Consider the following 105,875-nt stretch of genomic DNA (forward strand, 5'->3'; position numbering starts at 1 on the left):
AATGCTTTGCCTCAGGCTCCTAAATATTCAAGAGGTGTGATTGGCACATTTGGGCAGGTGGTGGTTGGCTGCTCCTCCTGGCAAATCTGCTATCTGAGGTGATTACCTCAGTTGCCTCAATGATGGGCTGCTCCTGAATCAGAGCATGGGTCTATTTAATCCAGCATCCAACTTCCAACAATGCACAAACCAAATGTCTCCAGGAAGCACCCAAGCAAAGCAAAACAGGCAAGAACACAGTGGCTGCTTTCCACTGTTTTCCACCAGCCAACAAGCACTACTCAAAGCTATGTTACCTCTGCATATGGAAGCCAGAGTTAGTTATGACTAACAGCTAGTGATGGACCTCTCTTCCATGAGTTTCTTTATTCCCCTTTAAAGCCATCCAAACAAGTGGCCGTTACCACTTCTTGTAGCAGCCAATTCTGAAAGCTATGGCCCATACCTATTGATGAGCTAAGCCACTGGAACTAACTGCAGTCTATTTGCTTCTCCGTGCAACCCAGCATTCAACAGGAGCTGCATTGTCTGCTTCAAGGACAGGCTAGGCATGGTGTGGAGGAGAGTAGAGTGGGAGGGCTGGAGCCACAGAGATGTGCTAGCACAACACTCTCCTCTCTGTTTCTTCTTCTGTTCTCTTTCTCTTCCTTTTCAAGGATAAGTGGGAGGAGGAAAAGCAGCAGAAGAGGTGCCCCACCAATCTGCTACCTGAGGCAACTCACTTACAGCCCAATCCTGAGCTACCCAGTGCACAGGGCTGCCGCAGAGCTAAACTGGCTGCCACGGCATCCTGAGCACACTGGCCAGCTGCTCTTCCAGGAAAGGGGACCTTCAGCATGTTTGCGAAAGTGTGCACTGGCGGTGAGCCGGTGCACACAGAGCAGGATTGGCCCCTTAATCAGCCTCATGGATGGGCCAGCCCTGTATAGGGCTCACACAGTTTTAATGCTTTACCCAGCTACATTTGTGTCTCAAGATATAGGCTATGCTATTTGGCAAAAATGATTGCAAAGTAGTTAAATGCAACACCCCCCCCCCCCAACCAGCCACAAATGAATCTTATGTATTTATTTAAAGATTTTATATCCTGCCTTTCCCATGCTGAAGCAAATGCCCAAGGCAGCTTACAGGTTCCACAGTAAAATGTATAATACGTAAAAACAATGAATAAAGTCATTAATAAAAACAACAAAACGGGGGAGGGAGAATATTTGGACCAACACATTATCTCAGAGGCACAGAGGGCAGATATTAATCCATGACCCAAATGCTAGACAAAACAGAAGTTTTTTGAGCCCTCATTGAAAAACCATGAGGGAGGGGATAGTTCTGAAGTCCTCCGGAAGAGAATCCATAGTTGTGGCACCACTAAAAACAAGGCTTGCCCCGCACCGCCATTCCTGTTACTTGGGACAGAGGCAGCACTTGAAGAAGAGCCCCCTCAGATGACCTAAAAGGGCGGGCTGAAATATATGGGAGAAGGTGGATAACCTAGACCCAAACCATGGTAGGGCTTTAAAGGTCAATCTTAAAAACAACTCACATAAAATGAATCTTAGTAGTATCTTTCTATTCTTGATACAAACTGTTTTTCTGTCCTCATTTGTAAACATGTCTCAAAATAGCAAGGTGAAGTAATTTAAATTTTACCTGCAGGAAAAATTCCACATCTAAAATTCCTAAAATTCCAGAAGGAAGTAAAATGTCATTCTCATTTCTATCACATCCTCCTTTGAATTTAGTGAGGTTTTCAGATTTGAGTCACTGTCCACCTAGTGGCCCCTACAGGAAGTGCAATATTAATTGTTTCTAGGTTTGTTACCATTCAGGCATGATAAATGTTTTAAATACCCCTAAAATTAGCCATCAGTCTGGCGAAATTCATTCATTTGCCATGATAAGCAATGTGGTGGCATGGCTATGAATTAAGTATCCAGCTGACTAGTTAGAATGCTTTGCTTTATCACAGACACGTGGAAAGACCTATACTTACCATGTCCTGGGCTCATCTTGCATTTCATAAATATTCCTGGGCACAAAATGTTTCATAGGTTTGACATGTTAACCTGTTTGAACAATTAGTCACCTTGCTAAAACAAGTGACTTCGCCACCTCACCTTCTTCTGATTCCCATCCCAGACATCCAGTTGTTCTGATTCTGTGCTGACTTTCACCCTCTCTTGCCATGATGTGGCAAAGCAGATTTTAAAAAAAAAAAAGATATCAAGTATAGATAATCTCCAGAGATCACCAAGCTCAGTCAAAGCACTTCAGCAGTAAGGCACACATTTTTGCAATTTAATTATGTGTGTGTGCGCGCGCCACACACATTGATTTTATTTTATTATTCACATGTTTATACCGCCCTTTCTCCAAGAAGCTCAGGATGGTGCTTTTTCCTTTTGTCCTCACAAAAACCCTGTGAGGTAGATGAGGCTGTGACTGGGCCAAGGTCACCCAAGAAGCTTCATAACTGAGCAGGGATTTGAACCTGGATCTTCCATGTCTAACAGCCCGATCCTATGCATGTCTACTCCGAAGTAAGTCCCATTAGTGTCAATGGGGCTTACTCCTGGTAAAGTGTGGATGGGATTGGGCTGTAGGTCCAGTTCCCGAACCACTACACCAACCCGGCTCTCATTCTCGTTATATATATAAAATTTTAAATTTATTTTACACAAACCACCATTTATTTATTTATTTATTTAAAAGATTTCTATCCTGCCTTTCCCATGCTGAAGAAAATGCCCAAGGTACCTTAGGTTTGCTGTCCTCATTTGTAAACGTGATTCAAGATGGCAAGGTGACGTAACTTAAATTTTACCTGCAAGTAAAATTCCACATCTAAAATTCCAGTAGAAATTAAGATTTATTTAACTACTAATGATGTATGATTTATGATTTATTAAGATTTATTCAACTACTGATGATAGTGATGATAACTGGAAATTTAGCCGCAAATTACTTAGATTAGGACAACAAAGAGAATTGGGTTGGTGGTTGGGCATCACACTTCAGCCTCTCAAATATTCCACTCTGTGGTTGAAGGATCAATGGGCTGCGGATAATCTAGAGACTGACAAAAGGTAGGGAAGGTTCTTATTGAAAAGGAGCATGTGATTGGGGGGGGGAGTGGGCCCAAGACTTCATAGTGCATGGGATAGCAAGTCAAATTTTATCCTTCTTTACCTGATGGTGTATCAGCCTCATATCCTCCTGCTCCCTGGATTGTAAAAAAGGACTGGATGAGCAGTAGAATTGCAGAGAAGATAATGGTGAGCTAAAGCTTCAGAGATGATCTATTCTAATCACTTTACTCTCCTCTTCTGCTTCTTCTTCTCCTCCACACTCCTCCTCTTCTTACTCTTCCAATCCAGGGAATGGGATCTGGAGCAGTGAAGATGAGTGAGTCTACATAGGTGGACACACCCTGCCAATTTTACCCCTGAGGTGACCATTGCTGGTGACAACAATGGACCAGCCCTGCATATGACCTTTTTTCTTGTATTACCTGGTTGGGTTGCTGCTCTGGTTCCACACCCAATTTGGTAGGTACTAGGATACCTGAAGGAATGTCTTTTCCATTTGAACCTGTGTGCTCCCTGAGCTTTTTGTGAATGTTCCTTGAATGTTCTGTGGATGTCTAAAATTTGCTTGGTGGGAAGGAATATGGAAGAAAGTTTTTCTCTTGTGTGTCCCACCTATGGCATGGCCTACCCAAATTGTTGATTTCCCCCTTTCTAATTTCTAGTTTCCAGCAGGTTGAAAACATTTTCATTCTAGTAGGCCTGTGTGATCATTTTATCTTGGCTCTATAGCAGGGGTGTAGTTCTGCGCATGAACTGGAGGTTGTCCATGACTTTGTGTACCTTGGCTCAACGATCTCCGACACTCTTTCTCTTGATACCGAGCTAAACAAACGCATCGGTAAAGCAGCTACTATGTTTTCCAGACTCACAAAGAGAGTCTGGTCCAACAAGAAGCTGACGGAACATACCAAGATCCAGGTCTACAGAGCTTGCTTCCTGAGTACACTGCTGTAGTGCAGCGAGTCTTGGACTCTCCGCTCACAACAGGAGAGGAAACTGAATGCTTTCCACATGCGCGGCCCTCGAGGACTCCCAATCTGGCCCTCACGGAGCTCCCAGTCTCCAATGAGCCTCTGGCCCATCAGGCTTGCTGGAGCCCGTGCTGGCTTAATACCACTGCTCTCAGCATGATGGTCAACTGTTCGACCTCTTGCGTGAGCTGTAGGACAAGGGCTCCCTCCACTGCTTGCTGTTTCACATATGTGATGTAGCAGCGGCAGCAAAGGAAAGGCTGGCCTCGCTTTGTGAAAGGTCTTTTATAGGCCTTGAGCCATTGCAAGACCTTCATTCATTCATAAACGTTCCATCTCTATTCATTTATGTAAATTTATTCAAATTTGAAATGTGAATTCTTTTTTTTCCTGGCCCCCCGACACAGTGTCAGAGACATGATGTGGCCCTCCTGCCAAAAAGTTTGGACACCCCTGCTCTAACTGGCCCCCGTCCTAGGTCTGATCTATCCTCATCTCCGCCTATGCCATCCCCCACCTGTTCCACCCCTTTCCTGCCTTCCTCCTGACCCTTGTGCAATCTTACCAGTGGCAGCAGTGGGCATTCGCTGTCTGTCGTTGCTCAGACCCTGTGGCTTGTGGCAGCAGCCAGGCCTTGCTCACCAGTGATGTTGCGTTTGCAATAACTATAAAGCTGTTTACACCCCCCCCCACCCAAACACTAGTTCTAGCAGTGTAAACAGCCCAAAGGACCGGGCCATTATTTAGCTATATTAACAATCAATTTTTTGTTCAATGTTTATTTATTGGTTATTTTAAAAAAATTTTAATGTTTGAGTTCTTAAACAATTTTGTTTTTGTTCATTATTTGTTGGTGATTATAGTGCTTGGTTGTGAACCGCCCTGAGCAGTGACGGACCTCCCATTATATTTGATGGGGCAAATGCCCGAAGCAGGAGCTTTTAGGACTCTGTGGAAGCCTGGAAGAGCGGAAGCACAGTTTAAAGCCTCGGAAGCCTCAGGTGGCCCATGATTGTCATGCTGCCTTGGGGTGACACTGGACTCGCCCATGCCTGACAGCGCCATGAAATAGCTTGTTATACTAACCAGCCCAACTTTGGAAGGCAGGCTGTTCCTCTGTCATCTGACTAACACACTGACCTGCTGGCATGCCAGGAGTATTTTGAAACTTGTCCCTGACATAAGGTACTAACTGTTCAAAAGTGACCAGAAGCTTATTCATGATATATGTATGATGAACACTAGAGCTGCTCAGTCTTCTTTTGGCACCACCAGCAGCTTCCAAAATGAGCAGTTGGTCTAGCTGCATTTCAGGAATGGCAGCAAACCATATGCTGAATGCTGAAAAACTGCCATCTGCATATATAGAAAGAAAAGCAGACTGCTGTTCAGGAGTGTCTCAGTTTGAGTGACAAATGCAATGAGCTTGTATGCCCTTGTATACACAAGGCTTGATTTGGCCAGTCTAGGGGGCAACAAAGTCTTATTTTGGGTTGAAGAAGCTTACCATCATCAAAGACAGAATACTGGACTGGGAGCCCTAACCCATCATATCCTGTGTCAGTATTATTTGTGCTATTTATCTATTATTTGTGTTGTTATGTCTCACAATACTACTGAAGTTCCTTAAGTGAAATTCAGAAGCAGAAATTTATAACATATGGATCTGTTAGCCGATACATCCAGAAGCCTGGCTAGCTACCTGGCTACTGTGTGTCTGTGGTTTTCACAACCAATCACTAGAATTTTTTTTTCCATTTTAATTATATATCTTTAACTTGCGATGTGTCATGTGAATAACTGGGGACTTTGTAATTATCTCTTTTGTGATTGTTGCTCATTCTGCTATCATCCAGAGAATGCAGTTCTCAATCTGGCCAAAGCAGCTTTTCCTGCAGATCTCTATGTACAGCCTGGAGTGAGCTCAAATGATACCATTAAAGTGCAATCTCGTGCATGTTTACTCAGAAGTACATCCTACTGTGTTCAGTGGAGCTTCCTCCCAAGATGGTCTTCATATGCTGTTATATGCACTTCCATGGGAATAAGTCCTACTGAATTCAATGGAGCTGACTTCTGAGTAGATATGTATAGACTTGTGCTGCTGGTGGTGTGATTGCAATGTCTACAGCAACAACAGACAATAATAAGAACATGCATTCTTATTTTTTTCCTATTCCCAATCCTATTCCCTGCTGGCCCAGAGTGTGAAGCACCAACATCATCAGCACTGGAAAACTTTAAACAGGATCAGTATTCTACATGGTGTCTGCCAGAACTCAGTGTTTAAATGGGGGCTAGTATCTACCCCCCTATCTATCTATTCTACGTAGGCAATACATTTTACGTTGCATGCAGAGATACATTTATTCTATGCAAATTATTGTTACATGGTTTTACAGATAATGAATGCATCTTTAAAAAAAAAACACCCCAATTTATTTTCTCTTCATGAGATTTGGGGGAGTTACAGGAGTTTGATGTTTCTCCATACTTATCCTTTCATTTTGCCCACCAGTATAGGTACCTGGTATATATACCTGGCCCCTGGGGGCTGGGGGCCAAGAATAGGCCCTCAGTTTGGCTGTACTTGTCGTAAGAGGCGACTAAACAGCCACCGGGTAGATGGGACTCGTCAGCCTAGGAAGGCAGCTCATCTAAGAGAAGGAAACTCTGATCCCAAACCTCCACTGCCTTGTGGCTACATCCAGTTCTGGAAAAGGCTTCAGGAGTCAACCTCGAGGCAAAATCAGGAGCCGGAGTCCCTTAGGCAGTTCATGGCTGAACACAGTCACGTTCTGGCAACTCCTGCGACGCCGCTGGAACCAACCGTATTGGCTTCTGCCTTTCCATTGGACCATTCCAGCGACGTGGAGAGGGGGGATTTGCTGCATGGGTAACAGCCTATCCTCCATACCTTCTTTACCCAGGCTTCGCGCACTGGAGAGGACACTCCAACTTCGCCATACGGCGTCGGCACAACACGGGAAGCAGCAGTTTACCGGTTATAAGTCTTTGCTCGATTGGCGTAGAGCATGACGCCAGGGGCTGCTTCCGACGGTGGGAGAGATCATTGCATCTCATTGGGCAGCTACCGCCCGCCTTAAGCTGGGCAGTCCCCAGCCAGTAAGGTGTTGCCTCGCCACGGTCCGTTAACCTCATGGGGTGCGTGGGGTTTAGGGTGAAAACCGACAAGCGGATCGACAACTCTGCACCATGCAACAGAAAACAGAAAACTACTGCCCTAAAGCTGGGCACCTGGAACGTTAGGACAATGACACCTGGCTTCTCTGATGACCTGCAAGAAATAGACGACGCACGCAAAACAGCTGTCATCGACATGGAGCTGAGCAGACTGCAGATGGACATCGTCGCCCTTCAAGAGACTAGGCTGCCAGATTCCGGATCTGTCAAGGAGAGAAATTTCTCATTTTTCTGGCAGGGAAAACCACCAAACGAAACCAGGGAACATGGCGTTGGCTTTGCGGTCAGAAATACCCTGCTGAAATCCATCATCCCACCTACTGTGGGAAGTGAAAGAATTTTGTCCCTGCAGCTCCAGTCACCAGCAGGACCTATCACTCTCATCAGTGCTTATGCACCGACTCTGTCGTCTCCAGCAGAAGCCAAAGACAAATTCTATGATGACCTGGCCACCACTGTCAAGAAAATCCCTGTAAAAGAGCCATTGTTCATCCTCGGCGATTTCAATGCTAGAGTTGGTGCTGATAACAGTTCATGGCCCACTTGCTTAGGTCAGTTTGGCACTGGGAGGATGAACGAAAATGGCCAACGCCTGCTAGAGTTTTGCTGTCATCACGGTCTCTGTGTCAGCAACACGTTCTTCAACACAAAGCCCCAACATAGAGTCTCTTGGAGACATCCAAGATCAAAGCACTGGCACCAGCTCGACCTGATCCTCACCAGACGCTCCAGCCTTCCCAGCATCAAGATTACACGCAGTTATCATGGTGCTGCCTGCGACACTGACCACTCCCTGGTGTGCAGCAGAGTGAAACTGCAAACAAAGCGACTGTATCACACGAAAAAGGAAGGAAGACCTCGCATTGATACCAGCAAGACCCGGGATCAGAGAAAAGTGGAGGAATTTGCACAAGCGCTTGAGGAATCTCTTCCATGCCCGGCCGACGCAAACGCATCCAACAGATGGGAACATTTCAAGAATACCGTTTACAACACCGCCTTGTCCATATTCGGCAAGAAGACCAACAAGGCGGCAGACTGGTTTGAAGCCCACTCTGAGGAGTTGACACCAGTCATTGAGGAAAAGAGGAGAGCTCAAGCAGCATACAAGGTCTGTCCCAGTGAGCGCAACCTGCAGGTCCTCCGAACTGCTCGCAGCAAAGTCCAACAGACTGCCAGGAGATGTGCTAACGACTACTGGCTCCAGCTCTGTTCCGAGATACAGATAGCAGCTGACACGGGCAACATCAAGGGGATGTATGATGGTATCAAGCAGGCCCTAGGTCCAACACAGAAGTAAATTGCCCCTCTGAAGTCTGCCACAGGCGAGGTCATCCAGGATCGGGCGCAGCAGATGGAACGCTGGGTGCAGCACTACTCTGAGCTATATTCCAGAGAAAATGTAGTCACTGAAGAAGCACTGAACAACATTGAGTGCCTGCCTGTGCTGGAAGAGCTTGACAGTGAACCAACCCTAGAAGAACTTCACGTGGCCCTGGACTCCCTTGCCTTTGGCAAGGCACCTGGAAAAGACAGCATCCCTGCTGAAGTCCTAAAATGCTGCAAAGAGATCATCGTCACTGAGCTGCATGAAATCCTCTGTCTCTGCTGGACAGAAGGTGGAGTACCTCAAGACATGAGGGATGCAAACATCATCACGCTGTACAAGAACAAAGGTGACAGGGGTGACTGCAACAACTACCGCGGCATCTCTCTCCTTAGCGTTGTAGGAAAGCTGTTTGCCCGAGTTGTACTAAAGAGGCTCCAGGTACTTGCAGAGAGCGTCTATCCAGAATCGCAGTGTGGATTCCGAGCCAACAGGTCCACCACTGATATGGTATTCTCCCTTAGACAACTGCAGGAGAAATGCAGGGAACAACGACAGCCACTCTTTATAGCCTTCATAGATCTCACAAAGGCTTTCGACCTGGTCAGCAGAGACGGCCTCTTCAAGATTCTCCCCAAGATTGGATGTCCACCCAGGCTCCTCAGCATCATCAGATCCTTCCACAAGGACATGAAGGGCACTGTTGTCTTCGATGGCTCCACATCAGACCCTTTTGACATCCGAAGCGGAGTGAAGCAGGGCTGTGTTCTTGCACCAACCTTGTTTGGGATTTTCTTCGCTGTCCTGCTGAAGCAGGCCTTTGGAACTGCAACAGAAGGCATCTATCTCCGGACCAGATCAGACGGAAAGCTCTTCAACCTCTCCAGACTGAGAGCAAAATCCAAAGTCCAGCTGAAATGTCTGCGTGACTTCCTCTTTGCCGACGATGCAGCTGTCACTACCCACTCTGCCAAAGATCTCCAGCAGCTCATGGATCGTTTTAGCAAGGCCTGCCAAGATTTTGGACTGACAATCAGCCTGAAGAAAACACAGGTCATGGTTCAGGATGTGGGCTCACCTCCCTGCATTACAATCTCTGAGCATGAACTGGAGGTTGTCCATGACTTTGTGTACCTTGGCTCAACGATCTCCGACACTCATTCTCTCGATGCCGAGCTAAACAAGCGCATCGGTAAAGCAGCTACCACGTTTTCCAGACTCACAAAGAGAGTCTGGTCCAACAAGAAGCTGACGGAACATACCAAGATCCAGGTCTACAGAGCTTGCGTCCTGAGTACACTTCTGTACTGCAGCGAGTCATGGACTCTTCGCCCACAACAGGAGAGGAAACTGAGCGCTTTCCACATGCGCTGCCTCCGACGCATCCTCGGCATCACCTGGCAGGACAAAGTTCCAAACAACACAGTCCTGGAACGTGCTGGAATCCCTAGCATGTATTCACTGCTGAAACAGAGACGCCTGCGTTGGCTTGGTCATGTCGTGAGAATGGATGACGGCCGGATCCCAAAGGATCTCCTCTATGGAGAACTCGTGCAAGGAAAGCGCCCTACAGGTAGACCACAGCTGCGATACAAGGACATCTGCAAGAGGGATCTGAAGGCCTTAGGGATGGACCTCAACAAGTGGGAAACCCTGGCCTCTGAGCGGCCCGCTTGGAGGCAGGCTGTGCAGCATGGCCTTTCCCAGTTTGAAGAGACACTTTGCCAACAGTCTGAGGCTAAGAGGCAAAGAAGGAAGGCCCATAGCCAGGGAGACAGACCAGGGACAGACTGCACTTGCTCCCGGTGTGGAAGGGATTGTCACTCCCGGATTGGCCTTTTCAGCCACACTAGACGCTGTGCCAGAACCACCTTTCAGAGCGCGATACCATAGTCTTTCGAGACTGAAGGTTGCCAATACAATACAATACAATACAATAGTATCTACCCCACAGTGTGATTGCAGTGTGATTCCCGCCAAACCATATACCACATTGTGTCTGGCTGCAAACTGAGGGTGTATACTGGCCCATGGTCTGACTTTTTCAATGAAGGTAACTCTGTCCTTGAATGGCTGGATTAACTAGACTTTGATATTTGATCTAGTTTAATTGTTATATAAATCCATGTATTTTATGCCATACGCTAAATAAATAAAATAATGCAGCCTGTGCTGCATGCATGTGCTGGCTGGGGACCAGATAACCCAGGAGAGGTACCATAGATACTTGCCTATAGTATGTGAAATTTTTGCCAAGTAATCCAGCTCAAATTCACCTTTCGCCTTATCTCCGGGTCAAACAGAGGGCAAAGCCTTTCAACTCTGAAAAGTTTGGTTTCTCAAGAGGCAGACAGGCACCAAGTTTCTCAAGCAGGAGGCAGGCACAGCTCCTTAGAAGCAATTTGTTAACCTTTTATTCTCCTTCCTGCTGCTGCAGTCTGGTTCTGCTTTGCAAATGCTTGCAAAGCAGGTCTGTTTTTTGAAACACCAAGATGGGAATCCTCCTTTCCATTTGAAGCAGGCTACAATTCAATGCACCCTTACTTAAGAATAACACCCATGGAAAGCAGTGGGTCTACTTCTCAGTAAAAAGGGTTGCAAATATATGCAGCTGCATCTCTCTGCTGTGAATTGAATTGTACACTCCCAGTTACGTGTTATGGGTTGTATGTTGTATGTAGAGCCTCTGGCTTAACACACCAGACACCTTAAAAGTGGATTTGATTCATGGTTCTCCTGCAGTGGTTCCCAACCTTTTTCACTTGCCTATCCCTTGGCAGCCCATTTCAATAAATTGTACCCTTTCTATTAGCAAAATGTTTGTAATTAGTAAGACAAGCCCTCATCTCCTCCATATGAAAGCCCAGACTTCATATATTCATCACATATTTTCTCTTTTCATCTGTTTGAAGAACAGAAGACTCTGCCTTTGCACTGTTTTGCACCAGAAGTGTGCTGAGAAATTCTGGGTGATTGATCATTTCCATATTCTGTTTCAGCTTTTTGACTGTGCTGGTTTTCAATCACTGGTTCATAGATGAATTGATGACCAAGAACTAGCTATTGGTGGGGCTTTCACAGCCAACTAGCTACCTCCCTTCCTGCCTTGCTGGTCCTTGCAAGGCATTCCTGTCTTTTTCTACCATTATTCCATTCTTTTTCGAGTACCCCTAAAGGTCCCATTGAGTGTCCCTGGGAGTACATGAATACCAGGTTGGAAACCACTGTTTTAGTGGTATGTTGTTTATTATTATTAATAATTATTAACAGTATTTATATACCGCTTTTCAACAAAAAGTTCACAAAGCGGTTTACAGAGAAAAATCAAATAACTGAATGGCTCCCTGTCCCAAAAGGGCTCACAATCTAAAAAGATGCAAATAAATACCAGCAGACAGCCACTAGAACAGACAGTGCTGGGGTGAGGTGGGCCAGTTACTCTCCCCCTGCTAAAAAAAGGTACACCCACTTGAAAAAGTGCCTTTACAGTGCACTTACTCTGATAAGGCTTACAAAAAGGTGACAAAGACCAGAATTTAAAAAGAATAAAAATGATCTTTTACTATGTTTTTAATAAATTAGAGACTACAGTTCTTAGGTAACAATTAGTGGTGGGTTATTTTTTAGGATCTGGCCTCAAGTAAAATCAGACAAAACTATAGTCAGACACCCCCCTAAGTTTAACCCCCGACTTATCCGAGGGTAATAGAAAATTCCATGATTGTTTCCTCAAAACCTGCCCTCGACTTATCTGTGGGATCGGCTTGCGGGCGAGTTTCTGCGGTGAGTCAATATATTTTTTAACTTATCTCCCTGTAAACTGCACTGGTCAGGGCTGGGAAGGGGGGATAGGATCTGGCACGCACTGAGATCCAACCCAATTCCCATCCCCAAACAGCCCCCAGCTCAGCTTGTTCCTTGCTCTGATTTACCTCCAATTTGCCCCCCCCTACTGGTGATAATGGAGGTTGTGTGGGCCACTGCCACTTATGTGCAGCCTCTAGGGCTTAGCACTGGTGGCAACAGCTGACCAGCTGCTATGCCAGGCAGATTGTGAGATTCAACATTGTAAGGCCTGGATGGGATTGGGGCCATAAATTTGATCTTTCATTAGCTGGTTTCACTCATTTTTGGGATAACCTATTTCCAAATTATTATAATGCCAAAAATATGCAGAATTAGAACAATTTTCTCAGATTTCTGAAAAAGAAATCTGGGTATATATCTTTAAAACATGTAAACGAGATAGAGTATGTACAAAAAAAATTAAAGAATGCAAAATTGAATTTAATATGTGTGCTGTACAATAAAGGTATTGTGATCATGGGCATTTGACAGTACGCTTTCTTGGAGGCTATTTTGGTTACATGTTTGTGGGATGCAGGGCTGAGGAGTCACAATGTAATTATAAAGGTTGCTGCCTCCAACACAAGGGCATTGTGGTCTTCACTGAACCAGGGTCAAATACACTGTCAATTGACCTGGCAGCTGGCACCTCAGCTTTAAATGAGTTGCTCAAACACACTTTTACCTAGACATTTTATGCCAGTCTATAGTAGCCAGGGGCGAACAAACACTTCATATTGTGGTAGAAGAGGTGCGTGCATTAGTTTGCTTTCAGAATGAAGGTTCAAACCATTTTGACCCTACTTTAGATACCCAAGTAATTCATCGTGTCTTCTACAGCACCCCTCCTCCCTTTAACTTCAGAGCAGCCTTCCTTCTGTATGAAAAGAAAAGGAAAGAAAGAGAAGATGACAGAGACCACTTTCAGACCATACAAGAAGGGTGAGGGTGATTTAGGGGGCACAGTAGAATTCTTTCTCCCCCAATCCTTCCCAACTTTCCAGCACTGATGCAGCCAGACCAATGGGGTGTGTGCTCATCTTGTGGTGGTGGTGGTGAGCAGTCACGGAGGCTTCCTCAAGGTGAGGGCTGCAATGCGGCCGCATTGGTGCTAGAAAGTTGGATAGGATTAGGCCTCATTGCCAGTTTTATTTTTGTTTTTTGGGTACGGTTAGCACCTAGTAACAGGGGCCTATGAGCATTGCTGTCCCCAGTGGACCAAAGTTTGTCTAAAGGGCCTGTTGATCTTGACGAGGTGCATCTGTTTGACAGCACAATTTGCTGTACAGTATTGTATTTCTCATCTGTAGAATCTCCTGCTATGTGTAGTAATATGTACAGCATTCAGATTTATAACAATCCACTAGGTGGTGCTGTGTGCACATTGCACCAGCAGTCTGAATGCTTTAAAGCACTACATAAATGCTGCACCTTATTAGTAAAATCTCTATTGTCACAAGAGGTGCAGTGTGGGTGGTGGGAAAGCTTGTACATTAAAAGAATTAGAGTGCAACAAATCCCCTATGTACTCTTTAAGGCTGCAATCCTATGCACGCTTTCCTGGGAGTAAGCCCCATTGGACACAATAGGATTTGTTTCTAAGTAGACAAGTATAGGATCGTGCCCTCAGAGACTTGTAGAATCCCGGTCAATGAGAACTGAGTGACCACCGTGATGGTAGGTCTTGTCTTAACCACAGCAAGGCTGAAAAAGAGAGAGAGGGACCTGGGGCTCAAGACTTCCAGATGCCAGGATCCCAATTATGATGTCATGAAGCCATTGTGAATAAGTTTGCAAGCTTGCTCATTATCTTTCTAGTCCTTTTGACATCATCTTGAGGAATAGGGACTTTACTAACGATGTTTGGCAGGAACACTTTTAACTGGACACTTTTTAGCCTACCCTTTCACCCAGCTGGCTCTCATCCAACTCCATAACAATTATTTTTTCATGGGCCTACACATGTGCACATTCTCTTATGTATGGACTTCTCAATTTCAGATATCTGTTAGTTCCTGCTATTCCTGTCAAGCAGACATTTCGCTGAGATCTCCCTGGGTAGTGTTCCAGGCCATCCTGCTATGGCTGCTCAGCTTCTCATGTAGTTCCTCTTTCAGCCTCCTGGAAGCAGAACATTCATTCAGTACACATTCTTGTTTTTGAAATTTTTGATAACTAGGTTCCAAACATAAGTGTCATTTCAGAGGACAAAGACAACACTTGGGAATCTGACTGATTTGGTTCTTAATGAAGATGTAAACAAGGTACTGTACATTGCATTCTGCGTTGTCTGTGCATATTTTTCCAGGTTTATCTGCTTCCTAATTAGAATTCCAGCTGAAAGGGGGCTTCGATAAGAAAATGCTTGTAAAAAGTGCCTTGGTGGATCAGATGATAAAGATTCATTTAATCCAGCATACAGTTTCCAGCAGTGCCCAGTGGATGTTTCTGGGAAGACAACAACGATTGCTTTGGACAGAAGCCAAACCAAAGCCAAAATCAAATGAAAATCTTTACAGCTTATGTGCTATTTTTAGGCATGTTTTATGAGCAAGACTTAATTGCTACAGAAAAGAGTACAATATCACCAAGAGAACTGAAGCTTAAAAAGCAAACAAACAGTAAATAATGCAACGGTGGGGGGGCATGATCCCAATAAGTAATAGAGGTAGGGGGACAAGGTGTTCTCTTTGACTTATCTATGCTAAGGTAATGTATGCTCCTTGATTACCCAGAGTGCAATTCTCAGCACACCCCTTCTTGAAGAGATGCAGCCTGGTAGACTAGCTGCAGGATCTACATCTATTCTCTCCTACAAAGATATATTTCCTTTAAATGAAGCTATCTTTGACTTTAAACACAAGACTCATGCAAAGTTTCCTATCTGGACTTTCCTGCTAAATGTGCCTTTTGGTGCTTAATCTCTGCCCACGTAATCTCATATCATGTACAGTGTTATATAGTGGGTCCATGCGAATAAAGGAAGGCATAGAGATAACAGCTCAATACGTTTATTCTATCTTCAGAACAGGACCTGGCAATGAATCTGACACAAGGCAAACACCCCTGGCTTTTATAGCCTTTAGCTCCGCCCAGACTCCCCATGATTAGTGCAATTAAAACATTAACTAGAGGGCCAATCGGATGGTAGGATTTCCATCCATCACCGGATTGGGCCAATCAGTTATGCAGGATTTCGATCCTGTATAACTTGCATACATAACATACAGGGCCTGCTTGGTGGCTGCAGCACAGTTTTGGAGCTCTCTTCAGAGAGATTCATCTGGTTACCTCCCTAAGGCAATGCCTCCATTTTGCCCTAGCCGCCCAGAATGGCTCCAAAGAAAGGAGGAGGAGCCACCTGCACGACATATACAGGCGCCTGCAAAACTTAGTGATGTGACCCCCTAACTATGCTACTGATGTGGAGGAAGCTCCAGATGGCTATCAGTTTGTATAAAGTGACTTCCCAGATGATTCTGGTCAGTTTGCACCACACTAAGACAAGCTCTTAAAAAAGAAAGGCAGTACTGAGCTAATTGATACAGACTGTGAAAATTCCTTGGAAACCTGACAACCTCATTGTATAGTTTCCACATGGCTGCATTTCAAAAGTTGATCATACTGCAGTTTTCCCACACTGGGACTTTAAATAATAGACCTGATTTCTTCAGTTATTCCCATTTCTTCAGTTATTCCCTAAAATCATAAGTTTGTACAGGGGAGTTTGTACAGGCAGATCTGTTTTTTGTTCTTTTTATTGAGCCAACATGTTCATAAACCCATCTTGTTATTTTCATCATGGGATCAAAAGCTGGGAGGATTCTGGTGTCTTAAAATGAGGGATAATTTAAATGTGATGACAGCATTATGCAGCGACTGTGAAGGCATGTGCTTTTGGGGTAGCTTCTGTCTAGTGATCAGATTGGCCCTAAAGCAACCATTTCTCATAGACTGCTAAATTCTGAAGCCCTGTGTTAATAAATAGAGGGAGCTCAGTGTTAATTCCAAGCAGAAGAGCTTTTCCTGGAAAGCTTCTGCAATTACTTTTTGTTAGAGTTGTGTCTTTAAACTTCATTTCATGATTCTGTGATCCTGACTCGTGGTTTTGAAGGACTTGTACTATCACTGGTGTTGCTTTCTATGTCTGCATCCTGGGCTTGTCAGATTACATGTTTCCTGACCTGTATATGGCGTGAAGCTTCTCATACAAGCACGGTATAAATAATCTACTGCGACATGCTGTCAGGAGAGCTAAATAAGTCCTGACACTTTGCTCACCCCACCAAGGAAAGCAGAGCCTTTGGTATGCTGGGCTCAGGATTTGTGTTCATGCCAGGCAAGCTGTGTTGTGTTGTGACACCACAGAGGGCTGCAGGTTTTGCTTTTGCTTCTGTGAGCTAGAAAGGGTTGCTAGGTCCAATTGAGTACTAGGAGCTGTGGCATCAAATAGCAAGTTCTTAGTGGTTTGGTACAGTCACTGGAAAAGCCTCCACATGGGACAATCCTATGAATGTCACCATGGGATGAAGTAATGTGATCCAGTGCAACTTGTCACTTCCATATTTGTCAGGTGCAAAGTCAGGAAAACATGCCAGTTTTTAATGGATCATGGGAGTGAATTCCTACCCATGCTCTGAATTCCTGAATATCTCATTGTTTCTTTCCCCTTTTTTTGACACATATCAATCACATAAATAACAGGATTCCATCTTTATCTGAGGTAGGATCATATAAAGCTGATATTGTTTTTCATTTCACAAAGGGTGCAATCCTAACCCCTTATGTCAGTGCTTTCCAGTGCTTACTTTGATGAGGCCTCCGTGAGTGACACCCAACTGCAGGATCCAGCACATAATAATAATAACTTTATTTTTACCCCACCTTTCTCCCCAAAGGGACTCAAGACGGCTTACAACAGGTTAAAACAGATTAAAAAAATAATTTAAAAACAGATAAAAGCATATTAACACATATCATAAAAACAGTAGTCAGATAAAAAGTAGGTAAAAAGAGCATAGAGCAGCAAATCATAAAAGAATCAGGCCTGTAACCAAGTATTTAAAAAATATTAAAAGATGTTGAAAAGATGTTAAAAAGGCCAAGAACTCAGAAGGCTTGTTTAAACAGAAAGGTCTTCAGGCCTCGCTGAAAAGTCTCAACAGAGGGAGCCATTCTTAAGTCAAGGGGAAGGGAATTCCATAGCGTTGGTGCCACTACTGAGAAGGCCATGTCCCATTGGCACTGCTATGCCAGTGCTGGAAAGTACTGACATAAGGGTTAGGATTGCACCCAAACTCTTGTTTCCATTTATTCTCATAGGCTCTATTCTAGTTGGCACTGATGCTGGCAAAAAGAAATTGCATAATTTGCATAACTGCATAATTAGCAGGCAAAAAGAAATTGCATAATTTGTCAGATACCTGAATGAGGATTCCGTTCTCCCTGGTCATTGCTGAAACGATTGTATACATTGCATTGGAATATAGTCCATGAGTTGGGAATAAATAAAATACTTAACTCTTTGCAGATCCCAGAGCAGTTTGCAATTGAAAGTGGTATTGTATTATGGACTCTGCTCAGGTGTACAAAATGATTTGCCAAACAGTACTCAACAAACTACCTGTAATCCATTTTAACAGAGACGAAACTCTTGCTTCATCTCCCAAACTACAGAGGATCATACTAGATGTGGAATTGAATGACAGCACAGCCATTTCACAATCATGTTGCAAATGCACACATACATAAAGCAGTAGTAAAGAGGCTGCATGACTAAACAGAATATGGGTTCCCCACCCATAATATGAGAAATATCTCACTTCACCTCTTCTCAGCCTCCTTAAGAAAACCGCTTTCACCTTAGTCATGATGCTGCTGTCCTGCTCAACAACATTTTTCTTAGTTAATGACTTGGCCATTTTTATCTTTAGGAACAGGATTAGATTTAGGTGGGGTTGTACAGAAGTGTGAGGAGACTGCTAATAAAGAAGACAGGCTGCAGTAGATCAGGGATCAATTTGGATTAAAAAAATTGGTATCCCCTTTTACTAATTAATTTAACAAAAACTACCCATAAGATGTAACTTTGTACTGGCTGAGAGCTGTGAATCAAGCTTTCCACAGTGCAAATCTCACTTCTGTCAATAATTCTCACTAAAGAGCCATAGGCAAGCCAACCCCTCTTAGTCTCAGCTCCCCAGCAGCAATCTGGGGATAAGAACATAAGAAGAAACCCGCTGGATCAGGCCATAGGCCCATCTAGTCCAGCTTCCTGTATCTCATAGTGGCCTACCAAATGCCCCAGAGAGCACACAAGACAGCAAGACACAATCTGCGTTCTGGTGCTCACTTCTGCACCTGGCATTCTGAGGTAGCCTAATTCTAAAATCAGCAGCTTGCATATACCTATCATCACTTGTAACCCATGAGGGACTTTTCTTCCATAAATTTATCCAATCTACTCTTACAGCATCTAAGCAAGATGCCATCACCACTTCCTGTGGCAAGGAGTTCCCCAGACTAATTACACGCTGGGTAAAAAAATATTTTCATTTGACTGTCCTAACTCTCCCAACACTCAATTTTAGTAGATGTGCCCTGTGAATGATAATAATGTATATTCACTTTACAGAATTGTTGTAAAGCCATCAGGATAACACATATTAAAAAAAAAACTTTTATATATTGCTTTCTAGGTGTACAAAATGCTCTATAAATATTAAGCTTTTTATGGAAAACATTTGTACATTCAGATAAAAGAATTTGGTATCATCAGAGCGACTGCACTAATTTCACAGAGCACAGTGTATTTGGATAGCAAGATGTGTGACAATGTTGACACAATCTAGCATGTTTATTTAAAATTACATCCCATGGAGTTTAATGAGTCTTCCTCCCTAGTAAGTGTGCATATTGCATCCTTAACTTCATTAGGGAAGCTGCTTGATTTATCTTCGATTCTCATTGTAAAATTGGCATTAAGCATTTACCTACATAGAGATATTATGAATTAATGGCTGGAAAACCTTATGAGGAAACAGGCAATAGAAGTACTACTCCTTTGGGCAATTGTAAGATGTTGGCAACTTGGCAGAGAGCTCACTGACGTGTTCATTATCATCTTGTTGACTTCTTTCCAGGATCCTCTAATGTGTGCAGCCCAATCAGACACATTAGTCTTGCTGATGAGTATGGAGGGAATATAATCACGACTTTTAAGTAACTTTTAAGTATTTGCTAATTTGATTCCTCTTATGTAAAACAGAATTTGTAATGCTAAACTCTTCACTGGGAAGGAGATTCTTTGAAATGAATCAGGCTACTCATTGTACTCATTGTAGCCATTTTCATTACATCTGGAAATGAAGCAAATCCATGGTCTGAAACAATTAACACAAGAAGAGCTGTACTGTTCCCACTACCATTATTTCCAGTTATGGCTTCCTTAAACCTCTTGATATCAGACTTCCAGAGAAGAATTTGTAAATGTAATTTAATTGGATAGAATTAATAGCGATCAGTCCCATTTTACTTGCATGTAGAATAAGCAGCTTGTAAGGCAAATTGGCCAACTACAGTAATGTATATTAAATGAAAAATAATTTTCAAAGCAGTTAATGGGCATGCTGCAATGGAATGCGTAGTAATGGAGTCATGGAAATTAGGTTATATGAAGGTCTAGTTTGCTTTGCAATGAAGCAGAAACAGACCTGTCAGATAGAATTGAAAGGAAAGACTTAAAAGTGAGGAGTGGAATTCAAATCTGGAACTGAAAACTGCATGTGTGACTGAAGCAGTGACTCACTACAGTGCTTAGTATCTTGTGTCCTGTGTGGTTTTTTAGTACCATTTGTGCATGTTGTAGTTCATTTACATAACAAATGCGCACGCATAATTATTCAACCATTCTTTCATATTTCAGAGGTGGGTGGGAGAAATTCATTAGATACTAAATTCAAGTTATGCACATTCAGCTTTGTACCTAACCACCCAATCCCATTGGGGTCTACTGCTTCCGGAATTAGCGTTCCCACAGCGGTAGCTGTTTCACAGCCATTGCGAAAGGTGTTCCAACAGTATGTGACAAAGTGTGCTTCTAGAATACTGGCAGAGAGGCTGGAGCAACCCTAGGTGTGGCAGTGGTGAGAGGAGCACCCACAACCGATGGTGCTGGGGAGAGCGGAATGGGTCATGGAGAGTGTGGAATGGGGCGGAAAAAGGAGGAGGGTGGGAGTCATGTTGGAGGTGGGGAGGTGTGTTGGGGTGGAAGGGGGCTGCAGTCAGTGTGGGTAACTTGCACTGGATGCTACCCCCTCTGGGAACATGCTCCCTTTGTTTCCTTGCACCAGTTCAAGAGCTGGTGTAGGTCCAAAGAGACCTATTGGCAAGCAGGAATCTTATGGAGGGTAAAGGAAAATATTTTCTTTGTCCTCTCAAGCCTCCTGAAGCCCCCCAAGCCCTTCCCCCAGCATTGCACACAGCACAGCCCTTTCTAGCACGGCTGCATACTATGGTGGGGAAAGGGATTGGGCTGTTAGAAATCATTGACTTTGCTTGGATGTGCAATATTTTCTTTTAAAAGCAGAGATGTGGAGGCATCTCTGTGGCTATAGGAGATAGCTATGGCATGCAAACATGCAATGAAATGTTTATTTGTGAATGGGTGGATATTTCCACAATTAGATGAAAAGGTTAAAGAAAAGTTTTGATAGTGCAGAACTGGTGGGATATTAGCCAAGAAAACGGCATTTGAATGAGAAATAACTTTTTCATCTCCAGCGTACTTGCAGGTTCATAGAAGCAGAAAGCTCTCTAAGCAGATAATTTGTCTCATTTCAGAATTGGGGCATGTCCTACCCCAGCTGGATGGAATGATGTACCAGGAAACAAACCTATCCAATGGGCTACACTGCATAAAACAGATTCTAGAGAACAAAGTGAAGCAGGATCTAAAATGCCAGGATCTAAAATGCCATGATCAGGAAGTCTGACGTTGAGCATTCTCCATGCAGGAGTTGTGCCTTGGGAAAGATGCTTGCTCTGATCAGCTCTGATGCTACAATATTGAGGAATGTGTGGAAGATGCAACCACTCAGGCTTGCTTATGCGAGTCTACAGGGGTTGAATGGCTGCAGTGGCTTTTAATAACTCTGCGGCGTTAAACTTTTAAGACATTCTTTTATGAATTATTTATAGTGGCGTGTGCAGAGGCCTTTGGGGCATTGTGTGTCTTTTTTGAAATCTCTGCCCATAACATTGGTGGTTTTTTCCCCCTCTCTCTGGCCTACATTGCAATTTCAAGCTCTAGCAACAACAAAAAAACCTCTTTGTTTCAATACATTTGGATGAGAGAGAGAGAGAGAGAGAGAGAGAGAGAGAGAGAGAGAGAACTAGTGGAATTACACCTATCCCTCTCTTTCTTGCCACTGGGCCTCATTAATAGGTAAAACTATCTCACGGTGTTCATTGTTCAGGCAAAACAATGCTTGAACAAAATGTTCAAAAGCAAAATGTTTTTCTCTCTGAATTCTGCCTCGCTTTTCTCGCCATTTCAAATGCAGCACAGACTGTCTCTTTCAGCAGCATTCAGTGGCAGAGTACAGTTAGTGCTGAGATCACATGTGCATGTTCAGGTGCTTTAATGAGCACTTGAGAATTTTCCCGTTTGAGCTAATGCGCGTTACCACTGCTCCCAAGTGATGCATTCCCTTTTTTAAATGTCACTGCACTTCCTCCATGTAGTGCAAAGGGCATTTCCTCTCTCACCTACGCCAGATGCAAGCTCAGACTGCCCTGCAACTGGACTGATGCAATCCCATCACAGGATTGGTGGTGAGAGTCTGATGGTGCATCATCTGTTTTTCCGCCCACCACACCACTTTGTCCTTCACTGCACCCACTCCCTGGTCTCGAATAGAACTAATAAAGTTGGGGAAAGTTGCCTTCAATTTCACAGAAGCAGTTTTACTTTAAAGTGTTGACCGCATTCAGTAGTAATAATTGTGTGTTCTTTTGAAGGATTTAAAAAACAAACAAACAATGAAATTGACAAAGCTTTCTTCCTTATCAGTTTCACTGGCCACTGGGTTTGGGGAAGAGGATGGGATGCACCTACATCCTGCATATACCCACTGTCATGGAAAAGAAGGAAATCAGATCATTAATGTTCATCAACAGTTTGCTTTTGTACAGGGAGTAGAGGTGGGTGAAAGTCCCAAGGATCACCTTGGAAAAACTTGGAAAGGAACCATGTTATCTTGCAAAAAAGTCAGAAGCAACCCAATTTCTGATCCAAGCCAGCTCAAAGTTCAGAACAACACCTTGGCAAAACAAGAGGGAAATGCCTCAGGGCCCAATCCTATCCAATTTTGCAGCACTGGCGCAGCCACAATGCAGCCCCAACGTAAGGCAACAAATGTTCCCATACCTTAAGGAGGCCTCTGGGACTGCCTCCCCACCACAGGATGCAGTGCATGCCCCATTGGCACAGCTGCACCGGCACTGGAAAACCGGATAGGATTGGGCCCTCAATTGCTTTGAGACTTATTTCAAGGAATATATCCTCCCTCAAAGCATAATAGGGAAGAGACTGAAGGCCCAATCCAATGCTGGTCGAGCCCCAGCACTGAGCTCCAGTGCCGACGCTGGGTGTTTGCAAACATGCCGTAAGGCATGTCCACGACACCTGGAGTGTAAAGAGCTCCGGTGCTGGGCCAGTGCCTGTTGGTGCTGGACGGATGCCACATGGAGCATGGTAAGAGCACAGGGTGGTGGTAAGGTATTCTGGGGTAGGGGGAGAGTGGGGCGGGGGAGGAATTGGAGCAGGAGGGGGTGGGACTGGCAGGGCCCTGTTCCGCCATATCCTATCCTCTGTCAGGCTGCAAAGCCCGACATAAAAGTTCTCAAGTCTGCGCTGACAAAATAGCCGGTGCAGACTTGAGAAGCCCCACTGTGGGGTCTGGGGCTTTCCTCGGGGGAGGGACCAAAGTCCCCTTTCCCCAAGGTGACCTCCAGTGGCTCCAGTAGTGCCACTGGATACAGCAGTAGCCATTTTGGCACTGCTGCACCCAGCTGCACAACTGAGTATAAGATTGGGGCTGCCCATCAGGACTTCTGTGGTTCAAATCTTACCTCTGTGCCCAGGTGCACTTAGGCCAGCCACTCCTTCTCAGCCCCTGCTTCAAAATAGGAATAATACTTACAGGATTGTCATGAGGACAGATCAGGATAATAAATGCAAAACACTTTGAACTCTCAGAAAGCGCTATATACACATTAAGCATTATTGCTCTTTGAAGGTACATTCTTTTAAAAAGAGCCACTGAAGCAAGGTGCTATTTTAAGGAGTGCAATGTGAGGGAAGACGGCCCTTTATGGAAGGGACCCTCTGAGCCAGAAATTCCTTTCTGAACCTGGGTTGGAGAATTTCACTGGCACCTCTAACCGAGAGAATTTAACATTCCCAAAGCCATTCCCAACCTGTACTGATCTGTAGGAAGAATGGTGGGACAAAGTCTTACAATGCACCTCAGAGAGAACACATCTGGTTGCAGATGACATGAAGAATGCAGGAATGTTGAAACGTGATTGTAAATTCATCTTCCTGCATGGCCATTGATCGGCCTTGATGCAAGTGCATTTGAAACTGCAGCTCGGTTTTTCACAAAAGCATATCGGCAACGAAAGAATGGTTCAAAAGCACTTTAAGTCAGGGATGTCAAACCCATTTCATACAGAGGGGCGAAAGCATTCATGATGCCTGCTGAGGGCCAGAAGTGATGTCACTTCATGGGAAGTGATGTCACTAAACAGGTCAAAACCAGAAATAAGCACTCTGTTCTGTAGGAACGCATTAGCTGTAAATTACAGAAGAGAAAATTCACAAATTTTGATCATATTTCAAGATATGGGAGAGCCCAATTATCATGTGTGCCACCCTTTCAGCAGGGTCATCTCAGCACTGCTCAGCAGCTGAGAGCCCAGGGGCCAGATAAAAAGCTTCTGCAGGCCGCATCTGGCCCCCGGGCCTTATGTTTGACACCCCTGCTTTAAGTGGCACATGTGAAATTCATCCAGGAGTACAAGGAATTGTGAAAAGCAGGAAGCTTGCCTTGGCATGCATGAACAAGTTACTATAATGTGTATGGGAAGCCACCAACAGGAATCCCACAGCGCATGCTCTGAGCTCATGTATTTCAACTGTGGGGAACACAAAAGCTGAAGTGTTCTGTAAATATAACACATGGATTTGTTCAGATTAGCAGATTTCCACTCACTGGAAAAGACTTCACTTCTTTAGGTGCAATCCTACACACGTATACCTGAGAGTATTTCCCATTCAGCTTAACAGGGTTTACTTCTGAGCATAAGCTTGCACTGCTAGTCCCTAATTAGTGGATGTCCTATTAGCACCTTACACCAAAGAATACACAGAATGATGTGTGAAAAAAGAACATTCTACCCATTTACCATCAAAATACAAAGAATGTCTTAAACTGTACATTTATCACTATTGAACAAAGACCACAAAAATGAGAAAATGTCAAAAGCATATTCTATAATGCAGACATTTACAATGTTGGTACTCATCTAGTACAACCCTTGCAAAAACATTCCTCTTCTGTTTGTCACAGACATATTTTCACACCTGCCTAGTACGTTTCATTATCTTTTCAAGAGTTTGCTTAGGGACTTGTTTTGCACGTTTCTAAACTAGACAGTCTTGTTTATGGCAGTGACATGCTATCTTGTGCAATCTTCTGCATGCATTAATCATACCAATTAGGTAAAGTGGGTGTGCTTATTTCCAGTCATTTGCAAAGGGATTGTTGTTCTAGTCTGGATTAACGTTAAGCCATAGCATGGAGTGGTTATCTATGCAGGTGTGTTAACGAATTAACATAATTCTCTCCCATCAGATATGGCCAATTTGTGCACAATGCTCTAGAACAGGGGTCTCCAAACATTTTGGCCAGAGGGCCGCATGAAATATCTGGCGCAGTGCTGAGGGCCAGAAAAAAATGTAAATATAAAATTTAAATAAATGTATTAGAGATGGAACTTAGATGAATGAATAAATGAATGAGTGGGCTCATTCATTGGGTTAATGGGTTATTTCTGCCCCATCCATACCTAAACTCAGACATCTTGACCTGGCCCAGAATTTTGAGTGAAAGGGTGTCCATCCTAAACAAGAGCTGCTTTGAAAAACACATGCCACTTTTTAAATGGTTATATAACTGTTTTAATACCTATGGTATTGATTGCTGCTGGAGACATTTAGAGGACTAAGCAGTTAATTAACCCAACACAATCCAGTTTACAAGTATGCCGAAAGCAGCCACCTGGACTGAATAAAATGAATGCAGTTTTCCAGATCACATAATCAGGGGAGCCAAGCCACAACCTATAGGGTAATGGATATATATGGCACTATATTATTAGGAATTGACATTTATTTATGAGTCAACCAACCCATGACAGAGAACTTTTAAGCACAAATGGAACAATCCATTGAACCTTACAGGGAAACAGAGGCTGGGGTATTCGCCCCAGACCAGTCAATGAATCTATGACAAACTCTCTGCACAAATTTTTGCCTCTTGTTTGTGAGTCCTCCCCACTTTCAGAGAGTCGTGCCACACACACAAGCAGATTAGTTACATTGTTCATACATATCCCCCATGGCAACCATGCTTGGCATCTCTACCAGCCAAACCATGTATGCACCATGTGATCTTGAACTGCCCATGTGATCCATGGAAGCCAAGCAATGCAGAAAGGCAAATGGCACAGTCGGTTTGCACCCATGCAATGCTTAACCCCATGGAAGCATCACTGACCCTTCTCAAATCAGTGTTTAACAGGTGCTTTGTTTGCCAGGCAAGTTCTTCTGGCATGATGACAACAGCATTGAACTGATGTCTCAGACACAACAATCATATTCCACTATTGCCATCAACCACTATCTGCCACTGTTTGGACTGTTCACTGGACTCATTTATTCTGGTCTGGGAAATGCGAGTCAGCCCAAGTACTGTGGGTACCAACAATACTGTGTCACAGAGATGCAGGAGCCTGTCTACAGCCAGGTTCCTCCTGGTCTGTAGCTACCACCACCCCACAAGATAATTCCTTACTGTGCATTCTTATTCTGCAGAAACTGGTCATAATAATGATATACGAACGTACAGTGGCTAGAAGTGCAGGGCAATGACTCATTTTTCTGGCAACTCTCCAGGTGGTTATAAAAAACTAGAGGATTTGGTTTTGTCTTTTTTTCTTGATCAGTGACAATTTTAATGACTACTTCTTCTGAGTAGGCATATTTAAGATCTGTTTTTCCAGTCAAATTGGGATAACATTTTAATCAGTCAATGCTTTTAAATACTCCATTTCAAATTTCTAGAGCGCTCAGCTATGCTAGTGTCTAAGGGCCCAATCCTATCCAACTTTCCAGCAACAGTGCAACCGCAATGCAGCCCTAAGGTAAGGGAACAAATGTTCCCATACCCTGAGGAGGCCCCTGTGATTGCCTCCCCACCACAGGATGCAATGCACACCCCATTAGCCCTGCTGCCCTGGCAATGAAAAATTGGATAGGACTTGGCCCTGAATCTACTGAACACTGTTGGTTTTGGTTTCTCAGTAATGGTTATGCTTTAAACAGCTCAAAAATAAACCCTGCCTGTTTGTTTGGTTCATGGAGAAATGTTGCTTCTGTCTATCTGTGCAAACGTGTGGGTTGCTGTTTGATTTCGCTGAGAAGCAGAAGTTGGGGGTGTGTGAAACCTGAAATCATGATTTGCCTACTTGTCTAACAACATATTTATGTACTCCCTGGATTTCTGCATAAGATGCTAGCCTTTGCATGTTGATCAGTGAGAGTCTTGATCTTGTGGATATTGGGGACTGCAAGCCACTGGATCAACCCTATAGAAATACTACCTGGCTCCTTTAATGCTAGTCCCTGCTCCTTCCTTTCCATTCATTCCAAAAGCCTGTTCACTTGATACGCAGTAAACCTCTCAAATGTATACTTGTGGTGCAATTAAGTTTTTGGCATCATGCCAAACGGAAGTGCAATAGTTTACGGGCACACTGATGAAGCAAGCACATCCCAAGACCAGCCCTGTCCATTTTATATCCACATCTGTTTGAAAGTGTTCTTGCTGCAAACTCTAAAACTATTTAAATACAGCTGATACCCTAAGTGGCCACATGGTTTGGGTCCTTTTATGTCACCTCTTACAAGTTTCTCCATTTATCTGCCTCTTCAGTCCTTTTTTTGCTCTTGGGGTCAGTAGGTTTACACTGTGTAACTTAGACACACCTTTAAGAAATGGCTGTTATCTTGAGTGTTTTGAGTAAGTGGTACTCTTCAAACAGACATTTCAGCAGGCAAGTGAAGTGAACTGAGAACACAAATAATCCTCCTCTTTCTCCTTCTTTCAGGGTAAAAGGAACAGTACTTGAAAAAAACTAAAACACTTCTTTAAACGTTCTTGCAGGATTGTGTATAGAAGTGCTTCCCTGCTGTCCTTGCTTAGGCTGTGTATGGACAATAATTTTTAAGAACAAGAAATTGGAGAGTTAGCTGGTCATGTGTATGACTATGGTCAAACAAAATGCAGCAACCCCAGACTGGGTGGCCATTTAAAGACTCCTTCCACTATCGTGTTTTTCAGATGTACACCTAAAAAGTGTAAGAAATGAAATGGACAGACAAGTCATGATGTATTCAAGTCCCTAAATCTCGAGTCAAGTCTCAAGATGTGGAACCACAGAGTGCCCAGGGGGCGTTGTCCAATGGTTGGCCTTCCTGGGGGCCTTGCCAGGGGGTTGTGCACCTTTCTGCCTTGTATTCCCTGCAGGGAAGGCCTCAGATGGGTCCAGGAGGAGGAGGGTTCATGCTACCTGTGTCCTCCTCCCTGGTGGCAGAGGTTTCACTTTGACTGCTAGGCATGAGGCTCCAACTCCAGCCGTCCACCCTGCCTCCCCAGCACCTCTGTCAACACAAGCCTTCCTGCCTTTATACTTCCCAACCTCCCCTCCGGCTCATCCCCCTTCCTTCCTTTCAGCCTTAAAGGGACCCAGCCCCTTGCTGGCCTAAGGCTTCCTGGTGGCCCATGGCGTTCCTGACCTGCTCGCCCTCCCGGCCCATGGGCAGCATGGGGGCTGTCTCGGCCCCCAACCACCCTCCTGCAGTGACTTCTGCGAAGCCCTGCTGGAATCTGTCCCCTGCCTGGGCCATGGGGGTCCCAGGAGGCATCGGGAGTCCCCAGCATCCTCCTGACCTCGACGCACATGCGCTGTCAGCTGGTGAGACTCCTCCACGGTGCCAGGCAGAGCTGTGGTGGCCTCCGGGCTGGCTGGTCCACACCCAGGGGAGTGCCTCTTGGCTCACCCTGCACTCTTGTCCCCTTCGGTGGCCTGCAGTGGTGGGGGAAACCCCCTGGCCAAGGCAGGGGCGCCACTGCTTCTCTGCTTGCCCTGCACCCCCATTCAGCTGGAGAGGAAGGAGGGAGCCCCACGGAGCTCCAGCTGATCTCCCTCTCGCCGGTTGCCAGGTAAGTTGAGGGTCAGAGGTGGGCATGTCCTACCCCAGCTGGATAGAATGAAGTTTAAATGATGTACCAGGAAACAAACCTATCCAATGCACCTATCCACTGCCTAAAACAGATTCTAGAGAACTAAGTGAAGCAGGATCTAAAATGCCATGATCAGGAAGTCTGACGTAGAGCATTCTCCATGCAGGAGTTGTGCCTTGGGAAAGATGCTTGCTCTAATCAGCAACTCTGGATGCACTGGGGACAGAGTGGTTTCCTGGCACAGGCTTCAATTTTCTCAGCAGCAGTGGTCTTGCAATGGGACCACACTGAGAAAGCAACCTCTTGGTCAGAGAAAAAAAAAATTCTTTTCAAACATCTGCATAACAGAATTCAAGTCTGTTAATTCAAAAGGAATTTAAGAATCACTGTTGTTTTGTTATAAACTAAGCACACAAGAAAGCCAAAACAGGATGAATTCTGGATACACAGAACCCCAAGGAAAAGAGTCTTAGTTTCCTGAGTTGTATGAAATGGAGAGGACTTGCAGTTTTAAAGCCAATTGTCTACAGATTTTCTAAGATAAGCAGTGACCCTAAGTGCACTTACTGAAGCACATAGTTGCATGCTCCTCTGTTCCCCAAGCTGTATGATATTCCAAGGGCAGTACAACAGCGATTTGTTTCTTTTTGGATACAAGAGAGCACTGGAGAGTTATGATGCAAAAACTCTCAAACACCAGTATGTGGCCTATGTTGTATGTTATATCGGTGGCAAATACTGGCACTGCCGTGCATGGAAAAATATTAGTAGCCATTAAGCCAGGAAGGGCACTGCAGGGCCAGCTGGTTATGAAGCAAGCTGCAATGTTCACCCAGTGTGCCTGATTAGGAAGGCAGCAAAATCGGCTGTGTTAATGCTGCCTGACCTCATGGTTTTCCCTGGCCCTGGCTGTGCCAGCAGGATAAGGAAACCACTCTGTCCCCAGTGCATCCAGTTTCTGGTCCACGTTGACTTGGAGCTCTGTGCAAATTCTGAAGCTCGTTCTCTTCCGCTCACCTTTATCTCCAACGTTATCTCCAGTGTCTTTTGTTTCCTTTTCTCTCTTCTTCCCCGTTTTGCTCAATGTTGTTGTCTCTCTTCTCTACCCTTGCCCTCCTCTCTGCCCGTGCAGAACTCAGTCTCATATGTTCATGTGCTGCACCTCCCAGTTAGGTGTGGCTGTTTGCGGTGATGCAAGGTGCTGAATGCCACATGAGGGGCTCTTTGCCTGTCTCCTGCTGTGGCTGGGTGGTTAACAATTCGCTTTGGGGAGTGGCTGATGTGGGTTCAAAACCCACTTCCCACTCTTCTGGTGTCTCTACTGTGAGTGTTTCTGGCTAGGGGAGGGCTTGCTGGGGAGGGCAAGTCCCTTGGCTGGGTTCAAACTTGTCTTGGCTGGCTCTCAGCCTGCCTGTGCAGTGACCCACCAGCACTCTGCTTTGCCTGAATACTGCGGAGCCTCCTCTTGTGGCTTGTTGCAGTCCCTCCCTGGCAAAAGAATTCTTTCCAGACAGCGGATGCCACCAGGAGGACTCAAACCCTTGCTCTGAAGAGCCTTGTGTGTGTTTCACGTTATTATTAACAGTATTTATATACTGCTTTTCAACTAAAAGTTCACAAAGCGGTTTACAGAGAAAAATCAAATAACTAAATGGCTCCCTGTCCCAAAAGGGCTCACAATCTAAAAAGATGCAAAAGAATACCAGCAGACAGCCACTAGAACAGACACTGCTGGGGTGAGGTGGGCCAGTTACTCTCCCCCCTGCTAAAAAAAGGAGCACCCACTTGAAAAAGTGCCTCTTACCAAATTAGCAGGGGTTTCCTTGCTGTCCTTGTCCTTGTCCAATGGCTGTCCTTGTCCAAGGAAGCTGTCTTTCTATTCTTCCTCTGCCTTGCTCAAAAGACATTTGATGTATGTGTTTATATGGGTGTTTCTATGGATTCTGAACAGTTCTTTGCTTTTGCCCCTTTCCTGCTGATGCCACTGTGACTCATGGGTCTCTCATTGGCCCTGCAGCTGTCCCCACCTGCTGAGTTGCTCAGTTCACCCTGGTGGTGTTTCTCTGGCTGCCAGTGTTGGGGCTGATTGGATGCAGTGATTGGCTCCTTGGGTATCACACCGATGACACACAGATGTTACACAGATGACATGCCAACTTCATGGCATGGGCAGGAGGTCTGATCTAGAGGGTAGAGCCTCTGTTTGCCTGAAGATACTCGTAACAGCTGAAGGTCGCCAGTTCGAGGCCACCGGCACCGTGAACAGCGAGACCTTGAAGCAGCTGACAAGCTGAGCCGAGTTTTTCCATCTGCTCTTTGGCCGCCCTTCAAGTGAGATATGAAGGATTGTCAGCTTGTGTAGGAGGAAACTGGAGGCCAGAACGTGATACCGGATCATAATAAGGATCCATCTGAAATGTTGTAGTTCTTGAAAGACAGACTAAACAGCCACCGGGTAGATGGGACTCGTCAGCCTGGGAAGGCAGCTCATCTGAGAGAAGGAAAACTCTGATCCCAAACCTCCACTGCCTTGTGGCTACATCCAGTTATGGAAAAGGCTTCAGGAGTCACCTTGAGGCAAAATCCGGAGCCAGAGTCCCCGAGGCAGTTTATGGCTGAACAGAGTCACGTTCTGGCAGCTCCTGTGACGCCGCTGGAACCAACCGCATTGGCCTCTGCCTTTCCATTGGACCATTTCAGTGATGTGGAAAGGGGGGATTTGCTGCACGGGAAACAGTCTATCCTCCATATCTACTTTACCCAGACTTTGCGCACTGGAGAGGACACTCTGTTCCAGAACACTATTCAGAGCGCGAAACCATAGTCTTCCAAGACTGAAGGATGCCAACAAGAGTATAAAAGCCTTCTTTATGAGGGGCAAAAAGCCTGCGTTTGTTATGGGGACTTTTTCTCTTAACTATTACAGCAGTGATTTTCAACCCTTTTCATCTCAGGGCACACTGACAAGGGACTAAAATTGTCAAGGCACACTATCAGTTTTTTGAAAATGGACAAGGCACACCATGCTGTTGGTGGGGGGCTCACATCCCCAATGGCCCTATTAATAAATGACCCCACCCCAAACTCCCGCGGCACACCTGCAGACTATTCGCAGCACACCAGTGTGTCACGGCACAGTGGTTTAAAATGGCTGCTCTAACTACATGAGCAGTCTCTGTTTCCAGCACAAGAGATTATATGGACAACATTCTGGATTGATCTCAGCTCTAATTCACACCCATTAGTGACATGCCTAAGGGCCCATCACGACCCTCCCCTGCTCTGTTTCACCCCTCCCCCTTCCTGGTTCTACCCACCGAGCCTGGTTGCCTTCTGAGTCCAAAGCCCCCACTTCTAGGAGATGGGAAGGCTCCTGCAGACATTTGCCATGCCTTGCTGCTCCTCCGTTGCTCCAACATATGCAGGTGTACTGTGCTGAATGGGCTGAGAGCTTGCACCCTGTCCCACAGATGCCTTTCCAGGACTTGGTCCTGTGTCCACTGGGCAGGTCCTGTGTCCACTAGACCACTGGGTCTAGTAAGACCTGATGACATTCCTGTCTATGGATTCAGCCTACTTATGCACCTTAACTTGGAGGAGTGGGGCTCAGTTCAGTAGTAGTTTCTGACTGCAGAAACTCCTGGGTTCAAACCACTGGGGGGTGCGGGCTGCACCCCCTAAAATGCACAGGGGCGGAGGCGCACTAGTGACCAAAATCACAGGTTTTTAGGAATAATACCATCGTGTTACATACCATTCAGTGCGTAATTTACAGCAGAACGCAATAAAAAATACCATGTTGAAATATCTATCAAAAGGTATAGCCAAAAAATCAGCGGGGTGGGGCAATGGTACATCACCATGCCGTCCACCTGGGTCTGTGCCCCACGGGGGTGATGCACTGGCCTCCTGCACTGGGTGACGCAAACCCTAGATGGCCTAGATGACTTTTTAAGTGGGTTGGACAGACAGGGGTGCTGGATGGGAAGGCTAGACAGGGGCAGCCTGGCTCTGGTTGGTCTGTGGAACTCCTTGCCACAGGAGGTGGTGGTGATGGCACCTGACGGCCTAGATGTCTTTGAAAGGGGGTTGGACAGACAGGGGTGCTGGATGGGAAGGCTAGACAGGGGCAGCCTGGCTCTAGCTGGTCTGTGGAACTCCTTGCCACAGGAGGTGGTGGTGATGGCACCTGACGGCCTAGATGTCTTTGAAAGGGGGTTGGACAGACAGGGGTGCTGGATGGGAAGGCTAGACAGGGGCAGCCTGGCTCTGGTTGGTCTGTGGAACTCCTTGCCACAGGAGGTGGTGGTGATGGCACCTGACGGCCTAGATGTCTTTGAAAGGGGGTTGGAGACACAGGGGCTGGCCGGCTCTGTCCCTCCCCGCCCTTGGATCTCAGGGTCTGGGGGGGGCTTTTTGTGGTGCTGCACAGGTTCTGTGAGCAGGTGGGCTTTCTTGGCCAGCTCCCCTCCTGGGTCTCCCTCTAGGTCTGGAGCCCTAAACCTGGTGCCATCATTTGGGGGCCTGAAAGCGCCTGACAGGCTGCGAAGGGGCAAAGAGTGCAAAGCCCCCCCCCGCTGGACTGCTGCAGGCAGGGACGCCTCCCGGGGGCTGCTGTCCACTTGCATATATCGGACCAGTCCTGCCTGGGGGGCGGGGGAGGGAAAGAGAGGGGGGCCTCTCAGGGCTGCTCTCCCCGCGCCCCCAAGCGCTGCCGTCCCACGCGCAGCCCGCCCGAAGAGCCTGGGCGGGCGGAGCTCCGGGAGCGCGCCTGGCGGAGGGCGGGGCTGGAGCGCCGCGTGACGCCACAGAGGGGAGAAGAGGCGGCGGAGCAGCGCGCCTTCGGGGGCGTCGCGTTGGCGCAGCGGGTGTGTCCGCGGCGGGGATGCGGCCCGTGGCTCGGCCATGAGTTCGCCTCCGCCGGGGAGCCGGGGCCGCCTGGTGGGCGCCCAGACGGAGCGCGCGGGCGCTCCCGGGGGCGGGCCAGGCAAGAGCGCGGGGCGAGCCGGGCTCGCGGCCGGCGCCGCCCGGGGAGACTGCGGGCTCGCCCAGCGGGCTCCCGGGCAAGAGCCGCCGAGCTCCGGGACCCCGAGGCGCGCGCGCTGCCCCTTTTGCCCCCCGGCCACCCCCAGTCCCAGAAGGGGCAGCGCCGAGCAGAGCCTGCAGGGCGAGACCTGCTCCCTGGTTGCTCCGCAGGAGACGTTCACCCTCGCAGCTGCCCAGCGAAGCGGGCACCACGCGCAGCTCCGCCGGTTTGGGCTGGGATGCGGTTCAGCCACTGGCATGACTCGCTCATCCATCCCTCCATCTCTGTCCCCATCCATCCTTCCTTCCCTCCCTCCATCCCTCTCCCCATCCATCCTTGCTTCCCTCCCTCCATCCCTCTCCCCATCCATCCATCCTTCCTTCCCTCCCTCCATCCCTCTCCCCATCCATCCTTCTTTCCCTCCCTCCATCCCTCTCCCCATCCATCAATCCATCCCTTTCCCCATCCATCCATCTACTTTACCCAGGCTTTGTGCACTGGAGAGGACACTCTGTTCCAGAACCACAATTCAGAGCGCAATGCCATAGTCTTCTGAGACTGAGGGATGCCAACAACAATTTATTAAAAGACACAGTTAATTTTTGTAGAATAGTGGAAGTGCAGTAGGGCCCATTCTGGGACAGAGAACAGCTGTGATATGATTCAGGCTGCAATGCTATATGCAGTTTCCTGGGAATAAGGCCCCATTTGAACAATAGGACCTACTTCTGGGCAGACATGCATAGGATTGTGCTGTAAGATGGTTATCCACAGTCAGGCAGGGATTCTGAAATTGAGACCAGTACTGAATAAGGGCCCAATCCTATCCAATTTTCCAGCACCAGTGCAGCCACAATGCAGCTCCATGGTAAGAGAACAAATGTTCCCATGCTTTAAGGAGGTCTCTGTGACTGCTGCCCTACCAACAAGATGCAGTGCATGCCCCATTGACACAGCAGCACTGGCACTGGAAAATTTGATCGGTTTGGGCCCTTACTTGACAAACTATTTTGAACTTGATAAAGGAGATAACAGTGTCAGGCATGAATCAATGTAAACAAAATCCAAACACTGAATGCCACAGTAAGTTATGTAATAGAATGATAGATTTTATAATTTTTGTATGAAAGCCTTCTGTATGATATATGATTATGGAATGCAATAATAAAAATATTCCAAATAATTAAAAGTCATTGCCTGATGTACACACAGCCATGAAAATGAACTTCCTAAGTTGAATTTCCTCATATTTGATGGACATCATGACATAAAAAAAGTAAAAATCTCAAAACTAAGAGTTAACGCTAACATTGCACACGCATGTTCCTTTAGAAGTCACATTGGTTAAATAACAATTGGAGCAGGTCATATGGAATGTTAAACAGCACTTCCAAAGCCAAGTTTTGCATCTGCTGTTGCTCGGTGGTGCTGATCTTGGTTTATTACAAAGGAATGAACTGCTGCGAGACCACCCAGCTTAAAAACTAGACCAACTTCTGAATACACCTTTCGCATACAGCTTCCTAAAACCACATCTAAGGAATGAAATGGAAAATGGCTGCACTCACACATCTTCATAATGGAGGAGCCTGAGACATAAGTCTGGCAAAATTCCCAGAGGCTTCTGTGCTATTCATGTGTCAGCCTGGAAGCTGAGGAGAAGTATTTATCAGATGTGGCTCTGTGCTTTGGCTTCATTCTACTCAGATCAATGGATCACTTTCTTTTGTCATGGATCAGCCAAGGATTAAGATATAATCAGACATGGCTGAGCTCTTTATTTAATGGCAGTGCCAGGAAGTACAGACCTGCATTGCTTAAAATGGTGTATCTTGAGGTTAGCATTCAATTATTATGAGAAGTCAACAAGGAGAGACGGGATTAAAATATGACAGGGAACGTACACCCTTGATGATCCTCCATTGAATTGGTTCTTAATGTTTATCTTTACCCTTATTATCCTGTAGTTGTAAAGTGATTGTGCTTGGAGTTTCCAGAACACACAAGACAGCTGTGCAGGTAATAAAGCAGAGATAGGGATGGTGGAAGCAGGCATCAGAAGGCCACATGATGCTCCCACAGATCCCAGTGCTTGGGACAAATGTTGGACTTTTCTATGAGGTGAGCCAAAAATTAAAGTCACAAAGGATAGTTGCACACTGATCTCTGCTGAAAGTCATCCTGTAGGCCTTCATTTAGGAAGCAGCTATTTCTTAGTACTGTAGGTAGTGCAGGAGCTCATGCAGCTCATCTATCTTTGTTTAGCCTCCAAGTGACAAGTCTCAGATGAATGTACACATGACACAAGCCACAGCAGCTCAGCTGGAAGAAACTGGGACATGGCTTCATTTACTCAAGAGGAAAGAAAGTGAAGAGTCTTCTTTTTGGGGTGAGATTGCTAAGATTCAGTACTTGAAAGAGTTAAGTTAGAAATCCTGAATAAACTTGGTGGCAACTTTGCGTTTGATTTATCGTTGGTTTTGGACCCTGATGCTTATGAAATTTAGAAAATTCAGTGATGGTTGTGATCAACCCCAAGAAGCTTCATTTTATTTAGATTTCCTGCCTTATACCGATACTGCTGCAGACTAGAGAGAAATTCTAAAACATAGAAAACAGAGACTTTCTTGCTATGAGAAAATGTAAGTATATAATCACTTCTATTTGAAGGGGTGTATGTGTGAGAGGCTGCCTCTTTAGCCTGCTGAGGCCTGATGTAGTTGCAAAACTTTTGCCAGGAGTGGGAATGCTGTAGTAGGCATTTGTCCTTAATTTGGAATGAGCTCCTTCTGCCCAGGGAAATAAAACAAAAGACAGGAGACAACAGGTGCATGCTCCACACACTCTATCCGGCCTAGAAAGTGGTCCAGTTATGGCACTCTAGTTATGACAGCATAACGGTCAAGACAGAGGTTGCAACATATCCTAATGCCATGACTACACATTCACACCAACTTTTAATAAATTCCTCCTCCTTGTTGTGGCTTTGTCGGCTCATTAGCAGGGAGGCAAAACCTTTGACCTACCTCTCTGACATTGTGCAATGCTAGCACTGCAAGGCAGCCTCATGCTTGAAGGTATCTGTAATGAACAAGTTCAAGGCAATTAAAGACTCGCCTGTATTGATGTTGATTGTGTTTGATGGTGACAAAATAGAGTTCTTTTGCAAGGTGTCATTTAATACTCAAATGACCACAGGATAGATGGTGAAGTTATAATGCACATACTGCTCAAGAAAGGTTCTCCAGATAAAACCTGGTGGAGAATAATTGAAAAGAAAACAAAAAAGCTCCTGTTTTATCACTGCACACAAACTTCGTAGGATCATGCTGTAGTGGAAAGAGTGCTGGGAAAGAGTCCTGGAGGTCAGTGCTGGGCTTGTCTTTCTCAGTCACAAGCCCTAATATTCCTGCTTTTTTCCAGTGTTAGTAGCTCATATGGTGGATTGAGACCATGGGGAGGTGTCCCCACTGTGGACTCCATCTGAACTGCACCCCCATTTGTGTTTACACAAGAAAAAAATCTCACATTGGTTCCAGTGAAAGCTTATTTTTTTTTGCTTGAGTAACATGCACACGCACACACACTATGTCCCTGGATCAGGCTGAAGCATGGGATTGGTTTATCTACCTACTGCTCCCACCATGGTTCCAATCAGGATTGCGCACCCTGTGTGCTATTTATACCAGAAAAAGCAAGCCCTCTAGGCTAGTTTGGTCCTTGAGGTGAGAGATTGGCCCTTGAGGTATAATTTCTGTGTAGTTTGAGGTGAGAGTTTGTGTGGTTTGAACACTAGTTTGCCAGGCCTTTTAAAAAGATACGTATTTATCTTCCTGGTTACAGTAATGTCCAAGGTTTAGTGATCAAAGAGCTATGTCAGTAAATTTCCCCTGTCACTACTACAGGGATAATGCCTGCAAAATACTTTGGCGATTTGGCTGTTTGTTTCCCTGGTTGCTGACACCACCAGTTTATAAAGTATAGAAAACCAAGCATCAGGGAGTAAACACCATTGAACATTGTGGGACTTCCTTCTGAGTAAATGTATGAGTAAATTGCACTGTATGGCTTTGAGACTCTTCATGAATTTGTCATGCCAGTAATGATTTTATTTCAAACTTGCAAACCTATGGAACATTGGTCTTGCCCACAGTATAAACAGGATGACTACAAAGGATAGAGATTTGTTACATTGGCAGCCTGAACCTAACCTGCACTGGAACAGGCAGGCCAGCTGGCCTGCCCCTTATCCATAGATCCATAGAGCTGGCGCTGGCTGCTTCGCAACTCGGAGTCAGGGGAATTCCCCTTACCCCGTGTCATGTGGCAGCTGCCCCAATAGGGCTACTTAGATCTGTGCCACCAAAATCAGTGGTACAGATCCAAGTAGCCCGATGTAAGGCCAGGTTGCTCAGGTGGGGGGTTAAAATCCTACCTAAGTGGGTAGGATGCTAATTCCACCCCCTTCCTGGGGCCGGTCTGCCCACTGGACCCTGGGACATCCCTGTTCTGCCCTCCCCAAACCCCCACGCCAGCCATTCTATCAGCACAGAGGCCATATCTGGCCTCCATGGGCCAGCATTCATCCTTGCACTGGCCCAGTTGACTCATGTTGCAGACGTGTCCTACATGCAGTAACTTTGGGACTGTTTGCAACAGTACTGGGCCAACGCAAGGCCTTGCACTGGTTCAGACAGTGCCTAGGGTTGCACTCTAATTGACATCTCACAATCATGAAGTAAGAAGCACTTGCATATCTTTATTCCCATTATGAGGTGTTCCTAGTTATGCTATCCAACCACTTCTGCTCAGTCATATCAGTTTAAACTAAGGTTTTTCCCATTAAATCTATTTACGAGATTATTACCCACTTACAGTCACAATAATGCAGTTGAAGCCACAGTGTGCTGCTTGAGAGCAGAAATTTTCATGCTTTGCAATAACCAGCCTTTGAAATCACAAGAGCAGACATATTTGTGATATTTTCAAGTCACCACCTCACTCCACAGTTGCTTCCCTATTGACCTGCAAATTCCAACGTCAGATTCAGAGTTCATGGGTCAGTAGGGAAGCAGTTCATCTGCATAATGCGTTTAGACAGTGTATTTTCATAGCTATTCAGAACCAGAAATCATTTGCAAGGGAAATCATAAGACCAGAAAATGTAACATGTGAATTGATTGCCTATATTTGTATAGTCCTCCTTAAGGACTTTTAATTGCATCCTTCTATATTAGTTTACAGTACATGGATAGGATGTTAGTTACCTGTAGGGCTCTGATTAGCTATCACCTTCCTGTTTTACTCAGATATTTCTCCTGTAGTGGTAAGTACTGTTTTGGGCAATTACAAAAAATATGAAAAATATGCAGAGACTTCACACTCAGCAAACAAATCTTGCAATAGCTGCTCTTTGATTTGCTGGCTGAGACATTCTTTTAAAAGGGAAGCAGAGGGCTTAGGAAAAATGTTAGGTCAGTGGTTCCCAAACTTACCAGGGTCACAGCACCCCCATGGGCTCTTCCTTTCTTCCTCCCTGAACCCCTCCTGCTGATGCAAGCATCAATTTAACTGCTCCCATGTGTATTGTACTGTGTACACCTGTTGCCTATACATGGGAAAGCAACAGACAAGCTTCCTTCCCAGTGGATGCATGGAAAGAAAATACTGTACACAAATATGCAATCAAATGTAGCAATCAACATACAGATTGCCAACTACTTCTCTATAAACCTTTTATGCATCTCTTGTTGGCCATTTGGCTCACTATGCACTTTCAGGCAATAAATTGGTAATTACATTCTTCCCAGTGTTCTTTTTCACAGTTCTTCTTTTGTATTGTCAGGATGGCCAGGTTTATGTGCAGCCAAACTGACATCTAATCCCTTTTCACTGGAAATAGATGCTGAATAACACCTGAAAGAACTGCCTCACTTTGTTTCACTTTGAAAGCCTGTCCTTTCCTTAAATTCCTCTCTTGCAGAAAAATGGGCAAGGACAATTTGGAAGCAATGATAATTCTGGAAACCAATGTTCCTTAACTTGAGGAGCAGGCTTTATTTTGCAATGGAAAAATTAGTGCATACTGTAAAGCGGTGTTCTTCAGCCTTGAGTTAGGTACTCCAATGGGTTCACAAAGCAATATTTGTGGGGTCGTGGTCTGGGGAGTAGTAGTCTGGGAGTCAAAAGCAGACTGAGGGCACAATCCTATATTGTATTGGAACAGGCAAGACAAGAGGCTTGCACTATATCCAGTGCAGGATTGTGGCCATAAGCAGCTCAGCCAGAGGCAAAGAGAAACTTTTCCCCTTAACCCTGGGTAAGGGCTGCTGGCCCCTATGGGTCTCCTCGGACTTGCGCCACCTCCTGAGGTGACACAAGTCCAAGGAGAGTGGAGTGGCTTGAAGCCGCTCTGTTCTCCCTGGGAATGGAGGTTGGGATCCGGCATAACTGCTGAAACCCAGCCCCATCTCCGGCTCCCACTACTGACCACTAAACTATTTCAGGATGCAGCAATGAGAGAAGTAACTGAGCAACTGGCAGCCCAATTCTATCCAATTTTCCAGCCCCTCCTCTGCTCCTCCTCCTGCCCACCCTCAGCCAATGAAAATATGAGAATGCCCATCCTTTGTCCAATGATCATTCTTTCCTTCCTTCCTATCAGAGATGGGAAAAGAGAACCCAGTCCTGCCTCCCCACTCCTGCTCGCATTAACCCTTTCCTGCCTCCTGGGTAGAACTCCCTGCTGCTTGCCATCAGAATGCTGCCCCACTAGGTTTTTCCACAGGGCAAAAACAGTAAGTAAGCACCCCCTGACACAGGCAGACTTGAGTCAGCACATGTGGGGACAAGTGCTGAGTCAGGGGGGCCCTGACTCGAGTCTTTTTCAGAATCTTCCACGCGCGCGACTCACGAGTCAGCAAAAACCATGGATTTTTGCGACTCAAGTCCAAGTCGAGTTCCCAGCACTGATAATTTGCACTTCAACTTTACCTCTGAATGCTCCACAACCAGCTCCTGCCTTCATCACCACCATGAATGAGTACAGTATGTAACCAGTGTTGGTAGCATGTTGTAAATCTTCCATTTGTTCTGGGCAGACGTGTTTACAGCTGGAAAGGCAAGAGACAGAAGCAAAATTAGCTTTTATGGAATGATGTCATTTTGGAATTATTCCATTCAGCAGTTATACTGCCATGTATATGCCTAGGTCAGGGCCAGCTCTTTCACAGCATGTTAGTATACGCAATTGACTCCAACTCTGTTAGGTTTGTTAGAGTTGCCTGTGATGAAGGCACTGGTTGAGTGTTTTACCAGTTCTGCACAGACTCTGAGCAAGGAAAAGCTAAGCTGAAGGCTAAAAAGGCTCAGCTCAACATGCAGTTGCTTGTCTAGTTCAGGCAACCTCCTCACTATGGATAATACTACAGCATGGACTGTGTTAGCTTGAATGCTGATATGTGAAAAGGTTCTTGATTGATGCAGCAGTCATTACTATATTTCTGAATGGTTTAATAATCAGATTTTGATTGGATGCAGTTCATTGCAAAAAATAGGCATGTTGTCGGTTCACAGAAACAATAGCGTTCTCTAAGGTGCTTCTACCTAACAACTGTGCTGTCTGATGCCGTGAATTTCATTTCAAGATGTCGGCCTTTCAAGAAGACTAGTCCCCCCAAAAACTCTACATATTTGCTGAGGATCCTTTGAGGCATATTCTAGGACAGGGGTGTCCAAACATTTTGGCAAGAGGGCCACATCATCTCTCTGACACTGTGTCGGGGGCCGGGGGGAAAAAGAATTAATCTACATTTAAAATTTGAATAAATTTATGTAAATGAATTTATTAGAGATGGAACTTAGATGAATGAATGAAGGTCTTGCAGTAGCTCAAGGCCTATAAAAGGCCTTGCACAAAGCAAGGCCAGCCTTTACTTTGCTGCCACTGCTGCATCACAAATGTGAAACAGCAAGTAGCAGAGGGAGCCCTCATCCCACAGCTCAGGTGAAAGGTCGAACAGTCATCCTCATGCTGAAAGCAGTTGCGTTGGGCCAGCACAGGGTCCAGCAAGTCTCCGGAGGGCCAGAGGCTCATTGGAGACTGGGGGCTCCCTGCAGGCCTGATTGGGAGTCCCTGAGGGCCACAAGTGGCCCCCGTGCCGGGGTTTGGGCACCCCTGTTCTAGGATGTGCATTTGGTTCACTTGAATCAATGGCTAGGCCTGTACGTGTGTCACAGAGCAGTGATGGGCAAGTTGTCTTTTGGGCTGATTGCCATTTTTCACCATTGCAAAGTTTCAGGTTGTCTTGAAATACTGTATGACACTAAATGGTTGGCAACCTTCAGTCTCGAAAGACTATGGTATAAGCCTACAGCACCCAGTATTCCCAGGTGGTCTCCCATCCAAATACTAACCAGGCCTGACCCTGCTTAGCTTCCTATAAGCCTGAAATGCTTAGGAGGATTACAGAGTGTAAGATATTTGTTGGAAATCTTACAAAACACACACACACACCTGGGTTTATAACTTGGCATCCAAACATAGTAACTGAAGATTCAGTGCAATCCTATCTTGCACTGGAACCGACAGGCCAGGAGGCTTGCTCAGTATCCAGTCCAAAATAGGGGCCAGAATCGGCTCAGCCAGAGAAAAGGGGAAACTCTTCCCCTTACCCCCGGGTAAACCACCACAGCCCAATGGGTCTCCTCAAACCTGCTTGGAGCCACTCCGCGCTGCTCAGGGAACAGGGTTGGGATCTGGCATAACTGCTGGGTCCGAGCCCCACCTCCCACACCCTGCCCCCTGGAACACCCTCTGCCAGCCCTCTCTTGCCCAGAAATGCCTCCCTCCTGCCTCCCCAGACCCCTGCACCGGCCATGTTTGGCCGGTGCAGGCTTCCCTCCCCAGATTGGTGCAGAAGCTGGATGCAGCCTCCATGGGCCAGTGCACTTTCCTGCGCCAGTCCAGACGACATACAAGGAGGTGGAAACGGAGGTGAAAATGGACACACAAGAAAGTGCAAAAGGTTAGGATTGCACCCTTAGATACATCAATATACCTCAAAATTATTCTCCCTCCTCAAAAGACACCAACAACCAACAACAAAAACAAGTTTTACAAAAGGTACAGATGGTGCATGTCACAGATCAAGTCCACCAAGATCACTTAGGATTCTGTTCTGGGCAGCATTGGCCTGTTTCCTGAACACTTATCTGTGGAAGGTCTGAGTCTGTGCAGATATCTGCCTGAGATATCTCAGATGAAATCGGTTGCTCTATCAAGCAACAATTCACTGGATTCAGTGTCCATCTGAGACACTGAAGATGGCATTGTAGAACATTTGGGGATGTTGTCTATGCAGTCACTGTTGTGACTATTATCCCAGAATTCTGTAGGTAATTGACATGATGACATCCAAAGTACCTGGGGACAATGTATCAGCCATGGCCCAAGGCTAAACATGACAGCCTGGGTGGCATTGGTGGGCAGAGTGTCAGGAGCTGTGCCAGGTTCCATCTGTGTCACTTTTGGATAGGCTAGAAATCACCACAGTGGCAAATGAGGCATCAGCAGATTGTGGCAGATGGTGGGAGCAAATGGGCCAATTGAGCAGGTGCAGTGGGCAGAGAAGCTTAAAAGCCACTGCTACCCAATGATGAAGAGGCCAAGCACTGGGAAGCTGAAGGTCAGACTGAGGCCATGAGCAGGACAGGCCTAGAGTCAGTGCCTAGAGAGGTGGGCCAAACCAACTTAGGAGGAGGTGAACCAGAGTGGATTATTAAACCCTTCCCCTGTACTCTGAAGCTTTGTGGTGGCCATGCTGGCACCTCAGGGGGCACCACCCCAACACTGTGGCCCCGAATCTCAGACCATGTCAACCAGGACCTCAGAGGTCTCTTTTCACCCCTACAGGGCACCAAAGTAATGCTTCTATGTACAGAAGTACACTCTGAGAATGAAGGATGCATTCTGCTAACACAAACGATGATTTGTGCAAACTGAACACTCCTTCCATTCTCAAAGGGAACTTGTGAAATGTGCTTCTGTTCACAGAAGTGTTGCTCTGGATGAGACCCATAATTTTTTTTTTTTAATCTCCAGAAATCCTTCTTTAAAAAAATGATTGGAGCTTGACTTATCTGCATCACATTGTCACGACTGTTGAATTCTCTGTTGCAAACTGCTGTGGCCTAATGGAATGAATGTTTGTTGTGCTCACATCAATGAATGGTCATTTTTGTGCTTTGTTCCTGGATTTAACCATACCCAAAGATAACATAAGGAAGAAGAGAGGCGGGACTAACTGTTCCCCCTCAGTGAAATAACAGTGCTGTTTTGTTAAATCATTCCTTCATATGAAAAGACCTTTTATATTCAGTGTACTTTAATCCAAATTCAAGATCTACAACTTAGAGGAGATCACTGTAATGAGAAGGATCCAGGTTCCAATCACTAGATTATTTTTATGCAGTTGCTGCAATTCATTTTGAGTTCTGCAAAAATATTCTGGACTTGGATTTACAATGCAAACTGAGGCTAAGAATCTTCCCTGCCCATACTTTTTGTTGCAGCATATTGAAAAGAGTGTTCTGACAACAAAAGCTCCGCCAGCAGACAAATAAATGTGGAGATTTGGAAACAAAACTGCACAATACAGCCGTCCCCCCCTTTCTAATTCATACATGACCACAAGCACAAATTTTTAGCATTTTGATGAATGTAATTTTCAAGAAGTTTAATGCTTATTCACACTCTTTTTTGAATGGCAGTTGTTTTTGCTAAAATCTTGCTTCCTTGACTGAGTTGTTTTCCAGTCTGACTCTGCACTCTAGGAACGCTGCCTCTTGGAATTACATTTTGAAGAATTTGTACAATGCCAAAAGATCCAGTAAAATTCACTCCACAGGAAGCAATCTTCGATTAAAGAAACTAGTTTAGCCCACTGTATTTATTGGACTGTTTAGTTGACTCTCCTAACCAGGTCTACTCAAAAGTAAGTCCTATTTTGTTCAGTGGGGCTTACTCTCAGGAAAGTGTGGTTTGGATTGCAGCCTGAAGCATCTGGAAAGCACAGGCTTATGCAACAAGAAATATGGTTACCTAACTCTCACCTTCCAAAACTGGGTGGCTTGCTACTAAATTTTCAGAGGGATTGCTGCACTAACCTCTTATTTTTCTCATGGAAGTATAATTAAATGCTGTAGTGGGCAAAAATAGGATTCAATCAGTTGTGACCAAGTAAAGGGCAGCCTGATGAATTGTCTACATTTGAGGTTTTGCTTTTTTTAAAAAAAATGCACAGATCTCAGCATCATTTCAAATAATACGTAGTTTCTTTCTTTTTGGTGCAGTACCAAAATCTAGTATTTAAACACTGTATTTGTCACTTTCCCAGTGGCCCACCACATTTTTGTTGCTATAAAAGTATTGGAAAGAACACTTTGTTCTTGCTAGAAATATGTTTTGCCAAAACTCACTCCTTTTTGCAACTGAATGTGATTTCTTTTAGGATACTAGCAAAAAGAGAAAGCGGGGAAACAAAACAATGACATTTTAAGATAGTTTCTCCACTATTTTTGTTCAAGAATTGTGCATTTTTTAAAAACACCTTAGAACTGCTTTGCCTTGGGAGCAGAATGCTTATGACTATATCCCTGTACTTTTTCATGCAACAACAGTATTGAGAGTTATTTATACTAGCTAGTGTCAAGTCTAGTGCAGTATAGTAGTTAGAGTACACACTACAACTAGAGAAGTCTGAGTTCAAATCCCTTCCTGTTCAGAGGCTCAGTTTGATTTTGAACCCCCCCCCCCCCAGGGCCAATCTAAACATTACATTAGAGACTGCATACTTAGTTTTCTCATGAGAATAGCAGCCATGAGGCTGGCTGAGGAAATGGAAATGTGCAAGATCCCTCGAGAAGATAGGGTGTTATGTGGTGTCAACAGTGGCCCCTTGCTCTGACAGGTCTGGGAAGCATGGGGTTAAAACCTGTGGAGAACCTAAGGCTTCTCTGGAGGAAGGAGGACTTCTGCAGTTTGAATAGGTGTGCTACCCTGGTGGTAGGGCAGTACCCAGCAGTGCTTTCTGCAGAATTAGGACTATTTTGAGTGACGAAGGGAACTAAGGGCGCAATCCAAACCTGCAATGGAGCAGGCAAGCCAGGAGGTTTTCGCTGCATCCAATGCAGGTTCATTGGGTGCAGCGGCTCAGCCATGGGGAAGCTCTTCCCCTTACCCTGGGTAAGGGCTGCACGCCCCTATGTGTCTGCTCGGACCTGCGCCACCTCTGGAGGTGGTGCAAGTCTGAGGAGAGCAGAGCGACTGGAAGCCGCTCCATTCTCTCTGGTGACGGGCGTTGGAATCCGGCATAACCGCCAGGTCCCAGCCCCGCCCCCGGCTCCCCAAATGCCCGCCCCCGGGGCCACCTGTTGCCCCCCTCCCCCCAGAAATGCCCCCTTCTCACACCCCTCCACACCTACCTTGGCCGCTTGTGTGCGAGAGCGCCGACACAAGCAGCGGTGTGGGAGCCGCCACAGGGGCTTCTGCCTGCCTCTGCGCATCGGCGTATCTAAATGCACCAACGTGGCTCCCACCCACGGAGGCACAAACGTGCTTTATGGCACATTTGCGACTCTCCAGTGCCTCCTATGCCGGCATAACTGCCGGTTAGGATTGCGCTCTATATAGCTTAAAGTTAAGTTCTCTAGACCAAGCTTGGAACAGGAATTTGGCAAAGTACCTGATTGCAGGGCATAAGTGTGCCTAAGGCTACAATCCTATGCATAGTTACCTGGTAATAAGCCCCGTGGAGCACAGTGGGATTTATTTCTGAGTAATCCCTTTGTGGTGCTGCATATGAGGGCAGCTAGAATTTGGATCTTCTTTGTGGAGGCCCTATTTCTTCAGATCTCCTTTCTTTCATTTACAAGCTCCATTTACATATCCATTGCAAGTTCCAGGTGATTAATCAAACTATTGGATGGTCTTCTGGGTTGGGGTGATTTTTGGTGTTTTAAATTACTGAGGACTCAATCCTAATAGTGCCTTATGCCAGCCCAAGTCCCTTGGGCCAGCATAGAAGAGTTGCAAACGTGCCATAAAGCATGTTTGCTTCTCCGTGGGAGGAAGTCGCGTTGGCGCATGTAAATGCACAGATGCGCGGAGGCCGGCAGAAGCCTCCATGGCGGCTTCCTCACCGCTGCTTGTGTCGGCACGTCTGCGCCGACACAAGCAGCAAAGGTAGGTGTGGGGGTGGGGAGGGGGCGGGAGGGGGCATTTCTGGGCAGGGGAGTGTGGGCGATGGGCAGCTCCGGGGGTTGGAGCGTGGGGAGCCGGGGTCGGGGCTGGGACCCGGTAGTTATGCCAGATCCCAACCCCCATCACCAGGGAGAATGGAGTGGCTTCAAGCCTCTCCACTCTCCTCAGACTTGTGCCACCTCCAGAGGTGGCGCAGGTCAAGGAGACCCATTGGGGCCAGCAGCCCTTACCCAGGGGTAAGGGGAAGAGCTTCCCCTTGCCCCTGGCTGAGCCACTGCAGCCAACGAACCTGCATTGGATGCAGCATAAGCCTCCTGGCTTGCCTGCTCCAGCGCAGGTTTGGTTTGCGCTCTGAGTCTTGTTACATATTCTGCAACTTGATCTTGTTCACCTATTGTTTTAAATTATGCATTACTTTAATGTAGTAAGCTGAGAGCCCCTGAGGGCTGCACATTTGTGTGGAATAAGCATAAAAACAAAAAGAAATAATAGTACCAGCAGTGAGCCTTGAACAGAATTCTCTCTCTTCTTCACAAACACATTATCACATTATTCTCTTGAAGAGAGTTATCTCTGTGTCAACATCCTCCATTTCACCAGTCCTTCATCACAGACTACACTTTGCCTTTCGGTATCAGGGACTTAAATGCTGAGGTCAGTTTCTTAACACAAGCCAAGCACCCTGTTGAGATAAGACCCTGTTTGCCTTCCTTTTTAGTTCTGAAATAGTCTTAGGTAGTATGCTTAATTCCAGCTTTTGTCTAAAAAGAAAAAAATTCCAGTTGTTGAACTCTTGGAATAGGAAGCAAGAAGAGCAAAAGTCGGAGTAGAGCTTGATTGATCTCTTCTTTAAATAACAGGCTCTTGCTGTGTCAGGTGCATTGGTCATGCATCTTCAGCTGGGTACTAGAGTACAAGCTGAAGGGAAGGGACTGTGCCGTGTTCGTGCATGGAGTCTTGAGGTAGGGAGTAAGAACAAGCTAAAATCACTGACTTCCAAATGAAGATCTCACTACATTTTGTAGGCCAGAAGCCATTTTGCAGCAGCTGTGGGGGAAAAAGTGTGTTAGCAGGCTGAGAGCAGCTCCTTATCAGGTTACTTCACTCTGGGTGGGCTAGGAGCATAATAAGAGTGCTGGTACTACGGTTTCGCTAATTGGAGTAAAATTTGCAGCTGTCAGTTTCTAGTCGTGCAGTGGCGGACCTCCCCAGCCCTGCACCCCGGGGCAAAGATTCACGATGGGGCCCCCCCCACGGGATGTCGCTGCCCCATGTGCAAATCCCCCCCACACTTTCCTGAAGCCTCGTGTAACCCCAAGCTGCGTCGGGGAAGCTTCCGGAGGCTTCTGGAAAACCAGAAGCACAGTTTCTGACCCAATCGGGAGCCTCAGAGAGGCTTCCACAGGATCCTAGGCGGCTCACGAGGCTCCGTGCCCAGGGCATTTGCCCCATGAAATGAATGGGAGGTCTACCACTTCGACTGGGAGAGGTCAGAGTGAGTGACTGGCAGCAGCAGCAGCTAGTGAGACCATTTTCCAGAAGCTTTAGTAAGTCCAAATCTCGGGTTGGACAAGAGCTACCTTACAGGTATAAAAATGCCTGTTGCTGGGATGGGGAGAGCTGTATCTTGCCATTCCATCATGGATGGCTGTCTGTATGATATGACAGGTAGAACAGCTAACCTTTGCGTATGCTCAGGAGTTGGAGGGTCCAGGTGAGCATTGGGAATAAGTAAGCTTAGAAACTTAGCTGTATTGTTTTAGCATTGTGTGTATGTATTTTATTCTTTAAAGCAGGGGTGCCCAAACCCCGGCCCTGGGGCCACTTGTGGCCCTCGAGGCCTCTTAATACAGCCCTCAGGGAGCGCCCAGTCTCCAATGAGCCTCTGGCCCTCTGGAGATTTGTTGGAGCCCACACTGGCCCAACACAACTGCTCTCAGTGCAAGGGCAACTGTCTGACGTCTCACGTGAGCTGTGGATGAGGGTTCCCTCCACTGCTTGTTGTTTCACATCGGTGATGCAGTAGCGGCAGCAAAGGAAAGGCCAGCCTTGCTTTGTGCAAGGCCTTTTATAGGCCTTGAGCTATTGCAAGACCTTCATTCATTCATATAAGTTCCATCTTTAATATATTCATTTATGTAAACTTATGTAAATTTATTCTAATTTTAAATGTAAATTAGTTCTTCCCCCCCCCGGCCCCTGACACAGTGTCAGAGAGATCATGTGGCCCTCCTACTAAAAACTTTGGACACACCTGCTTCAAAGTGATGAAATGCCTTTCCAGTGACTACACTGAGTACAAAGGAGCTGATCAGACTTTCACTCTCCATGGAAAAGGGCATTCTCCATGAAGGATCTCTGGGCATCCTCAGTTTTCATCTGCTTAGTTTCCTCTGCTCCCTTGTCCCACTCTTGCCTCCATCTGTGCCAACATCTCTCCACAGCTGGATTTAAAGAGCTGTGCCCATTCTGATGCCACCTGATGGTTGTCAGTTGGTCCCTCTGGTAGCCAAGAGTGGGCAATGATAAATGATTTGTCAGAGGAGTATTTAAGGATTTGCATGTAGGGCATGTGCCCTGGGCACCATGTGAAGGGGGCACCAGATCACAAGGCTGCCGCCCAGTAGTGTATGAAGGGGTGCAACTGTGATTGTGCGCCCCCCCTCCAAGGTGCTTTGGGTGTTTCCTGGGCTTGGGGGCTTGCTTCCTATCCTTGGGGGCAGGGGTTGCAGGCAGTTGCACTGCAAAGTTGGCTATCTGGTCCCCTGATCTCTGATTGGTTCTCAGCTGCAATGGGATTACTTCTGAGTAGAGCTGCAAAGGATTGGGTCCTACGGTAAGCCTCCCAGCTGTTGCACGTGACCCTCCTTTCTCTTGCCGCTTCTGTCCCTGCTCTCACGCATTTCGTCCCGCTCCCTCCCACCCTGTTTATGGATGGGATGAGACAGCAGGGGAGTGTTTAAAAAGAACTCCGACACACACACACACATCCCTGGCAGCAGCTCCATTTTTGTTTTTTTTTCTGCGCCTGACACATGCTTCCAAAGTCAAAAAGTCTCAAAACCCCTCTGGGTGACTTGGAAAGTCTGCCCGTTAGGGCTAATTTTCGAGTCAAGTTGTGGAGGGCGGAGACTTGCGGCTTGACTCGAGAAACCATGCCTGACTTGCCCATCTCTGCTAAATACTTAACACCGCCATTTTCAACCACTGTGCCCAGGGCGCATTGGTATGTCGTGAATGGTCTCCAGGTGTGCTGCAAGAATTTGGGAGAGGGTTATTTATTAGTAGGGCCATTGGGGGATGTGGAAACCCCCCCCCCCCACCAGCTGTGTGGTGTGCCTTGCCAATTGTCAAAAAACTGATGGTGTGCCTTGAACATTTTAGTGCCTTCCCAATGTGCCATGAGATGAAAAAAGTTTAAAAATCACTGGTTTAACATAACATATAGTTAGGCTTGTGTTGGAAGTTATGGCACATTTGCACTTGTACCAACAGGAGGCAGTAAGGATGACTAATAGTCGGGGACAAGGTGTTCTCTCTTTTCTATCCTCTGATAATGCATGCTCTTTGTTTACCCTGAGTGCTAGTCTTACACCTTACTTCCCTCTGTTCTCTCTCCCTTCCTCCTTAAGAAAGGGAGCTAGACAGACTAGCTGGAAAATCCACTTCAATCCTTTCTTACAAAGATGTATTTTTCCTTAAATAAAACTGTCTTTGACTTTTGAATACAAGCGTTGTGCAAAGATTCCTATCCGGACATTGCTGTGCAATGTGCCTTCTGGAGTTTTATCTCTGCCAACAGTCCTCAGGGGACAAGGTGGATATTCAGTGATCCTTTGTTTTGCTATATTTTCTTTTGTATATAGAAACACTGAAGGAACAAGCTGAGTATTCAGAGGAACACTGAGATACATGTGCTGCTTCTGAAAATGATGGGCCCAAACTTTCAGATCCCCATAATTTTCATATTAGCAAGAAAGTCCTTATTTGAGGCAATTGATTTAATTTGCCGTAATCTTCACATTTGGTTACAGTGATGTATCTTGCCCATAGTAAAACTTGCTTCATGCCTTCTTAAACCTTGCTAAGGACTGTAATTGCACTGAGAAGATTTTGAATAAAGGATGCTACCTGACACCAAAAAGTCAGTGATTTGACCTCCAATTATGTTCCTGACAAGTTCCAGACTCTCTGGACTAATCCCCTGAAAACAGCTCAGCATCTTAATCCTACACTGGGTTAATCTCGGTGCTTTTAGTGGCACAGATTAACATGTTTGCTGGCTGCATGGGATGGGATTTTAGTTTTGGCAACAACAGCATGCAGCCAGTTTACTGTTTCTAGGTTACCCAGATCCAGTTGGAATTAGTTTGAGGAGCAAAAACAGCAACTGCTTTTTATTTTTCACTGCAGGGAAGTATTCCACCTTCTGGTAGCTACTATGAGAATGTAGAGAGTAATACAGAGGAACAACCAGAAACCAGGGCCCATCCCCTTCATCAGATTGCTTGACAGAAACTCCTTAACTTTTTTCCTTAACAAATCTTTAGCTGAATCTTCAAACTGACAGCTGGATTCATCCCCAAGTTTTGCTCCTTATAAAAGGAACCACACACACAAGGACTCTTTCTTGACGCCTGACTACAGAAAAATTCTTGCCTCATGAAAATAATCATTCTTTTGCCTCTGACCCAAATACCTTGTACAAAAGCCACTGTTTTACAATTCCTGCCAAAAGACTTACTTAGAACAATGGCTCTAGAGCTCAGAGCTTGTCACCACGTGCTACCTGCCTCCAGGGTAGTGCACAGAAGGACCATGTTCCCCACTGGGTAATCTGGTGGTTTTCCTCACCTGAGATCCTACCAAAACCATACACTGAATAGATCACTGCAAAGTGGGTCAGTGCCACATTTTCACCCCTTCCCTCACCTGGAAGACTGTTTGTTAGCATTTTGAGTTATTAGGAGGGACAAAGCCAGGAATTACTTCCCTTTTATTCCTCTCCCATCCCCATACCTAGTCTCTCTCTCTCTCTCTCTCTCTCTCTCTCTCTCTCTCTCTCTTTCTAACACACACACACACACACACACACACACACACACACACACACACACCCTTCTCTGGGTAGTGTGCAAGGCATCAGAGACAGGAGGCCAGTTGCTCTTTGGATTAAAGCACTAGGCAGGAGGCAGGTTGGTTTTAATCAAATCAAAGGAGAAGATTTACTGGGGATTAAAGTGGCACAAGGAGAAAACAGACAACCAAATTCTATACTTGAGATCAAGAGGCAAAGTTTGAAATATAGTAAACACAGATTCTAACAAAGAGTCCCCTGAGCCTACTTAGAACTCAGGATCCTCCTGAAACTGATCTTAGGAGTTTCCTAGCTCATGTCAAGAGGATAGGTCCATGAAGGTGCTGGGAGACTATTGTTTGACCCCTTGACTATTGACCTGCGCAGTCTCTCAAGGTTCCATCTTGTCTTCCAGTCTGTTCAACATCACCATGAAACTGCTGGGGCAGTTGTTCAGAGGTTTGGGCTGAGGTCTCATCAGCATGCTGATGATACTAAGGATGCAATCCTATCCAAGAGGATTGGATACTGTATCCAGCGCACACTGTATCCAGCGCAGGATAGGGGCCATAGGCAGCTCAACCAGAGGCAAAGGGAAACATTTTCCCTTACCTCTGGGTAAGGACCGCTGTCTCCTATGGGTCTCCTTGGACTTGCACCACCTCTTGAGGTGGCGCAAGTCTGAGCAGCTTGGAACCACTCCGTTCTCCCTGGGAACGGGTTCAGATCCAGCATAACTGCCAGATTCCAGCCCTGCCTCCCGCTCCCCGCCCGCCCGCTCCCGGGGCCGCCCCCCGCCCTCCACTCTCCTCCTGCCCAGGATCGCCTCCTGCCTCCTCCCACCTACCTCAGAGCCTTGTGTCAGCACAGCTGGTTCGACGCAAGGCGCTCGGAGGAAGCCGGTGTGGAGGCTTCTGTCAGCCTCTACAGGCTGGCGCTTCTCTGAGCGCCAGCCCAGCTTCCACCCAGGGAGGCGCAAATGTGCCTTATGGCATGTTTGTGACCCTCCTGGGCTTGTGCAAGGGACTTGCACCGGCCCAGTTCAAGGGCTGGATTGCGCCCTCAGCTCTATAACTCTTTTCATCTAATTCTAGGGACACAGTGGAAGTTCCGAATCAATACCTGAACTTAGTACGGACTGGATGTGGGTAAACAAACTGAGATTGAATCCAGACATGACAGAGATGTTACTGGTCAGTAGGAGAACTGACTTGGATTTGAGTGTACAGCCTGTTCTGGATGGGGTAGTAGAAAAGATCATGGGGTGCTCCAATGGCAGCTGTGGCCAGCAGTTCCTTTGCAAAGCTTTGGCTGGTGCATCAACTGTGCAGCTTTCTGAGCAAGACAGATATGGTCAATGTAATACTTACCCTGATCATAGCTAAATTGGATTATTGCAATGTACGTTACATGGGTCTAGCCTTGAAGAGTGTCCAGAAACATCAACTCGTACAGAACGTAGTTGCACGGCTTCTCCTGGGAGCTTGTGCTAGTGAGTCACGTATAACTCTTATGCTGTACCAACTTCATCAGTTACCATTATGTTTCCAGGTCCAATTCTAGGTGGTGGACTGGAGCCAGGATATTTTAGGAACCACCTCTTTTGACCTGAATATCTGCTTGTCCACTACATTCAACACCAGAGGCCATGCTCAATGTTCCCTCCCCCTCACAAACAACCTTTATACCTGAAAAATACATACTATCTCTTTGAAAACTAAAATCATACTACAAAAGACACATGGAAACTGAGGGAACAGCATATACGTAATAAGTGGGATGGTGGGAATGGTGGAATTGGCCACATGATTTAAACGATTTTCTCTCTCTCTCTCTCTCTCTCTCTCTCTCTCTCTCTCTCTCTTTGCTGCCAAGGTATATACTTAAATTTGCACAAGTAAATGTGTGTCTTATGAGATCTCTCTCTCTCTCTCTCTCTCTCTCTCTCTCTCTCTCTCTCTCTCTCTCTCTGTAATTTCCTTCTATTCAGAAAGAAATATTCTCTCAACATATTTTTAAATATTGCTTGAATTGTTCTGGTTTTATTCCATGTAATGTATTTATGTCATTTTAAGATTATTAAAATTTTTCTGAATGCATTTTTCTGAATGTTTTGTATGCTGCCTTGGTGGCTGATGGGGGCAGGAACACACACACACACACACACACACACACACACACACACACACAGAAAAGCAGGGTAAAAATCTCCAGATAAAGTCTTTGTAGACTTCTTCTCTTTGATCTGGATGAAATGCTACCGGTTCATAAAGCAATAAGGCATGACACTCTGCAACAATTGATTTCAAACTTGAGTTGTGCTCTTCCAGATCTTTTTTTGATTCACTCTTCTATTTACATGGAGATTTTTAGCTTTAGTTGGAAGAGAAAGCAAACGCTATTCTCTTTTGTCGAGTCACTATTAAAAAAAATGTGGGGACAACTTTTGCCTGGTTACAGTCACAGCACGCTTGATAAATGATAGTGCATACCTATCAAGGAATATGGTGTTTTTTTTGGGGGGGGGATTATTTTGAGGTTAAAGTCGGTGAACATTCTGTGGCATCACAAAAGCTTTCCCGTCACTGCCAATTGCTTCACCAGTGCAAAATTCCTTAGTACATTATAATATAGATTTTGCTTTCCATAGTGGTTTATTGATTTGCAGGTTGAGATCAACCCCCCACTTCAGGCTTTAACTATTCAGGGTAAATATACTGTAAAACTTCTGAATAACAAAAAGAAGGCAGTAGAAGTAGGCTGCAAAGGGGGAAAAAGGGGGGGGAAAGTGACAATTTATTGCATTCTCACCGCATCACATATTTCTTTGATATGTCCTTGTATTCTTTCAATATCAACATTTCTTTAAAAATACACCTGTATCTTCCCTTGCTGTTGCTGTTACGTTAGGTGATAATCTGTTTTTTAAATTTATAACAACTTTATTTTTTATTAAAATATATTTATTAAAATATGATTTCGTTTATAAATCATAAAATAATTTATAATTTAAAACAAATCAGAGCATTCTTCTCCTTGCACCTGTTTGGGAGCAATCCTAACCAACTTTCCAGCACTGACCTAGCCACAATGCAGCTCCAAGGTAAAGTAACAAACATGCCCTTATCTTGAGGAGGCCTCTTTGACTGCCTCCCCACTGCAGAATACAATGCATGCCACATTGGCACAGCTATGTTAGTGCTGGAAAGTTGGTTAGGATTGCACCCTTAGGAGCTTAATATTATGTCCTTATTTTTAAAAGAGACATAAACAAGGACTTTTTCATGTGAATAACAGCTGCCAGATCTGAATTGAATTATACAGATGTGGAAACTGTAAATCAATTTAAGGAAACCTCAAGAGTTCTGAAAGAACAATTTGTGCAATCAAGGGAAGCTCTTGAGTTGAGAGAAACATTTTGGAATTAACAATTGTTTTCTAAGGGCAGGCTCACTCACACTTCGGCTAGATAGAAAGGATATACTTGGGGGATCTAACCCCTGCTAACTGGTTAAGAGGCACTTTTTCAAGTGGGTGATCCTCTTTTATTTAGCAGGCGGAGGGTAACTGGCCCACCTTACCCCAGCAGTGTCTTTTCTAGTGGCTGTCTGCTGGTGTTCTTTTGCTTCTTTTTAGATTGTGAGCCCTTTTGGGACAGCGAGCCATTAGTTATTTGATTTTTTTTCCTGTAAACCGCTTTATGAACTTTTTGTTGAAAAGCGGTATATAAATACTGTTGTTGTTGTTGTTGTTGTTGTTGTTGTTGTTGTTGTTGTTGTTGTTGTTGTTAATAATAATAATAATAATAATAATAATATTAATAATAATAATAATAATAATAATAATAATCTAGTGCAAAATTTGGAAGCTCCTGGTATTTTATGCATCATTACATTTTTTACAAGAAAAGGCTTTAACTTCAATATCTTTCAGCCCAATTTTATCATCAAGATATGCCAGCAAAATGGGAGCCCTGCTGGCGTAGAAGGTTCTCCTGCCAGCAGATGTACCACAGATCATCCCAGCAATGCTGGGAAAATGCCACATCATCAAAAATCAGATATCGCTTGAACACTGGCACAATTCTGCCAGCAGAATTGGCAGATGTGCAAGGGCAAGATGTGGAGGAGACTGGTGTGTGACATAGGAGAGACATGGGAGGGACGTGTGAGAGATGAGGAAGTATTGACAAATATCATAACCCCCCTTCAGACAGGCCCCTGATGCTGGAAAAAATGCTAGTCTGGGGTCGGTAGGAGTACCTGCATAGAGAATAATGGGGCATGTAAAAACAGGAGCTGGTTAGGGGAAGTCTCTTGGCTTGGCTCAAAACCACTTTGCCTGGCTCCTGGCCTGTATCTTTGTGCAGTGAGCCACCAGAATCCTGCTTTGCCTGCATAATGTTGGGACTTCCCTTGTGACTTGTCCCAGTCCCTTCCCTGGCAAGAGAGTTCATTCCAGGTGCTGAATGCCCCCACACTCTTTGTACATGAAGGCAACCCATTTTAATCCCCTTTACTGAGGCAGGATATTTATTATTTAAAATGTGTGTTCCATTTTTCTTCTCAAACCACAATGTCATAAGGACCATAAACATCTGAATTTAACAATGAATTTAATCCAAACTTACATATGCACAAGGAACTTTCTCCTCTTCCCACAGAGAACTCTGAAGATTCCAGAAAGCCACCTGTGTGACAGAGAAGGGGCACAATCCTAACCAGGTCTTCTCAGAAGTAAGTGCTATTTTGTTCAATGGGATTTACTCTCAGGAAAGTATGGTTAGGATTGCAGCCAAGATCTCAGAAATGATACAGGGTGTGGCATAGGGCACTACAGGGCAATTTCTGGAACTTGGGCACAAGCAAGCACCTTCCATATTTTTCAGCAGGAAAGTTAAGCCTGTATCCTCCTTTGTCATGTGCTTCACTACTGAACAGACTGTACTTATTTAACTTTCACAGTGCAACAGGAATGGTTTGGCAGAGGCAGCTACATGAAGCACTAATAGCATAGTGGCAGTAAACAAAAGAAACCATAAGAGCTCTCTTTAGGTCAGGTGTTGGCAGGCTGAGCTGTGTCTTTTTTTTTCTCGCTGAAATATGGATTCCTCACCTTTGCCAAGAATAAGAGACAGAAATGGGCTTGGCCACTCATCAGACTTCTTTCAGGCTTCATTTAACACTGATGTTCCAACATTAGTAGAGTTAAATACTGAGGTGGTTTTTATCTAGAAATGGGATCAAACTATACATTAAGATGTACCCTGCACATGCCCAATCTTGTCTGATCTCAGAAGCTAAGCAGGGTTGGGCCTGGTTAGTACTTGGATGGGAGACCGCTTGGGAATACCGGGTGCTGTAGGCTTATACCATAGTCTTTCGAGATTGAAGGTTGCCAACCAGCATGATGAGCATAAGCCTTTGGGATTGTATCCTCTCTGGCATTTGGGGCCTCTGTGGTCACACATTCCTTCAATGAACTTTACAACCCAATCCTGGGCCTTGCTGTGGTGGATCTTGCAGTCTGCCACTGTAAGTCCCATCATTAGGCAGGCCACAGCCATCACCCAGAGGCCGTACACAGGCAACAGTGGCCCACTGAACCTCCTGTGCCCTGTGCTGCAGCAGGCAGGTCAGCAGTGGGAGCAGACTGGGGGAGGATCAGGGAAAGAGCAGGATGAGCCAGGAGGTTTGGGGGTGGAGGATCTTTGTAGCAGCCACACATGGCGAGATCCTCTCTCTCCCTTCCCGGCCTGGACCCACCGCCCAGGAGTCTCCTCAGACTTATACCAGCAAAATATTGATCCGAGGAGACTAATTGGAGACCAGGTGGCCTGTGAAGAGGTAAGTTTTAAAAAATTACCTCTCCAGGGCTATCTGGTTCCCTCACCCACCCATGACATACAGCACGTGCTCTGTCAGCGACACTTTGGGCTGGTGAAGGATATGATTGGGCTCTTAGTTCCTTATAAAGACATGGAACTTGGGAACCACTGAGAACTTCAGGGCAAGAGCCTGGAGACTGCTGTTGCAATTCATAACTCTTTTGAATGGACAGATGGACCGTAGATTGGTCTAAGATAAGGGTGTCCAAACCCCGGCCCTGGGGCCACTTGCAGCCCTCAAAGCCTCTCAATGTGGCCCTCAGAGAGCCCCCAGTCTCCAATGAGCCTCTGGCCCTCTGGAGATTTGTTGGAGCCCATACTGGCCTGATGCAACTGCTCTCAGTGTGAGGGCGACTGTTTGACCTCTTGCATGAGCTGTGATATGAGGGCTCCCTCCACTGCTTGTTGTTTCATGTCTGTGATGCAGTAGCAGCAGCAAAGGAAAGGCCAGCCTTACTTTGTGCAGTCTTTTTGTAGACCTTGAGCTATTGCAAGACCTTCATTCAGTCATATAAGTTCATCTGTAATATATTCATTTATGTAAATTTATTCAAATTTTAAATGTAAATTAATTCTTTTTTCTCCCCGGCCCCTGACACAGTGTCAGAGAGATGATGTGGCCCTCCTGCCAAAAACTTTGGACACCCCTGGTCTAAGGCAATATATTTAATTTGGTCTGAAAGCAAATCTGTTGGTCTGGGATATTTGCAGATTGCCATTTTACTGCCCAATCCTGAACAGTGCGTGCCGGCTTACTGCCAGCACACACTGTTGCAAACATGCCTTAAGGCACGGTTGCAGGTCCTACCACAGGCAAGCGCTGGTGGTAGCCCAGCGCTGGCCGGTGCTGGGCTTGGGCTGGGCAGCCACTGGAGCTCCACTGCTCGGTGATTGTGCAGACCGCTGAGCAGCGGTGAGGTAAGTAGGGTATGGGAGGAGGTGGGGAGGAGGCGTTCCGAGGAGAGGGGAGGCAGACGAAGGGCAGGGAGAGGGCAGGGAGGAGGTGTTCCGGAAAGGGAGGAGGAGGGGATAGGGCGGGCAGGGGGCATTCTTGGGGGAAGGAGCAGCAAGGGAGGGAGGCGGAACCTGTGGAGCAAAGCTTCACCAGATCCAGAGCCTCTGTGTCGGGCTAACCGCCTGACATAAAGGCTTTTGATTCAGACCCCATTGTGGGGGCTACTCACTTTACCCAGGGGAAGGGGACCAAAGCCATTTTTGGCGCTGCTGCAACCCCTCACCCTATGCAGCTCAGGATTGGGCTGTCAGTCTTTATAAGCATGACTCACATACAAGTTGTTAACATGCTTGTGTATGCAGTTTTACACAGACACACCCATTAAGGAAATAGGCTGGCCTGATGATCCTTGTTCTAAAGGATCAAAATCATTCTTCAGATTGAGGGTGACATTGCTGGACAGGTTTTGAGTGCCATTTAGAATCAAAGGACCATTAACAGGTGATAATGAACTTCAGGAAAAAATTTTTTCAGAAACCAGTGTTATTGTCCACTGCTAATAGGGTAAAAGTACTGAGTAAATGAAATGCAAAAGATCATAAACTTTATGCAAGTTAGCAATGGACATCTTATTAGATGGAATTGACTGTATACACCCAGTGAGGTAATATCCAAAAAAATGATGATTCTGATTGCAGCCTGCTGGTAATTAGGTCAACGGTTGCTTGTGTTGATGGAATTCAATGACATGAAACAACTGTCCAGTATTCTCATATAGTGCAATCTCACTTGTTAACTTCTTGTGTTAACTTCCAAAAGAAACATCTTTGCATGGAGGGTCAAACTAGATGTTACTTTAAGCACATGTGTAGCATGTTATGTGCTTGTTATTTAGTAAATGCTAGCTAGATTGGGCTCCCAATGGATCAGAAACCAACATGGGAAGAGACCTTTTTTAATTGTCTCCTGCCACAGTCCCAGTCAGGACTATCCCACCTTATCCCAGGTGCAATTTGCCCTGCAAAAAAAGGCTTCCATTCATGCCAGTGGGCGGATTAGACTGATTCAGATAGAAGCTCTTCTTCTTCCTAGTGTTGTTCCCACGCTATGGCGGGGTCCGCTTTTCAGCATGTCTGTCTCCATATTGCTCGATCCAGAGCATCCTCAGGAGTGATGCTCACGCATTTCATATCCTCCTTGATGCAATCCAGCCATCGATTCTTGGGCCTACCACAGGGTTGCCAGCCAGCAGGGTCCAAATACATGGCTGTCTTTGTCACAGAATCTTCTTTACTGCGCACATGTCCATACCATCTAAGTCTTCCTTCCTGCATTTTTTCCACAATTGGTGCAACTCCCAGTTGTTGTCGAATATCATTGTGGTGTGATCGAAAATCATTGTGGTGTGATCAAAAGTCATTGTGGTGTGATCGAAACGCGTTAATCCAAGGCACCATCAGATTCAAATAGAAGTTAATGGTATTTAATTAGATATTTGGAATTTCAATCTCTATATTGAATGCAATGTTTTCTGTAGCTCAATTGAAGCTGAACGTGTATGTACGCAAACATGCAAATGTTAAGCCATCACTCACCATAGACAAGACACACACAATGTGATAGATGCCCACATATTGGCATGCCAACCATTCTCCGAGCATACTAATGCTTTTTGCCGCAGGCGATCTGATGGAGCATGCCCTGTGGTTATATCACAAAGTACTGAATGAAGCCTATGTTTGTGAACTACATTCTTCTGCATATGATACAACATTAACTGGATCAATGAAACATCACTGCCACTGAGCAGAACTAAAAGCTTATTCTACCACAGTGATACATTATGCTGTATGCATTGATTTCTAATATTCACTGGCCTGTAGATTCTAAATGGTACTATGTTGCTGAGTCTAACTGTGGTACAATCCATTCATTCTTCAAGCTCTTGCTAAGCAAGTCTGCACTAATGTGGCAGGAAAGACGGTGAGTTAAGCCTTAGTGCAATTTGCAAGGAGCCAAACCTGCTTCAGAGCCTGGTAGGGAGAGGCCTTACAGAAAGCAGGTGGCAGCACACCTGCTGCTAGGTGCCGGTGAAAGTTTAAATTCCTCTTGACAGAGCTTGTGTCACATTGCTCAGACACGTTAATTGCCTTCTTGCTTCATTGGCACTGATATGATGCCATTTGTCCTGTAGTTGAGTGTACCTGGGCGGTTTGTGAAGCGGGTGTGTATCTATGAACATGTCAAATGGTATGTGATGCATGAAGTTCATGAGTCTAACCCACTTGGGCCATGGTTTGAAGAGAGGAGGAGGAATCTAGAAACTCATGATAATAAAAGGCCTTGCAGATAACATCTCCAGCTTTGCTCATGAAGCAACAAATGTGGCATTACCATATCCTCTCCTATGATGTTCATGGAACATTACTTGATTTGGACATCCTAAGCTTCACTTTGCCTACTTGGGGCAGTCAGTATGGAACAAGTCCAGAAAAATAAGTATGGAGCTCACCTTTGCTTTCTACTTCACCTGATTTCTAAAGTTTGATTTTTTTTTTTAATGGAACAGTTATGTCAATGTGTCATTTTACTGCTAAAGGACAATAATAGTGTGGTCTGCCAGTTCTTGGCCCATCTGATTGTTGGTACTGATAAACATGAGAGCCCTACATCCCCAAACATCTTAACATTGCTTTCCTTGGAAATACTCTCAAATGTTTGCTATTCACTTTGGATACCCTTTTAGCCAATGTAGCCTTCACAGTGGCTTTTAAGGAATTTAAAAACCACACACACATCTGAATAACAGGTGTTATTAACAGGTGTTGGAAGAGCTGATGCCAGTGGAAAATCCAAATTGCACCCATTGCCCCTCTGGCAAGAACTAAAATAACACATTTAACTCCTGGCAAGTGGCTGAGAATTAATGGTGTCCCAAATCTGTCATCTGACAGGGCTGCCATATGATAACATTAGTCCCAGGTGTTTCCTCTCCTGTTATTGCAGCAGTACAACTGGTCAATTTTCCTAGTCAGACTGTGATTAAGAACACGGGGGACCTCTTTGGATCATGATAAGCAGGGAAGCCTATTGGTGGCTTTATCAATTTCTAGTTTACATTAACTCAGCAAAAGGGATGGAATTGAGGCTATTCGCTGTCTATGGCAAAAGGGGGGAAAGGCACTGTGCCATCCCCACCCCAGAGGGCCTAGCCAGTCTCTGACCTTATGTTCTCACACAATTTTTAATTGGTCTTTCAACTTTAATTTGGCACTGCATTCCAGTTCTAACTATTGTGCAGTCTGAATTATGAATTGCCAATAAAACAGGAATACTGGGCAATTGTTTTCTAAGTGCCAGGAAGCCATTGCAGACCTTTAATAAATGTTTATTCCTCTACAGTTTTTTTCTTATTCAAAACATTTTGGCACAACTCTTGTTTGCTCAGATGACTCAGACACTTGCCAGATTTTCTTCTTATTCATTGCTCATCTTTTCCAGATTGTTATTCCAGCTTTCCACCCTGAAACCAAAGGAGACACCGTGAAACCTAAAAACGCTTCACGTCTTGACAACGAAACACCGTATAGGCAATGCAAGTGAGTCTATAAGCCTAGCAGGCAACATCAGGCTGCTCTGGGTGATAAATGCAGGGTAATTATGCCACACCAAAACTCTCATCAGGCTACATTCCTTTGGGGGCCAGATACTAGATGCAACTCTTTAAATCATCAAAGGGAACACTAGTAGAGGCAAAAGTTTGTTTCAGGCTGACTGTAAATGAACTTGGTAGTTGGGTTAAAGAACATCATGGATTTTTGTTTGGCACCTGCTATTTTCATATCATTTTCCATTTTCTTATTGATTGTTTTCGGGCACAATCCTGAGAATGAGTTGGGCTGGCGCAAGTCCCTTGTGCTAGCCCAGGAGGGTCGCAAATGTGCCATAAAGCATGTTTGCACCTCCTCAGGAGTAAGGGGGCGGGTGGGTGGGGGGCGGGAGGCGCTCCCTGTTCCCAACCCCTGTTCCTAGGGAGATCGGAATGGCTTCAAGCTGCTCCGCTCTCCTTGGACTTGTGCCACCTTAGGAGGTGGCACAAGTCCTAGGAGATCCATTGGGGCCAGGGCGTCTTACCCAAGGGTAAGGGGAAAAGCTGAGTCGCCTTGGGCCCCTATCCTGTGCTGGATATAGCACAAGCCTCTTGGCTTGCCTGTTCCAGTGCAGGTTAGGATTGCGCCCTTCCATAATCATTCTTTTCTATGGCCTGAATTATACACTGTATATAACTGTTTCCTTGTGATGTAATATTTCACAGGAGTGGTCGATCTCTATGGTTTTCAAATTCCCAGGGAGTTTGAAAGCCACAGTAAGTCCTTGTGGGGGTGGAGGGGGAGGAAGCGGGGGGGGGAGGCAGCGGCATGATCCCCAGGATCGCACCACTCAGGGGGGCTGCAGGGGCTTGGGTACACTTACCAGAGCCTCCTGCAGCCTCCTGGGGGTGCAGAGAGCCCTGTGTGGCTGTCCACAGGACTCCCTGATGCTTCACAAATGAAAGTGGAGCGATCACGCTCCACTTCCGGTTTAGTGGAAGCGGAGCGTGATTGCTTCACTTTCACTTGTGAAGCTTCGGGGAGCCCTGCGGACTGCTGTGCAGGGCTCCCTGCACCCCCAGGAGGCTGCAGGAGGCTCTGGTAAGTGTATCCAAACCCCGGTAGCCCCCCTGAGCAGCGCAATCCTGGGGATCGTGCTGCTGCCTCCTCCTCCCTGCCTCCTGGCTGCTCCCGTCCCTTAAGGGGAAGCAGGCCAGGGCCCACAGGCTGGGGCATCATGACACCCCAGTCTGAAAAGTCCTGGTCTATCCCAAAGGTTCTCAAACTTTCAATCATCACCTGATGATTGGTGGGTCTGAAACTGACAAGTTGATAGCTGACAAGGAAAATGTATTCAGCCCTATGGACTGTGAAACCAATTCACATGTGTGTGCTTACTCATGGGTAGGGAAAGTTTGGAAACCACTGGTCACTGGGTAGGGAAAGTTTGGAAACCACTGGTCCTTAATGATGCAGACAGAAAGAGTGCTGCACCATCCAGCAAAATAATGAAAAAGGCAGAAAATAATAGGTGCAGGAATAGTTTTCTGATGCATTTCAAACACATACATTCTTCCCCAGGAAAAATTACATAGCGCTAAAATAATGAATGTAATATCCTGACCTAACTCAGCCTTCCACATCTTATTTTAGAGTAAATGAACTGTTCAACAGCTTACACAATGATCATGCAATTGTTTCAGAAATCCATCATTCTATTCTATTGGGGAGCTCTCTGGATCAAAAGAGAGAGTAAAAATAAGGTAATGTTTGCTGATTACAAAAAAAAAAAAAATTGCTCCCTCAGAGTTGGTCTATGCAGCACTGTCACCGAGGCCCACCCCAGGTGGCCAGGAGTTCCCTGGGAGCAGGGGTCTCCTCTGGAGGTGAGGCCTACTTGGGAGTAAGCCCCAAGTGTCAGCAGGACTGGGGGCTGTGCAGGGCACCTACATGGGAGTAGGGACAGGGAACAGCTGGGAGCAGGAAGACAGATGGGCAGGAAGAATGGGGCTAGGCTGACCTGAGGTAAGCCTCATAAGGGAGCTGGAGGAGGAGGAGAGAGCTCACTCCTCTTTGGAGGGGTGGAGGGCCAGAGGGAAGCCAGAAGGAAAGGGTGACCCCGGCCAAGGAGAGAGGCCTCCATAGGGAGGGGGCTGGGGCAGAGATCTCCTGACCCAGGGTCGGCCCAGACCCAGAGGGCGTACCCTGGAGAGACATGGTTGTTGAGATGGCTGCTCGGCGCCAACTACAACCCAGGGGGACTAACTGACAAGGGAGCCAGCACCAAGGTACCGTGGGCCCTCCCAAGGCCAGCCAGCCTGACCCCGGCCAGCCAGGGCAGTGCCCTCCAGAACAGGGCCGAGGGACTTGGGCCGGGAGGCCTGGACTACAATCTCCAAAGAGCTGGAAGGACCGGGGCCTGAGCTGCTACGACAACATAAGTCAGCCTAGAAAGAGCCTAGGAAGAGCCATGGCTTCCCCATGAGGAAGCTGCTTGAACCATTCACTAATGAGGCTATACTATATCTCCAAAACTAGATGTGATAGGGCAAAATGGATGCCATTTTTGGAATCAGCACCCCAAATTCATATCAAACCACCATAAAGTTTGGGAAAAACTTTTCTGACCCTCAATTTTGTAGGCCTGTGATATGGTATAGTAATCATTTTCATTGATTATTTTTCCCCAGCATCAGAGATAGATTGTCTCTAAGCAGGATGGTTCCCTGTATAGTGGCCAGAGAAAGACATATTATTTATCTCTCTTACTGTTAAAAAATGTTACCAGAAGCCATCTTGCAATGACCTCATGTTCACTGTGCTTTCTTAGTAAAGTAAGATGTGCTTTTCTGTCATTAATATTATAATGAAAACAAATCTGCCTTCCCCCCAAAAATACGGAAGGTAAAATACATTATTGAGCCCTTGTTCCAATATTAAAACAACAGTGTAGAAAAAGTTTGCTCTCTAAATTCCATTCCCATCAGGTAAGTAGTTAAAACAATTTCTCCAAGGGTTGTGAGAACAAATGCTGTATATATCCCAGCATCGGTAAAGAAGCCAAGACAAATATTATTATGATAATTATTTTTAAACGTGTTCCTCCACCCTCTCCCATAAGCTAATGGTGACTTTAAGAACATCCTGCTTATAAGTTGGTAAATGCTTAACTGAATAACAGTGCTGTTCATTAGTATAACAAAATTTGTGTATGTGGCCTTTTTAAGACCTTCAGTAGAAGGGAATTCCAAAGCCCAAGAGCTGCCATGAATACATCTCAACGAACACTTGAGAAATGACAACTCTGAAAAATTAACCCAAAATTTTAATTTGTGGTGGCATTATGGAAATTCAATGGCATTGTGTAATGACAGCCAGGATAGTGTAGTGGTTTGGGAGTTGGACTTTGACCTGGAATATCCAGATTCAAATCCCTGATCAGCCATGAAGATCAGGATCATATGGTGTGGGGGTGGCAGGGGAGGCAGTACCATCCTGTCATTGAACATGGAAAAGTGCTGCAGCCACCCTACCTGCTTATGCAGGAGGTCTGGTCTAGAGGGTAGAGCCTCCGTCTGCCTGAAGATAACATCCACAAGGTTGCCAGTTTGAGGCCACCGGCACCGTGCGACCTTGGAGCAGCTGACAAGCTGAAGCCGAGCAATTCCATCTGCTCTGAGCGTGGGAGGATGGAGGCCAGAATGTGAAGCCAGATCGGAATGAAACACCTTGAAATGAAACACCTTGAATGTAATCGTTCTTGAAAGAAAGAACCTTCTTTGAAATTGTAAAAATCCCTATTTAATAAGGGATTTAATAAAGCCTGCCTATGTAAACCGCCTTGAATAAAGTCTTGAATAAAGACCAAGAAAGGCGGTATATAAATACCTATTATTATTATTATTATTATTATTATTATTATTATTATTATTATGCCTGAGAAAGCTCTCCTTACTCCTGAGAAAGCTGATGTAAGGAGAGCTTTTTCAGGTGTCTCGGCTGAAATGATTGGAATTCCCTTGTTCGTAAACAACTAATGTTGTTTGATGAATTTAAAAAATAGGAATGGTGGAGTTTTGCATTTGGATGCCTGATAATGTCTCGAGCAATGGTAGGACGAAACATTTTTTAATTCATCAAACAACATTAGTTGTTTTTTAGCTTTATGGCCGGTATACCCAGAGATTTTAACTATGAGTGCTGTTGCTTCCAGCTATGACAAACTGAGAACCTATATACTTCCCTTGTTCCTTTCTTTTTTTCAAATAGGAAAATAGGGTCAATAGGAAAGAGGGTCCCCTGAACACTTGAAACCAGTGCCTTACAAAAGGACCATAGGCCAAGCAGGATCAACAATAGCCTCAGGTAAGCCCCAGCAGCTGAGCTCAGACCAGCACCAGCAAGGTTATACTGAAAAGGGCGTCAGGATTCAGTGTGCACTGTTGGTCTTGCCCTGGGCCTGATTTGCCTTCCTCCCTGCCTCTGTGACCAATCCCCTCTGCAGGCTTACCTGCTCTGGCAGGTCTCCATGGGTCCGCCAGCATGCAAGAGGCCACTCCTCCCCAACAGCTGGCCTGCTAAACTTGTCGGCAGAGGCTGCTTTGTGACTGCCATAAAACAACTCCACCAGTGCAAGGCTAGTTATGCCAGTGGGGGAGACGCTCAGGACGGGGCAATAATCAACTTTAGATTTCTTAAGGTCAAGCCCAAGAATGTTTCTATGTGCTCCAGCTTGGCTCTCTCAGAGTTCACATTTGCATGTGACTGAGCTCTTACCAGCCTTCTAGGGATCAGAGATGTGTCATGGACTTTTCAAACTTAGACAAAAATACAGTTAGGAAGCAGTGTGGTTTGGGGCCCAATCCTACGTTGCCCAGCACTGTTGCTGCAGCCCCAGTGCTGATGGTGGGTGTCGCAAAAGTGCCGTAAAGCACTTTGCCATCAGTGGGAGACATGCAGCACTGGCAGAGAGGCCTGCGCCACTTGGACCTGGGCCTCTGTGCTGGCAAGATGCAGAAGAGAATTGCCGGCTGGTACTAGGGTTCCTAAGAAGAGAAAAGAGGCATTACAAATGTGTTTGCAGATGTAAGTGGCTCCAGTCTTATCCAACCAGTTTTGCCTAAGAGAAGCTGAATACGCAACGCCAAAACAATCCATGATTCAGACAGAGAAAAAGATCATTTTCCCAGCTGTCTCTGGTTTGTTTTCTCTCCCACCAACCTCCCCCTCCCATTCATGTTATGCTGATACACTGAAAGTAAAACCAGGGCTCAGTCTAATGCAAGAATGGGGGCTTCCTTTCTGACTACAGTGTACAATAAATTGATCTCCTTTTTCAGCAGCAAAGCCAGAAGGGAGCCCAACAGCCTGCTGTGAAACCTGAGGGACCAGATGGAGTGGGAGCCCGTGACCCACTTCTCCATTTTGGCAAAGCTAGGCCTTGAGCAAGGAAATGGAACAGCAATTATTATTAAATAATAATGCTTTAATTTCAGCAGGGAAGAGAGTGTCAACATGAGGCACTAAGATTATAGTTCCATAAGAATAACAATAGGACAAGTGGGGAGTGTATTAGTCAAGATGTGTGCTTTATAAAGGTGTGTTGGTAGGTTGCTACTTTTTAAAATATACAGACTAGTAACCCTGCAAACAGAAGCTATTGCTGGTCATGACCAGTTGTACTATTGCAAAATTAACTAATACGAACTGATACACCATATTTCATCATGCTTGTGTGAAAACTGCATTATGTACTACCTGCTAGTATAATTTAGCGGTTAAGGCTGCGATCCTATCCATGGTTATCTGGGAGTAGGTCCCACTGACATCAAAGGGATTTACTTCTGAGCAGACACAGAGACATCTCTAGGGTAGATGTGGACACCTCCCTTGGGTGCCATTTGAAGGGGGGTGCTGAGTCATTGAACAGAAGGAACGGTGGAGAGGGAGAGCCAGATCATGAAGCCACCACCTCGTGTTTTGGTGTCTTTCACTTTTTCAGTTTGCAAAACTTGGGCTTTGTAACGTGAATTTGGGGAGCCTATTTGTAAACGTGATCTTTTAGGCCTTCCTCACCCATGTATGTATATAGGGGCCAAATCCTATCCCACTTCCCAGCTCTGGTGTAGCCACAATGCTGCTCCGTGGTAAGGGATCACATGTTCCCATACTTTGAGAAGGCACCAGTGACTACCCCTCCATCACAGGCTGCAGTGCACACCTCAGTGGCACAACTGCACCAGCACTGGAAAAATGGATAGGATTGGGCCCTAAGGGTGCTGCCGCAATGCAACCCCAAGGTAAAAGATCAAATGTTCCCTTACTTTGAGAAGGCCTCTGTGCTTGCTCTCCCTCCAAAGAATGCAGTACATGCCCCATTAGCACTGCAGCATCAGTGCTGGAAAACTGGATAGGATTGGGCCCTAAGTTGGCTATAAAACAGTAAATGGTACTGTATAGCATTGTGCTATCTTATCGCTGGCCAGCTATATCAGCACATGTTGCCTTGTTCATGAGCTATGTGGCAGAAACAGGAAAGACACGTCTATTATGTCTTATTATGGCCTTCTGTATTAGTGATGAGGAAGAGAACATAGTAGGCCACAAGTACCTTGTCTGATTTCAGTAGGAGGGGCAAGATGAAAAGGCCTATCCTTCGCTATATAACCAATAAACTGCAAAAAACAAAAACAAACTCCCTCCATGAATTGTAAGAGTATCTGTTGTGATCACTTTTATATACCTTGTAATAACTGTTCCAATCTTGTCAGCACACATCTGCTGCTTTGCTGAAGCAATGGGACTTGTACCTTTATTGGAATGCATACTAGCATTGTGGTCAAGTCAATAATGATAACACAGGCCTACAAAATTGAGGGTCAGAAAAGTTTTTCCCAAACTTTATGGTGGTTTGATATGAATTTGGGGTGCCGATTCCAAAAATGGCATCCGTTTTGCCCTGTCATGTCCAGTTTTGGAGATATAGTATAGCCTTATTAGTGAGTGGTTCAAGCAGCTTCCTCATGAGGAAGCCATGGTGTAGGCTTCCTCATTAGGAAGCTGCTTGAACCATTCACTAAAGAGGCTATGCCGTGTCTCCAAAACTAGACGTGATAGGGCAAAACGGATGCCATTTTTGGAATCAGCACCCCAAATATACCCAGGAATTGGTGTAACATTTAAGGAAGCAAAATTGTGTTGGCCTGTGTAATCAGTCAAGATACGGTATCTTGGATTCAGAGCAGAGGTATAGTGGGGGGGCAGCAGAGCTCCAGGACTTCTCCTACTGTAGGAGCAGTGATTGCAGCAGGAATTTTCAGGAGCTCCCTTCGAAGCTTTTTTCAGAGGACCTCAGCTGAGAAGTAGCATGCTCAGCAGGTGGCAAATTGAGAAATTTGCCCAGGGGTTTATGTTAATGTCTACCTTAGACCATCATCATTCCATGGGCTACTTAGAGATAGTATACAGCTCATGTTACATTAAGGCTACAATCCCATGCAAATTTACCATGGAGTAACAGTGCAAGCCTATGCATGTTAACTCAGAAGTAAGTTCAGTTTTGCTCATTGGAGCTTACTCCCAGGTAAGCGTGCATAGGATTATGCAGTGCAGTACTTTTCTCTCCTCTCATGGTTCCTTGAATCCAAGCCTCTGAATTCACAAAGACACATGGTGCTCTTGATCACATGTGGGCTAAAATATGGTGTAGGAGAACCTCTGCTGTCCCTCCCTTAAATGGCACCTCTTCCAAATATTCAGAGAGATGGTCACATACACACATGCAAACCAGGCTAGATTTAAAGCCGCTACCGCCAATGCATCACAAAATACTTGTCTCTCTTTCACCTAGGGGTCCCAGACCAGAAGTGATATGTGTTATTTTTTTATGGGTGGGCAACAGTAAAGAATATTTCTCTACAGCACTGATTCTCAACCTGTGGTCTGAAGACCACAGGTGGTCCGTGAAACCCTGAGAAGCGGTCAGCGAGATATCAGAAAAAAGATCACCTTTGATCACTTTAAATATCTGGTTGAGTGAATGTTCCCCCACAGACCACCAGAGAGGGTGGAGAACACACTGTCTGCAACTGTCAATAAAGTGTCATCTGTGGCTGTGGGCAGTCCCACAATTTCTGGAAGTGGGGGGGGCACTCACTTGGGGGATGCTTCCCCATGGACCACCAGAGAGAGCAGAGAATGGACACCTGCAGCCACAGCTGGCAACAAAAGCAGCAACCCAGAAATCTCCATAAATAACAAATCTAATAAATCTCTAATAAATATTCTCTAATTATTACAAAATTTAATTGTATTTTTTTGTGTGTGGGAGGGGAGCAGTGTGGTCCCTGATAATTCCAAAGGTTGGAAGGAGCTCGTGGATCACTAAGGCAAAAATTGGAATTATCGGGGACCACACTACCCTCCCCCCCCCGCACACAAAAAATACAATTAAATTTTTAATAATTATTTATTAGATTTAATATTTATGGAGAAGATTTCTGGGTTGCTACTTTTGTTGCCAGCTGTGGCTGCAGGTGTCCATTCTCTGCTCTCTCTGGAGGTCCATGGGGAAGCATCTCCCAATCGAGTGCCCCCCTTGGTCTACCAGAGAAGGTGAGACTGCCCACAACCACAGCTGACACTCCGTTGACAGCTACAGACAGTCTGTTCTCCAGACAGTAAGGTGCTGGGGGGGGGGAATTAAAAGTTCTAAAATTCTTCAATTTAAACAAATCTCCTGTATAGCAGGAGGTTATAACTACCATGATTCTGGGAACACATGACATGATGCTGGGTTTTTGGTTTGTTTTTGTTTCTTACTATGTTCATGATGTCTGCAGTACATCATCATCATCATCATCATCACCATGCAGTGATAGAATTAAAAAGAACCGACCCTGCCTGCCGGCTTCGGCACCCTAAAACCCTTGCGAATGTTTGTAGGGAAGAGAGGATGAGGAGGAAATGCGATCACAGAAAGTGTTTGCCCCCCCCCCAGTCAGCCCCACAGCTTGCCTGGCCTCCCCCTTGGTTCTGTCTCTGGAGGGCTCAGCCCCTCTGGCACAGAGCCCCCCCCCTTCATTCCTGCCAGGCGTGTGCCCCCCCAAGCCGCCTCTCTCAAGTTGTGCCCCCCACCCCTGCGGTGGCTGCGTGCTGCATTGTGTCCCCCCGCGGCTGCTGGCGCAGCCAGCCAGCCAGCCAGCGCTCTCCCGGGTCTGCCTGCCTGCCTGCGTCAATATAGCTAGGAGGCCCCGTGCCAGCAGGGCAAGCTGCAACAACCTCGGTGAGTCCCCACCCCAGCCGGCTCCTCCTGGTCCCATGCCCTGCGCTGGGCTTCCCGGAGGCCGGGGGCAGGGCTTTATATGCCGCCTGCCTGGCATAGAGGCAGAGCTCCGAGGGCGACTGCTGCGCCGCCAGCCCTGCGCGCAAAGCAGTGGGGATTGGCTTTGCCAGGGACTCCTCCTGGCTCCGGTGCTTGGGAGAGCCGCGCCGCGCCGCGCCTCGCTCCTCCCTCCCTCCCCTGCCAGGTCAGCTCCGGCTGTGCCTTGCCCAGCGCTCGGCAGGCAGGCACGTCTGAGCCAGTCTCTGCCCTCCAGCCGCTCCCCCTCTTCCTCCACCTGATCCAGGCGTCGGTAGCTGCTGCACGGTTGCAACAAGATGGCGGGATCGGTAGCAGAGAGGGACGCGGTGGTAGGTGGCACTTTCCCTAAACCCCGGGGGTGGTCCTGCTTCTGGGTCTGTGGGGTGCACGCCGAGGTCCCCTCTTGCCACGGACTAGCCCCCAAGGAGGGGAGCTGCAAGCAGAGTACCTGTTCCCGGGCTGCAATCCTAGGCACACTTACCTGGGAGTAAACCCCATTGAACATAATGGGACTTTCTTCTGAGTAGACATGCATAGGATTGGGCTGCAATGCTATCCACACTTACCTTGGAGTAAACCCCGTTGAGTATAATGGGGCTTACTTCTGAGTAGACAAGCCTACGATTGGACTGCTTAACAGATTAGGGCTGCAATGCTAGCCACACTTACCTGGGAGTAAGCCCGATTGAGTATAATGGGGCTTACTTCTGAGTAGACATGCCTAGGCTTGGGCAGCTAGTGCCCAGGAATAGTCCTCCTTCAGCCATAAGAGGCGGCTGCTTGTGGGGTAAAGAGGGTGGCAGAGGGGAAGGAGACTGGGGCATTGCAAGGGACGCGAGGCTTGGGGCTTCTGCCGGCTCCCCATCTTACAGGTGCTGCTCTATGGGAGGGCGTGATATGTGTAGCATGCATGCATGCTGCTGTGTGTGCTCCTGCAGCTGGATCTGTGCACCTAGGGGAAGGTGCTCTTATCTCCCTGAGATAGACATCAGTTGTACCTGGAACACTGGCTGGGAATGTGCTTGAGAAAGGAGACAACACCCTTTGTTTTGGAAAGTGGCTGGAGAAACAAAAAAAATATGGATTCTCTTTCTTTGCTCAAGACTTGCAATCAAATTGGCGCTGGCTCTGGGTGGCTTGCAGGGCCCTCCCTCTTCCTTTCCCCTTAGACAGGTCTGGGAGCTGAACACAAAGCCTGCTTTCTCTGCCTCTCAGCGTGCATTTGTTTTTTTTTCTCTTCAGAAAATAGAGGATGGGCATTTAAACAACTCCTTGGGATCCCCCGTGCAAGCAGAAGTGTATTTTCCACGGCTGGTAAAAGGATTTTGGCTTTCTCTCTCCCTCCCCTCCCCTCTTCTGATGGGGCCTGATTTAGCCCCATCTGCCCCCATTACATAAGAGGCTATTCATTGTGAATCCCTGCAATCCTTTTCCAGATTGTCCCATTCTGTGGGCACATCAAAGGAGGAATGAGGCCAGGCAAGAAGGTCTTAGTAATGGGCATCGTGGATCTCAACCCAGAGAGGTAATGAGACAGAGGCAGGGCTGGTTTCCCATTGGCTGGGCTTTGCCAGGATTTCTGTCTGTGTGTTCCTTCCCAGCCCAAGAACTTCGGGAAAGTGCTGGGTTCCCACAAAAGGAATGTGACTCCCAAGCATCCATCATTTCTGAAGATCGCTATTTTTGTCTGCAATCGTAAATATAGAGTGCTGGTTTCCCTGTTGACCTATAGAGAGGAGGGCATATATTTTAAGAGAAGGGCCTTGGTGCCCAGCATTTCCCAGGAGTACATGTGCTGTGCATGATGTGTCTTCTGACTAATTTCCATGTAGGAAAAAAAAAGTTTTGTGTGAACTGGCCCTATGAAAGACATAGATGAGAGAGGAAGGAACGAAAGCTGGTCATGCACATATGATGATAATTTGCCAGCTGTCAGGAATTTCAGTTTAGATTTGTTTGTTTGTATCACACGTGCTACGTGATTGCTGCTTATGTTATGTGATTTGTTTGCTTGTTTCGGGTGAATGAACGGGATCCTCTTCCCATTACAGTTTTGACATCAGTCTTACATGTGGCGACTCAGAAGATCCTCCTGCTGACGTAGCTATTGAACTGAAAGCCATCTTCCCAGACAGACAGTTCCTTAGGAATTCATGTGTATCTGGTGAATGGGGAGAAGAGCAGGCATCTCTTCCTTACTTTCCATTTATTCCAGACCAACCTTTCAGGGTGAGTATCAGCAGCTCATAAAGCAGCCACATCCAATTGATATCATGTTTAATTTTTTTTTAATGTGCATGTCAAAAAGAACACAGAGCTGTAAGAATCTTTGGCCACTTAAAAACATGTAGATGCAAAGCTTGATTTATATAAAGTGTATAATAAGTGCATGTATTGATTTCTGATGGTGGCAACTCATCTGCAAAGTTCAGACAGGAATTCTTCAACAAATTAAAGATGATAGTATTTAGTGGTATAGAAAGGTTTCTGGTTTGCATTATTACAGCCATACATTAAAAGCAGTCTACAATTATGCCTCCGTTTGAAGTGGTTACAGGGCACGTCTTAGACTCATTGGTACTGTCTCCATGCTTTCTGATGTTATTGGACATATCTGTTTCAATGTGGGAACTATAGTAGTTGTTATGCTTCCACAGAATCCATTTGAGGCTCTCCATGACTCTTGCTCATTATATCCATGGTGACTCTGTGGGTGACTCTAACTCATTATATCCATAGTGACTCTGTGGGACACTCTAACTCATTATATCCATAGTTAGGCACAAAAACAAGGAGTAAACAAATATAGACCCATAAAGAATGTTCATAGTTTGCATATTTTGCTCCAACCCTTTATCCTATCACATGTCACCGTGGTTTTTTTTGTTTTTTTTTATAACTACACAAGTGAGTGAGGGGCAAGCAGAAAGGATCCACACGAACATGAAAAGCAATTTTTAAAATCAAAAGGACATTTAAATGTAAAACAAAAGAATATTTAATTTAGTTTTAAATATTTTTTTCAACTTTTAAGTGTGTATGAAGCAAAGGTCTCTGAGAAGGCAGCCACCAGTCTTAAAGAGAATAATTTTCTTCCTGGCCTCTCCGTCTTGTACCCATGCTTCCTTGCCTCAGTCTACTAAGGAGAATGGCATGCCAGAGCAGGCTTTTGATTGGGGAGTTCCTTGTTGGATCAGGAGTGGGTGTGCATCGGGTGTGATCCAGATACAAATTCCACTGGAAGCAGTGCACTATGTGAACAGGTGTTTGGTTTGAGTGTGTGTGTAGATGTGTATTCCACTTATGCTGGCTCATGATCCATGAAGAAGATCCACACCCAGAAGGAAGCCACCTTGGAACCTAAGCAAGCATTTGTCTTGGGTTCAGGGAATCAATATGGCAAACTATACAATGGCACAGAGAAGGGGGGAGCTTGCTTTCTGTACCCACTCAGCCCTCAAACATATCCCCTACGTCGGTTTATGCTAGGTTTTGCAGTGTATGTGGGGGGGAATTGGCCTCAGAGGTCTCATTACCTTTCATCTCCTTGGCCTCTGGTTTCATTATCTGCCCATTCTTTACGGTGAGGATACATTCCTCATTGCAATTGCAAGAAACAGGAGAAACTGGACTTGGTAAAAGCAAGCTTAATGATGCTTGTTCTCTGAAACCAATCCTTTCTCTTCTCCCATGTCCTTTAAACTGCAGGGGGGGCATTCTGGTGCCTTTCTCACTTCTTGCCACCACCACCCCCAGGCCACTTGTTTCTCATTAATCCAACTCTGTTGGTCTTTGTGCTACTTTCTCTGGCCCATGTTCTGAAGCCAATGTGCAGCATAGCCCTGGTACAGTGGTTCCCGAACTGTGAGCCATGGCTCCCTGAGAAGCTGTGGAAACCAGCCAGGGGAGCTTCAGAATATTTGTACAAAACCCACCCCTATAGAATGTATAGGATATTAGTCCTAATGGGGAACCACGGTCAATTGCTCAGTAGGTCATGGGAGCTGCCAATCAAAAAAAAAATTTGGGAACCTCTGCCCTAGTCTCTTGCTGATTTGGCTTGGGGAAGCTGGGGGAGCATTTAACATTTAAGCTTTTTCAGCATATCTCAGGAATTCTCCTCCTACTTCCAGAGTCCACAGAGACCCTTGCTCTGTTTTGGTGCCAAGTGCATGACACTTAGGGTACCCATTTTATTGATAGCATACCATCAAGTGCATTATATAAAAATATAGGACAATGATAGTGCATTTTGCAATACAAGGAAGTACACAGAACTGTTCGGCTAAAGCACTGTGTTAAGTTTGTAACTGTGTGTAACTTACTGTGTGTAAGTTTACATTAATATGTATGATTGCATTTTTTGGTCTTGAATGGCATTAGGTGAAGTAAGTATGAATTGTGCTGCCTGAGATTATGTGATTTCTAATCTGCAAGCAGAGAACAATCAAGTCTATCCATATGCCAGAAGTGCTGCTTTGTTTTTAGGCAAGTCCCCAGATGAAAATTTGTAAGACACTGAAATTATAATGATGGTGAGCATTATTGCTTATGTTGTTGTGCCTCCTTAAGGAAGTGTGGGAGAGAGTGGAATTTAAAATACAGGGCAAATGACAAAGTCAGCTTTTGAGGTCAGATCAGGATAGAGGTCAGCCGGTGACACATATTTAGACACAGATACATCCTGCATTCATTTTCTCTTATACTTCAGCCATTTCTAATGGAATCCTTTTCTTGAAAAAGATCTTTCTTTTTTTTCAGTTCCATGCACCTTTAAGGAGCAGAAATGTTAGTTTTGGGGATAGCATCTTACATTAAGTTGTTCACCTGGATTATGTACATTCTAATTGCTCTGTAATCATAAGTAAATTATTAGTTGTTTGCTTTCTGAAGAATGTACAGGATACGGCATTTGTACACAGGTTCACACACTCATTGCCATTGCAAACTATCTTGTTTTGACTTGAGAAATGAGTAATTGTTATCTGTTTGTTGCAAGAATAATCCAGAATAGTTCTCCCTCTGCAGCAAATGCATTCCCTGAACAGTGTAGAGTTGCTAGAAAAACGCAGTTCTCCCCTTGCAACTGCACCTGTTCTAATTATGACTGCATGGGTGAGCCCCAAACATCCCAATCCACCATAAGTCCCCATGTGATGGTGCAGCGGTGTCATCGTGGTCTCCCCTGCATTTCAGCCTCTAGACGCCTCATCAAGGAAAGAGAATATTTGTTCCCTTCCCCCAGGGTAAGCTCCTGCAGGCCGGGTGGGTAAACCTGGACCTGCACCAGCTCAATAGCTGGTGCAAGTCTGAATTGATCCATGAAGGCAGGTCAGGCCCAGGAAGGGGGTAAGGATTTTGTGCACCACAGCTGAACCCACCGTCTTCCCGGAACTGATCTACCCTCCTCCTCACCCCCATCACCGCCCCATTCCACCCCCTGCATGGCATCCCCTTATCTGCTGTGGCAGTCTTTGGCCATCTGCTGATGCACAAGGGGCTGCTCTGGCCTCCCTACAAGTAGCCTGGCAGTGCACATCGATGGAGGCTGCTTTCCAACTGCCGTAAACCAGTCATCGCTAGCACAACATATGTTGTGCTAGCACCCGGTCCAGTTAGGACTGGGCTGTAAGTTGAATACACTCTATTAACCAAATACTGTGGCCTACCTGGTGCTTGGTAGCCTCCCTGATTTTAGAGTTCTAGGCAGCTAACAAAAACAGGAGGGTTAACTGAGATTTTAGAGGGTTTCCATCTGTGCCTGATGGGCAGTCTTTGATTTGGTGATTGGAACATATCATCCAAAGTGGTCCAAGAAGAACTTCAGTCAATAGCAAGAAATTTAGGATCATTCTTTTGGACATTGCTCCAGTTTCTTTTTGGGTTGGCATCTTTTGTAGGTTCCACAGCTGTGGTTTACAAGCTGTGGGTGAGGGAACAGTTTGACAAACAGAATAGGCCAGGAGGGATTAGAAGTGCTCAGGGGCATCCACCAAACTCTTCAGGCTACCTTCCTTCTCTCCTTTCTTGCTGGCTCAGCCGGCAAACTGTTGGCTATCCATGACTGGGTGATTATGTGATTGGAGTTTGGATCATAATATCTTTATAAGTGAATTACTGTCCCAGACATTTGCCAAGGCAATATACAATGGAAAACAATTCCCATATTTGTGATATTTTAGTCCTGTGAATTTCCCTCCAGCTAAAATTGTGATCCTGGTTCCTCATTTATTTCTTTCAGGTTGAAATACTTTGTGAGCACCCTCGTTTTAGAATATTCGTGGATGGACATCAGCTTTTTGATTTTTACCATCGTATTGAGAAGTTGTCGGCTATTGATACGATAAAGATTAATGGAGATCTCCATCTTACTAAACTTGGTTGATGTTTTTGATCAAAGGGAAAAAAAGCAAGAAAAAGATAAAAACCAAAATTTTAAATTCCAAATTGGCTCAGGTGCCATCAACATCTGTGTGAAGGAGCAGTGACATCTATACCTGGGCACCTCCCTCCTAGGCTGGCATCACAGTTTTGTTTCTGCAAGCTGTAAAGAACATGTTGATGAACTGAAGTGCTATTTATCCTAATGAAGAAAGCAACTGATGATGAATTGAGCCATTCCCACCCCTTTGGAACTAAAATGCCTACCCCTGCTGGATAATCAAATTGTCATGGATTCTGAAAGAGTTTCTTCATTGTCTAAGCTGCAGAAGGTATTCAACTTCCCAATGGAAGGGCAGTTTATGAAACCAAGTGCTATGTGTGTTACTAAGCAGTAAGGAAGATGTTTTCTTTTGCAAATATTACTCCTGCACTTAAGTGGGTTAGTGTAAGTGTAACACAGGTCACGAGAGAGGGGCCAAATATCAAAATCCTTACTCAGTGCCTAATGGCTATCTCATTAGAACCAATGGCAAAAGTCCCATGGACTGCAATGGTGCTTGATTAGCTGGACACAATCTCTAAGACCATTACAGAAGAAGCTCCATTTGCTCAAGGGGGAAGGAGTGACTTTTGCTGATCCCAGTGTAACTCTGGTGCCTCCGAACACCTGCTTCTGAGAGTTGGGGGACCTTTAGGATAAGATTTTCAGAGGAGGAGGGCAAGAAGGTTGACAAAAATAATAACTCCCCCTTGCATGACTGCAGTGTCTTCTCTGAACGAAATCAATTCTTATGATACAATCCAGAGGCTACAGTCCAGCACACTGTTCAACACATATATCCCCACTGAATCAAGGAAACTGCGAGCACAATCCTAAGCTTGTTTACTCAGAAGTAAGTCCCATTGCCTTCAGTGGGGCTTGCTCTCAGGAAAGTGCACATAGGATTGCAGCCGGAGTCTGTGCACTGGACTGTGGTCAGTTGCAATTATTTTACATTGGGGGCATAGTGGCCAAGGAAAATGTTCTCTAGAAACTGAGTAATGGCTTCTGGATTTGGCCTGCATATATTAGTCAGGGTATTTGCATAGAATGTAGGTCATTATTAAATGTTTTTGCACAATGTAATAGGAATACAATTTTTAAAGGCTTTCCTTTAAGTTTATTTATTGATGCTCATTGTGTTAATGTGTTAACAGTGAAACCGAACCGTAAAATCTGAGGTTTAAGAGTGGCCAAGTATAAACTTTCTGAATGTACGAATGTTCTTTGGGCAAATGTTGGCATATTGTTTTGGAAATGTCTTCTTTGTTTTTGGACAGTCACTGGGCATTCTTATAGTGCCCTCACAATTCACAAAAGCTTGATCTGCTCATGTCTTCACCAGAAACTGCTTTTAAGATGTTGTAATTCTGCTGTAAATGGTAGGTCAGAGCGAATGGATGTTTGGGGGGGGTTGCCCCCCTCACATACTTACGAATTTTCTAGGTTTATTGGTGCACTTAGAGTTTGTAGATATATTTGTATTTTTTGCAACTTCTGGCCTTTGGTAGCTACTGTCCTGGTTGGGGAAGAGAATGAAATTCTCAGCATGTACAAGGGCAAAGGCCCTTTATAAACTGCCCAGACAATAATGTAGGAAAATCAGATACTTTCACATAAATAATAGTTTTTAGTGGGGATTGTGGCTGCGTTATCACTATAATTACACTGCACAGTGAATGAACACCATAACTTTTCATAGGTTTAGGAATCAGTCCCATTTTGTACCCATGGACAGTGTTTCACAGTGGACCATAACAACAGGATTTGTTTGGTGTTATAGTCTGAGGAATAAACATGTATTTACATTATTTTAAAAACTTGTATTATAGTGATTTTTAAGACATTTATTATGGAGACTTATTTGCAGTAAAAAAAAAAAAATTAAGGAGAAAGTTAACAAAATGAGCTTATGCCTGACTCATGAATGAGATCTGTTTGAATCAATCAAAGAAGGAATCTTCATACAGCCCAATTCAAAGCTGCCCGGTGCCCAGAGAAGCAGTGGTGCCAAAAAGGCTACCACTACATCCTAAGCACGCCGGGCAATTTCCAGCATCTCCTCAGGTAAGGGAACATTTCCCTCAGTAAGGGCATAGGCCCTGCAACAGGGGTATTCAAGTCTGCGTGGGCCGCAAGGCCCAGCCCAGGGTTCAGGATACAGCAGAGTAGAGCTCCACCAATCCCACCTTCCTCCTGCTCTGGTTCCTCCCCCCTCCCCACCCTAGAATGCTTCCCCTCGCCTCAACTAACTTCTCCTCTTTCCAGAGCTCTTCCCTTGTTCTGGGTGGTGGGCGGCAGACAACGGGCTTCTGACTGGCTCTGAGCACGGACTGGCACTGAACCGATGCCAGTACTGACCCAGCACTGAGTGTTGCAGGCATGCCTTACAACAGGTTTGCAACGCTCAGCGCTGGCGTAGGGCTGGTGCCGAGTGCTCAGGATTGGGGTTTTAGTATTAAATCTTTCATTTCCAGCTCCCTCATCCCCTGGTAACTCTGTGCTTAGATGATCAGTCAGTTTACATCTAATGCATTTAGTGAGGTGGAGGGATCAAGTTTCTTGTCATATAGGAACTCTATAAAACATGGCTGGGAATTCTTTTGCGTAGCCCTTATAAGAGTCTCCCAATTCACTTTGGTGCAGCCTACATGCTCTGGCATAAGATAGTTTACAGTGCCTTATTTTGAGGCTCTGCACTCTCACAACTGACAGACCCTGAGTAGTTTGAGGTACAAAGGCATCACATCAACCATAACATGTCCAATTTTACCTGCTAATCTCAGTAGCATCATCCTGTGACATTGTGCCACCCAAAGTTGGGGGGGATTACACAAAATGACAGTAAATAGGTCAGTGGACAGTGAGGAAGAACTTGAATATAAGAGAAGCCCTGCTAGATCAGGCCAAAGGCCCATCTAGTCTAGCATTCTGTTTCCCACAGTGACCCACCTGCTGCCTATGGGATGTCCAAAAGCATGAGAGAAAGGCATGCATCTCTTCCACCTTTGCCCTCTACAACTGGTATTCAGAGGCATATTGCCATGGGATTTGGAGGAATCATAGCCATCAAGACTGGAAGCTATTGTCTTCTGTGAATTTCTCCAATCCCCTTTTAAAGCCTTCACTTTGCTTTTGGGGTATTAAAAAGAGTACAAATGATTCCCTTAATATGCCTCACCATTGCCAAAAGAAGTATCACTGAGTAACCATGGCTGCATTTCTAAACTCACTTCCAAGACGCAGGTCCCACTGAACTCTATGGGATTCAATTCTGACCAAACATGCTACCGAACTTGCTCATTCTGTAACACCACAATCCTATGCAAATATGCTTGGAACAAAGTCCCACTGAACTCAATGATACTTCCTTCTAAGTAAACCTAGATAGGATAAGCATTCTCCTTTGGAGAAGGGGTATAGATCCCATTGAAAAACATAGTACATGCTTCTGAGTAAAGATGGTTAGGATAATTTAAAATCAACAATATTTACGAAACACTAAGTATATTTCTTTAGTATTTGGTAAATATTGTATTCATAAGCAACTGACAAGTACATAAGAATAAATAAAAAAATCAATATATGTTTGTGTCTTTGGTTGCAGACTCTTCTGGTGATCCATAAGCAGGATACTTCTTTAATTTAGCATTATAATTGTGATTATAATACTTAACCCCCTGATGCTTTCCAATCTAGCATGCTGTGCACTGTAAACATTTGGAAGAACGGAGTCAGATTCCTGGAGTTGCATGAGTGTGTAAGCAGATAACACTTCACATTGAAATCAATGTCAGGTCACAATTCTGACAGAACCTCAATTGCACTAGAAAGATTCACAGAGCCCACATTAAACTCACCCCTAAATATTCAATCTTCTTCTCTTTTCTTATTGTGGGCATGGCTTTATTTCCCTCTCTGCTGGCTAATCACTGTGTGTTCTTTGTCCCTCAGCGATCATTATATAAAGATAATTCATGCCTCCTGAGATTTGCAATATGGTTCTGCTGCTACTGGTAAGCCTATGAGGCTTTGGTTGCAATCCTAGGCACACTTTCCTGGGAGTAAGCCCCATTGGACATAATAGGTCTTACTTCTGAGTAGACATGCATGGGCTTGCACTGTTAATTATATCTAGGCAATTCAATATTTTAAACTGGAGCATTAACCTGAATTTTGAATCTCCTTCTGATTTCCCCTTTTTAGTTTGAGCAGAGCCTAAAAAGTTTTATTTACAGGTGATACATTTGCCCTTTTTTTCTGATGAGTGACTTTTATAGGAATTGTACACTTTGTATAGGTAGATTCTCAATAGGAATTTGTAAGGATGTATAAAGTGTTGAACTTACTGTCATTTTATACTGTCTTAAGAAAGCCAACGATATTTCTATATGGTGCAAAAAAGAATATTCTTGAGAATAAAAACAATCGAACACAGAGGGAAAGGAGGTTTTATATAAAATGTTTGGATTATTTGGTAGTTGATCACTGTCTGACACACTTATGCAGTCAGGGAGGCTTTCTATTTCTGAAATCTAGCCTGGGCACATCATTTTTGGGTTGAGTTTAGTCTTTTGTTTATTTTAGACAAAAAACAGATTCCGATGATCAGGAGACCTGTACAAAATCTTAGTTGTGACTCGCACACTCTTGACAATATCAGACAGGAGCATAACTTTTAAATTATCTGCCATTGTAGCATTGCAGGCAACAAATAGATCATATATGAACAGAAAAAAGATATGACGAAGAGAATAATTTTATCCTCTATGTTAATCTAAATCAGTGGAAGGATAACTTTCTGAATTATCAGTAGCTGAAAAGGACATGCTAAACCTGTGACTAAGATAATCAACTAGTACTTATTTAACTGAAGTTAAATTTCATCAAAGCCTTGTGACTTGATGGAACTTGAGTGTATTTCAAAATAAAGAGAAGCAGATTCTTGTATAGCTTTAAACGCAGCTTGGCTGCTCCTAGAGTTGGCATGGATTGAGCAATATTTAATTTATACATCTATTGAAATCAAGTATCCTGCAGAATTATACTCCTGATCCTGTGATTTATTTTTTTTGTTGCATTTGCTAACTTGTATGAAGTTTTCCATAGCTTAGCAACACACCTGGGAACACCCCAGAAGCTTTTCCCCTTCTGTTGTCCTTTCCTTTCATACTAGGGGAGAGGCCTTCCGTTGTTCTCACTCCACAGGACCCTCTCATCCCTGGAGCCAGATTTTCCAGAGAATGGGATGATGGCATTTATGACAGCAGGGGAGCTGTTGACCACTGGCGTTCCTGGAGGAGGGGGGGCAAAACATTAAGTTTATTCAGGTGCCTGGCCACTGGTGTAAAGCAGCCCCTCTTCCTCACCAGTTGCGACTGCAGAAGCAAAAGCTTTTGCCTGAAGAAACTTAGGGCTCAATCCTATCCAACTTTCCAGCACTGGTGCAGCTGCAGTGCAGCCCCGGGGTAAGGGAACAAATGTTCCCATACCTTGAGTAGGCCTCTGTGATTGTCTCCCCACCACAGGATGCAGTGTGTACCCCACTGGCACAGCTGCACTGGCACAGGAAAATTGGATAGGATTTGGCCCTTAGTGTTTTGCCCCCCTCCAGGAATGCCAATACTGGTGACCCCTGAGTAGCATCTGTCCTGCCGCAAAAAAACCCCAGTCCTGGTTTAGGCAGAAATGTTTTTACTAATATTTTGAACCTTGTACTGATGTGGAGCATGGACCCACTCTTCTGCTTCTAAGGGTGCAATCCTAACCCACTTTCTAGCACCAACATAAGGGCAATGCAACTCAGACATAAGGCAACAAACATTGCCTTACCTTGAGGAGGCCTCTGTGACTGCCCCCCAACTGCAGGATAAGAACATAAGAAGAGCCCTGCTGGATCAGGCCAAAGGCCCATCTAGTCCAGCTTCCTGTATCTCACAGCGGCCCACCAAATGCAGCACAGGATTCAGCCCAGGTCCCACTGGCACAGCTATGCCAGTGCTGGAAAGTTGGTTAGGATTGCGCTCTTCAGCTATATACAGAAGCAGGCACAATGTGTAAGCTGCTAGCAGCATATGGATAGTGGGGGTAGTAGATGTATTAATCAGCCATAAAACTTTCCTAGGTAAATCTACTGTCTAGTCCAGCTATCTCATAGATATGTTGAGGGGTACAAAGTTGAATAAGAAGCTGCCTTAGATTGAGTCACATCATTGGACCATCTAGGGCAGTATTGTCAATGCAGATTGGCAGCTGCTCTATAGGGTTTTAGGCAGGGCTTTTACCTACATGGAGATTCCAGAGACTGAACCTGGGACTTCCTACATGCAAAGCACATACTCTGCCATGGAGAAATGGTTCAATCCCAAGTGTAAAGGGCATTGAAAAATTCTATAGAAATTATGACTACAGTAGTAGCTAGAGACCACTGAGTTAACCCTGTTACCTAACAATAACAGTGCAATCCGATGCCTGCCTACTCAGAAGTAAGTCTCACTGAATTCAATGGAACTGTCTCCCAGGAAACTGTATAGGATTACAGCCTAAGTACCATAAATTAAAACAGGTTCCAGGGAAATACCTGCTCAATGTGAATAAGGTGTGTTTTTGCTTGCAAAAGGTACTGACAATGTAGGAAGAGCAAAGATATAACAGAGCAATGGTAAAGATGCTGGAACAATTATAAACAGGACCTCTAGTTATGTATATGTATAATGCTGAGAATGTTAAATGCCATTCTTTAGTTCACCCCATATAGGAAATTAGGATGTATATACCTCTGCTCTAGCTCTGGCTTTCTCATAGCATTGAGGCTATTCATTTCTAATTGTATGGTCATCAGTATAGTGGCAGTAGAATGGGATGGAGTAAGTTAGGGGGCTGCTTTTGCATGTGTGCAGCCTCTGGCCGTTTGTCCTGGTGGCCACGACCTGCAGAACAATGACACAACTTTTGTGCCATTGTTTTGAAACTTAGGCTGACATGGTGGCTGTTCTCTGTTCAAATGGCAATAGAAAACTAATCAAACTAATGGTGGGGGAAAGTTAAAATAGTGGAAGACTGTTCATCATGATATTCCAAAAATGATCATGTGTGTGTTGCTTTGGTGTGAGATCAGTGGTACATGGAAAAAGGCACCTATTTGACTGCCTTTCAGCCCAATCCTACCTACTGTTTGCAATGGCTGAATTCATGTTCCACTGTCATAAATGGTGTAGCACTTCCATAAATGGCATGATGCTGCCAACTGCAAAAGAGCTGCCAGCAGAAATGGCCAGTGGCTCCCTACATTCACCAATGGCCCACCCAGGCTGCACCAAAGTAGGTAAGGTGGCAGCAAGGACAGTTCGTGGTTGGTTCATGAGCAGTTTGGGGCAGGGAATGAAGCAAACTGGGGGCAGTTTGAGGGTGGGAGAGGAAAGATCTCAGTGACAGTTGCACCTGCTGGATCCTGTCCCCTTTTCCCAGGCCAGAGATTTATGCCAGCAAAATAGTGTAGGTCCAAGAAGCCCTATAGGTGACAAAATGGCCTACTGAGAGAGAAGTAAAAAAAGTTTTGACCTTCTGGTCAGCCCCCACCATAGCATGCAGCACACACTCCATTGGCATGGCTGCATGCAATGGAGAGGTGGGGGACAGGATTGGGCTGATTATTATATTTAGGTTTGGGCAAAGAGTGTGGAGAGTAGTATGCTTATGTCCTTTCATTTACATTGGCTAGGAACAAATCATTCTCTCGTATTTTTCCCCCCTCTGGGGGAAGTGTCACCATGCCCTCTCTGTGACATGCAGGACCAGCTCACTGGTGATGCAAATGATGTGGCTGTTGAACAGCAGGCTGCAGTGAGTGGTGAATAAACTTGGCCTGCCTTTCTTACTGAATCTGCTGCCGCTACCCTATAGCCTGCCATGGATGGAGCCACTTCAATCTGCTTTCTACGCGCTAAAAATAAGCAGGAAGTGGATTCAGATGGCAGAGATCTGATCCTTTTCCACATGACTTCCTCAATTCCTTTAAACAAAGCAGGAAGTACAGTTCACCGTAGGAGTGTGATCCTCATTTCCTGATTTTTAAAGGGACCGCAAGGAAGGAGTGAGGCTAGGGCATGGGCAAGTGACTTGCCACCATGCACCCAGAGAAAAAATTGCCCTAATCCACTTCTCCTTACCACATTCCTTGCATTCATGACAGCAGGGGAGCTGTTGATCACTGGGGTTTAAAGGAACCATTCATTGCATGGTTCCTTTAAACAAATCAGGAAGTGCACTGACATCATGTTCTGCTCTCCCTGATTTGTTTAAAGGAGGGAAGTCAGAGGGCAGAAAACTGATCACTGCCTTCCACAGTTTTTTTTTCAGAGGTGGAGCTCCTACTTGGTGATAAGTAGAAGATCACACTGCCCAGTGCTGTGCTGAGTGTGACTAATTTTTTTTATTATTACTATGTACACCAAAGTTACATGGGAAGATTTTTCAAAAGTTTCAGTCCAGATTTTGGCTGTGCTAACTGGCAATCTGTAAGTCTTAGAAACTTGGAGGATTACTTTGGAGGATAAGCTTGTTTATACCAGTGGTGCTGAAAAATGGCTTCTTTGACAGAGAGTTGATCACTTTTCCTCCTCTTCTAATATTGTCAGGTTTTTACTTGGAGTCTTTGCTGGAGAAAAAAAAAATAAGTAAATGATTATTCCCTGGTTCTCACATTGTCAATTTGCTCCTCCTCCTCCAGCAATAAAGTCTGAACTACAGTGTTTATAGCCAAAAGGATGTAAGAAAAATATTTTGTTTGTCATCTTTTAGTTACCATGGCCTTTAAACTATATTTCATAACTGTGATTTCATTTTTAGAGGAAGAAGCAATACAACAGTGGGTTTTTAATGTAACTCAGTAATCATTTATGTAATCATTTGAGACTATAGCTATTTCATTGGGGATTTGATTGAGACTATTTGATTGGGGATTAAAAAGAGAAAAAGAATACTGTCGTACATGCTTTGTTTTTTTTATCAGTTCTGGCAAACAATACATTTAATGTAATAGACATTTGCCTGGTGTTAGATACATATAGCACTGTAATAAACTCCCACTCTGCTGCAGGTCTTTCATAGTTTCTGTTGTTAGGGCTTTTGGAGCTGACATCACCCATCATGATTATGAAAGTTGTGGAAAAATTCCCATTCACTTCCTTGGCTGCCATCCAAGGGTTTGTCTATACAGTATTATGTTTATTGCAAGGAGCTAAAACGGATGTATGTGGCATCTGATAAATCAACTTCTGTCCTGGGTACATTAGGAATAAAGGAGAAGCAAAATGTTGCACAAATCAGTGAAGCTGCAGAACTCTAATTTGGACTTTTGGTTCTGCTCATATTAAAAATTATGGTTTAAAATGAGGCCTCAGGCCATACTTAAGTCTTAAGACCTGTTGATGAAGACAATAGTAAGCATCATATTGTATAGTTTTACACCTTGCTCCTTCCTAAATCCAGGATCATCTATGACGGTGAGAATGAAGAAAACCCAATTTTACAGATCCAGTGTGGCTGATTTCAGAAATCCCCTATGTCACATCTTTCCTCAACCACAAAGTCCAGATGCAGCCCAGCTCTTAGCATGTGTACTCAAAAGTTGGATCAACAGTTACTCGCAAGTAACAGGGCATAGGTTTGTAGCAGAAGGCTGCAGACTTACACACACATACTTAGGGGGTAAGCCCCATTGAACATAGTGGGAGTGTCTTCCAAGTAATCATCTATAACTTGGCCTTGCTCGGTTGTTGTAAAGATTACTGAAATCGCGTCTGTGAAGCACTTTTAGAGATTGCTGAGTTATAGCCGGCATGGTGATGTAGTGATTCAGGATTGGACTAAGAGTAGGAAGACCCATGTTTAAATGACCACCTGGTCATGAAGTTCACTGGCTGGCCCTGGGCTAATCACTTCCTCAAATAAGCCTATACCCAGGGTAGAGTGAGTTACCTATGCTGTCCTGAACACCTTGGAGCAGTGATTTTCAGCCTTTTTCATCTCACGGCACACTGTCAAGGCACTAGAATGGTACATCAGTTTTTTAACAACTGACAAGGCACACCATGCTGTCTATGGGGGCTCACGTCCCCCATTGGCCCTACTAATAAATGGTCCTCTCCCAAATTCTTGTGGCACACTTGGGGACCATTTGTGGCACACCAGTGTGCCACGGCACAGTGGTTAAAAATGGCTGCCTTGGAGGAAGGGTGAGCTATAAATGCAATATGAATGTTTTATTGTTACCAATGTGTTTGGAAGAGAACACACCAGCTGAGCATGTGGATTTTCTTTTTGGTACATGATAAACAATTTCATTGTAAACATAAGCTCTCCTGATAGTTTGGTGGCAGTAGTTAATCAAGTTCATAAAGTATCATCCTTTAAGTCTGACAACCCAAACCTGTGCATGTCTACTCAGAAGTATGTCTCATTGAGTTCAGTGGGGCTTACTCCCAGGTAAGTGTGTGTAGGATGGTGCTGTGAGTCTCTGTAGATTCATGATATATCCATTTGCTCTGACTTTTAGGGCCCAATCCTATCAATCTTTGCAGAGCTGATGCAACTACAATGCAGCCCTAGGGAACAAATGTTCCATTACCTTGAGGAGGCCTCCTAGACTGCCCCCCCCATGCCACAGGATGCAGCACATGTCATGTTGGTATGGCTACCTCAGCACTGGAAAGTTGGATAAGATTGGGCCCACAGTCTATTAATCATGTACCCTGAAGTTCTTATTAGGAACACAGCTGCCCCACACTGCAGTGATAGTGGTTTGAAAATGAGCCAAACTGAATGCTTTCTTAATGCTTTCTGCAGTTTCTGCAAAATTATGTTTTGATTTTATTTTTTTAAAAGGGTTTTAGAAAAGGTATTGCATGAAACAATCCAGCAATAATACTGTGTGTTGTCTGCCCACAAATCTATTTTTATGTGTTGTGCCAATTTGATAAGAAAATTTTCATGACAATAAAATGTGAAATGTTCCACTAAGCAGTGTGTCCTGGGCTGTTTATTCTGATTCTGGCCCCTGTTATTGTCAAAACTATTCTTTGCCTCATCTTGCTGTCCCATTTTGTTTGACCTGAAGCTTCTCTCCAGATTGCCACTTTAGTAAAGGCCTGTTTGAAAATTATTTTTCTATTTTATCACACAGATGTCATTCCTCAAGACAAATGCTGCCTGACTTACCTGGGGAAAAACCCAGTGTGTTTGAAGAGGTATTTCAGAAAAGTGTTGATGATAACACAACTGAACACTTTGAGTTGCAATATGAGCATTGATGGGGGAGGAAGGCTCCTGCTTGCATCCTCTACAGACAGAAATATTTCAAGGCTGAAATAGTATTTAGGGTTATATAGTTATACACAGCAAATAACAGACAAATGACCTGGTTGTGTTCCAGATGTTTGTCCAGAAGTCGGAATCAATACTTGGTACAGCACTATCATGAAGGCAGGAAAGCACACATCCAGATGGATCGCACCTGTGTGAAAAAGCCAATGCAGCCATCAGACCAACTCCTGCCGACTTAGTGTTTCTGTGCAGTGTAAAAACACAAGGCTGGACAGATTGCGCCTGTGTGAAAGTCCCAACATAACCTTCTTGCCAGCTCAGTGCTTTTGAGTCTGTTCAAAAGCACAAGGCTGGACAAACTGTGCCTCTCTCTTTTGGCCCATCACTAGTAAGAACATTCATTAGTATTTGTACCAGATTTCCCTACTAGCTCTTTATAGGTCTGAAAATTCAGTTCATGGGGAATGTGTGAACATTCCAATACAGAAAACAGAAACAGAGTACTCTGCCCATTTTTTTTTACAGATGGAGACCTGTGTTCCCCTGTCACTCCCTTCAGGGAGTGTATGGAGCTCTACTGTAGCAGCTCCAAAGGTCCCAGTGATATCACCATCATTGCCGAGCTCCAGGGCACTGAGAGAAGCTGTGTGGGCTGTGTGGGCTGCACCTCAACTGCAGTGTGCAGCTTACAGGGAACAGTACTTACCTGGGGAACAGGTAAGCAGGGAACAGGTAAGGGAACTTACCTGGGGAACAGGTAAGGGAAGAGAGCGACTAAGATGATTACTGGGCTGGAGCACCTTCCTTATGAGGAAAGGCTATGGCGTTTGGGCCTCTTCAGCCTAGAAAAGAGGCTCCTGAGGGGGGACATGATTGAGACATACAAAATTATGCAGGGGATGGACAGAGTGGATAGAGAGATGCTCTTTACGCTCTCACATAACACCAGAACCAGGGGACATCCGCTAAAATTGAGTGTTGGGAGAGTTAGAACAGACAAAAGAAAATATTTCTTTACTCAGCGTGTGGTTGGTCTGTGGAACTCCTTGCCACATGATGTGGTGATGGCGTCTGGCCTGGACGCCTTTAAAAGGGGATTGAACAAGTTTTTGGAGGAAAAATCCATTACGGGTTACAAGCCATGATGTGCATGTATAACCTCCTGATTTTAGAAATGGGCTATGTCAGAATGCCAGATGCAAGGGAGGGCACCAGAATGAGGTCTCTTGTTATCTGGTGTGCTTCCTGGGGCATTTGGTGGGCTGCTGTAAGATACAGGAAGCTGGACTAGATGGGCCTATTGCCTGATCCAGTGGGGCTGTTCTTATGTTCTTACTGGAGACTCTCTAAATAAATGAACAGAATGACTGGGGAATCAAGATGCTGAAGAAATCATGATCTGCTTCCCCTCTGTGGTTTCACAGGACTGAAGAAGGTCTTTGAGAGCACCTTCCCTTCCCCCAAATACTGGGTAAAGTGGTTCGGAAACACTTTTAGGGTTTTTCACACGGGCTTCTTTTCAAATGTGTGTACAAGAAGGGAATGGTGTCACCTTTGCAGAAATCACAAATGTCTACCAAGTAATTGCATTAAAAGAGCCCATGAAAGATCAGCCACAGATAACAAAACTTGTTAATATAAGCAAGTGTAAAAAGTAGGCCTGCAAGAGCCAACTGAAAAATTGTTGCACCAATTAACAGCCTGATTAAAGATTACAATGGCTCACTGGGGTACAGAGTCAACTCCCTCCACCATGATCCCAGTCACCTATTGTCACTGTAGTTAGCAGGACCTGCTTTGCAGAGGCAATCAGGGTGCAGCAAGCGCTTGATAAAAATCCTCCACACACATTGATAATGTGTTTGTACAGAGGGTTCTAACAGATGCTCAAGAGGGCTGATGAAGTTATACCTACACAGCATGGCAAAATGCCAGGGTCCTTCCCCTATTCAGATTTTTTTTTCAGATTCAGACACCTTTATTAGGCATTAATAAGTGTACAGACAAAGAGCATACAGGCGTGCACAAGTCACACACACACACACACACACACACACACACACACACACACACACACACAAACCAATGCAGTCATTTTCTAAAAAATAAAATCATTGGGATATGTTAGAAAAGTGGATCTACGTCTAGTTAGGATGGCATACAGGAAACTGGCCAGTTGGTTTATAGCCTGTTCATCAGTAGAAGCAAGCAACAGGTGCAAGATTATCTCATCATGTGCACGCGGAAGACAAATCAGCAATGAATTTAAAAACATGCTTCTGGTATCCTTATAATGAGGGCAATGCAATACCATATGTCCTAGAGATTCAATAGCCCCCAGATCACATGAGCATATAGTAGAAATCTGAGGATGGCACCTAAACCTGGCTTCAGGTTCAAGCAATGGAAACACATTGCATCTGGCAAGTATGAGTGCTCTCCGGGTCTGAGGGTCAGATATCAAATGCAGGTATTTAGGGTGCTGACCAAGGACCAGAGGTAGCTGCATCTGGAGAGAGGAGCATTTCTTGTTAGCTGCTGCCTTAACTTTCTGACTTCCAATGTCCCATAGTCTGTGCATAATGCTCAAGCTAGCCTTATTTAAAATTTCATTACCCAAGATGTTCAGCGGAAGGCCAATAGATTGAATTTTTAGAACAAAACGCTGAAAGCCAGTGAATTGCCATGAATCAGCAAGTAATCCTTGAAGGAGGGGAGCTTGTCCTGCTTTAAAGCCAACATTGAGCCAGAATTTAACAAATCTGGTCCATGCTAAATACTTGAACCTATATTGTCCTGGCTCCATGCATAAGGCCTCATATGGAACACAGTGGGCCAGGCCAAGGATTTTGTATATAAAGGTAGATTGACCCCTTTCAACCTCCTGATTAAAAGCTGGGAGCCAAATCTGAATTCCAGAGAGAAGTTAAGCCACAGTTTTAGCGATGCGCAGAGCTGCTGGGACGCAAGAGTTGCCTCTTGAGTAGAAGAATCGTAATATGGCCTGGGATGAAAGTTTAGCAGATTTTAATGCCAAGACATGCTGACAGACCCAAGACAGCTTATAGTGGAAATTCAAGCCCAGATACTTAGTCTTAACTTGCTGAATTGCCTTGCCATGAAAAACCCAGGAGTGACATATCCAACTTTTCTCAAAAACAAGAATTTTAGACTTGGTGTAATTGAGTTTTAGAGCATTAATAGAAAGATATTGGATACAGTCGGCTATCAGGCATTTCAACCTGACATGTGTCCAGAAAAGTAAGACCATGTCCTTCCCCTACTCCTCAATCACCACTTGGAGGTGTCAGCTGGAAAGCACAGCAGATGTTGCTATACAGGTCTTGCCTAACAACAGAAATCCAGTTCAGAGCTAGATGCAGTGCATCACTACTGCTGGGACCACATCTTGAAAAGTCCCCCAAATTGACTTGTGTTATGCTGAAAGGCTATTGGTACCTGTTAACCTTCAACAAACAATTCCTGAGGGACAGAACCCAATTAAAATGTAACAATAAACTTCTAGCATGGAAAGACTACAAAAAAACCCAAAGTTCTTCTAGAGCAGTTTTTTTTAGCTGGTGGCTCCACTGACCTACTGGGCCAATGGCCACAGCTCCCCATTAGGGCTACCATACTATACATTGTACAGTGCAGGTTTTTTACGAGGATTCCATGGCTCCCCTCACATGGCCATGGCTCACAGTTTGGGAATCACTGTTCTAGAGAATCATACTGGTGCAAACAGGATCAACAATTTTCTCAAGTGTTTTAAACATTCTCTCCCCACCAGACCCAAACATGAAGTTTAGCGGAAGTTTTAGGGGAAAGTTTATGGGGAAAACCAACAATATTAAAAATGTATGTATTCACATGTGCAATACTGGTATCTGGTTGCTAGGGTTCCCAGGGAAAAACCAGGCACTGGATCTCTCTAGCAGTCCCCACCCTCTCCCAATGGTACATTGGAAACTATAACTGCCACCAATACAAACAGTTCAGGGGGTCTGTCTGGCCAGGTCAGCCCTCTGATAGGCTTTGAGTGTAGACCTGACCAACACCTTGCTTGCTTGCATGTGTCTACGCAAAACCCTTTGGTTTCATATTTTTTATCATAATGGGACTCCTCTTTTTTGATTGTCTGAAATATAGTGAAAATTTAGGTCTGTCTGTCTGTCTGTCCCAGCAATGTTCAACCTTTTTCATCTCACAGCCCACTGAAAAGGTGCTGAAATTGGCACACCAGCAGTTTTTTGACAAATTGACAAAGCATACCATGCTACCAGAGGGGGGCTCACATCCTCCAGTGGCCCTTCTGACAAATAACCTCCCCAAACTCCCATGGCATACCTGCAACCGCTTGCAGCAAACTAATGTGCCACGGTGCACTGGTTGAAAATCACTGTTCTGTCCAATATACCATTAATAGTGTCGGAGCTAGAAAGCACCTCTGCACCCTCATACCAAAATTATGACACTGAAGCTTTGTTTCTGATCACTCTGAAGTGTGCAAACAAGTAGAATGACAAGTACATCACTCCCACGTTGTCTCCCACCACACCCCGTTTGGTCATCTTCATGAGCAGACATGTCAGAAATTTGTATCTGGCTTAGCATATTGAATAATATCAGTATTCTGGCCAAACAACAGCTCATTATGAAGAATAAAATTTGCACATCATAGGTACAGGTGAGGATAACACACATTTATGTGAGTTCTGGATTCTCCATTGCTGGCCATCTTGCTTTATTTCTCAGGGTGTCTGGCTAGTACAGAGCAAATCTATAGGAAAAGCTGTCCAATTTCTCTTTGAACATAATATTGTCTCATTAAGGCTGCAATCCTATACACGTTTATCTGGGAGTAAGTACCCCTGAAATCACTGGGGCTTATGTCTGAGCAGACATGTCTAGGATTGTACTGTAAAATATATGTTCCTGATGGCACCATCCCAATCCTGTGTCTGTGCCAAAACAATCACAGCGACTGCTGCACCGGCCTGGGGTGTTGCGAAAGCACTATAAAGCATTCTGTGACACCTGGCAAGTAAGCAATATTGACAGAAAGGCCTGTGCCATCCAGTCAGAGCTGGATCCAAAAAGAGCATCCAATGGAGTGCATAAGCTCCCGTTGGGCAGCACAGGGACTGAGGGCAGGAAAGGGTGGAGGGAGGAGGGCAGCATATGCCAGATCCTATTCCTTTTCCCAGGCCTGAAAGCCCAGTATGGAGGACTTGCACTGGCCATTGCACTTGCACTTACCGACTGGCCCTCCCTGGCCCTCCAAAGGTCTTCTAAGGGCCTAAAACAGGGGTGTCAAACATAAGGCCCGGGGGCCGCAGAAGCTTTTTATATGGCCCTCAGGCTTTCAGCTGCTGAGCAGTGCTGAGGTGTTACTGCTGAAAGGGCAGCCCACATGAAAATTGAGCTCTCCCATATCTTGAAATATGATCAAGATTTGTATATTTTCTCTTTTGTTATTTGCAGCTAATGAGTTTCTAAGTGAGAAAAAAGTGTTTATTTTTGGTTATGACCTGTTTATTGACATCACTTCTCGCCTAAGGATATCACTTCCGATCCTTAGCAGGCATCATGAATGCTATGTGGCCCTCCATATGAAATGAGTTTGACACCCCTGGCCTAAAACGTCACTTCCGGTTTTTGCCCCCACAAAGGAATTGTGGTTTTAGGCCTTCTGGAGACCTCAGAAGGCCAGAATAGGCTGCATGTGTCCTCCCTGGCCCTCTGAACGCCCCCCAGACACAATAGGGAGGTAGCAACATTTTTGGGAGGGGGGGCATTCTGCAGTCCTGGCCCTGGGTAACAAAGGGGCCCAATTTGCAAGTGCCCTTACCCCAAGAAGACCTTCAACTTCCTTCCAGTGCATACGCCAAGCAGTCTCGCTGCTCCAGGGCAGGCTAGAATTGGGCTGTAAATTTCATGTTTTTTCTTCAGTAAACCATGTTTTTAAGGGAGTAAAAGATGAGAGATTATCTGTGGAAAGCTAAAAGCCATTAACCTCTCACTGGATAGGTAATTTAAACCAAACATTCAACATATTTAACCAGAAGTGGAAAAGAAGGAGAGTTGGTTTTCCTACTACAGTACCCCTTGACACTTTGCAAATACAGTACTCTTCATCCCTCACATGGTGCATTTTTAAGCTCGTTTGTGTTCTAGTCCTCAATGGCAGCAATCCTATGCACACGTATCTGGGAGTAAGCCCCACTGAACAGAGTGGAACTGATGTCTCATAGGATTGTGCTATAAAGATGCTTTGCTGGAAAGGCAACATGGTGGTTTGCAACCATATAGTATTGTCTGCATCTTATGGTTGGGTGGGTGGGTGAGTGGGTGGCAGGAGTGGTGATGGTTTTACTTTGCATCCCACTCTGTTTCATGGGCTCACAGTCGCTTACAGTATTTTTTTTATGTGCTAGTAATCCTAAATGGCTTACAATCATTGATTGATTGATTGATTGATTGATGATTGATTGATTAAGCAATTTAATCTTGGATATATTCAAGAACAGGCCTTTTATCTTTGTTGAAAACCTTGCTCCCTCTCACTGAAATTTCTTACCCTTAAATCTGAAATTGTATCTCTACATTTCACACAATACATTTCCAATAAAAAGTCCACAATGGATCACTGGTTTATAAACCAATTGGTTTATAAACCAATAACATATTGGATCACTCCAGTAGGGTTATCTTTTAGTTTCAACTGGAAATGCTTTCAATTTAAACAGAAATGTTCAGGAACTTTCACTCTCATACTAGGACATTCAGAGGATGCATACAGGACTACTTAAAAAAACAAAAATCTAACCAGCAAAGGCAAAGGGAAGCCTTTGATAATAAATGTGTTGTGTGGAGCTGTGAAGGATAATGAAAGTCCGCAATTACTAGGACAGAGAACATTAACAGCTGCATTGATCACTTTTAGCTGATGTGTCAGTGGTAACTAACAAACATGACACTGAATATCTTCTTAACTGTTTGATGGTAGCAGACAATAGATTATTTTTGGAGGCAACTCTCACGGTATAATTGAACAACAGCATGATCAAATACTCACAGAAATACATGTTAATACAATGGCTCTCAAACTGGCAGGTCCCCATGGAGGGGACAGATGGGGCACCTGGAAGAAAGGACAAAGTAACCTGAGGTGGTGGTGCTTTCCTTCTCCGCCAACCAAGAGCTGTGTGTATTGAAATCTGACAGAGAACCCTCACGGATCCATGGGGAACATGTGAAGTTGAGATCAGATGTTGCGGATGAGAATAGCACTAAAGCTGGGACCTGAGAAAATGGTTAGTCAGTTTGCCTGGAATGGACAAAAGAAACATCCATTCTTCTAGGAATATTAAGAAGGTTAAGAAATGTTAATGGCTAAAGAAACTCCTTGAATTGGAACCTCAAATAAGGGACCCTCAAGTCAATCTATTGGGAGTAGGAGCTAAGATGTAAGATGATTCTTCCCTCTGTGAATGACAGCCCAATCCTGTGCTTTCCAGTGCCCAGGGCAGCAGCAGCAGCATCAAATGGCTACTGCTGTATCCCATGGGACTGGGAAGCAGCGCAGCGTCTACCCATGTAATTCCCAGGCAGCCCCTATGGGTCTCCTTGGATCTGCACCTGCTTGGATCTGCCTGCAGCCATGTCAGTCCCCTCCTGCCCCACTCCCTCCTCTACCACACCTTTCCCCACACTCCCCCACCTGACTTACCAGTTCTCCCCCCAGATCTACTTACACCCAGCACTGGCTTAGCACAGGCTCACGCTGAGCCAGCACTGGAGCTGGGCCAGCAGTAAGTGTCGCAGGAGTACCGTATGGCATGTTTGTGACACTGTGTGCTGGTGCTGGGGCGGCACAGGCCCAATAGGATCAGGCCCTCAGTGAGTAAACAAAAGACAGCATGTACTGGCAGATCCTGGAAGAGGTAGAGTTAGGATTTGATCTGGGAAAGATTGGTATGGAACCCAAGAAGAAGAGCTGGCAGTTAGAAGCTGCAGGCATTAGAAGACACATGCAGCCGATGTTACTTGCAGTGCTACCTAGCTCCATCCCGTGCTCAGACCTGTATATTTGTAAATAAAGCAAACTTTGCATAGATACCATAAGCCTCCAGTGACTTCTCCTCCAAGGAAGCATGAACTTGTTTTGTGCTGCAGCTCCTCTCTGCTTGGAGAAGTGGGGTGTGAGCACAAAACAGTATGAAAGTTGTACTGAGATCCCAATCCTATCCAACATTCCAGCGCCAATGCAGCTGTGCCAGTAGAGCACATGCTGCATCCTGCAGTGGGGGGCGGGGCAATCATGGAAGTCAGACCAGGCCTTGAGCAGGGCCCAATGCAAAACATCTTTGTGGGGCCCCACCCCCATGGGAGCCTCTACTCACCAGATGAGCGAGGTACCCAGAAGCCGCGTCATGGCCAACTGCTTCCAGGGGTGCCAATTTCAAGCCAATCAAACCAAGGCGCAGGTGGGAGGAAGGGCCTCCAGTGGCAATGCTCTGCTAGCCAGGCTCTCCTCACGACACCTTGGCATGGAAGATTCCATGCAGGTGTGTCAGCTACAGAGCGAGGGGCCGGCTGCAGCTGTGTGCAATCCAGTCACTGCCCCAGTGTGGGACCCCTTCACGTGCAGGCCCCAGTTTGACCAAACAACCCAACAACCCCAAGGCTGGCCCTGATGGAGGCCTCCTCAAGGTAGGGAATGTTTGTTCCCTTACCTTGGGGCTGCATTGCAGCTGCATCGGCACTGGAAAGTTGGATAGGAGTGGGGCCTACGTCATGCCACTGGTCCAACTAAATCAGCATTATCTACTCTTACTAGCAATGGCTCTCCAAGGTCTGTGAGTTCTATCCCAACCCTACCCACATATGGAAGCCTGGGACCTTCTGCTTGCAAAGCATGTGCTCTACCACTGAACTATCTTCTCTCTCCACAGCAGTGGGTTTGTGGGGGTGAGTGCACCGATGCTGTCCCATCATGTGATTTGGAAATGTGAGAGTTCAGAAAGGGCTGCTGTTTCGTTCTCATGTTTCCCTGTACGTGGCTTTAAGAGATATCCTGTTCTTTTCCTCTCCTCATTCCATGGGGGGATCACGAACTCATTCCACTGTCCCTTGCATGCATGCAGCAGGCTGTATGCATACAACGATGTTCAAGGATCTTTGCACATTCACCAGTGAAACAGGTGCTGGTTTGGGGGTCCCCAGAAGGAGGACCGAGTTTTAAACATTTAAGAAACCCTATTTTAATATGTAAAGTGCAGCACCAGGGTGTTTCATGCTGTGACTATGTGAACTTGTCCGCTCAATGTCCAGTTTCCATTTAATTTCTCCACATGAGTAGGAGCTCCCTGCATGTCTGTCATAGCAAAGGGGGTTCCGTATAATGTTACAGCTTATAAACAGCTCCTCATTAGTTCATTCATCCATTCATAAGCTTAGTATTTCATCCAAATTAGACCCTGTGGGAGTAATATAATTAGAGATTGTCTATGCGTAATGGCCTAACCCTATCCCCCCATCCCCCAGCAGTTTATGCTATGCAGTTGCACAGCCACAACACAGCCTGTGTGCTAGGGTGGGGAAGGGTGACCAGGCAGCTCAAGAGAGGTAAATAAATAATATTTTTTTTACTTACCTCTCTGTAGACTGCCTGGCTGTCAGTTGGTCTTCTCAGACCTATGTCACCTTTCAGCTGGCATTAAGCTCGCAGAATGGGCAGCAAAATGGCAGATGCGCTTCAATGTCAGTAAGTGTAAGGTCATGCACATTGGGGCAAAAAATCAAAACCTCACATATAGGCTGATGGTTTTTGAGCTGTCTGAGATGGAACAGGAGAGGGATCTTGGGGTGGTGGTGGACAGCTCGATGAAAGTGTCGACCCAATGTGAAGAAGGCCAATTCTATGCTTGGGATCATTAGAAAAGGTGTTGAGAACAAAACGGCTAATATTATAATGCTATTGTAACAAATTGATGGTAAGGCCACACCTGGAGCATTGCGTCCAGTTCTGGTCGCCACATCTCAAAAAGGACATAGTGGAAATGGAAAAAGTGCAAAAGAGAGCGACCAGCTGGGCCTATGGCCAGTGGTGTCACTAGGATTCATGTCACCCGGTGCGGGAGAGCTACGCTTCACCCCATGCAGTGGGTGGGGCAACACCCCAGGTGTTGGGCGTGGTGATGTGCCATCGCCCCGCCCTCACTGGTTTTTTGGCTGTACGTTTTGATGGAACACAGATCTTTCAATGTGGTTTGTTTCATTGCGTTCTGCATGAAATTACACATTGATTGATATATAACATGATGGTATTATTCCTCCAAACTCTGATTTTAGTGATTTTGAAAAGTGGTAGAGTCACACACACACACACCCCATGTCAACTACTAACACCTTATTGTAGCAGCTCTAAAACTTTTAGCACTGGGACCCACTTTTTAGAATGACAGTCTGTCCAGGACCCATTGGAAGTGATGTCATGGCCAGAAGTGACATCATCAAGCAAATTAAAATAAATAATTATAAATAATTAAATTAAAATAAAAGAAATAATTAAATAAGGCAGAGACAGTCCTGTTCCACCAAGTGAATTTTCTCTGTAGTCTGCTTGCATTAACACCCCCCAAAAAAGAATCAATTAGATTTCCAGCCCTCCCCAGTGCCCAGTTTAAAGTCCTTCTACTTCAAGCATATCAAGATAAAGACCCGCCTGGCTTTACAAGTGCAAAATAGAAAACATTCCCCTTACCAGTTGAAGCCTATTTTTCTTGTCCTTTTTAGTGGGGGGGAGGCTGCCTTCTGGCTTGATCACAAGCCAAGGCACCTCTGCCTACTTGCAAGTAAATGCAACCGTGAGGCTGCTTCGTTTTCTGTAGGGCTCAATACATTCACAGCTGGGAGGGAGGGACCTCCTTCTTGGGTGTTTTTTGGGGGGCTGCATTCATTGGATCAGGACCATTCTGATGTTGTTGGATTCCTCTCAGCCTGCCTTTTCCGAAGAATTGGATCAGGACCATTCTGATGTTGTTGAATTCCTCTCAGCCTGCCCTCTCAGGCTGCTTCGCTTTCTGTAGGGCTCAATACATTCACAGCTGGGAGGGAGGGACCTCCTTCTTGGGTGTTTTTTGGGGGGCTGCATTCATTGGATCAGGACCATTCTGATGTTGTTGGATTCCTCTCAGCCTGCCCTTTCCGAAGGACTATGTCAAGTATGCCTACTCACAAGTAAACGTGCGATACGGCTCGGTTTCACTTTCCCTAGGGCTCCATGCATTTTTTTCTTTCCGGTTTTTTGGCCATACCTTTTGAAGGAAAGGAGATATTTCACTCTGGTTTTTTGCACTGCGTTCAGCTGGACATTCCACATTCAACAGTATATTGCATGACAGCATTGCTCCTAAAACCGCAATTTTAGCGTGTCATCCCCCCAGTGTGCGTCACCCCCCCTTGCGTGTCACCCGCTGCGGCCCGCACCCCCTAGTGACGCCACTGCCTATGGCCTGATCCAGTAAGGCTGTTCTTATGTTAATTCTGAGAGGCCTCAGAGGGCAAGAAAATGGGGAAAGCTTCTTGATGTGTGCTGGTGCTACTGAGATCCACCCCTCCTCCCCCACTCAATGCCCCAATCCTCCCTGAACCACCCACAAACTGCGCCTGCCACCACTGTAACTGCTCTGGAGTGACATCCAGGATCTGTTGGTGGATGTGTGGAGTCTCCAGCCATTTGCATCAGCAGCTCCAGCGTGCACAGTGGCAGTGTACCTTGTACATCACTGTGATAGGACTTGTGGCAGCAGATTGTGAGGTCCGCTCCTGTAGGCCCTGCATAGGATTGGACCGTTTGATATGTATTCTTGTTTGCTCTAGGTAGCAAGAGTCCAAGAGCTGGGAGTATTTTGTTGTTTCGCTTGCATTCTCGTTGTGACTTAGAAAAAGGTCTGCCAGAGTAATTTGTTCTTTGTCAGTAATGTTATGCTTGGTTTTGTTTTGTGCAGTTAGCAATGCTCAGAGAGTCCATCATCCCTACTGATTTTAATATTCCTTTAGCAGAATTTGCAACACATTTTTAGAGAATTGTAGATTTAAGTATGTCAGCTACCCTGCCCTGTACTTCTAGCATTGCTAATTACATGACATGGCTAGTTCTAGTAAATTAGAACTATTGAATGCATTTTTGGGTATTGATATTATGCATTCAGAATAGTGACATATTGCTGCAAAATGATGCAAGGTTTGGCTGCTGCTTTGTGTTCATGCAAGATGTGGCAGGCTGTGGCTCATGACCATAAACAGAAACTCGCATGTAAAGTCCTGCAGAAGAATTTCCATTGGGAATTTGTTTTAGTGATTGTATGAGTAGTTCGGGTGAAACGAAACACACCTAATGTGTGTGATGCGTTTGTTTTCTGAAGCTCAGTAAGCTGTCAGACCTAGTTTTGCTCCTCCCTACTATTAAAGAAAGTCACACATAATACCTCATACTGCCCAATGCTCCTCAGAATGTGGTAACTCCATGTGGTAACCCCCATTTTATGGGTCTGTTGGCAACAATGCTCATCATAGTCTGTCAGAAATGGAAAGGAACTGTATGCCATATATAATCTTATCTCTGTTGCTCTCTTCTGATCCTCTTTTGTCCCCCCTTTTTTTATGAATTAGGACCTCAAGACTGAACACATAGATATGTGACCTTTTTGATATGGTACACAAAGCTGGCATGCTCTGAATGCTGTTAGGTTTAATGACAGTTTCTCAGCTGACCTATGGTGGCTTGTATTGACCTACAAAACCCTAGAGCTTTGTCTGTATACAGAAACAAATTAGATTAAATTGATACATGTGTTGCACAAACATACAAACCCAGGGTCATCTTTGTTCCTGCCATCAGAATCCAAAGACCTGCTAACAGGACAAGATTATGAATGATTTCTTCCACGTGTTTTTCTGGCACAAGATTATCACTGAGTACAGAAATTATAGTGTGTGATTGTGAAGTGGTCCCTTCCACCAAAGGAAAGGAACTTTATTGGTTTAAGACTAAATACCATACAACTATTCTCATTTGCAGAATTACAGTTCCTATATTTTGTTGTTTCCTTCTGTTGGTGCTGATCTGTTCCCAAGAGGATCGTTCTCCCACATTATTACTGTGTAAAACTTACTGTATAAAACCATTGATAAACATATGCTTGAATGGGAAAAGAATACATTCAGAATGCAAAATTTTTCCTACATGCATTCATAGTGCAGCACCAGATGTTGTGGACAATGGAAAATACTGAAGAAAAATACACTTCTTTCAGCTATAATGTGTTCAGCTATCATTGTGTTCTGAGTCTTCAGAGCTCTAAGCATAGCCAAACTGCCTTTTTTTAGATTGCCTCTTCCTGTCTAATATATTGAAATAGCTGCCTTATTTCAGCTATTGGGGGCACTTTGGGGCTGTTTTTCCTCTGCTCCATTCACCTTTCATCCTTAAGCATAGTCCTCTTTCTCTCTCTCCTTTTCTGTTCCAAATATCCCTTCACATATTCAATTTTGTGTGTGTGTCACTGAAATTAAATGCATTTGTCCCCATATATGGCTGTTAATGCTGATGGATTGGGCTGTTACTTTCACACAGTTATACCTGGGTATCTTTTTATCACATTTTTATACTGCCCTTCCTCCAAAGAGCTCAGGGCAATGTACACAGCTTCTCCCCTCCTTTTTTCCTCACAACAACCCTGTGAGGTAGGTGAGGCTAAGAGAAAGTGACTAGCCCAAGGTCACCCAGGAAGCTTCATGGCTAAGGGGGGATTTGAACCTGGATCTTCCATGTCCGAGTCCACCTCCCAAACCACTACACCACCCTGGCTCTCAATAGATCTTATGTATCTATCAGCCCAATCCAGCACAATCGCCAATGCAGTGGCACCAGTGTGGCTTGGGCTGTATCCTTGGGGAGGGGGTTTGGGACTTGCAGAGGCCTCATCCCCCAGATACTATGCCCTGTGTTAGGCTCAGAAGCCCGACACAGGGCTTCTCAAGTCTGTGCCAGTGATTTAGCTAGCATAGTCTGAAGTACCCCCATTGTGGGTGCTAGGGCTTTATTCCGGGTAAGGGTAAAAAAGGGGCCTTCCCCTGAGGAGAACTCTGGCTGCTTCCTTGGCCCTGCAGGATACAGCAGCGTCCATTTTGGTGCCTCTGAATCCTGCAGCGCTGGGAAATATAGGATTGGGCTGCTCGGCTGAAATCCTATGCACATCTACATGGGAGCACATTCCATTGAACTTACTTCTGAGTAGACCTGCCTAGGATTGGGCTATAACATAGTTTCTCCTCCGAGAGATGCAGAGACAGAGGAGAGAAGATGTGTCAACATGCTGCTTTTCCCCAGCATGTCATAGAATGAAATCATTAAAAAAAAATTAGAATAGAGTTTTGGCAGACCTAGTGCTATTGGATTTGGTTTTCTGTTACTCAGATCACGCTGTCCATTAACACAGGGGATAATTTCTATGTTTTCAGAGAGTATGAAAAGTGTATGAGGGCAGACTCACTAATAGGCAATGCTGGAGGTAGTGATACAGATTCCTAACTGCAATCTCTAAGGGTGAGAAGAATCAGCAACTCAAAAAAACAGAACACCACCTGATAAACAAATGAACTGAAGGAGATAAAAATGTTTGTTTTTCAGACTGTAAGTTAGATTCTGAAGACATTCATTTATGGACTCAGTTCTCATGATTATGAGATGTTTTTAAAATCTTGTGAGATATCATAGATATCTATGAGAATGCATGCCATACCAGGGGGTTTGTAGCTGCAGACAGCAGAGAGATTTGGGGCCTGTACCCATTGAAATGTATAGCATTTTTGTCCAATCATTTTCAGACAAGGGACATAACCTTTGGAACAACATTCTCCAGTGCTTTTTCATTGATACAATGAAGTACAAACTATACATTGTTAATTTGTTAGAGGAAGAAAATTACTCAGGACGGGCCTGACCTCATTAATATTAATAAATTTGAGAGAGCTGACATCAAAGCTGGAGTGTTGGGTCTCAGGGGGCTGATTGTGCTTTGAAGATGTTTTTATACCCTTAAAGTTCAGAATGTGAATGGCTAATGGCTGGTAACAGTAGCAGTGCAGAGTACCTTTGAAATATGAATAAGCACCCAGCCAGCTAAAATATTTGGAGATCTCACATGATATTTGGGTAATTTTGGATTATCTGAGTTTTCAGAATACTTTATACTCTGATAATTTCCCCATCCAGGTCACTTGTGAAGCCTCCTATCAATGTGTTTCTAGTGCCACCGCCATCCTGTCCTAACATGATGGCAGAAGGGTTGCCATCTTGCTTGGAAATCCATAAGCTAAATCCAGGCAGTTTCTCTGACCATGACAGCATCTGTTTCAATTTCTCCATTTTCATTCAAAGAAAAAGTAATGTCATCTAAATTCAACCACTAGTTTGCAGATAAGGCCATGTTGCCACACTCTAGAAACAAGGAAAATTAAGGCACAAAATAATTTGACTGAAGCCTAGTTGTCACATACCACAAATAAGATAAAGCTGTAACTAGACTAAATCACAGGTGGGGACTCACATGAAGGAATACTCCCTCCTCCTCCAACAAAAAAATCCTACCCACGGAAAATTAGTGTATCAGAGAGACAGCTCTGATCCTTTTCACTGACATCTAGTTTTCTAAGTGCAAACATTTGTTTCTTTAAATGAAAAGACATTCAATTATATGTTCCCCACATGTGCTCTGGTAGAACTGCCCAGACATATATTTACTACCTCCTTACAAAAATTATTTTATTGAATTATAAACAAAAGCCACCCACGATATATAATAATGAATTGTATATGCAAAATTAACATCAAGAATGTAATGGATAAACAGGAACATAACCACAAAACACC

The 105,875-nt window shown here is 45.1% G+C and overlaps 1 protein-coding gene and 1 long non-coding RNA gene across 2 annotated transcripts; both read left to right on the forward strand.

Annotated features, from left to right (window-relative positions):
• The first annotated feature begins 14,624 nt into the window (after positions 1-14,624).
• LOC136662024 (uncharacterized) lies at positions 14,625-62,826 on the forward strand. The gene is made up of 3 exons (XR_010794965.1): positions 14,625-14,701; positions 57,057-57,129; positions 62,737-62,826. It is a non-coding gene; the product is annotated as an uncharacterized lncRNA (long non-coding RNA).
• Positions 62,827-72,449: 9,623 nt separating this feature from the next.
• On the forward strand, positions 72,450-80,459 carry LGALSL (galectin like). The gene is made up of 5 exons (XM_066639118.1): positions 72,450-72,515; positions 73,429-73,500; positions 73,623-73,711; positions 74,238-74,415; positions 78,428-80,459. The coding sequence occupies exons 1-5, from the start codon at positions 72,483-72,485 to the stop codon at positions 78,569-78,571; spliced, it is 516 nt and encodes a 171-aa protein (XP_066495215.1). The 5' UTR covers positions 72,450-72,482; the 3' UTR covers positions 78,572-80,459.
• The last annotated feature ends 25,416 nt before the right edge of the window (positions 80,460-105,875 follow it).

The sequence above is a fragment of the Tiliqua scincoides genome, chromosome 1 (genome assembly GCF_035046505.1).
Source record: "Tiliqua scincoides isolate rTilSci1 chromosome 1, rTilSci1.hap2, whole genome shotgun sequence".
NCBI classification, from domain to species: domain Eukaryota; kingdom Metazoa; phylum Chordata; class Lepidosauria; order Squamata; family Scincidae; genus Tiliqua; species Tiliqua scincoides.

Excerpts from the sequence above, each read along its gene's own strand:
- LGALSL (XM_066639118.1), top strand. The coding sequence starts at position 72,483 with ATGGCGGGATCGGTAGCAGAGAGGGACGCGGTG. Across the intron at positions 72,516-73,428 it reads TAGCAGAGAGGGACGCGGTG|AAAATAGAGGATGGGCATTT; the intron begins GTAGGTGGCACT and ends TTTTCTCTTCAG. Across the intron at positions 73,712-74,237 it reads GTGGATCTCAACCCAGAGAG|TTTTGACATCAGTCTTACAT; the intron begins GTAATGAGACAG and ends TTCCCATTACAG.